This window comes from Metopolophium dirhodum, chromosome 2 (genome assembly GCF_019925205.1).
Source record: "Metopolophium dirhodum isolate CAU chromosome 2, ASM1992520v1, whole genome shotgun sequence".
NCBI classification, from domain to species: domain Eukaryota; kingdom Metazoa; phylum Arthropoda; class Insecta; order Hemiptera; family Aphididae; genus Metopolophium; species Metopolophium dirhodum.
Window position 1 is genome coordinate 20,051,779 of NC_083561.1, and position 144,179 is coordinate 20,195,957.

A 144,179-nucleotide genomic window follows, 5' to 3' on the forward strand; every position below is an offset into this window, starting at 1 on the left:
CTTTAATGTTTTGACTAAAACGATTAATGTTTGTGGTAAATGTACCATGACATAATATGCTATTCATACCTATTTCATAGCTGTTTTCGTTATGAGCTTGATACCTATAAAATACAACTGATTTAGTGCTGCTGCTTTTTGAATGAGTGACAATGATGATGAACCATCAGTGTCTCAATATTAATATGCTAAGGGATGTAGACTATTATATGTGTGCGCCATGCAGGTTTTCATATTATCGTATACGATCAGGAAAGGGATATTGATTTGAATGTCACTTATTTATCTCATAGTAAAATAATATAATAATTAGAACTTAGCTCGTGCATATTGTATTATGTTATACGCATTTAAGTGGTAAGTTGTAACTGATATTATTAATAATAATAGTGCTTGTCACTATGTGGGTTGTACGTAAACGTGTAACACGAACACTGAACTTATTCGTTAACATGATTACAAGGTGCTCAAAACATTTGGAAACGCTTTAATTACTGTTTGCGTTAGTCTAATGGCCGTTTTCAAACTTTTTGATCACCCTTTATATACCAATATTATATAGGCGTAATGTCAAAATAATATTGTCGCCTGGTCCGCGTATATATTAAGGAGGAAAATAAAAATATTCACCGTCTATAAGGATTACTCGGGTCGAGGCTTATGGGACCAAGGATATAGGTATATCTGTGGTATATTGTTTTCTTTTTATACTAGGTATAGAATAAAGTCTTGGACGGTCTCGTAATGTTAAGCCGATCCTACCCCACCCCCTCCCGGTCGAGAATTTTTATACCTATTTATGTATTAATTTATGGTTGACGGTTGTCCCGGTATAACGTACGTTGTGTAAGTCCCCAGACAAAAACTGCACAGTTTTAAGTAATAGAAATACCTATATAGGTACCCACTCCTCTCATGCCACTTTCTCACACTCTCTCCTCTCCACCACTTCACCTACCCCCGCCATATAAATCAAATAAAACGATAACTGTGTATAAGTCTTGTCGAATGGTCAGTGGCGGTGGTGGCAATAATAATATGTAACGTGGTCGTTACGTCATCGTTGTGTTCGCTGTTTCCTCGTGCAGTCGTTCCTGCAGCTTGTATCCGTTTCATCAAATTCCCGTCGGCCGTCGTCGTGTGTATAATATACGAAATATAAACGTGTTGCCCCGGGTCAAGTCGCGCGCGGACCGCTGTCGTCGGCGTTGGCGTTCATGTCTCTTTAGTCTCTCTCGCTCACTTGCTCGCTCTCTCTTTCTCTCTCACACTTTATCTCTCCATCGGAACTGTTACTGTAATATTATGTTTATACACGACATTATACGTTTATATTTTATAAGTTTATAACCATTATGTACATTTAACTGGTATATTATCGACTAGACATAATATAATATTATTATTATTATTATAGGTAGGTATACGCGAATTATAAGGGTCAAGACAATAAATCGGGAACGACGGCGGCGACGGCATTATCGGGGTGTTATACAACAATAAAACAGCTTCCAGACAATAACAAAAAAAAAACAAAAACGATTTTTATTCCTATTTATTACATCGGTTTACCGCGAGTGCTGGACATTCGCGAACCGGGCGTGCCCCTGCGTGGGCAGATACCTCGAGTGGGCACGCGACGACCACAGCGGCTGGTCCGAAATGGCACACACCGTCACACACCTGGACATCATACCGTCCAGGCCGGTCGCGTCGCGTACTCTCATGTCGCCCATGTGCTGTCGTTTTTGTCGTAATAATCGCAATATTGTGCCAATATAGCGTGGTGTTGATGTTTGTGCCACCGCTATAACCAGTGGCGTGTAGTATTATCGTCGTCGCCTTAGTCGTTGTATAACTACTATATAATATTATAATATTATCGTTTTCACTGTCAATTACCATCGGAAATACAACAGTCGACGTCAAAATGGGTTTCGGATTGTACGCCGTCGTAATCGTAAGTCAATATTTGTATTTAATTCTTATTGGGTAGAATTAATCTATTTTTCATTAACGTTTTAAAATTGAAAAAGGGCGAAAGTTAAATTAATGTTAAAAAATGTAAAGTAATTAAGGTTGTAGAATAAATTAAATTAACTTTTGATTGGTTTTTTTTTTTATTAACATTTGGATAGTTATTTTTAGACGTGCATGTAAAATATGATCAATACATTTTTTTTAAATAATTTATTGATTTAATTTACACTAGAGGAAATCATTATTATTACTCACAGGTACTGGCAATATCATAATGATTATTCGTATTTTTCTATTTGCGATTCATATTTTAAGTTTATTTGAAGGAATTCTTAATTATATGTGCTATACCTACGTCTATACTCTATACTGTACTTAAATGTTTACAATTCATTCAGTTTAAGCCACCCTGGGCGCAGTTGTAAAGAAATAACTTACAACTTAATTCAAAGTTTTTAATTTTTTTTGTCTTCTTAATCTCTAAAATCTAAAAAAAATTGACATAGCTTGCATATTATATAGTTAGTATAGACTTTAGAGTATATGTTATAAACTTTAATATATTATATTAGTATAGACTATAGAGTATAGTATTTATATCTTATAGGTACACATATATTATATTAAAAGTTATAGTATTCTGTAATAAGTATATTTTTAGAATGGTATTTTAATTTTTTTTCGTAAGTATATACATAAAATTAAGTAAATAAAAAAAATTTTTTTGGCACTGTATATTTTTTATGATATAATAAAAACCAGTATTTTGTCTTATGTACTATACCTAGTCTAATTTATGAAGTACGTAATATTTATAGCCGTTATTGAAATTGATATTTGTCACCTACATATAGGTGGCGGAAAGAAGAACACGTTCTACTACTGTTACGTATATACATTTAGCTGGATTTTATTACCTACTTATTATTATACATGTTATTAATAATAAAATGTATACCTATTATGCAATTATGGGAAGATAATTTTATTGACAATTAAATGTGTTACATCTTACATGCATGATGATGCATATTATATTTATTTCTAGTTAGTACATCGCACACACGTGGATACAAATAAAATATTGTGTTTTTATAAGTTAAACTATGTTAGGCCTTGACGCCTTGTTGTATATCTGCCAACATAATGAGTATATAATATGTGAATTTAGTGAATATATCATATAGCATTATAGCCATGTAGGTATTTATAATAATATACACTATTATACTACACTACTTCAAGCAACTTTATACTTAAAGAAAAATTTAGTATGGCTTATAATTTAATTGGACATTGAGATAAATATTGACCATCTGAGATTTAATCTGCTGACTTGATATTTTTTATTAGTTAACACTTATAAGTACTATAGTCAATATTGTACACGAGAGAAGCTATACTACATTTTAAAGACGATAATAATAGATAAGTACAACGAATATTGATTAATTTTGTATGCAATTTAGAAAACATCACTAATTTCTCAATAATTCTCAGTATGTTTTAATATTTTATAATAAATTATTATAGTATATTTTGAGAAATTATCAAACTTTGCATAATATTTTCTTTGAATAAATTTTTGTATATTTCCTATCAATTTTCATAAACAAAATGTCTACTTCAAAATTGTCTAAGACATTTCAGCAATGGGATATATTTCCAATTATTTACTTACAAAGAAAATTACTTAACCCTTTAGTATAGTCGTATAGGTATACTTATGTCCATCGGGTACACTTGAAGTTCTGAACATTAATTAATTTACGACGTTAGCTTTAGGCATTGGCGAGAATTTCAAAATAAGTTAACAATGAAAAAGAGATATATTATGTATCAATATTATTAAACTAGGTACTTAATTAAAATGTTGACTAAAAGTAATTCATGCTTCTGATTTTTAAAATAATGAAGCCGGTTTATTGCCGACCAAATTATACTCGGACGACTATATTATTATTATTATATAGGTTATAATAATTTAAAACAATCGGTTTATTGTTTGCGTATGAACTATTATTCACTACTGAAATATTCTCAGAATGTTAATAAACTAAGATTTTTTAACAAAGAATTAAATTCTTGTGCTAAATGTCTATTGTTTCTTGATTTGTATAAATTTTTTTGCGCCTTTGCTCCATTAGATTTTTGCTAGTTAGTTCAGATGTTTGATATTACACATTTCGTAGAACATAAATAGTATATTTATAATATATTGCGTTGGCTTTGGATCTAATGATGCTTGTTAGTCCGTCGTACAAACAAAAGTCCTTGGAACTATGGTGTCCACCACGATCTACTAACTGAAACAATATACAAATAACGTACGTATGAGCCCTATAAACATTAAAATCACGCAGGCCTGAAGGTTCACTTTCACCGAAACATTATATTGATTATTTATCATGATCTATTGCTACATTTCTAAAGTTCTTAACAGCGTAAATGTAATCGGCCAATCAGCTGTTATTTATAATATAAATCAGAAATACTTTATTTGTGACATTAGCTTCATGTTTTCAACTTAAAGCAGTTAACAGATTATATTTTTTATAGATTCATCGTTATTTGATATTATACAGATATTGTAGTATATTCCTATAGGTACTCAAAGTACATTGCACATTTACGCACGTACATCGATGTACAAGTGTTAATGGAAATACTTATGAATAGTAAATAATTTTTATAATTATCAAGCTTACGATTGCGTTGGTCATAGTTTTTTTTTTCTTAAAAAATCCTTGAAACGTTCCCAATTGGGAATCTTGTGTTATGTCTTCGAAAAATTTATTTTGTGAGCATTTTGATTCAATAAAGTTTCTGAATGAGAATATTTCAAGGATTTTCTCATTATTAGGTAGCACATAGTATACTTAATATATTACTTACCATACAGTTATTTACTATCCCACGAACACCATTCTCAAGCTCGTTATTACTATTCTGTTTGTTCTTGTATGATACGTCATGTTCAATGGGATCGTCTTTAACACGGGTCTTTTTAGGATAATAATAACGTTGCATCAAAAAAATATTGTCTCCTCGCTTACGAGAAACACAATTTAAATCTGTTTTTTTTCAAGATACAAGGTCGACATGAATTAAGAGCATTTATTATTTTGCATCCTACTTTGCGAATCCGCCTCCGGATTATCATCCTACATGTTTACGGAACGGATCCCACTTTTTGACACGAAGTGATAATTTAACATTGACATTGATACAATTTGATGTCCGTATATAAAATAATATAATAATAGGTAGTAGGTACTTACCTATTATACATGTAACTGAAATGAGTAGGTAACGAGTTGCAACAATGCATATTATAAACAACGCATGTTAGGTGCGTTCCAATTGTGTAATCCCTGCACAAGGACAATAGTTTGGACGAAAAGGTATATTTATGTTTATAATCTAAGTAGGTACCTCTGCTTGGGACAACATTGGGTAAAAAAAGTGCATTCCAAATTAAAACAAATATATACTGCTTTTCCTTGATGATATGAAATTAATTCCGATAATTTGAAACATTGGATAGTACCTAAATATTAACTGTAAATAAAACTCAGCTAAAATAAAGGTTAAACAATAACAATTGTACTTACGTATATAATTTATTATAATTATTTTCATACCTACTAATACAAGATAGTCGACATTTCCTCTTAATCATCAATAACTTACCCATGAGTTTTTCAGTTAAGGCTACTTCCTACATATCGAAAACACCCATATTAAAATCTGATATATAGGTATAAAACATGTTTTTGTACTTTGTTGTTATATTTTAAAGATTTTTTTTTCATGTAATTTATTTAAGCTACTTATTAATTATTATGATATAGAACATTTCATACATTTTAAAAATATTAGCAAATAAAGTTTAAAAAAGCGAGTAAGTGGATGTTGCTTTGCTGTAAAGTAGGTTACAATGGTGGGCAATTTATAATGAATTGTATTAAACTTGAATTCAATGAAATAATATTATTGTATTAGAAAAACGATTCTGAGCGGAGACGGTTTGTCAGTCTGGATATTGTATATTGTTATTATTTATTAAAGCCTGTAAGTTGAATTAATATTATAATATTATTATTAGATTCTGAGTGGAGCGAGGAAACTAGTGGTTTTTTTACTTTTTATCCCATATGCGAAATTTCTACCAGAAGGAATGCTTCGATTTCAACATATAGTATCTTATCTTTTAGCAAATTGGATCAAGGTTATACTTAAAAAAAAGTAATTTTTAAATTTTCTCAATAGTTATTTAATTTTACGGGAAAAACCGCCGAAAAATTACGAAAAACAACTAAAAAGAGGATTTTAACTTCTAACGCTTTGTTTCTCACCATAGAAACGAATAAAAATAATAATATTATAATATAATTAATACAACTTATAGGCTATAATAAATAAAAACAATATAAAGTATCCAGACTGACAAACCGTCTCCGCTCAGAATCGTTTTTCTTATACAATGATATTATATCATTGAATTCAAGTTTAATACAATCCATTACACATTGACTCACTTGTAACCTACTGTGCAGCAGGGTGACATCCACTTACCCACTTATTCGTTTCTATGATGATAAACAAAGAGTTAGAAATTAAAATCACGTTTTTAGTGGTTTTTTCGTCATTTTTACTATTTTTTTTTACTTGGACGGGGGACGGTACAAACTAATGTCTGAAATAATTTTTATTAAAATGTGAAATTCAATTGATGTCAATTATATAACGAGTTTTACTGTTTTACTAGTTTTACTACTTTTAATTATTTTTTAGTCAGTAGTTCATAGATCATAGATCATAATATACAAGTAAATAAATTATCTAAGGCACAGATACTAGTGTGTGATAGTACTATATTAAATCATGTTCCGAATGAAACATAATTTATCGGTGTTTTTGAATTTTTGAATTTTTTTATACTTATTAAAATATGTGGTCTCTTTTGAATCAAAAAATAAAAATACATAGGTAGATTATTATTAATTTTTTTTTCTACTATAACAAAATATATATTTTAAAATATATTATACTAATTTGAAATTCAAAATGTGTTGTTGAAAAGTGTTATTCAAAATGTAGGCAAGGTAGGAGCACAGGGATGTGGGGGTAAAGCCCCCCACGGGTTTGTGTTGAGTAATTGCGACTATGGAACGCAGTTTTTAAATCGTTGGATGGAGCTCCTCTACTTAATTTTTCCCAATTAGAGCACTGGGTACTAGGTAAGTACAGCAGAACTCTAAATATATTAAGCTATTAAGAAATGTCCGTTGGATACGAACGTATTTTTAGTGTAACTAATACTTAATAGGTAGGCACACATATGCAATACATTTCTTAACATATAAATATCATAATGTACTCCTTATGATAGTTTATAGGTTGTCAAATGTAGAACCATTATCAATGCTCGCTTGTATTATATTGTTTGAAACAATAGATTTGATCCGTGTTATTTTTTAATTTGATTATGGTTTCTTTTTTTATTTGGTTACTAAATATGTGGGCACCTAACAACTAAACTGATTTAAGAGTAATTTTTGTCAGAAACATGTACAGATAAAATGTGATTGTTCAATAATGAAATTTGACACACACGACCATATAATATAATAATTTTAAAGGTAAATATAACTAAATAATATTGTAAAACAACATTTATTTTAAGTTAGTTGTAAGTTTGTTGGTACATGGCATTTTCGATTGTTTAAAACTTATTGGTAGGTTATGAATAAAGTATAATAGGTGTATGAACGGCTTATAAATATTATTGTAGAACGGCATATAAATTGTATATTCACTCTCAATATTATGCGTTTCTAATTTTATAAGATATCACATCTCACTATGCACTTAAAATTATGGTTAAGAGTGTTACGCATATTATATAATAATATTTAACTATTATCAGGTATATATTATTATGTTTCTAAAATTATAATTATATTGTTGAAATACATTCAAAATTTAGTGAGTAAAAAATTAGACATAATAATTATGCGGGGGTAAACGCATATAATAATTACGCTCTTAAGAGTGTCTATATTATACTCTATTATAGACGTGATTCTGATATTTATAATATGGTTGTAATTATTATTATTTTGTATATACCTAAATAATGAGTTTTGCCAGTCGAGTAGAAACGATCCAAATTATCACATTAGAAACGGTCAATATAATATAATATAATAATATTATCATTTATCGTGACTGCTATCTGCTCAAACTGTTCGTATTTATTGCGTCCGTAAGAAAAATTACTTTTTAAAATCGTTTATTTCATCGGCGTTATTTATGGGGAACAATTTAACGACGACCGGATAATCGCGTTGTGTTAGATAATCTCTCTTGGTACTTCCGCGGACAATATTTCGCGTAAAAGGAAACCACTGTTTGTTTTCTACGGAGTGTGGTAAAATGGTAAATACCGCGGTCCGTATGACCTCGATAAGGAAACGGCGGCGCCCGTGTTCGATGATGACGGTATAATATTGGTTATATAGCGATCAGTGACCACCGACGACATAGTTGGTTACACCACAATTATAATCAACGGATATCCCAAATTTGAAATTTCCAAGACAGCACTGCAGCAGGTCATCGAAAATTTAATGAGATACATTTTAGTGTAATTTCTTATCATATAACAAGTTATTTATAGACTTTGTTAAATATTGTACGATTTACATAACTTAACGCATAAGTGCATAACGATTAACGAGTCAATTGTAATTCAATTCTCCGTTACACAGTTTAAATGGTAATTCTCAAACTAATTTATTCTATTGTATATATTGATCAAAATCTTGATGCAAATAAAATCCACTCGTAATTATTATTATAAGGCAATGAATTCATTTTTGAAGCGTTTCACAGTGGGGTATACAATATCAGTGATTTTCAAACTGGGTGGGGGGGGGGGGGCGTCAACAATTTTTTTAGGGTCGCCAAAAAACTTGGTGACATTTTAGCGGGTCTCGACCTCAATAATATCGAGAACATCTGGCGTACCTGATAATGAATCTATTATATAGAGTACCTAATATTTTCTTACTAAATGTTAGGTTAGGCGTATATCCCCATTCCCCAGCACGTGACCCGGACACGAGTGATGAAACGATCGCGGGGGCGCGGGGCTAATCCGATACGCACAAAATATGTGAAATACCAGAATTATACATTAATAACTAGGTACCTACTTAGCTGATATAACCTGGGTCTGCTGCTGACATAAAATTATTAAACTATTTATCGTTACCACATCGTCACTGTAATGACGAAAAAGCGTAACTATAATAATGTTATATACGCATAGGTTTTCCAATGCACATTCAGAAACGCCTTTCTGCATTCGTTACAGTGACTGGAAAATAATATAAATTTCGTAGGTATGTAATTTATACTTAACATTTAACCTGTGACGTTCTGACATATTTTATAATATTATACGAGGCAATGCGTTTGAATGTATTTTATAGGCATGTACTTCACATAACTTTAGGTTGTAGATAACTTAGATAACTAAAGCTGCATGGTACCTAAAGTTGGTACCTACTCAAATACCTACCGTAGCTGATGTATTAGGTCATTTTGTTGTGAATACGATAAATCGTCAACGATAGCGCGGACGACACGTTGTGCTGCAGGATAAGTACCACGGTCCTGGTTATGATAATATTATTATTGTTATATTATAGCGATGCGATCGGAAGTTCCGCTTTCGATTTCCACTGTCGCGGCGGCGGCGGCGGCGGTAGCTACAACAGGACGTGTAGAGGGAATGGACGATCGAGTCTGCGGGGACCGGTTCCGCGTGTGGCGGTCCGCCGCAGCGAGTTTGCGGCTTTCATTCGTCACGCGACAACCGTATAGTATAATATTGGTACGCGCGACGACGACGTCACCCGCACACGTCGCCGCCGCCGCCAGACTAGTGTCGGGCGTTCAAGTCTCCGATCGCGAATTTGTCATTTTTTACTTTACCGTCCGCCGGCCAGCAAGTCGCACGCGACCGACTGTAATCATAACGCGTCGTCATTATATTTTACTTTTAGTTTTTATAATAATATTATTAGGTGTTATTATCGATGGTAATAATAATATAATAGTATATAGACTAATAATACCTAATATTTTCGCCGTTTCCGCCACCGAGTGACATAATATATTATTATAACTGCGAACGTGGTGTACGCTGTACAGTGGTATACTAATGCTCCGCACTTTACACGATTTGTTTCCAATGGGATCGCAATAATCATCGCGGTGTTGGGGACCATAATTATGTTGTTGTCTCAGGCCCGTGGTGTGAAGTCTTCCGCTGCTGCGGTACGAAGTTCGTCGCAAATTACCCGCCTGACGTACCTGTTCTACTGCGTGTTCCAAGTGAGTGAAAACGCGCGCAAGATCACCCCTGCAGCGTGCACTTGACGTTATAAATCATTATCGTCATAATATCTATTATAGGTATCGAGCTTTGTCGCACTGAAAACGCTTTAAATTTATGTATATATCGTAAAAATAAAAATAATAAAACTTTTATTTAACATAATATTTAAAGTTAACTTTTTATTTTTACGCTATTATGCACTATAAAATAGTTATTAAATTTTCAATCATTCGAGTAAATGCTACTAGTACTTAGGATGTGAAATAAAATTCTAAGCTAATTTTTTTTTTTAATGTTCCCGCAGCAATAAATTGTCCACTTGAGTATACACAATACATTTTAATCGCGGATGTTTCATCACTTTTATATCGATCGGTATTCAAAAATATTTAACAGGACAAATACGTTTATTTTGTCAAATCACCATAAACATTAAAATAAATTCATAACATATATAAAATTTTTCAAAATGTTGTAAGTACCTACAACATAAAAAATTCCCACAAATTGCAAAATACTGTCTTTAGAACTTTTTTAATTCAAGTTTATGCTATTTTAACACTCCTAAAAAAAGTTGGAAACGTAAAGCAGTTTAAGTCTTAGTCATTACGTAGGTACATATAGGTAGTAGGTATTTTTTCCATTTAATTTTTTTTTTCAAATTGCACAAATTACATTTTAACACACCAAATTGAAACGATATTCTTAGATAATTATTTTATAAAGAGTTCCATCAGAGTTCAATATTAATTGTAAGCTTGGGAAAGCCAATGAATAATTTTAGAGCTCAGTAAAGTTAAAAATAAATTTATTAATTTAAGTTTTTGGTTTTTTTTTACACAATAGTATATGTCAGTATCACTTCCTTCAGATAAAATGATCGGAGATGTGAATTTGTCATTTGATTAAACTTTATTTAACTTGAATGTAATTCAACTCAAAATATACTCATTGTGTGTTAATTAAATTGTACACAAATAATATTATGTATTATTCAATCAATAAAAACAAAAATAACAGTTTGAATGATGTTTTAAATCAAGTAACACATTCACTATTGTTGATTGGTTAGGTAGTGCATGGCTTATGTCCAGTCTAAACAGTTTGAAATTGTCATTGATAAATAATGTTATTTTAAAATAACTATAAGTAAAGTTTTCTTTTGAACAACAATTTTATTTAAATTTGTTATTAATAGGTTAAGCGTTGTGATATTCAAGCATATTAAAATATTAAATGTATGTACTTAATTGTACATATTATGTAAAAAATAATTGGTTTCTATCCCTCCAAATTAGTAGGCAATTTACAGAGATCTCTTTTCGATTTCCTGTCATCCGAGCAACGTATTTATTTTATAAAGCTAATGACCTCCGAATGAACCATTAGTTTTGCTTACTAGAAATCTTCATACGGTCGGCATTTAATAGTTTAACATCTCATAGTTTGATATTTTTCAACATTTCACATGATGCATGACAATAGAATGTGACCATAAAAGTAAATCGTCATGTGAGAAAAAAAAACATAACAAAATTATGACGATGTACCTATTCAGTTGTAATGTACTCACTCGGTGTGTTGCAAGACAAATCGTATATGTTATGAACTATGAATACAAAATTATAACTTTCTATACCTATAGTGACTTAGAAGACAGAAAAGTTTTTCGGAAAAGTCGATGATGCATCTTATTAACATCGATTTTAGTATTGGATCCAGTATTATAGAACTTATCAATAAATATATTTTTAATTTCAATCGAGTAAATTCGATTGTTGTATAACTATATAGCGTGCATCCATCATACGCATAGACATATATAGGTACAATAATGAATAGGATTTTTAATTAAAAATATATTACGTATGATTAATCAGTAATTACTTTATTTTATTGTTACTCAAAATATAGGTATAGGTTTGCGATCAATTTCATTGTGAAAATTAGAAATAAAAAAAGTTGTAGGAATTTATTATTACATAATTGAACACGTGCCTAGAGTTATAGATTGTTGAGATAAAATAACTTGACCACCAGGGTCATAATTTATTTAATTCGAGATGATCAAAATTGATTATGCTTTAAAATATTTTCGACTAATAATATTTTTAAGTCATCTGAAAATTATAAGACCCAAAGATTTCCTATTGTATTGCCCAATGCATTCCAATTGATACACAAATAATCGTCTTTATACATACAATGTCCATCTACTGTTGAAGATGCGTTATGTAAAATAAATAATAATTTATGTTATATTGCATCAATGATTCGAAAAGAATTTCCTGACATCATCCTCGGGGGTAAGGTCGTCTGAAATATTTCCATACACAATAATAGGAGAAAGAATATATTCATTTTTGGTGTCTGCATTGATATTGAGATTATAAGTACCTATTATCAATAATTATACTCTATTATTATTATTTTTTTTTTAATAATTTAAAGTAATTGACGTTCCATAATACAAATCAGACGATTGATAAAACTGATACGTAAATTTTGTTTTTACAATAGTAGAGTAGACTTTACAGTTTGTTTTCATCGTCATTATAATATTATTACCTATATAATATTATGAAGCATTACAATTGTGTGTCCTATGATGATCGTGTGACATAACTACGTGAGATAATGATTCTGAGTCAGTCCAAAAAAAATTACGTTTTGATGAACACGGCATTATATTATTACAGCATCTCTTTCACCTCAAACGTTCGTAATATCTAAGTAAACCATGTTTTACACATGAGCAATCAATTTATTTCAGCCTCGAGGAAGTTTAGTAATAGTGTCCATGCTATACAGGTACAGTCGAACGGAAGTCTACACAGGTAGTAATTTTGCTGTAAAAATAATTTTCTAAATTGCATTCAACTGATTTATATTTTTCTAGAATAAGCGCATGGATTATTTGTATGGATCAATAGTATAATAATATACTATTACAGGATTTTAGCTTTAATTCAATCCTGCACTTAATAATGATGGTTAAAATATAATATTGAGTGTTATCTTTTTTTATCGTATATCATTATAATATTATTTGACTTCAGCATAGTTGGAACGTTTATTCATTTTATATCACCAGTTTGAATTCGTCAACTATATATTATAAGAGGGGTATCTAATTATGTATTGATATTTATTACCTGTAACCGTGATTCCTGAAACTTGGTTTGTCACAGTTTAGAAACTTAGCTTATCACAATATTTAAAAACGTTGAGTTTAACGGAATGATAAATTGTTATATTGTACGATTAAAATTAATTAGGCACCTGTTATAATATTATACTTTAACATTTGTGCTGACTATTCCCACGTCAATTTGTCTCGTAAATTAGATTGACTGATGTTTTTTTTTCTGTTGAGCTAAAAACAATAAAAACCGAATCTTTTGTTTTTGAAATGTTGCACCCGTGGGGTGTTTCATTTTGGCGTGATAGGCAGGGCCTACGCAAGTGATGACCTTCGTCCTGCATGGTGGTCTGTCTCCATTGTAAACAAAAGCTGTCTCGGTTGGGAGCAACTAGTGATCGACGGCCTGGAACAGTAGGTGTCTCCTTCGGTGCACTAAATTAAGAACAAATTAAAAAATAATAATAAAACATTACGGGCAGTCGATTTAAGTTCGTCTCACTGTAGGTACCGTAGATCGAGGACAAGGTCGGATCGTAAACTCGATCGGCTTAAACTTAGGGAATGTGGTTTTTTTTACATGTCACCTCATGTCCGCCGATTTTGTTGGGTGTGACCATTCATATACATAAGCTTTGTGCGTATCGTTTTTATTTTAATAACTATTTTACGATAGTATACGAATATTATGTTAAGTAGTTGGCTAGCAGAATTTGTTTACAAATTAAATTATGTGATTACAATTTAATTAAAACATCATTTTTGAAGCCTGAATGTGCATAATTATTTAAACGGTGTGTGAGTATTATTATTTTGGCCGATTATAGATATTTTTTTTTACCTGCTTGCCCGCGTACTGAACATTTATACATAACTATAAATATATTATATAATATTAATACACGCGATTTATGATGTATTGTAATATTATATTATGATTATCTTTAAAACATTATTAATATTGATAAAATATTATCAATTTACTATTTATTTTCACCCAAAATCAAATTTTATGTATATAAACTTATACTTTTTGTTTCGTTAAATTTAAGCTTTTACATAGTTTTACCTAATTTATTCAGTTTAAAAATAGTATTTTGTATCAAATCTCAATATTAACTGTACAGTTTGGTTGGCATATTAAAATGTAACATTACTTTTGATTCAGAATAACTGCAGGTTTAGTTTTAATGAAATAATAACACTCTATTATTTTTATAAAACGTTTATTAATTACACTACTAAAATAAACTATAATATATTTTATAAACATATACATTAATTATGATTATACGAGTTCGAGGTCTTCTTTTATTTTAAAAGTAATTAATGGTAAATTTTCTTTTCTTTAGCCTTAGTATTTTTTCTTTTCAATAAGTATATATTATATATATTATATTTAATACGTATTAATAATTTTAAGGTCGAAAATATTCTTGAACCAAAAAATAAATAAATAATATTTTTATATTTAATTATATTATTTATGCGTACATTTTATCATTTATAACTATAGTTACGATTAGGCTATGTCCTACGTGAACGCGGCGAACGCGGAGAGTGCGGGTGAATTATATTCTGCAAACGCGGCAAAAATCAAGCTGTTTTGTTGTTCGCTGCGTTCACGTAGGACATAGCTTTAGGTAGTCTAACAAACAAAACTTGGCAAAAAATTGATATTCAAAAACTTTACGTCATATTAAGCAAAATATATTATAACTATAAGACAGTTCATACTATTTTCTTTGATCGGGAATACGTGTAGTGGCAGTGTCATTTGCCATCTTATAGTATAACCTAATTTACTATGATAAACTAATTAACTGATTTAAACTTTTAGTACTTACTTATTAGGGTTTAAAAAATAATATATATGTAAACATATTTATCGTTAATTCATTAACGGTTAATTACCTATATTATATAATTATTAGCTTATTTAAAACGTTATATTTTAAAGTAGGTACTCTATAAACTTGTTTTTCAAGCAACATTTTACTATTCAGATTAATGTTTATTCCTTAAAATCACCTCAATGGGTTTCCTTTATCTATGATTAAAAATAACATAGAATAAAAGTGCACATATTATATTTGTCTAATTTGGAGAGTTTGATCTTTACAAAATCAAACAATTTTGAATGCAAGTATTATGGTAGAAAAAAAATATTGGACGGTTCAAATAAAAAAAAGATTCAGTATTTTGTCATCGAACAGTTTGTGGTCACTGAATAATGGTTTTGCATCGGCATACTATATTATTTTTATTATTTTTGTCTCACGTCAATGTAGAATAGCACTACGCATTACGTAGTATACATTATATACCATAGTAGGTGCCTGTATTATACTCTAAATTGATTTTCTCAGTATGAGTGATTTATGCGCTAGTGTTTGTTGTTGTTATTATTTTTTATTCCAAAATAACCTAATGCAATGTCCAATTTAAAATGCGCATAACGTTTCGCGGTTTCCGGTGATGTAGCACGTGCGAGCACTTAAATCGTACCAATATGTACCAACATTGTAACGGGCATAATATGTATTGTAAATTATAGTTATTATTTTAGGCATGTTATCTAAAAAACAAATGTTCACTCGTCGATGTGTTTTACAATATTATTTGTATAATGTTTATTTTCCAGCGGAACCACAATTATTATAGTCATAAAAAATTTCCTCACAAAGAGACTGGATTTTTGATTTCAAATAGTCTATAAAATGACTTGGAATAAAACCGTCGACGAAGTGCTACTCGTCGTTACTATAATATAATATAGTATAATAGTTCAGTGCCTATACTGTTGGTTTAATTTTTGGGGATTAAATCGGTATGAAGGGATTTATAATATATTAATATGGACCATATGTTGTACAAAAAAACTACGCAACGTTTGCTATGGATGAGTTAACACGCATCATGAACTATTTGTGCAGGTCAAAATATTATGTTTTACAGCCCATTATGATAGGTGAACCCTAAACTCTGCAGTGCAGCACTACAACTGCCTTCAAATCGGTGGAATTTACAATTTACGATTGTAAAATCGCCCGCGTATCATGACCGTATATAATGATATTACACCTGTATATTGCAATAATGACGGTTGATCGTGGGCACGCGATTGCAATATTATTGTTATTATTATATTATACACAGTGACGGCAGAGACGCGGCAAAACACCGCAAATATGTGGAAAAAATCAAAAAAAAAATCTGTATACCTATGTTTAGGAGGTAATTGCGTCTCTCCTGCAATGGGCCATCTTTTGTGCGCTAATAACAATAATAACGGGTCCCGGATAGTCGTACAACTATTATAAGCGTAGGTAATGAATTGAATTTTGTCGTGACCGAAGCTGAATATTATGAGCACGCGTTCCGCCGGTCCTCGTGGTGAGTTGTCCGGGGCGCTTTGACCCGGCAAAACCACCTGTGAACCATATTATGATCGCATTATTATTATTATTGCGCGCTTGTGCTGCAGTGCAATATTATTATATATTCTATTATGCATTATAATATCATAGTCCCGCGTATGACGTATAGTACCTACAGGTACGCCGTGATCGGGTTTGCGACATAACGCTCGTTTCCCTTTTTCTTTTTTACTATTTCAGATTTCTCAGTATAACACGCGATAGTTGTACCAATACGTATTATTCGTATCGCTGCATAGTTGTTGTATTCTACACGTCCCATGCGCGTTTAGTGTATTATATTATGGTATTGTGGACTGGTGTGTATAAATGTTATATGGCGGGGGACCGGTCCGACGAGGATGATAATAATAATAATATAATATTACCACTATCTGTCTATCGACTGCAGATGAGTGATCCGACTCGATATATGCGTCGGTCGGGCCGAGCATCGATGTCATTTCCGCAGTGTCCAGGAGAAGTCGTAACTGCAAGTGGAACTCTCGATCACACATACACCTGTTATGGGTACGCTGTATGACGTCTGCGACGACGATGACTTCACTTTAACCATTTTCCTGCATATCAGTGCATTATGCATTATATTAATATCACATTATATTATTTGAATATTTAAATTCCAGTGCCGTGCGTTACCGCATTCTACACAAAATACGAATACATTTAATATATAATAGCCAATAGGTATATATTATTATTATAATAATATACGGTTGGCATATAGGTATACGGATACAATTAATGAAGGCAATATTTTCGGTCGGTACAGCGCGTTCGCGGCATGAAATATGTTTGTGTCGCCTTGCACAGTTACATATTATATTATAGCATAATATGTATGTATATTTAAAGTAGGCACTATATAGGCTCATTTTCGAAACGAAAAACGAAACCGCTCTGATGCGTTTGTGGAAGCCAGTAGGTAGGTATGTGAAAAAAAATGTAAATTTTATTGTTAAAATATGTGCGATACGCCAGATATTGAGATTTCGAAACTTTTTATTACAATAAACAACGCGTGCCATTTACCGCGGGTAAATAATATATTATGTATAATGACTGCACTCCAGCAACTTCTGTCGAGAAGAACACTAAATATTTTCAATTTCGAATACAACATAAAATTCAATATTTGGCATTCGATTGTCATTTCACATGTTTTGAAAATCAACGTGTAATATAAGACCAAATATTCGAAATAAGTACTAAACATGTAATACGCATGTGGTACGACGATGTATTTTATAATATTATAACGAACAAGCCCAATTTTAAATGTCTTTAAATCAAGCACTCGTCGTCTCATTGTGTTTGGGTTGAATAAGTAATTTATAAATAATTTATTCCGTAGGCAATGTAAATGAAACGAATACCGATCAAAAGACCATAATAATTATCTATTATACGTAGCGGTAAAACTGTAAAATACTTATAGAGTAGGTACTCACTATAAATTACAATCAACTGTCCAAAACAGCACTGTAGAGGTTATATAACTGCTATTATAACACCCGGTGTGTTAGAAATGTCAAAGGTGGTACAAGCAGCTCACATTGATGTATTATGTTCCGCAGTGGCGTTGACAGGGTCGTCACACATGTGACGAATGATCTCGTATATAACATATTATTATATTATATCAAATGATCATATTATGAACTCATGACACTAATGGTATCGATATGTGTGTAATACAAAATAGTATACTGCAGTTCGTACACAATGTAGACAGTTTGATCTTTAGGTTCTATTCTTTTTACAATTTTTTTTTTATTATTATTTTATCGTCGTCATCGTGATTTGTCGCCGACTTGAGTCAGAGTAAAATAAAATCGGCCGCCCACTGATTCTCTTATGTATCCATACCGTATAATATACTTTAGACGTATTGTATAATGCTAACGTACAATTTTCACGTCTTTGATCGGATCACAATCTCGTGGTTGCGCATTGTGCGCGCAATGCACATTTCTCAGTTGGGGTTGTATTTAATAATACACCGACACCGATGACTGTAAATAAAAACAAACACTTTTGCCCGACCTACATTTTACAGAGAGGTCATACGAAGTGGAAACATGTCCAAAGATCGCGAATCGATAAAATTACATGGGTCAAACTTTGTTGTTTTCTGTTTGTAATAATTATACAGTAATAATAGCTCATGCGGATTCAAATAGAAAAACTTTGATTTTTTTTCGACTCATCTGCGTGTAAGAAAACTCAGAAAATCTTTAAATATAATATAGATGTTCATAAATAATATTGATATGCCTACTTATACCTACGGTGATTCTAATAGCTATTAACTATATACTATACCTACTCGTCTAACAATGTAAAAGGTGTTATAGTTTGCATATTTTCACGATGAATCTACATCATGGGACTACTATTATAGTACCTACGGGTATTATGGCTGTTAAACTGTTTTATTGTGAAGTAAACTGTGCATGACGGCATAATGCGCGCGTAAAAAAAACCTCCTAAAACGTAGGCACATACCTATTATCTATAGTGTACGTACTATATAACTATATATACCTAGGCAGGTACGGTAATTTGGCATTTTTCATTCCATGAATTATACATTATGACGACAGGTTTCGGTCTGATTTCTATTTAAATTCGATGCATAATTTTATTCATTGGCAGCAGTTCGCCCGGGCTGCGAACAAAACATAATGGCAATAGTGGTGGCGTGCCACAGCTGTCCTGCCAAAGTTGCATAACTACAATATAATAATAATTGTCAAAGAAAGAGCTGAGCAAGATAGATGGAGAATCGCTCCGACAAAAATTCTAGTAAAAAAACTCGCTTATACACTTAACGCTGCGACGACATTATACCACGCGTGCACATCCATCATGATAAATACTGTGTAAATATTATAATAATATTATTTTATTATGATACAATTTATTATTATTATTTTTTTTTTTTATTAGGGTTAAGTTTTCGACTTTGGAGGGTACCATCGCTGGATGATTTCCCTCATCTTGTGTTCCATGTGTTATTATTTTGTATGTATATAGTGTTATGTCAGTCATCCATTTTACTTATTGTGTTACGTAATACAGATTGTAAATTTTCTAAAATAAAAAAAAAATAAAAATAAAATAAAAAGTTTTCGACTACTAGGTCATTAGCCTGTGGTACTGTAGGGGAGGGTACTGTTGATTTGTTTACACATGTGTGTTTGTTTTGGCAGAATTTTTGATTTGAGCACAAGTAGGTATCTGCCATGCCCGGGTGGGGGATGGCGGCACTTGTTCTCCGGACACCGTGACTTGCCCGAAGGAAAATGCCGCCCGCAACCGAGGTATCGAACTCGGGTCGGCCACTCCGTCCCCCAATTTATTATTATAATATACGATTTGCCACGTGTTTACTGTTTTATACATAATATTATTAAAATAATGTTTTGTTCCGCCGTGTCCATTGATGACGACAATAATAATAATAACCGTATAATGCCGCGCGTACGTCTTATATAGTGGCGGCGGCAACAATGACGTAAAAAAGTAAATAAAAATTGTCTTCGCTAACACGTACGAATTCTCAATTAGGCGTGTCATGTAATTCGTGTCGTACACACACACATATATAATATCATTATAGAAATATATAATCATCAACAGGGTGATAATAACAATAGGCGCCCGCCAATCTCTCATGAATTATTCAGGCCGCCAAGCTCGCTCCACTCACCTAAATACTTAAATTTTCGCGCGTACGTCAAAACATCGACGAAAAAAATGAAAATAATTTGAATCGTGCAGAAAATACGGCCGAAATACCCGAGCGCCTGCGTCACGGTGTAGGTACCTGTTCACAAATTATTATTAGAGATGGAAATAGTCAAAAACTTAAATAATTGAATAATCAAGTGATTAGTTTAGTGGAATTAAAAATAATCGAATGATTATTAGTACTGGAAATAAAAATAAATGTATTGTAGCTATAGCTACAGAGAATTGACATTATTATTCAGTTTTCTAAAAAATATAATTTTGAAATTGTATTTAAGTACAGATGGAACGAATTACAAAAAAAACTGATTCAGAAAGTATAAGGTATTTAGGTTCATAGTAGACTATTTGCCTACCTAAAAGATACTTTTTAAAAGTACCTATTCAACTATTCAAGTACAGATACAGCTGATACTCATTTTAAAAAAGTATTTAAAATACGTATTTGAAAACTCAGCAAAAAAAGTATTTATATATATTTAGATTTATGGATATTTTACAATTTTTATAAAATATTTGTATTACCTTAAATCAACCGAACCGATTTTTATGTTTTACGTTAATTTTATAGAGCAAAATATATTTTACACAGTATCATTTGGTGGAACTTCAAAATACTTGACTGTTTAATGGGTCGAAGTATTTGATTTTCGGTTGAGTAGTATAATTCACGGTAAAAGAATGTACTATTGTATACACAATTTATATTTTTATTGCACGTGATCAAAATTAAAATAGAAAATATATAAACTAAAAAGAACTATTTGAGTATTTGAAAATTAGTATTTGTTTTTAAACACGTATAGATATTTTGAGAAAGTATATTATTTTCAAAAGTACGTATTTGAGTACTAAAGCACATTTTTACTCGAGTACTTAATAGAAGTTATAACATTTCCTATATAATATTATGTACATACGACATATTTCTAATATAATATAATCCCCGCGTTATTATAACCGTGTGGTTTAGTTCTGCACAATGACACTAATAATAACATTTAATTAACTTAAACGCACGTGCGAAATATGATAATATTCACAAGTGATAACTGTGTATAAAATAATAGTCGCACGTTGTCGCACTCGTTCGCGCGTGGGCGGCGCCGCTCGAGCGTTTTGAATCGGATGCGAAACGAATCCGGTCGGTCACGGGCGCAGAACTTGACATCGATTGTAATAATATAATATATTATTATACGCGCGACGTGTTTACTTTCAAGTCTTATGTTTTTGTATACACAATATAAAATATAGTAGGACGTGTATAGTATAAACCCATTATACAGTCGATGTATAACATTAATATTATGTGTATGTACCACCTGACCGTCGGTCGAGCGTGGGGTCAACTACGTATATACCTAGGTATAGTGCAGTATTATAGACGTCCCTTACAAGACTCAGTCCAGTGGTGCCGACAGGGCATGTTGTACGGTTGTGGGGGCCCCAGGACCTATATAAGGTTGACAAACTTACTGCAAAAGGTACTTATTTTGTGGGGGCCTCTTGTTAATTGAATCTTGTGGGGGCCCCAGGCCACGCCTTGATTCCGGCCCTGGGTGCCGAAGTTTTTAAAATGTAGTCGGACAGTTTCAATACTTCATTGCCTCAATATCGTTATTATTTAGTATAGAGGTACCCTAATATAAATTTTAACATTTATTCATAATAAAGTTATGATGAAAATAAAATGTGGTCTACTGACCTTAATATGGACTTTTAATGTAAAGTTCAGTCGCTTATAAGTTATTACTTATTAGACTCAAAACCGTCCATAGAGGTCCAGACGTATTCAAAATCATAAAAAAAACTAAAATAAGACTAAAATTTCGTAAGAAAATAAACTTTTGTATTGAACACTGATATTATTACATGTTATTACTTATTCTTGGTATACTATATTATAATACCTATGTACCTACGCAATCATTTGTATTGCATTTCATAATTATCGCAATATTATTATTGTATGTGTATATGTATTGTATTTATTTAATGATATGTAAAAGTATCAAAATAAAGCAAAATAGGTAATACCTAAGTACCTACCTAACCTATTTTCGTTTGTTTTTTTCCTGCTTCGCCTATAAGATTCAATAGGTTATGAAACTCACTTTGTGCTCGTCCCAATGCGGGTCTTATAAACGGCGTCTACTGTGTGTAAGTAGATACCTTCAAACAATAATATAATTTTCATAACGACGTAGTGTCTCTCCAATCGATTTCAATCGATCGCAATTAGTATTCGTCGAACAAAACCGAGCTACTTATTGGTATGACTTTTTCTTTTTATTAAATTATTATAAACAGTCGAGAGATAATACTATCACGTCACTGCAGATATAATGCGTATAAAGATATTATAATATAATATCCATTACGTAGTTCATAAATAGGCCAATTTGATTTCACCACGTTTTAGAAGAAATTTGTTTTTAAACTAATTTTAGACTTTCGTTGAAAGTTTGATATAATATTATGTTATGATATTATATGTCCTGCGTATCTATAATCTATAGGTTAGGTTAGGTTAGGTAGGTATACAGACGTTTTTTTTTACAAAATTGCGAACTACTGTTAAAATCACTGCAGCGTGGACAGTGTTGGCCAAGTGCTATTATAATTAATTATAAATCAAACAATAACAATAAATATCGTCATTCATCGCGATAGGTACAATCAACGTGTATACTTAAATGCTGCGATATTTTTTAATGAAAATTTATCATCATGATTCGCGTCACCCACGCGTAAAATTAAATCATTGTTTTGTTTGTATAAAAAAAATAAATATTTAAATATGATCGTGATTCGTCGCCATTTATGGAACTTGAATAATATTATAAAAGGTAGTAAATTGCGTGATGTCCATATTATATTAATTTTGCAATTAAGTTAAATATTGCTAAATAGATAACATTAAAATAAAACAGTGCCGCCGATTCAGATAAATAAAAATACTAACATCATGGTGGTCGTTATTTATTGTTTTGATATCGAACGATTTTAAAACCTTGAAGTTGAATAGAAACTTTTTGAAACTACTGTACGAACAACATATAGATAGAGCTATTAATTTACGTTTGTCGTCCCTATAATATATAGGTATCGACATCTTAAGTATTTTGAAAATCACAATAATCACATTCCATTCACATCTACACGATGTGAATAAAATCGTAATGTCGAGTTCGATCGAACACATTGGTACCTATACCTATTAAATGTGCGACGCGTTTCGAAATATAGTGTGAAAAATATAAATTCGACGTATATAGACTACAACTACCGAATCGGTTGCGACGACGATCGTGATTCGTGACCGTACTCGAAACTTTCTACTCTAGTCCTCTCACGGAAGTCGATGGTGTGTTTTTTTTTTCGTAAATAATATTGTTACGTTTTGACACCCGTAGCCCATAAGATTTTTCTCACAACACTCAAACACATAATAATAATAATAGTATATATAAATACATAGATATAATACAGCGTACCTGTGTAGTAGATAAGTAAAGTTGTAGAAATTGTTGATGTTACTAAATTGTTGCATTATTTTTTTCTTTTATAATTAATAGGTAACCGTAAAATATTCAACAGCATAAATAATTATGACGATAGTACTACAGATTATTACTTCTCTTGTTTACAGAAAATATATTATGGTCTATAATAGATGTACAATGAAAATATGCTATTATGTAAAAGTACCTACCTAGCAGACGAGTGAACGAAAACCAACTAAAAATTATCAGTTAAACAGTACAATATTTTTCTCGTTAACATATTAATTATATACATGCCTATATTATATTTTCAAGTTAAGTGTACCTATATTTTAAAATAATAACTTTTTTTCGTTATCATTATTTTGAGTTTTAAAAGAGTTATAACCAGGGCTAGGATTTATATACAACAGCATGTTTTTTTTGCGACTTCTGATTATTGATTTTTTCATTAATGTCCACGAATCACCTCATGATGAGATAAATGGTGGTATTTTTATTTTGCATGTTTTTGCATATTTAGAATAAAATGTATATTATTGCATATATTGAATAAAATGAATATTATTTCATATTTCAATTATAAGAATGCAAAAAATGCATGTTTTATAGTATATTTCATAAAACTTGGTTTTTTTTGTAAAACATAAATTTTATTTTTATAAATACAATCCTATGGTAAAATAGATATGCGATAAAACATTGAATAGTATGACATTCATTTTCGAAAATTTGAAAAAATATGTAGTCGTAGCATCTGACACGTAGTAAATGTGAATTATAAATTTTATTTCTAAATTATTTTATTTATTTTTTCTCAATTATATTATATTAAGGCGGCCGGTGCCGATGCCAATTTGTCCTCAACAGCCTTGTAGTCTTTAGTGGTGTAATCCACCTTGTAGAATCAAGCAAATTTCATAATTTTTTTTTAAATTAAATAAATACAAGATAAAAAAATTTTTTACAATTTTTTAATACAATTATTTGTAATAAAATACAAAATCAGAGATCAATGCAGACTGTAGGAAACTTTTTCTTTCAGATAAAAAAATAGTCATCAAAATCCGAAAATTCTACAAAGCTTGAGAGTTATTACCGTAAAGTCAATTTTTCGATATAATACACGCTATCAACCCCTCCCTTAAATAAGTATTGAGTAGTAGATTAGTGTAAAAGTCTTATAATTGAGCTGGGAACTAAAATATAAAATGTAATTAAAAATTTTTATAGAATTGTGAAAAATTTGAAAAACTGACAAACAGCCAATAACTGGTGTATTTCAACAAATAAATATTTTTTTTGTTACTATATTTTTGTGTTTATCTTATAAAAATGTTGGTAAATAAAATGCATATTTTACCGTTTTTTATTGCATACAAATCCTAGCCCTGGTTATAACGCATAGATTATAGATAGTTTCTGGATATATTAAAGCTTTGTAACTCTATTATACACTATGATAGCTATAGTGTTTAATTTACTTTTGGTGTATAAATTATTTTCGTGAAAAAGTCGGTACAAAAATATTTAATATATTCCGGAAATACGTGTGTGTGTGTGTTTTAAAATATTCTTATATTATATTAGCTTAATATATTTTATTACTTGAATTTGTTTAGTTATTTAAATTGGATGATCTAAAATATTTTAGAAAAATATATTCGGCGTGGTTGAGTGGGATGAGGCGACAGTGTTAACGATCAAGCCTCGAAGATAGTTCGAAACTCGATAGGTTTATAATAAATTAGTTTATTTAGTTTTTTTTTTACTTTTTACATAGTATACGTTCATAAAATTATTTTTATAAAATTGTTATTTAACATTAAAGCGATTATTTAAAATTTATCTCGTAACGGTAAAATAAATTGTTATTTAAAAAAAATTTAATAATTTTCGATTTTTTTACGATCTACTCAAACAAAGTCGAACTATTACATAAAAAAATATGTTACCTAATAATATTATAAGGTAAATGAATGCTAAAAGATGTGTATAATTTACATACGCATTATAACGTCGTTACCGGGAAGAAGTTTCGCGACATTGCAAATCCAACCATATTATATTGCGGGTAATATTATTTTCTGATACATATTTTAAATTTTAATAATATAATATTATATTAGTTATAGCTGTACCTACAGCACGATTGGCATTGCTGCACCACATGCGTGTAACATATTGTGTGCAAGTGTACGAAATATCCGTAAATTATCTCCAATATAGATGAAAACGAGCAAACAGAAATAACTGTGCGTTGTCTTATTTTCGTCGTGGGTGTAAAAAGTAGTAATGAGTTCTTCTCTATTTGTAAACCGGTGTAGGCTGAACATATTATAATATTATCATATTATTGGCTATTACGAAATGTCGCCTTGTGGTTAAAACCGTATAGTCTACACCGCCGCATGCTGTGAATAATATTGTTGGTGACGTAAATTGAACAAATATAATATAATATAATAATAATAATAATAATAACATATTATATCATAATATCAGGTATGTGCATATTGTGTACACACACAAATGTTTCTATGCCGTAATTTTTTTGGTTTTTTTTTCTTGTAGACAGATTGGAGGTAGACGAAAAGTAAATTTGTCAAAATATTACGAAATTGACGATGTTATTAATAATTAGTATAAGAAAGTGTAATTAATAAAAAAAATATGAATATTCGTGATTTCCCTTAAAAGATAAAAACCAATTAATCATTCTCTTATTATTCATGACAATGGCTATATGTAATATAATATAATTATATAACTGCCATAGTAATAATTTTAATTCCAAAATAAGATTGTAAAAACCATTTAACCTTACGTCGGTACCAAAACCATAATATGATACTATTATATACAATATATAGGTCACCAATAGTCTCGTATAATAGGTATCCAATAGGTCTTCAATACTCAACAGTATACGTCATATTCAATAAATGATAAAACTGCAAACAAGACTTACTTAGCAGTGATCAGGACATCTTAAGAAGCATATATTTTTTGAAGGAAATAAAATATGCTAGGTAAAATATAAATTTGTTGTATGAAATCAAATTTAAAGTTTGTTAATTTTGAGTATTTAAATATATTTCACAAAAATAAAAATATATATATAATATATATTATTATACATATTTAACAAGTTTAAGAATTTGTAACAATTATTTACATCATATCAGTGCATATTGTACCTTAATAAGTATTAATTGTCCAAATCTTTGAATATAATAAGCAATAAATAAATATTTAATGATAAAAAAAATTTTCAATTTAATTTATTCATACATTTTTGTTCTTAACTATTAAAGTGAAAAACATTTAGCTACACATTTTAGAGCATTTTAAGTTAATTTTGTTTGTATATTCACGTTCATTGATATAAGCTTAATATCGTTAAATAATGTTTAGTAATTGTTTAATGGTAAAATAATGTTTTACACTGAATTATTGTATTTAATAATGTATTTTTAATCTAAGGGATTTATTCCAGGGTCTTAAGACTAAATATATTTTAAGAATTTTCTAGTAGGTATCTTTATGTTTATAAACATTAATTAATTACTTGATTTTACTTTGTAGTTGGGTACGTTAGTTGATTAGTATATTATATACAGGCTAAATCAAAAATGTATTTAATTCATATTCTATTTTGTTAAGTCTAAATAACACCTACTTTGTGTCGAAAATATATAATATAAGATAATATTACATGCTAGTGTAATATAACATTATAATGTATATATTAGTTTAGTTAAAAAAAAAATATTTCCAAAAAAAATTTTAAAATACCTATCTGTACACATTTGTTTGTACGTGGATGAATTACAAGTTTCATTCTCTTCAGTCTTGACGTATGTGTATATATATTTTATAAGTGTGCGCGAAATGACACGTAAATCAGCTCCATTGACTATCGAGTCATTCGAGTGTATGTGGCTATACGTTGAATACACAATGAAACAATACGCATTCTCAGTGTTTAACAACATATATAATATAATACATTTTTTTCACTCTGTGTGCACAATTTATAGTTGCTTATGTTATTCTGAATAAATCGTAGTACTACATACTATACATGTCCACATATAATGCCGTAACTTATCATATACCAGTCGACTGCAAGATAAGATATAGAAAAACTTCTATACGGAAATTTCGTATTCACGCAGATCTCTGTAGGTAGGTAGGTAGGTACATTTGAAGAAACGTTCACTATAGAACTTATTAAAAAATTTAGATTCACTTGTTGTATGTACGAATAATAATAATATATTATTGTATATTATTATATTATTGTGTAGGTATAAAGGTTCAAAAAGAATGACAATATTGTAAATAAACGTGGAAATACACATAAATGTAATATAGTAGGTACTCATATGCATTTGCAGAGAGAATTGGTTCTTGGACGGGCAAAGACCTTAAAAGGCGCTGAGCAGAAAAAACTGTGCATGTACCTACCCATCAAAGGTATAAACGCGAGCTGCGTGGTTATAATAATACGGTTTGCTTTGTCTTGTCCAGTCGACTGACTGATATTATCCACCACCGTCCTGTAATAATTATCATCATAAACAATTTGTGAGTCAAATGTTTATCGTAACCGGTTGATTAATATTATGTATCTGCAGATCGGGATTGTTCGTAATATTATAACCAAAAGATTTCTGTTGATAGAGGAATATTGTTGACTATCGGATGAACAGTATAATAACAATATTGTATATTAACAGTATAATGTTTATACATACCTACTACATAATAGTATATTATTCATTGTACATAATATGATAATAATATTATCTTATTCTCGAGACGAATATATTTTATTGTACATAATATTGTGTCCTAAGAAAATAATTTAACAAATGCGATTCCTGCTACATGTCACTATATAGCAGGGCTTGAAACCGATTGAAATAATTTCGGTTTCGGTTTCAATTTTGTACACCGGTTTCTACATTTTTCAGTTTAAGCTTAGCAATACCGGTATTAAGAAATTTCGGTTTCGGTTTCAGTTTTGTATACCGGTTTCTAATTTTCTTTTGCGAATATTGAAATAGTTATCAACATTTTAATCATGATCTCAATTTTGTTATGAGTATTAATTATGTGTATTAATAGAATTTACGTATTTAAAAACACGTCAATTAAAACAAAAAAATAACGATTTCCAATTTTTCAGATTTTGGTTTTGAATTTAATACCGATTTCCAATTTTTACGGTTTCGATTTTGAATTTAATGCCGGTATCCAATTTTTTTTGGTTTCGTTTTTGATTACGGTTTCAGTTTCGGTTTCAAATCAATTTATGCCGGTTTCTGAAATCGGTTTTGAAAACGGTTTCAAGCCCTGCTATATAGTCGCTGGTCCAGAGTCCCCTACCCTATAATGGTTGGCGTAGTTGGTACGTCGTTGTACACAGTAAGTCCCCCCGAACTGCAAACGGATAGGTGGCCCCTAAGTACAGTGTTTGAAGAAACAAAAAATCCAAAAAACTAATTGTAATATTTATATAGCTCATAATGTATTCCACGTTGATCTAACAAGTTGACTTCAAGAAAAGATACAACAACTTATCTATACAGAAATTTCGTATTCGTGCGGATGCCGTTCGTTCTCGTAGATAGGCACCTATAATTAAAGACACGTTCTCTAGAAATTATTAAAAAGTTTAGATTTAGTCGGTGTAACCTATAAAGGTTCAAAAAATTGACAATATCATAAATAAACGTGGAAGAAATGTACGAAGATAATATAGTGCCTATATTCATTTTCGGAGAGAGTAGGGCAAATACCATAAAAGGCACTGACCAACTATCCGCAAGAAAAAATGTGCATGGTATACCTAAAGGTATATACAAGCGCTATAATACGTACGTTGCGTGGTTATATGGTTTGCTTTGTCTTGTCCGTCCAGTCAACTGACTGATATTATCCACCACCGCACTGTAGTAATAATTAATAATTATCATCATCAAACATTTTTTTAGTCAAATTTTACTGTAACCGGTTGATTAATATGATGTATTGGATCGGGATTTGTTCACATTTAACCAACACCAAAAGTTTTCTGTTGATAGAGGAATATTGTTGATTATCAGATGAATTGCAGTGTAATATTATGTTTATTGTTTACATATATTATTAATTATACGTGGTAATAATAATAATTTATTTATTTGCATCATAAAATAATATTTTACAATAAATAATACATACAAGTACTTGATAAAAATACTTGATACCCCTCCAATAAGCATAGCTTGCGTTTTGAGCCGGTGAAAATAGTATAACAATAATGCTTTATTCTCGAGACGTTAATACGTTATAGGTACTTATGGTTCATTATGTGTTCGAACAAAATATAACAAATAATACAATATGTCGCTATATTATTATAGAGGCGGTAGTAAAAATAGTTGACACTAATGATAGGCGCATAGTAGGCACGTCATCGTACATAATAAGAAGTCCACCAACTGCAAATCGATATATATATATTATATATATAATATATAGGTAGCTTATTTTATGTAAAATATACAGTGTTTGAAGAAAAAAAAGTCCAATCGAAAAGAATGATCCAATTTCGTATTGTAAAATTGTAATACTTTTAATTAATTACAATATAATGCTCGGCGTTACATCATAATATTATTCGCGTCAACCATTTTATCATAGCACTAGGTACCTAGTAAATTATTAAACGTTTGAATGTTTTCATTTTCAGCTCGCCATTTTGGGAACGGTAGCGTCCAAAATCGACGGAGGATGGGACACGGAGCCGAACACACAGTACCATATACAGACGGACGAGGGGCCCGAAAGGTATTTCAAGTATCAGACCATTAGTGGTCAGTACCGTAAGGAAAGGCGACTGCAAGATGGAAGCGTGGTCGGAACGTACGGCTGGGTAGACGCAGACGGTTATTTGAGACTCAACGACTACGTAGCCGATTCGAAGGGTAAGTCCGTGACACGCGTTCGGTGTTGGGAATTTTTTTCCCTCGTGTACCAATTGAACTCGTAAACCGACACACCGGATTTCGAAATTTACGCAATATTTTCCAAGCGTATTATGAATAATTATTATATTTCTCGAATATTCCAGATAAACATAATATAATAATAATATGATGGCGAGTGGCGATGGACTATTGCATAATTTCAATAACACTTTTTTTTTAAATCGTGACTAAATTGTAATAGTTTTAAACTAAATTAGTAGAGTGTAATATATTAAAATAATATAATACATTCTAAATAGACTACTATAATGTATACAACATATTATAATACACTGTATACATTAGTTTTTGTGGTATATTCAAGATTCAAGTGTCGAGAATGTTTTTACAACAGTATTGCATTATAGTGCAGCATTACACGCTGTACGTTATGCAATCTGCTAAGATCTTTTCGAGCCTGCATCATTTTGGGTCAGTTATATTTAGTACTCCTCCACTATTATACATACCATAATTTCTTCTGTAGTTATGTCTGTCTAAAAAAAAATGTATAATTGTATTAATATTTATATAATTACATAAAAAATATATTCCTCTTAGAATTGTTTTCGGGATCAAACATTTACGAAATTATAGTAATCGGCTACCATTATGTAGGTATACATGACTTCAGCTGAACTGGTTTTTTTTCTCCATAATACTCCTTAATTTGTTACTCACTTAAGCCGTAGATACTTACTTTTCCCATTAAAAAAATATATCATTGTTACTTTTGTACTCTATTAATTTATTTTAAATTTGACATCAGTTTTTTATTTTACTTGGAAGCTTATAAACTGTCAAGAACAAAAACACGTTTTACTGTCGAACAACAATATTGTAATATATTGCAAATTATTAATTTCTAAATTTATCGTTATTCGTTACTATACTCGTAAAATTGTATTAACTAAATAAGATCTACATTATTATTTGCATTTATGAAGCTGATTTACGATAATATTAACCATTTTGGTTTAATCAAACGTATATCATTAAGTGTTCAATTATTACTTAGAATCTACAATATTTTTATTAATTCACGTTCTGAATTTCACAGTTAACACTTCCTAGTTCCAATCCGAAAACCCCAAAAATAATGGAATATTGCTATTTTGACTATAAACATTATATTATCATTGCTGTTAATTAAATAGTCTACTGCAATAACTACACCTCGTCAATATATTATAATTATTTAAAAAATGCAATTCTATTATTTTAAATTGGTACTAATATGCTAATGAGTAGATGGTATGTACCTACCTACTCTATTACATACAAAAACTAATTAAATAATATTGCACGTAAATTTATATATTAAGTAAGCTGTATGCATAATACTTATCATGATCCGATAGTCACAATTATTTAAATGTATAAGCCTTATAAGTTGTTCACCTCAATGTTCTAGATAGATCATTTTTTTTTTTTATAAAACACGAGTAAGTACATTTTCATAACAGTATGTTGTAACACTTTATAGTAAAAGTTATTCGATTGCGTACACATCATAAACATATTTTATGTAAATTTACAAAGAACTTTTTATGAACACCGAACAGTGCAGTTTTAAAATATGAACAATATGCAAAATACCATTCCATGCTGCTAAAAATCTAACTATTTATTGGACAAATTTATAAAGTTTATTGTTTTTTAATATTTTTGAACGTTATTTAATTCAATTATTTCCTGTGAATATATTATCTTATCATATTTATATGTAATATTACCCACCTATATAATATCCTCGATATAGGCTTTTATATAATACATAATAACAAAATTCAATTAAAAATAATCATGTATAAGATATGTACACAATATGCTTACAATTTCAATTGCAATACTGAACAACGAATGGTTCATTAATCTTTTAAAATATATCCTTCAATGAACATACGTATTTATTTATTTATGTGAGTAGAAATATTTTCAAATGCCTTTAAATTGAATATCAATAGGTAAACCATATTTTTTTATATGTACCTACCAGAAAAGTATTATTATTTACTTTTTACAATCTTTTAAAATTTTACCGATGTTATAATAATAGGTCTTAGGAACACGATTAAGATCAGTTGACTTGTAAATGAGTTCACTATAAATACAAGACATTTTGATGGTACCTATATAAATTAATATAGTCATAAATTAAATTACAAAATATCCACAAAAAAAAATTAAACAAACTACAGTTTAAATAAAGTTTTGCGTCCTTACCTATTATAAACCTTATAAATTTGACGAAAATTCGCCAAATTTTATAATGTTTCTTATAAAATACGAACTATTTTTGATATTATATAATATGATTAAAATACCCAGGTACCTACAAATAAATCAATATATAAATCAGTAAATCACCAAACTATAGTTTACAGGTTAAGCAATTTCAAGCCCTACGAATTTAAATCAATTATGTTGACAATCATAATAAACGTACTTAAATTATAGGTAGTAATAGATTCATACAAAATTTAAATTAAATTAAATATAGCTATATTTCAGCAACAAATATCGACGCTTATCAACAATAACAAATTACATATTTTTAATAAACATAAACTAAATAGGGAACCTCGATTTTGAACCAAAATTTTGAGCACATTATTTATTATTAAACGTTGTACGAATTAAAAACTTGCCTTTGCAGGGGAAAAAATAATAGTGCGTACCTAATCTTCATTTTCAGTTTTATATTAATATATCGTCAAGTGAAAATCAAAAAAAAAAATTATACCAAAGCCTCTGACTTTAAAAACTGTTTTAAGTCCCTTTCTTATAATCTGCTACCGCACATTTATAATGTAAAAATAATGTGATTGTTAAATCTTACTTGCGTGTATATATAAATGTTTAATCGGTAAAAATATTACGAGTTAATATATTATGGCCACTTTATATGGTAGGTACATACTAAAAATGAAAGACGTAATTTTAGTGTTATACACTATACTACTATAGTATAATATGTTACGTGTGGGATGGGCGGAAACGAAAAAACTTGTCCGACATAACTATATAGGTACCTATTTTTTGACGATTTTTATAACACTGCAGCAGCAGTATTATTCTGTTATAATAATATGTCCTATGTGTTTATTATTTATATATATTGATGTCGATAGTCTTATGATTCTTTTATAGTAAAAAATAACTATTAAAACATTTTAATTATTCCCAAACCATATTTTAAATGTTTGCCTTTTAGGTGAAAATGTATTTAGCTAAAAGAGATACATAATATTATAAGAGTCCGTTATTATATTAGTAATATTGGTTATAAAATATAGATTAAAGCACGCCCTCAGAAATTATTTTTTTTTTACTCTAAGTTTTCCTACTTTCCTTACACACAGGTTTTTTTTATATAATTCTAAAAATAATTTAATCAATCGGCGATTGCCTTAAACGTTATCATAGTCAACTATTAATGTGTACCTAACAAAATAATCAAATTTGATAAAAAATCTCTAAATCCCCATTTGAGCACATCCCCTGGTTAGACCTAGGAGGATGATTTGTGAATCTAAACCATCCAGAGCGTCACCCAAACGCATACACAGAAATTCATTCAAATCGGTCCAGCTGTTTAGGAGGAGTTCAATCACAAATTCACAACACACGTACAGTAGAATTATATATATAAAGATGATAATACTTTTTGGGGTGGCTTCAACTAGAAATTACAGAATAGCTGAATAACTTAAGTGAAATGGAATTTACAACGAAAAATTAATATAAAATAGAATACAATTAATAACAATTACAATATTATAATATTATAATATTATTTAAAAACAAATTTTACGCGTCGAATAACCATTGTACCTTATCTATGTCACAGGTTACAGAATAGTGAAGAACAAGAAGCTGTTCGTCGGCACCCAGACGCCCGTCAGTCAAGCCGTGTCGGCGGCCAAGTACGTGCCGCCGATAGCCGGCACGGCCGTCTCGGTGTCACCGTACCGGTCGGCCACGGCCACGATCGTCACCCGGCCGGCGGCCGTCGTAGCGGTCACTCGAGCGCCGCCCAGCGAATCTTCGTGGCGCGGTTCGCCGTTCGTGTACCCGTCCGACACCCAATCGTCGCCACTGCGGTTCCCCGCGGCCGGATCACCGCCGCGCTCGTTGGCCTCTCAGTTCCGGCGGCCGCAGCCTAGCAGCACCGCGTCCCCCGCCGCTGACTATAACTATTCCGTGCGGCCGGTGGACGTCAACTCGATCGCGGGCACCGCGGACGGCGGAAACGGTGACGACGACGACGACGCACGACGACGACCGTACAGGCGGCGTTCGTCATCGTCGTCCACTGAGGCCACGGTCGCGGCGTCCACGGCCGCGGAACAGCAGCCATTGTACGAGCAACCGTTGCGGCCGCACACGTTCCGGCCCGCATACCGCAAGGTGGTGGATATGTCAGCCAGAACGACGCCAGAACCACCGGCGGAACAGGCGCAGTACGACGGCGTGTCGTTCGTCCGGAACGGCTTCAAGTACTACCTGCCCCGGCACTACCACGAGGAACAGTCGGACGACGCGGGTGACACGCGAGCCGGCAGCTTCGGTTACGTGGACCCGTTCGGCATCAGGCGGGTGGTCTACTACAACACGGCGCCCGGCACCGGGTTCGTGCACCGCAAGAACAACCGTTACGTGGGCCTGGACGCCGAGCCCTACGACCCACGTCCGTCGATATGATCGGGCCATCGTACCGCCGACGACGGGTCCTGTCCGACAATGTATTAGAATAAAGGCGGGTGTCCACTATACGCGTCGTAACCACGGTAAGAACGTGGTTAATCACGCGGTAATCTAACCTAACCGACCGATCGCATTTGAAGGATTTACGCGAACTCGTATATAGTGGAAACCCGCCTTTATAAATTATTATTGGTCGTCGTCGTCTTCGGGTTAGGTCACGTAACACGGTGCACGTGTACATATTTATATATATATACAGCAGAACCATAACAAACCATAACCCCGCGCAGCCGGTCGCCCGGGGGATGCGCGCGCATAACGTAATAATAATAGTATTATCGTATAGTCACATCAGCTATCGCGTAATAATATTATATTATAGATGGTTGTATTACGCACACGAGCCATAACGCAAAGTTAAAGAATCATCATCCGTTTTCCTCCGGTGCAGCAGCAGCAGCGATACTCGTAGGTACATATATATGTAGGTAGTTGTAATAATGATTAGTGTTAGTTTTTTATTATTTTCTTGTTCTGAGATTCTCTCCCCCTCGTACAACAATTTTCATTTGTCGCCTATATAATAATATATAATATGTATACGATATTAATGATATAGAATATGACTACAACTACTATATAGACGGTGTCGTATAATACAAGTAGAAAAACTCGCAATTTATTAGAATATTATAAGATACACACTCGGAGACATTCGGTGGGCGTGCATTACGACTGGAGACTTGATGCGGACCGCACAATAAAATACGTATAGGTAATAATAATAATAATATATTATAATATGTAATTATTTTCAAAACATTGCCATTAGTGTCGCCGTTCGACGGTGACGATAACCAGTATAGGCTGAGTGTAGACTATATATTATATTATTATAGGCACTGCTACAACAGTAGTTGCTGATAATTAATTTTCAACTATAATGTAGGCAGGTATGCAGCGCCCAGTGGTGTACTGATAAGGTGGAGAGTAGGTGAAACAGCTAATTGACCGATATACCGCGTGACCACAAAAACAGGGTACACAGAAAAAAGTGAAGTTGTTGCGCACGCGCAAGAGTTAAAAAATATTAAGTCATGGGAATTAATCAGCCAATAGTTGTTTAGTCTTGTGTCCCACGAACAGAGTTCAAAACTTTGTATAGGGTACTGAGTAATATAAGTAACAGAGTTAAATATAGCGTACCCTGCAGGCTTTGTAGACATACGGTATATTATTTTGTCGCGTCACAGACTGTTACCAATAGAATCGTTCTCCGGAAATATTTTACCAAGTTTGAAAAAAAAAATGAAAACAAAATTCATATTTTTTTTTTATATCGATAAATATACTGATTATAATATTATATTATATACAATATCCGTACTGTACCAGCCGAACGATTCCAGGTACACTACTGGAACGTTGAGGTACGTCGATAAAACAGTGATGTTTTCACCGACCTATCAGCACGTTAATGCGAGTTATCAATTTAAGTCTCTTTTTATAACTATGCCTCAATCTCGTTAATGTGTGTACAGCTAGTCAAAATGAGTATAACTTTAATTTTATTTATTAATTTAACGGTCGATATGTATTTTAATATCCGTTTCCCGAGGCTATATTTTTATACAACTATAATATTTTATAGACCAGCGTCGTCTGATCGGAAATATCACGTAGGTATAGTATTATAATATTTGGTACCCCTGAATAGGTACTATTATCTATCTGAGTTAATGTACTTGTTTTTTTTTCATCTATAATGATACATTGCCAAAACCATTCTCGTCCGGTCTGAGTGGACTTGAAACAATAGAATCACCAATGTTGAAACCTGTGAATGTAATAGGTACGAATCTCACAGATTGCACAACTGCGGGTGATTATTTTAGCCATTGTGTACCACAGCCAATAAATCTATACTCCATTGTCTACAATTGGCAAGTGTTTGCCATAGTAAATTACACTTATTATTAAATAGAATTATTTTAGAAATTCTTGTAAAAATGTGCCACGCAAGCGTGCTCAATGTTGAGCAAATATTAATTTATTTTATACGTTTAATTAAATAATTATTAAATTATACTAATATGTTACTAATATAATACGTACAAATCAGCGTTTGTGATTATTTTTTTTATATAATATAAAAAACATAAAAATAATTAATGATAATAATATTTAAAAAAAATAATAATAATAATAGTAATAAATATATTATATAATATTATATATTTAATATTTATAGATAAAAAAATATAAATACAGATCGCACAAGAAGTGAGTTTTGTTTTGCAAAAATGTTTTTCTCTTTCTTCCTTTTCCTATTGTACCTGAACGTAAATGCTGGGAAAAAAATACGCGAGTTTATATACATACGGCGAACGCACGTTTTATTGTATGCAAATGGCTATAATATATTTTATTGTGAACAACAGCTGTTGCCCAGTAGAAAGTAAGCAAAGAGTCTATTACGGTGTTTGAATGACCAAACAGGCTGTCTCCTATTTTTGGTTTGAAAAAGTAAAACAGGTATAGGCATAGCTCAAACTCATCATCATCATCATCGTTATCATTGCCCCATCTTTTCATCGGTATTCGAGAATTTTTTTTCCAGGACTTCACGATACTATGAGCGATTGAGACGCTTATAGTTTTATTATTTATGCGAAACTTGTGTGAAAAATATTCACGTTAAATGATCTGACGTAGCAAAATAAACATTTGAATAACAATAATAATATATTATATAGGTACCTAGTCTTTATTTCGAACATACTGAAGTAAAATTATCTGCATAAATAGTCGCATTTAAATTGAACCTAATTAAATATTATTGAAACATTGCGATTAAAGATGGTTTATTAAAATAATTTTGTCATATAAAAATAAACGTGCAGAAATTTAAGAGGCAGAATAATATTGTTAAAAATGATCCGGTCTTGTTGATATTATTATGAAGACATACTTTGATTCGTCTCTTCGTGATTACCCAGGAATCGGTAATCAACTTTAAAGTGATGGCAGTTTACGTAGGTACATTGTGCATCTACGTTTTTCTCTTTTTATAGTTTGTTACCCCTACTCCTCAATCGTAACTATTATATCTATCACCCTCGAAGTTCGTCCTGTTTTGCGTACACCCGAAGAACTCCAAAACGTTGATTACGATGCCTCTGGAGAACGGGTTGTAGTATTTGCCTCTGCTGTTTTTTAAGTACGTGTACTTTTTATGGTTGATCATCTCGTTTCTGGTCAAATTCATCAATGCGTTGATACACTGTGAAGAAACAACAACAACAAACATAAATATATGTATTCAAAACGTCGATGAACTTTGTCCGTACACGATATTCAGATACAGGTAAGTCGTAAATGCATGGAATCCATGTGAATATATCGTTTTATCGATTGTATATCGACGTAAAGTGTATCCCTACCAATACGTATTACGTTATATAGTTTTTTTGATACATAATTTTGGAAAACTATTACTTTATTAAAGAGTCAAAAATCAAATGTTTAATATGTTAACGCTCTGTGTTTACCTCGAAATAAAAGGTTCAAACTCTTGTTTTAAAGTTTCATTAAAATGCAATATAATATGGTTTATACAAATAAGTGAAGAAAATGACTAATGATATGGTTGGAAAATTCGTAAATCGAATTTATTTAAATATCTTAAAAGTTCGATTTTAAAATGAGTTTTTATTAAGTACCTATTAACAAATAGTACTTATGAGGTGAATATTAATTAATTTAAAGTTTAAATAGAATTCTAGTAGATGAGTGCAGTTCATGGTATAGGTGGGTGGGTAGAAAGACACTGAGACACTCTGTGTATATTATATTGTGTGGTTATTATAGATATTATACTTACAATCGTCGCAGTCAGGGCCCAGCTCAGAACACCAAAAGCGAACGCTTGCAAAAGCGCTAGGACGTAAAAAACGTTGAACCCGTCTACATTGATCGTGCAGCACACCAAGTAAATCACGTACGAACAATTCATTGCTAGACTGATGACGAACCAGAAGAACCACGACCTATGAACCAATTCGAACAAGTGCACACGCGTTACCCGTTGATTCAGGTTGCTGGGTAGGCTTTTTAATATACTTATATAGATATATACATAGGTTGGTAGACATAATAATTATTATACGCTAAATTCTTGGTTAGGGCGGTATAGTCTGTGGTAAAACTAAAAATCTATAAGGTCAAAAGACACTATTGCCCCATTGATTAAATATTTGAGGGGACAGTTGTCCCCCTCCTCCTTCCCTATGGTTAAATAGCTAACTATCATACAGCGACACTCACATATAAATTATTTTTAGGAACTTATAGCTATATGAAATACTCACAAATATAAATATACTAAATAATGAAACTGTACTATCGGAATTAGCTTTTCTGGAAATTATTCAATTGTATTTGTTTTCAATTGTTTGTGGAAAGTCCATAGGACTATATCACGGACTAATTTTATTCTGCGCGCAGACAAGAAAAAAAGTAAAAACCGTTAGTATTATATGTTCTAATGTTGTAATTTATAATTTTTGTTCATTGGTTCAATATTAATTGGTGACCCCTATCCTATATGTATATATATATAATATATTAATATCTACCACAGTACCATATTCTAACTATAGTTCAATTATAAGTTAACTTGGGTAGGGTTTTCAACTTATGGTTGCGCAACATTCCTACAACACTTTATGGGAGTTTACCAATTGCGCTTAAAATGACCTTTTCATATACCAATTATTGCGCTCAAAACATTTTACAATACCTAAGGAAAAGTTATTAGTTAGTTATAAATTATAATTATATAGTAAATGATTACACTCACCAACTTTTTGCGAGTATTGATGCATAATACATAATATAATATATAAAAATAAACAATATTTTTCTTCACATTTAACAAGTTACTTTTTGATCGTCAATTATATAAAATGTATGATAATGATAACTTGTTTTCATCTATCACTCAAATGCATACTTCTGAAGTTCCGTGACCAAATGCCCGTAATATTAATAACTAGGGTTCGGATTTGAAGGCAATATAATCAATAAAAAAAGGCAAAAAAAAGGCATTTAATTTATATAAAAAGGCAATTCATAAATATACTACAAAATAAAAAAGTGAACATTTTTTAAACACTTTCAATTGCACACATTTTGAGAAAAATACAAATTAAAAATTAAAACTGCATGCAAAATAAACTAGTTGGTATTAAAAAAAAAATTGACTACCATGTATTTTGATAGGCTGTCTTCAGTAAAACGGCTACGGTTAGGGGTTAAAATGCGGGCGGACTGACGAACAATCTACGCATTACGAACATATCTTAATCTTTAAATAGGTTTAAGGGTAATTTTATGGCCATACCAAATACTCGATAAGACGATATCGATAAATATTGCAAATAATAAAACCCATTTGTAGCGATAATACGCAAGCTGTGTATAAAATTATAAAATCAACTGAAAAATTAAACACAAAATAGGCATTTATAAGTACAAAAGGTAAGAAAAAGGCAAAAAGGCATTTATAAGTAAAAAGGCAAAAAAAGGCAAAAAAAAAAAAGTTCCATCGTCTAAGAAATTAAATGAAACACATTTTTGTATAAAAATTATTTTTCTATTATGATTAATAAAAGAAAGGCATTTGCCTTCAAATCCGAACCCTATTAATAACGTTTCATAAAATTCCCGATATACCGTTATTAAATGTATTATAACCAGCCACTCTAACCAGTAATCAATTGATCAATAAATACGTTTTTAATTTTCAAGCATTTTAGTTTGTTTATGTTGATGTAGATGGAATTAGATCGAAAATAATATTTCTAAATCTGAAGGTAGCCAGGCAAATTTGAATACAATCGCAATTGGTAAATCGACCGTAAAATAAAAAGAGCGCAATGGGTACACTGATCCTAAAATATAAACTGCGCAATTGGTATATTGACCCTAAAATACAAATTTTGTTTTGGCGCAATGGTCATACCCCAATTTATATACGTAGGTCTGTAGGAGCCCTAAAACAAACCAACCTTCGGTTTTAAAAAGATAAATACTCAGGCCAAACTTTACCTGTTGCCGAGTCCGATGCAATTGATAACAAATTGACAGTGGTGGTCAAAGTGTTGGACGCATCTGTTGCACAGTCTGCAGTGTTTAGCTCGCAAAGGTCTTACGCAGCGACACGTATGACAAAGTCTTGACAGAATATCTCTTTTGGTACCCATATCACACGGATAAAACGGTAACTAAATAAATTCAAAAAAATTGTTGTAAAATTAACTCAATGGCTTGACTTCAGATGATAAAATACATTTTTTAATTAATAAAAATCATTATTAATCATGATAGGCGATATTATATGTTATTAGTATTATTCTTAATTATTATTATAATTGAATGTGTTATGTAATATTCATTTGGGTATAAATTAAGTGTATTTCATTACTCTGATTAAGTCATCATAGTATAATTGTGTAAAGAATTTAAGATTGCGCTTAAATTTATCACGTCAAGAATTGTTTCCAAATTTGTATACAGTATAGATATACGTAATACATTAACAATGTACATTATAGGATACGTAAACTATATATTTTCTATTTATGAATTCTGCACACGATTATATAAAATCGATACTATATTATTTTATTCGATAGATAGATAAAATTACTTGTCTAATGGTTTGAATGTAACTCCCCGAATCGATTGGTAAGAATCCGGGATCTGAATGTTTCGTAGTAAGCCAACATATCCACATAAAAATATTCCAGGCTAGATAAGTGTAGTGACAACCTCTTGTTAAGTTCCACGTAGCCGGTATTACCTATAATAATAATATAGTCGCACAAGACTGTTAAAAATCGGGACATACGTTTTACGGGTTATTTAAAACACTGTCTCACTCTGTATATATAAAGAGGATACCACCAAATCAAGAAAGAACATAGAAATAGCAGCAGAGGTCCTTTCGAATACGCCGAACTTCCAAAAATTGCATTTCTATAACAATAAAAGTTACTTAGGTGTTTACAATGCATGTGACGAAAAATCACTTTGCACAATATTTTATAGTCTTACAACGCTTTGTGGAGAGGCACCATCCATTTCTTTCTCTTCTTGATCTCTCTGTTCAGCAGCCCGGCGATGTCCTCGTACCTGTGGTTCACAGCCAAGCCCAATGGGGTTTTGCCATTTTTGTCCCTGGGTTGTAACGATATTTGACTCTGTAACGGCCAACAGGCGAATATATATATAAATTACCGACAGTCGATCGACGATGTTGTTTTAATTGGTTAATGCGTTTTAACGTACGTTCTGACAAAGTATTTCAACGCATTTCGCACTCCCGGAAAGGGCGGCCAAGTGCAGCGGCGTGGACCCGAAATTGTCGGCTTTGGTCAGGTCGGCTCCGGAGTACAACAATAACCTTATCAGTTCCGCGTGACCTTTGTACGAGGCCCAGTGCAGTGCCGTGTCGCCATTAATGTCGGTCAAGTGATGCAAAGCACCCATACCCAACAGGAAACTAGCCGTGGACGTTTTTCCAAACATGCTTGCAGTCATCAAGGGTGTGAGGCCTTTGAAGTCCGATACGTTTGGGTTCACTCCGGCCTTCAAAACATAATATGAGAGTTTTAGGTATATTTAAACATATACAACGATATAATTATATAGGTGCTTATAACGAGTTTATTTATTTGCCCATGGTGTTCCACGGTAGCATAAAACAATCAGTTAACCCTAGGTTTACATTTAAATAAAATATTACCTATTTAAACATAAATGAATCTCTCAGTCAACTTCTTTGGCCAACTAAACAACGCCAAAAGTACAAAATATTTCAAACTCAACGACAAGCCTACCCTCCGACGTCTCAAGCGCGGACGTCCTCATGATACCCTTTCTCAACGTCAATAATATATGTATATATATTTAAAAAAAAAATAAAAAAAAAATTGTACACCTAGTTTAACTAATTATTACGATGTCACATTTTATTATCTAGCTATTCATCTATGTAAATAACTGTAATTTATTGTATTTACTTATTTATTTATAACACTTATTGCATGTTAAAAATTGTCTTTTTATCAATAAGTTAGATGACCTTGATGTCAGTTACACTTTATTAATAATAATAAAAAAAAAAAAAACATAAATGGAGTAGACATTAGTAAAGTCGTAGGTTTCATAGAACTTATTATCTTATATTATTACATTGTATAATGTAAATTAACCGATATATAAATTCTAGCCAAACAAATATCGTAATGGAGTAGTGACGATAAATTGTATATTATAAAATATTAATGCACATGGTACCACTTATACATATTATTATATTTTCAATACTACATGGATATAAATTATGAACATTGTTGTACAGAAGAGAAATACAATTATGAGGAAAGTTTAAACTCAAATTGGATTAGTAGAAAATGTGTTGAAGTATTGTGTTGCTAGTTAGTTAATGAATAATATTATTAACACTGTTAGAACTATTAATTAAGTACCTAGCATGTATTTATTAGCCTACAAATTAATTATTATACTAGTGTAGTACTTGTGTACTTTTATACTTTTGTATGTTTTTCTTTTTCAAACAAACATGAAATAGTATATTAAATAATACAACGTTAATTATTTATTTTTCTAATTTACCAATGAAGTTTTTAGGTACCTAACACAGATTTTTGTCAAGAAAAATATTTGACATATTATACATATTTTAATTTTAAATATTAACTATAAATTATAGGTAACCATTATAATATTATTTTTAACTATACGTGATATAGTTTGCTTATTTTGTCCACTCGCGAAACAAACATTTTAAAGAAACACATTTAAACATTATAACCTACCTAATAATATTTTGTATATTTTCATTAATCATTTAAAATAATTGTATCGTGAATCTTGATTTTAAAAACTTTTAATTAGTAGGTATTATAATAAATTACATAATATGTAAAAATATTGTTTAAATAATAATCGTATAATATATTATAATATTAATATTATTGTGCATACTATAACTACAATATGGGTTTGGTCTAAATTCTAATCTGTCATCTTAGTGGCCTCTCAAGGTTATCAAAATATCAACGATTTACATTGAAGATAATAGTTATTATAAATGTTACGTTTTATTTTTGTATACCTACATGCATTTTATTTTATGGGTCATGGTTTTTGTATCATCGAATAATAAATTATTCACGAAACAACGAACGTGGATTATTGTACCACAACAATATGCAGACTATATTATTAAATATAACGCAGGTTACGTGAAGTTATAGCTCTTAATTTATGTATTGTCATAATATAATTATAGAAAATTGTTGTCATTGAGAGTGGCTAGACTGTCTAAGTATTCTCATAGGTTTTATAAACAATACGGTATCTGACACTCGACGTTCAAAACGCTTACATAAACATTTCCATAAATATATGTAATAATGAAACTGTCGACTTCATAGGTAGCTTGGTAGTACTTACTGCCATATGAAACTATTACGAATATTCTATTATTTAGTAATAATACATAGTTTATTAAATATTAATTCTGGGATTTCACTACGTATGAGGGTATCAAATTGGTAAGTACCTACCTAGATATAACGAGAGTACGCAGCTAGGTAATATATAGTAATATTTTAACTATAAAAGAAACATATAGGTAGGTGCGTTCGATGAAAATTCATACCTCATTTAGGTAGTTAGGTCAGTGGCGTGCCCAGGAATTTTCAATGGGGGGGGGGGGGGGGTGGATGTTTTAAGTATTAATACGTTTAAATTAATTATGGTGGTAGTACTAAAGACACAAATAAGGGGCCTTATGGGACAATTGTTCGGAGTGATATAGCCTCTCCTCTGGACACGCCACTAGGTTGGTAGGTAGTTAAGAGTTTTCAAAATCGAGTCAAGTCGATAAATTCATTTATTCTGTCAACCCATATAGAAGGTATAATTCAACATTTGAAAAATAGATATATCGTCGAAATTGATCCATATATTATATAGGTACCTATATATGGTACAATATTATTTATTTATAATAACGATCGAGACGATCGAGTGATGACGTCCACAGAATCGACTGGAATTATGTATGAACAGATAGATTCATTACCCATCGTATGAACAAACAGACATGCATATTGTCTGCTTTATGTTACTGTATTACTGACTCTGTATAATATAATAATATAATATAAATGTGTTATGAACAATACAACAAAAACGTAAAAAGTAGTTAAGTTATTTAACGATTTACTTGGAAAAAACTCGTGCTGCGAGTGTATATTTAGTCAAATAATTTCACACGATCTCAAATGCAATAAAAAAAAAGTGGATGTCACTCTGCTGTACAGTAGGTTACAAGGGTCACTGTAATGGATGGTGTTAAATTTGAATTCAATGATATAATATCATTGTATAAGAAAAACGATTCTGAGCGAAAACGGTCAGTCAGCCTATGATATTACCAAGTATATTTGATGATATTATTGTGAATAAAGTAATTTATATATAACCTATTTACGTGGAGCCTTGTTTTAAATTTTCAATCCTTAGCCATAAAAGTTAAACATTTTATACATTTTTAACTACAAAATAATTAATAAATTATAAATTTGATAAATGTTGTCAACATTTAAACTTTAAATGCTTATAAAAAAAATTGTGCATATGTATTTTTAATATTTTTCAACTGCAATTGAAACATTATATCAGGAGACTTGCATTAAATTTTCACGCTTTTTTACACAACAAATAAAATTTTATTGATATTTATAGAAAAAAAAACTAAAAAAATTGAAAACTGACTATGTCCGTAAACAGTTCAAAAAGAGTCAAATTATTTTCAAAATGTTATGGTGTATAGAAAATGCTAATATAAACATTCAGTGAAATTTTCAAGTATCTACAGTCATTTGTTTTTTAATTACAATAAAATAAGAAAATCGTTACATGAGAAATCGAGTGAATATCAAATGTTGTAAAAATATAAATTTCAGACGCCCATAAAAATTAAATTTAAGTTTATTGTAGACATTTTTTTTTTTGATAAAGGTAGACAAACTTATGAGTAATCTTATATTACATTTTCAAATCTTAGATTTAAAAAGAAAATTTTTTATGAATTCTCAACTCAAAATAATTTGCTAATTTTCGTGATTTTTCCGTATTTTGTCAAAATTTGAACTTTAAATGCTTATAAATAAAAACTGTGACTAAGGATTTTTAATTTTTTTCATCTACCTTTGAAACAATAACCTAGGAGCCTTTTATTAAATTTTCAAGCTTTTTTACTCAACAGATAAAATTTTATTGATATTTATAGAAAAAAAAACTAAAAAAATTGAAAACTGACAATGTCCGTATACAGCTCAAGAAGAGTGAAAATATTTTCAAAATTTTATGGTGTATAAAAAATATAAACATTCAGTCAAAATTTCATGTCCTTACGGTCATTTGTTTTAGAGTTACACCAAAAACCAAAATCGATTTTCTCGAAAACAGATTTTGCGTAAAAATTCCCGTTTTTCCTTAATTTTTCTTTTGTTTTTCACGTCACTTTCGACCCCCCAAAGTACCAACTAGATTCACTTTCCTATCAGAAAAGTTACTGTTGAAGAAAATCCAAGCACTTTTACTGTCCTAAAAGGTGATGACAGACACAAAAATAAAAAAATAAAAAAAAAATACACATCATTGTAAAATCAATACATTCATCGCTTCGCTCAGAATCTTAAATAACCAATTTCACTATACATATAAGATAGTATTTTCTGTGTTTCGTGCACCTATCATAGTTATTTATAGCTATATTACTAAATAAGAACAGCATATTATATTGCACATATTTCCCCACTAAACAATGTGTGTGTTAGTCAGTACTCGGCAACATTACTCTGTGTTATATTATAAAATAAAAATACCTAAATAGCAGTCTATTCTCGAAACCTTCAACGGCTTCAACCTTTAACACAAATTCGTACACGACGGTAATAGTATAGGTAATACATTTATAACACTTGTTATGATATTATTATAATTATGATTTTAAGTCTATCCGTACGTTTATTTACGCACAATGTTATTTTTGTCACATTGATTTTCATACAATCGAAGAGTACCTATACGAACATATTTAACTGACTAGTTCGTCTTACAGTACATTGTGAAATCAATAAAAAAAAGGTGGATAAGTGGATGTCGCTCTGCTGTACAGTAGGTTACACGTGGGTCACTGTAATGGATGGTGTTAAATTTGAATTCAATGATATAATATCATTGTATAAGAAAAACGATTCTGAGCGAAAACGGTCAGTCAGCCTATGATATTACCAAGTATATTTGATGATATTATTGTGAATAAAGTAATTTATGTATAACCTATTAACGTGGAGCCTTGTTTTAAATTTTCAATCCTTAGCCATAAAAGTTAAACATTTTATAAATTTTTAACCACAAAATAATTAATAAATTATAAATTTGATAAATGTTGTCAAAATTTGAACTTTAAATGCTTATAAAAAAAAATTGTGCATATGTATTTTTAATATTTTTCAACTGCTATTAAAACGATATATCAGGAGTCTAATATTAAATTTTCACGCTTTTTTACCCAACAAATAAAAATTTATTGATATTTATAGAAAAAAAAACTAAAAAAATTGAAAAATGACAATGTCCGTAAACAGCTCAAAAAGAGTCAAAATATTTTCAACATTTTATGGTGTATAGAAAATGCTAATATAAACATTCAGTGAAATTTTAAAGTATCTACAGTCATTCGTTTTTTAATTAAAATAAAATAAGAAAATTGTTACATGAGAAATCAAGTAAATATCAAATGTTGTAAAAATATAAATTTCAGACGCTCATAAAAATTTAATTTAAGTTTCTTCTAGACATTTTTTTTTTTGATAAAGGTAGACAAACTTATGAGTAATCTTATATTACATTTTCAAATCTTAGATTTAAAAAGAAAAATTTTTATGAATTCTCAACTCAAAATAATTTGCTATTTTTCGTGATTTTTCCGTATTTTGTCAAAATTTGAACTTTAAATGCTTATAATTAAAAACTGTGACCAAGGATTTTTAATTTTTTTCATCTGCCTTTGAAACAATAACCTGGGAGCCTTCTATTAAATTTTCAAGCTTTTTTACTCAACAGATAAAATTTTATTGATATTTATAGAAAAAAAAACTAAAAAAATTTAAAACTAACAATGGCCGTAAACAGCTCAAAAAGAGTCAAAATATTTTGTAAATTTTATGGTGTATAGAAAATGCTAATATAAACATTCAGTCAAAATTTCATGTCCCTACGGTCATTTGTTTTAGAGTTACACCAAAAACCAAAATCGATTTTCTCGAAAACAGATTTTGCGTAAAAATTCCCGTTTTTCCTTAATTTTTCTTTTGTTTTTCACGTCGCTTGTGAAAACTACTGGGAAATTTTTACTTTTGACCCCCCAAAGTACCAACTAGATTCACTTTCCTATCAGAAAAGTTACTATTGAAGAAAATCCAAGCACTTTTACTGTCCTAAAAGGTGATGACAGACACAAAAATAAAAAAAAAAATAAAAAAAAAAACACACATCATTGTAGAATCAATACATTCATCGCTTCGCTCAGAATCTAAAATAATATAGGTATTCACATGCCTTGATTTTGGAAACAGATGCAATAGCCAATATTTAGACTAGCTGTATAATATAACATGATATTCAAGGGTATTAACTTTTTCACTTAACTACCTAGTTAAAAAGTTAATTACTAGTAAAAACTTGATGATAGTAAAATATACTATTGTAAATTACAATTAACTACCTATTATTTATTATTGTTTATACCATTTGAAAGCTGAACATTCGTGTAGCAGCAGGTGATCTATCAAATTGTATAAATATTTTTTAACAGTTTCCTTCGCATTTATTTTGCAGTTTGCGTAATAGTACCACTATCGAACTCTTTACTTAGATATCTTATCGAAAAACGGTGGAGCCGTGGAGGTCAGTAATTAATAATAAATATATTATATTCAACCAATTTTTAATTTATATGCAAAAATCGTATTGTATACTCAAATATTATAATAGTATAATTGTATTATTTTTATTTTACGGTTAGATTTTTTTGTATTATAATCCTTTATAATTAATAAAAAATATGTTATATGTAACAGTTAAAAACGCATTGTATATGTATTCAAATTTTGTGACAGATCCACTAAAATAAATCGGTATATACAAGATCTCCGCCACGCAGTAGGTAGATCACCGCTGCCACAGGAATGCCGAGTTAGTTGCACAAGCACTGTGTGTGACCCAGCCACCCAGGCCGAGGTAATTAAAACGTCATGTAATTTTTTTTTAACCGAGCGAGTGAGTGATAACAATATTTCCTCCTAATTAACATAATATTACCCACCTAAACTGTCTATGACAAAATTAGAGTTGAATATTATTAAAATATCGTTTGACGTTAAATACGGGAAAAATAATCATTTGGCATATTAACTAGCTTAGTATAGTAACTATTGCAGTAACTATAGGTACCTTTTATTATAAAGTACCTACCTAGTTGAGTATTAAAATAATAAAAAATTGTTGTCAATAATAATTATTAAATAATATAATAGTAACCGTATATATACCTAATATATAAAAAAAAATAAATAATATATAGTTTTTGTAAAATAATTGCAAATACAATTTTGAAAATTATTAAAAGTTTAGCTTAGAATTAATTGTCAATAATTAAAATACATATTATAATAATTATAATATTTTATTTATATATATTTTCTAAATTTTATGCAACACTTTTAATAATTTTCAAAATTATATTTACAATATTCTTACAAATATTATATATTTATATATAATATACAATTTATATATATATATATATATTTATATTATATATTATTTATTATTCAATAAATTAGGCATACACAATACACATTACTATTATGTTTAATAATATTATTGACTACAGTTTTTTTTATAATTATAATTATTTATTTATAATATAAATTTTTTTTATACGATTTGGGTATTTATATTTAATAATCGTCTATATAAGTATAACATAAATACCTGTATAGTATATATTATAATATTGATTATTTTTGAACTCAGAAATCGAATCAGCCGAAAAGGGGAGGGAATGGTTTTGGTCGAAAACGGTATAGCCCATAATGTCGTGCAGCTGGTTAGGTTAGGTTAGATTAGGGGAGGTGGGCTTACAACAATGCGACATATCATATATTATAAGGTATGGAAACCCACGTATATGATCGACCTACCTATGTATGCGCATAATACCTGCAACAGCACTTGGACGGCGGCGGTGTGACCCTTGCGGCATGCCCAGTGCACCGGCTTGGAGCCCTGGATCCCGTAGCACGACATGTCCACGGTCACGCCCCTGGCCACTAGGTACCTGAGCACCTCGGCGTTGCCGTAGAGCGCGGCCCAATGGGCAGGCGTGTAGCCCCATTCGTCGCGGAAGCTGAGCGCCTCGCCGCCGCACTTGTCCACAGCGAACTCGAACCCGTCGTAGTCGCCGGCCTTGATGGCCTCCAACAGCGGCTTGTACCGTTGGTCTTCGGAGCTGTGCACGTCCAGCGAATCGGCCGAACACCCGTCGTGCATGCCGTCGTTGTTGTTGTTGTTGACGTTTATGTCGACCACGTCGTCGTTGTTGTTGTTGTTGTTGTTGTTACCGTTGCCGTTGCCACCGGCACTACCACTGCAGCCACTGCTCACCATGTTACGTCGCACAGTGTTATCGATTTTTTTATCCAGCCTATCGCAACGTCCACGGAAATATTACAATATTGTGTGGTTATGTTTTAGGTAGGCAGATGCTCGTTATATATAATCGTATAATACCTATTCGGCGGATTTAGGACACGGCGAGAAATTATTATTTGAAAAAATTACTAAAACCCCGCACGGTTCACTGGCGATTGGCCCAAAAACGAAATAACAATAATAATAATAGCGGTGGAAAATAATACGTTTTGAGCGACTCGCAAACGAGTGTGTTACCCGCGGATTGCTGCGCGCGTTGCCCCGCGAGTCGTAGTAGGGTCGTGTGCCGAGGAGCGTGCGCCGATCGATAGTAGAGTATCCGGCCGCCGCCGTCGACTCAGTTTGACCACTTTGCTACTCGCCGACACGATAATAATAATACTTTATATCGCGAGTTATTTTATACTGTCACAGTTCAATAAAAACGGCTTTAAAAAGTTTAAAACCTTTACCGACAAAAATACAAATAATAATAATGTATAAGTGAGCTTCCCGCAGTGATTGTGCGTGTCTGATACGCCAAAAGATCACATTAAGCAGCAGGGGAAATAGGGTACTCGATATTTTAAGGTAAATAATTATTATAACCACTGATTCTCAAGGTTTCATTCGTTGTCCCTCGGTGTTGGGTTTGTATATTTGTTACTTTTCTTATCTTAACATCTCTTCTCTTCTCTATCACTTCTCTTCACTTCTCTAATCTCTCACTATATAAAGCAGAAACCCGATACCGCTCCTCTGGCGATTTTTCGTACTTCTATAGAGGAGAATGGAGGGAAAACGGGTCTCCCGGCGGCGGCGGAGCCGTCGCCGCATTATCCCGTTCCTTATCATTTTAAAGATTTTTTTCAAATTTTCGAGTAATTTTCGAGCTTTACCCCCATGGGGGGCCCCGGGCGACCCTGTTCGGACCTTATTCGCGTTCCCCGTCAGATTTTACGGCCACACGCGGCCGTACTTTTTTTCCGGCAAACCCGCCGCGGCGGAGAAGACGTGTAAACCGAGCGCCGCCATCGCGCGGGTTTTTTGCCGTTTTTTTTTTCGAAAATTCGAGTCTTAGCCTTTTTGAAACGTCTCACGTCCCCGCTCGGACCTTATTCGCGTTCCCCGCTAAATGTATAGGCCGCGCGTGGCCCCATCCCGTTCGCGTAGAGGGCCTCTGCGGAGAAATCGATCGCCGAGAGCGCGACGTCATCACGTTTTTAACGATTTTTCGAAAAATTTTGCTGCGGGTCGCTCGAAACCCCCTTTGAGACGTCCGACTTCCGGGACGAAGACGTATTCGCGTTCCCCGCTAAATTTATAGGCCACGCGCGGCCGTACTTCCTCCGGTACGAGTTCCGGGGCAGCGGGACGACGCCGAGAGCCGAGTGCGGATATCGCCGCCGTCGAGTGGGTATTACTATATACAGGCATAAATACGTGCGTCGGAGGGTTCGATTTTATTCGCAAATCTCGCTGTTTCGACATCCGACGACGGCGGAGCACGTCGTCCGCTTACCGACGCGGTCGCATCGTCCTTTACGAAGCCCTCTGCAGCGGACGTCCAAACCGCGTTCGTAATTCGCTGGGACGGCGAAACGGCTTAAGAGTCATAGATTTGACACCAGTTTTCAACTCAGTAGGTAGGTAGGTAGGTAAGGCATTGGTGTGGATGACCGGGGGTCGTGGTTTCGATGTCGGCCGCCGGGAATGTCGTTAATTTGCAGCGGCCGGGTTAATCCGAATTTTTTTTTCGCGGTTTTTTTTTGCGTCATTTACCTTTTGCTATCACTTCCGCCTTATCATATTATTCGTATTTAACAAAAATTTTACGATTTTTTTTCAAAATTCGAGTTTTACCATTTTTGAAGACGTCGGACCTCCTCGTTGAAGACTTATTCGCGTTCCCTGCTAAATTTATTGACCGACTGATAAGAAAAACAGTGTGGCCTGAACGAAATGGCCTAAAATATTGTTATCCTTGTACACTTAGTACATTATTTATATACATTAATTCCGTAATACTATTATATTATTAAATTTATTATTTAAAATGTACATTAAATACATAGACTTTATTAACTTATTAACCTAAGTACCAAAAATAGTAAAAACAATAAATATTATTGTAAAAACATGACATACTTGCAGGCATCTGGTGAAATGCAGTTAAGTCCCATTTGATTTGAAACTTATAAAACGTACACCAAAATTACAGTAGATTAAACCCAAATTTTTAATATGGATATCATCAAAAAAATTTTATTATTACAGAAACAGGACAGGATTTGCATACCACAGGTACTGAAATATAGTCCAAATTGTAGACGGGTCAAGCGGTAGTTAATTCAAAAACAATTTAAAACTTATAAAACGTATATCAAAAATTTGAATATTTTACAACCTATCTTTTGGTAAAAAAATTATGAAAAAAATATAAACTATTGCAGAAACGGGACGGAATTCCACTGCCACAGGTGCGCGTAATTAGGTCAATATCTTGACGGAACGAGCTGTAGTTAATTCAAAAATGAATTAAAACCTATGAAACGTATGTCAATAATTTGAGTATATTATACCCTATTTTTTGATAAAAAAATTAGGCAAAAATATCAATTATTACGGAAACGGGACGGGATTCCATCGCCACGGGTGCTGAAATGTAGTCCATATTGTAGACGGGACCAGCTGTAGTTAAATCAAAAAGGATTTAAAACCTATAAACCGTATATCAAAATATTAGGTAGATAAAATTCCATCGATTAATATAAAAATCAGCCAAAAATCTAAATTATTGCAGAAACGGAACGTGATTCCACCGCCACAGGTGCGCGTAATCAGGTCAATATTTTGACGGGTCGTGCTGTAATTAGCTCAAAAATGAATTAAAACTTATGAAACTTACACCAAAATTTGAGTATATTATACCCTATTTTTTGGTAAAAAAATTATGAAAAAATATAAATTATTGGAGAAACGGATTATACCACCACGGGTGCTGAAATATAGTCCAAATTGTAGACGGGACGAGCTGTAATTAGTTCAAAAATGAATTAAAACTTATGAAACTTAAACCAAAGTTAAAGTTTAGTATACCCTATCTTTTTGTAAAAAATTAGGAAAAAATATAATTTATTGCAGAAACGGGACGTGATTCCACCATCACAGGTGCGCGTAATTAGGTCAATCTTTTGACGGGACGTGCTGTAGTTAATTAAAAAATGAATTAAAACTTATGAAACGTATGTCAATAATTTGAGTATGTTATACCCTATCTTTTGATAAAAAAATTAGGAAAAAATATAATATACATAAAGTTACAGAAATATAGGAAATTGAAAATTGGAGGGTATATGCAACTTAATTTTTGATTGTAGGCTGTAAATAGGTAAAGGGTAGCTCACACATGATTTTTTTTAGCATACGAAAAAAGAAATTATTTTTGTCAATCTAAATGGTTGCAATTTGTTACATAATATATTAATATTATAATTAGAAGTAAATAATATGGTATATATATTTTGTACACATATATTTAAATACATAAATATACTACATATAATATAATGCAATATAATACATAAATACAAATCTTTGGCCTGGACAACGTCGGGCGGGACAGTTAGTTTGTTTATAATATTATATTGATACGATTATGCGCTCCGTTCACGAGGTTCAGAAAATTACACGCTAGGCGTTAGCATAGGCAATTCGTACACTGACGTGGTAGTAATATTACCGTTTCTTAACGTATTGGGAGATCCCTGTTAATGTGTTAAGGGGCCTGCTCGCGTGTAATAAGGGGCAATATTCAAAGACGTATTATATGGTTTGAAAATAGAGCAAAAAGACAGGCCACATAAAAGCCCCTTAACTAATAAGTAATATTAAAATTATAATATTAAATATTATAGCATATTTATTATATTATCTGATATACTCGTTGGCTCGTGTTACCCACTGTACAATTTTTATATTTTTCATGATGTGCCTAATATATTAATTAATATTAAATGAAACGAATGTTATATTTATCATTAGTTCAATCAGTTATTTATTATAGTATTGTTTTTTTGGGCAAAAGTATATAATTCTCATGTTATTTCTTTAAAAAGTACTTAAACGGGTGTAATTAAATTTATTTTTATAGATACCCAAGATTATAAGTAATAATTTTGGTTATGACTCGTTCAATTTACTGAGTATTAAAAATGTATATTATAACAATGTTCTATAATTACCTTTTATAAATTAAATAATAATATTAATTATGTCACTCACAACTATAGTTGTGCACTTAACAGTGAAAATATAAAATATCAGTGTTCCTATCTTCTTTAAACAATTTGATGTAAAATGCTCTTTATCCAAAATTAATTAAAAATATTTTTCATAATGTAAATTCACTTAAGTCATTCTTAAATAATGTAAATTTTAATCATATATGTTTGTGCTTAATTAAATGTAAATCTATTTAGATACATCACAACAAAGTTGCAAGTCTTTTTATTATTTTTGTTTTTATTTTTTATATTATATTATATGTTCGGTTTATTGATTTTCTAAATAAATAGAATACTATTATTATTATATTATAATATAACATTATATTACTTAGTCATATTATAGTTTTTATATTTATATACATTTCTTTTTTTTAACAATGTATTGATCGATTTTAAAAATTCTAAAACACAAAAAAATAAAAATTTAATAATCATTAACGTTTTAATATACTATCCTAAATTCCTAACTTGAGTCAATTAAGTAAATTCAGCATTACGAATGTCAAAATATAAGTAAGTATGTAGTATAAACAATATATTATTATAACAAACAATATATTTAACTTTAAAAGCTTACATTTAATATAAAGAAAAATATCATACTTTAACTAAGTTACGTTAAATTTTTAATGAACAGCTGGGTCACTTACTCACATGTCATATTGATTGAGTAACAATATTTAAAATAATAATTTAAATTTTATTAAAAATGCATCCTACTATTTTTTCTTATAGCAGTAGTTGCTTAGGTAATTACTGAATAAGGTACACTTGCATGTAAACTAAGTTATTAAATGAAGGAATATGTATTTCTTCGTTTTTATTTACAATATTAAAACAGCATGGCAAGAAAAAAACAATAGGTAACTATGTAGGTAATTAATTGATGTGTGCAAAGATGATTTTAACTTAACATATATTTTATAAGTTACCAATCAGGAAATACTAAGTTCGATACTTTAACCATCTAGTTAATTTATAAACCCTTTGACTAGCATGAACGTGTGTATATACGATTTTAAAATCATTGCCAAAAAGAGCAAGTGTAAGTTTTCTCCGAAAATTCCTCTTTATTTGTGTTTCACTTGATTAAATTACAGTAATATACCTTATATTAAATATGTGCTGCCATCTGTGAAGATTGATTTTAGTTAATTAATCGATTTATTTTCATTTATGAATACGTGCATTATATACGTCTTCGGTCTTAATTTTTTTTTAATTTTCGATTGCCAAGCATATGGGTAGAGTCCCGAAGCGCTCCCTGAGTCACTTTTACGTGGGTATTCCAATGTTGCTTGTCACAAAGGGATAAGTTAATTGAAATTACTACTTAGTTCAGTTCAGAATTTTTTAAAAAATGAATCAATTACACATTTACACTACTCGAACTATATTGCTATAATTATAGTAGTTATGCCTTATTCTAGCTTTTGTAATTTAATAAAATTACACTAATTAGTGATTACCACACATTATGAACACAATAATGATAACTAAAAATGACGAAAATTCGCAAATTATTTTGAGTTAGAAAATCATGGAAATTTTTTTTTTAAATCTAAGATTTGAAAATGTAATACAAGATTCCTCATAAGTTTTTCTACCTTTATCAAAAAAAAATATCTACAAGAAAGTCAAATTACATTTTTATGAGCTTTTGAAATTCATATTTTTACAACATTTGATATTCACTCGATTTCTCATGTAACGATTTTCTTATTTTATTCTACTTACAAAACGAATGGCTGTAAATACTTGAAAATTTCACGGAATGTTTATATTAGCATTTTCTATACACGATAAAATTTATAAAACAATTTGACTCTTTTTGAACTTTTTACGGACATAGTCAATTTTCAATTTTTTTTAGTTTTTTTTCTATATATATCAATATCATTTTATTCATTGCGTGAAAATGTAATGCAAAGCTCCTGATTTAATATTACAATAGCAGTTGAAAAATGTTAAAAATACATAGGCACAATTTTTTTTTATAAGCATTTAAAGTTCAAATTTTGACAAAATTTATCAAATTTAAAATTTAATAATTATTTTGGAGTAAAAAAATTATAAGATGTTCAACTTTTATAGCTAAGGATTGAAAATATAAAACAAGGCTCCGCATAAATAGGTTATATATAAATATTACCTTTTTATCTAACCGGTATTCTGGTGGAGTTTACAATCGCCCAATATAAGGGCTGTGTAGAAATGACATATAAGGGACACAAACATTTTTTTTTATCACATTCTTCATACATTAGTAACTACCTAATTTTTTGCTTTGCATCTAATAAACAATTTAATAAATTAAAATAAAATGGTTTCTATAAATTATAATATAATTATCATTTAATTCTGAACATAAAATAAATTATAAATAATATCATTGGTGAGACGCAACTATTTTCAAGTCAAAGTCATAATTTATCCAACTTAAGTTTCTTAATAATAAACATAATATTATGTTTAGATATCATGTGATTATCTTATAAACTTAATGTAAGTACAATAGTTATTGCAAAAATAATATAAAACGTTTTGTATGAGGACTGGTTAAAACAAGTTGAACGTATCCATTTCAAAATGTAGTAGGTAGATAGTTTCTATTTTTCTAGTTGTAACTAAAAGAGCTAATAATTAATATTGTAATAATACCTAACAGAGTAAATCGTTGCAAACAACTATTTCTTTTTCTTATCTAGGTACTACAACAAAGTGTATTAATTTATTGTTCGTAGATAGTATATTATATACTTATAAAATATATTGGCATGATTATTGATTATTCTTTTGTTTTTTATTTTTATTATTTTTATTTTACATAAATTATAATATTATAAGAATAATAGTCTTTCGTTATAAAAGTTTAACCTATAAAATATAATATATTATATGGGATAGAAAAATAGATTTTGTTAATTAATGATAAAAAAAAATTAGCATGACTGTCTCGTGGAAAGCATGCACCCGTCCACTGCCCCCCCAGGCCACAAGTCTAGTGGCGATGACCCATCCAACGTCTACGCAGCGTCCACCGTTTGATAATGATTGTTATACGAAGGCAGCGCGTACTTGTGGCGGTTCTTTTCCGACTCCTCTCTCAGTTGGTGCAGCACTGGCGATTCTTTGGAGTTTTGGAACGAAGCCGCCGCCAACTGCGAGTAGAGTTTGCCAGGTGGTTCGTTGGACTCTTCGACGTAACCGCTGTCAGTAGTGCCTGCCAAGTGTTGGTAGTAAGTGGGCGACGGTGGTGCCGGTTGCGAGTACTGAGCGGACGGCGATTGGGTAGCCGGGTACTGGGACGGTGGTGGTGCTGAGTACTGGGACGGCGGTGGTGCTGAGTACTGGGACGGAGATGGTGCCGAGTACTGGGACGGAGATGGTGCCGAGTACTGGGACGGCGCTGGTGCTGAGTACAGCGGAAGCGCCGTTGGATTCGGAGGATAAGACGACCATGGAACGAATCTATATTGTGGTATAATACGCAAACAAACAAATATTGATAAAATATTGAATACATATAGATGGTTTAAGCATTTGATGACGTATGGTTGACAAATTAAAATATTTTCTACGCATTCATACCAATGAAATAAATACAAAATTATTATTTATAGACTATATTATGCCCACACGTTCTTTATAATATTATGCAGATTCGATTTCAGTTTGTTAGGCACTTTTGATTTTTTTCTCGGATACTGGATAGGTACGCAATTATTGTATTATCTGTTATAACCTCACGATATAAAAATGTATTAGTAAGTTCTGCCAATAAGCTCTTTTTTAACTGCGTTTTATTTGATACACTCGTGATTTTGGACGATACTATTAACTGTAGTTTGTAATTATTTACAGAAGAGCTATCGAGAAAATCCTTATCTATCAGATTTATAATTTCGTGCTATTCGGATCTACGAAAATCTGAATTACTGACATCAATCTCACCTGACTGGTGATGGCGCTGGCACGGGGCCCGCGGGTATAGCGTACAACGTGGTAACAAACACTGGGCCAGCTCGGAGGAGATCCACTGGAACTGGGGCTACGACCATGCCAACTGGGAATGACATGCGGTAACCACCATGCAAAATGGTAACTGACTTTGGGAACGGTATAAGCGTCCGTTCATCATACAGGTAGAATGGTTGCTGCAACTGCACTTGCACCGCGGGAGTAGCTTCCTGCAACCACAATGATATTATTACAATAAACCTACACCAAATCTTGCAGGGATTGACCAGGTTATTCGTTTAACGTTTTCAAAATATGGAACAAAAATAAATTATAATTTAATACTGTTTCGTTTGTTACGGAACATTTATCACACGTACATAATTAAAACGGTCCTTCTCAGGACCAACAAATAACATGGACAAATAACGACCAATCACAGGCCGTTATTAAAAAACCACTAAAAAAAAACAACCGACATACAACTTACAGTGACGGTGGTGACATCAATGGATATGGGAGGAAAATACCTATCCAGATGTATTACCAAATTCACCGAAAGAAGAAAAACTGTGACCAACATAAGACAGAAGATACGAGACAATCTGAAGGAGAGAAAAGGAGGAAAAGAACGACGAAGACAAAAAGTAACGAGGTCAAAGGGAGCGTCATCGGATAGGGGATAAAAATACCCACCCATAGACACCACTCACGACCTAATCGCCACAAGGGGAGAGAAGTTATCACCGGAAACGTAGACACAACCAGACGCCGGCGAAACCGAATACACAAACCGTTTACTAGTCGGTACGGTAATGTGTTTATATACCGGCGTTCCACCGCCGACGAAACTAACTAGGCATAGCCGCCCCTTCAAAGCAAAGCAAGCAAGCAAGCGACGAAACTAACTTCTTCCACTTCCACATCAACTCTCAAGACTTCAATCAAACTATACAACAGACTGAATTGAATTTTGAGAAGGAAGACTTACGAAGACACCAGCCGCCACGACGATCTTATAAGTGATACTGTTCAACCAATCAGGTCCAGAATCGCCACCGCAGTAGAAAATCAACACGCCGCCGCTACGGTTATAAGCACCATCCGTAACGTGCAGCTGACAGCGCCCACCGGCCTTACGTCGACTACGACGAATCTACACGGCCCACCGCCGCGATCTCTCGTGACGGTAAATTGCCTATACGCCACATCGCGCGGTGTTTTCTCCCGGGACACACCTCTCAGGGCTAATCGATTACTAAATAATATTATTTAGTGAACGTCCTCGAAGTGTGATCGCGGTCGACAATGCACGGCAACCCACGTATCTCGACGCGACGTCAAACGGTCCTTCGATCTGACGGACGGCACCCGACCCGAAGCCAGACCTCGGAGTAAAGTAATCGCTGACGATCAAGGATCCGGGAAGCCCATACGCTACCTGCCCAGCGTGGCACGAACCACCACAAGCCAGTTGGGAAGCTCCAAGGCGCAAGGAAGGACTGCCGACCGACCGGACGGACCCACGGAGACGACCACCTGACCAACACTCGACCATAACTCGTTGCCATCAAAATTGCACTTTTCAGTGCTCCCAAAGCATCAAGGCATTTATTCAAGTTGACCTCCCTGGATTCGACTCGTCACCGGAGTACCGCTTAATTAAGTGTGTACCGGAGACGGTCAATCCCCAGACACATAACTGCACGCAACACATGATCTGCCCGATACATTATAATTAGAGTCCGGCCTCGGCCCGACTAACTTCAAGCATCACCGACTGTTCCGACTCACTTTTTCCAAATCTGGTCGGAACAAGCCGAGGCTTTACTCACCCCTTATCTTATATGTATATATGTATATTTTATACCAAAATAAAATAACGTGATTACTTAAAAACTACGTACGTTCTAATTACTTCACGATTCGGAACGTCCCCCCTGACGCTCCGTTTCACGTTTGATTTGAATTTATTTATTTTGAATTGTATTCATAATTTCGATGAATTTTGAAACTTGAACTTTCTTTCCAAAATTAATTTTTCCTTAAAATTTTATAGTTCATAGTTGTTCTAATTGAAAACATAATATATAAATATTAGAATATTAGAATAACTAATATAAAATAGGTAGGTACTAACAAGTTAGTGATTTTATCAGTGAATACTAAATAGTGATGGTGATAAATTATAATATTGAATTCTGACTGTCTTTCTGGTTTCTTCTGATCTAATTTTTAGTTGTTATTTGTTATTACTTTTCTCACGACCCAGATCAGATGGACAATATAATAATTATCGTCGTCCATCGGTACAATTTTTTATAGATTATTGTTTTCCTATTATATTTATTTTATTTTTAATACAAATTATTTAACTAGTATTTAGTAGTTACTATACTCTATTCAGAATAAGCTTGTCCACTTTCGCGTTTTCAATTGAGCCACCAGAAGGGTCCGACCCCCCTGACGATAGTCATATGCACTGTGATTGGTTGTCAGTGGTCGACCGCTGCCGTTACCTGTCGCTGACTTTCGACAGGACGGTCAGGCCCTTCCAGCGGCTCAGCTGAAAGCACGAAAGTCGGCAAGCTTATTCTGAATAGAGTATATTACTTAGTAGTTACTAGTTAGTAGGTACATAGTTATACCTAATACGACACTTAATATAATCATTGAGGTAAAGCTATAGTTAATGCTGTATATATATAAAAAAAAATAAATTATTATTATAAAATTAATGAAAAACTTATTTTAATTTTATGCTTATGTAGTTGTTCTAGTTCATATTTTAAATCAACTTTCCAAATATAATACTATAATAGCAACATATATGACATTATTGTTATTTTATATTGGTAGTTATACACGTATACACTATCTACACCAAATAAGGCTATAATCATTCATTTTAGAAAAAAATACTTGTAGCAATGTCGATGGCATGTCTTGTTTATTGTCTTAATATGAAATAAAAAATAAATCAAATTTATAACTATTTATCACATTTGCAATTCTTCTAACCAGGGCTTGCATTTAAAAAAAAAATTCCGTTTTATGTTATTTAGAATTAAAATGTTATCCAAGTATTGCGTTTATCATTATACAGAATTAAAACGTTATCCAAATTTTGCGTTTATCGTTATTTAGAACTAAAACGTTATACAAGTTTTGTGTATTTAGAATAGTGTTAATACCTATTAAATGTAAAAATAATAACTTATGCAGGTATAGGTAATTATACAGAGTATAATATAATCAATTCTTAGATTCTTAGATTGTTTGCATGAAATAAATGTTTCTACGAAACCAATAGACTTTTTAAATAAATACATTTTAAAATATTTCGTTTTGCGTTATTTTTCGTTCAATGATATTCTATAAATTACATTTTGCGTTATATTTTGTTTAATGATATATAATATATTTTGTTAATTATTATGTTTTGTTTTGCGGTATTTAATTATTTTTTTTACTAATGCTTTCCGTTATAATAACGTTTACACATTTCAATCGTTTTTTGTCAAATATAACGTTACTAGCTGTGTCCCGCGTGCTCCGTCCCCGTGGATAGTTGTTTGCAAATAGTGGGGCTGTTGCTCGTGCAGTCGTGCATAAGATTTGTTTATTTTCTAAATATATATGAATTATATTTCTGTCAAAGTATGAATAAACCAGTCAGGTAGGAGATCAGTCGATAAAAATAAGTGACTTTTAGATTAAAAAACCAGGTTCAAAACTGGAGGAATTTGGTTTAACGGATTTTAATTTTTAAAACAGTCTATGATTGATTAACAAGTTTACTAGGTTTGACCAGATGTAATTTTAGATTCTGAGCGAAGCAATGAAAGATTTGACATTTGTGTGTTTTTTTTATTTTTTTAATTTTTTAATTTTTTTTTTATTTTTGTGTCTGTCATCACCTTTTGGGACAGTAATTGATATTCACTCGATTTCTCATGTAGCTGTTTTGTTATTTTATTGTAATTAAAAAACGAATGACTGTAGATACTTGAAAATTTCACTGAATGTTTATATTAGCATTTTCTATACACCATACAATTTTGAAAATATTTTGACTCTTTTTGAGCTGTTCACGGACATTGTCAGTTTTAAATTTTCTAAGTTTTTTTTTCTATAAATATCAATAAAATTTTATATGTTGGGTAAAAAAGCGTGAAAATGTAATATAAGGCTCCTGATATATTGTTCTAATAGCAGTTGAAAAATATTAAAAATACATAGGCACAATTTTTTTTTATAAGCATTTAAAGTTCAAATTTTGACAAAATACGGAAAAATCACGAAAATTAGCAAATTATTTTGAGTTGAGAATTCATAAAAATTTTTCTTTTTAAATCTAAGATTTGAAAATGTAATATAAGATTACTCATAAGTTTTTCTACCTTTATCAAAAAAAAAATGTCTACAAGAAACTTAAATTAAATTTTTATGAGCGTTTGAAATTTATATTTTTACAACATTTGATATTCACTCGATTTCTCATGTAACAATTTTCTTATTTTATTGTAATTAAAAAACCAATGACTGTAGATACTTGAAAATTTCACTGAATGTTTATATTAGCATTTTCTATACACCATAAAATGTTGAAAATATTTTGACTCTTTTTGAGCTGTTTACGGACATTGTAAGTTTTCAATTTTTTTAGTTTTTTTTTCTATAAATATCAATAAAATTTATTTGTTGGGTAGAAAAGCGTGAAAATTGAATATAAGGCTTCTGATATATCGTTCTAAAAGCAGTTGAAAAATATTAAAAATACATAGGCAAATTTTTTTTTTATAAGCATTTATACTTCAAATGTTGACAACATTTATTAAATTTATAATTTATAAATTATTTTGTAGTTAAAAATGTATAAAATGTTTAACTGTTATGGCTAAGGATTGAAAATTTAAAACAAGGCTCCACGTAAATAGGTTATATATAAATGACTTTATTCACAATAATATCATCAAATATACTTGGTAATATCATATAATATGCTGACTGACCGTTTTCGCTCAGAATCGTTTTTCTTATACAATGATATTATATCATTGAATTCTAATTTAACACCATCCATTACAGTGACCCACTTGTAACTTACTGTACAGCAGAGTGACATACACTTATCCACCTTTTTAATATTCAAATTATTGTTAGTCTCATAATGAATAATAAAATTACAAAAATATCATATTTTTAATTATGGATATAACAGCTGATCAAAATAGATACCTATTCAAAATTGCCTCGACTAAAACCTATAGTAAACTTGGTAATCACTGAAAATCAATTTTAAAAATTGAAATCCGTCAAACTAAATTCCTTTATTTTTGTCTGGGTTTTTGGTCTAACAACCACTTTTTTTAAATGAAAAAAGTATATCCAATTTAATAACCAATGCAATGCCAATGTATGTGCGTACGTAAGTTAATTGACGACGAATATAAAATATAATGACCTACCAGTTGGTATTATGCGAGCCTACTGTTATAATTTAGGACATTTTTAGAAAATATTGACCAAAAACGATTACAGATTAAACTCACACATACTAATGTTCATTTACTTTGCACACACTTACAAGTCATTTTAATATCATCATATTAAATTGAATATATTCATTTCCTTATAACCCGACCGACTTAAGAGCCCCCTTAAGATGATATCCAATCATAATCATATCGATTTCTATCGCGATTCTCGAAATCCTTGTGTGATTGTGGGTGCACCTCTTTAAAATGTGAATTTAGGAAAATCCTTTTTTTACAGTACCACTACATGCGTTGTTACGAAGGTACTGTCAAAATATGAAGTCCCTAGGTATCATAGTTTAGGCTCTATGTTAATCAGACAGCCAGGAATGTTCGATTATATATTATATGGATCTATATAGAATACCTATATACATAATTAAAAGATAGTTTTTTGACATCCAATTTACAACTGAAAGTAAGAAAATCATATTAGATAACTTCATCATATTTTAATAACATAATATTAAATGTGTAGTCGAATATTACAATGATGAACAATTGTTATCTAAAAACGCAAGAGTACAAAGGATAATTAGTTAGATCACGTCCAAAAAAATCTTTATTCTTTAAATAGTTAGACTAGTAAGTCCGTGAAATACTTTTATTGTAAGTTGTATGAACAAAAGACTCGATTTGTAGCGGTCTAGTATGTGCTTGTAAGGTAAAAGTGTTTTATAACCCATTTATTAAGTGTGTTCGGCTATTACGTAATTTTTCGCTGTTTGAAGTTTATGCCGTTTTTTGTCCACTATTTATTTACGCTTCATAAACTTTAACGAACAAAATGTCATTAAAACTTTTAAAACGACTTGTCCTTACTGAATAAATTAAATATTATATACCCACATTTAATTAGAATGTATTTTTTAAACAAATGTGTTTTTTAATACACTTTCTTTTTTATAAAATTTTCTTTTCTGATATTCATTTTAAAATATTGAAATTTTTAAACGTATCACATTTGGTCCACATACTTATGTCCAATATATCATCAATTATCATTGCCAGTTAAAGTGACCTACCGAAATATAAATCACCGTTAACCTAATATGGCCGCACAAAATAAACGTTATACAGATACAATACGCTGGTTTCTGATAAACCTAAATTATATAATATATGCATATTGCATAATTATTATAAAAATATAATATAATATTATTACTGCAATAAATTATAGCATATAGGGACCTATATAATTGCCAAATATCTAATTAATAATAATACTTAGAGCTGAGGATTAATACTTTGATGTACACGTCGTACACTTATATTATAATCTAAACGATGCCATACTATTAAAGAGTGTTTTTCATTAACAGCTAGTTAATGAAATGCACAATGCTAACCTATATAAGTTGTCAAGTGAAAATTCTAAAAATTATTATCATTATAATTTGCAGTACGTAGGTACAGTTTTTTTCTAATACTTACAAAATACATAATATTATATAATACATAGTGGCGATAAAAAACTATAGTTGTTATTGTTAATATAGTCCTAATTTTATTTATTTCTATTCCTTATAGGAATATAAGGAATAATTAAAGTAATAGCAATATTAACGAAAAATAATATTATATATAAGTACTTACGAACGATTTTGTTAATGATTTGCACATTATTATTGGTTCAGTTTTTGAAACGCTGTCAATCTGTGGCCGATAAATCATCCTTAGATCTGAGGACGGGACTTGCACCACTGGGATCAGTACAAAGTGAGCCACATTCACGGGTCTCTCTGTAAACACAGCTAACGGCCTTTGAAACTCGGGTTCGTAATTATTTTGGTAGTTATCGATCGACGGAGATGGACCATACGATTTTGGTGGATCCGATCCCCAACATACGTCCATAGTGATCACAAACAAAACCATCGTCTGAAGAAGCATCACCTCAAAAAATAATTTAATTGTTTACAATCAATTTTAATTTATTATCATAGTAGGTATACGTTTATTGTAATTAGTAGGAATATTATATATTATATCCAGTTTGTTTGGAATGTATGTTGCATTAAAATTAATTTACGATTGTTGCATACCTATCTATATCGCATAATATAATATTACTTAGTATAATATTATAATATACTGCTGGAATTACGTCTGAAATATACTAAGCATTAAGTTTTTTTTTTATATTATATAATAATGTAATGATTAAAGTAGTGTTTCTAAAGTGAATATTATAAAATTGTTGGAAAAAAATTAACATCTCACGCACCCTACAATACTCAGGGTTCAAAAAACCCACCCGACCCTACCCGCGGCTGGGTTTAAATGGGTTTGAACGGGTAATAATGGGTTTTAACAGGTTTTGATAATTTGTAAATGAATGCCATTTCCTGACACTTTTTTACTAAGGCAGTTCCCTATAAACCTAACTTATAAAAATATACAGCAAGATGCTGTTTAAAAGTAAAATAACATGTACCTATTTTATCATAAAAGTTAATATTGTTATTTTTAAATTTTGTTAAATTTGTTTTTACTGGGTTATTTTTACTGAGTTGCATAACTGGGCCCGACCCATTAAACCCTTGCTGGGTTTGGCCCCAGTACTTCGAATCCTGATAATACTGCGCAGCAATGTATCGACTAGGGAAAGCGGGGTATTACCGTATGTGGTGCAAAACCATAGATATTAAAGAATGGATAGGCCATTTGTGCTTATTATACGGGAACGAGCATGAAAACATTTTGAGGTTATAGAGGTCTTAACACAAATAGATATATATATAATTATTGTATATCATTTATGATAAGGCCTCTGCCAGAATGAGAGGCAATGATAAAAAACAGTCTATCTCTCTTCCACATTACGACACACTTCCCTCTATTTTATTAATGTAGCCATGGCCTACCCAGTCTTTAATATCTATGGGTGAAATCGTATAATCAGAATGTTATCAATAATTGATATCATGGAGGAAAACTGAACACACGGGTTTGAAGCGTTTTGCTTGTTTATTTATTGAATTTGATAATGCGCGTGTTTTGATACCACATATTAACAATTATTTTATGTGTTTGTAATCAATTATTAAAATATTTATAAATATTTAACAAATAAAAAATTGTATTACAAAAAATTGTACAGATATGTTTTTATTATTATTCAATACCTTATTAAGTGTAATTTGTATTTATAGTTTGGATACATTAATTTATCAACTTAAAGTTTTTATAAAGCTCGATTTATTTTAATAGTCGTGTTGGGGAAAAATCGTATAATTATACCACAAGAATACATACGGTTTTACCCCAGGTGTGGGTAAGTTCGTATTTTTCAAAAAAAAAGTAAAACACAAATTACACATATTTTTAAATAAAAAACGTAAAAAAGTTTCAAATTAAAATTATAGACCATAAGTTTTTCTATGTATATCAGTTTAAAAAGTTGCATTATGTTAAAAATGACATGATTTATAAACCACGAAAGCTTAACTATACGGTACTCCTCCACCTTCCCCTACCTATTGAGTTTATATCTACCTAATAATTCTTAAAGTACAATATGTGCACTGCAGGACCGATGATATTATCAATGAACATGTTAAAACGGAAGAACACGGGAAAACGTGAAAATGGCAGTGGAGTAAGACAGCAGTCGTGAGCAGTCGGGAAGGGAAACAGAAAGAAAAATAACATTAAATCTAAAATCACTTACCTTCAGTGATGTCGTCACGTCGCGGCCGGTCATCGTATCGCCCATTTATCGACGTGCTTTATATATTGTGTATACCTACTCGAATGACGTTGCGCGTTGGCTGAGCCTGAAGACCAAATGGTAGCGTGTGCACCTGGTCACCGCCTATAAAAAGGACACGCGATGAGCTTCAGTGGCAAAACGGTCGCGTAACAGAGATATAACCCGAACAGGTACGTATTATAGGTAATGTACATTTATATATATATATATATATACATACGCACACGCCGCACATTACCTGGGTGTTCAGTATGCGCAAAGCGTGCAAAAGTAAAAGTTTTCCCGAAATTTAAAAATAAACGAAATGCTACAAAAGAGGCGTGAACAAAACGTTTGACTTAGGTATAGTGTATGAGTATATAATATGAGCATTGTAGTAGGATAATGCTCGCGCTTTCGTCGACCTTGCGTCGACATGTATATGTTATTATATTGTATTCACGCGCATTCCCTCGAATCATAATGGCCAATACAGGTGTCTGGCATTTTTTTAACAGAAAAATAATTATAATCTCGAGGTATATAGGTAGACGTTGCAGCAGACCGCATAAAAACCGTCTATGATGAGCATTATTTCTCGGCGACGTTTATACATAATATAGCATAATAATATAGAGGTGCATATGTATTATAATATATATAAGTAAATAGGTTAGGTTATACTTATATATTTATATACGTGCATCGTTTCATATATTACAAAAAAAGTATCTGTATAAGGACGTCGTACTGTACAAATATTGTTTAGTACGCAATTTGTCGATTTTTAAATTTTATAAAAATAAATTAATAATAATCTGGTCGTTCGGTCGACGTGAAATTCAATTATCGTTTAATTGTAGCGCTATTGTCGATGTGGATACATTTATTGTATATTTTTTATTACTAGCACTAAAAAATATGTGGTTTTAATATTATTAAAATAACGGTCTGGCAATAAAATTCAATGCAGATTTTAAATAAAGAAGAAGAACTCATGACGTAGTAATCTAGTCGCAAAATATAGTGTAGGTATAGGTTGAGGCTATCGCTAAAAATCTAAACTCTTTATTTGACAAAATATTGTTTATAATTATTATTATTTTGTACTATATATTGATATTATAGCTTTGAAGTTTAATTAGTTCAATTATTACAGCGCTCTAAACAAAAGTATAATTCTTATAAGCTATTGTACAGTTTACCCTTTATAACACTCATGCATAATATTATTATTATAATAATATATTAAAATGTTGTATTTATATTGCATTTAAAATAAGTTGTCACAATCATTCATCAAATGCACAAAAGTTATGGATAGTATATAATTTGAAGCGTGACTAAATCCAATACGTTTACTTTTTTAAATCAAATCGAGAATATTATTTATTCTCAAGACAAATTCGTTTTTGATTACACGTGTATAACACAGGAATGCATAAAGTATATATTATGTAGTGAGTATTATGTACCCACTAATATATATGTATAAATATTTATTTTTTTTTATGTAAATCAATTTGTAGAGTTGAATATATCTCGAAAACAATCAGCATACGAATACGTACGTAATGCATATGTTGAGACGTATATTATGTGAATTAATGCAATTTAAAACACATTAGGTATGAAATAAAATGTCTATAGCGTCTCTGTAGTCGTACGTTTATATTATATATAGTTATTGTACCTTTAACACAGTGCGAATAATACCACGCGGTACAATGATCTATACGGATGAGTATAAATTGTACTTATAATATTTTTATTGCGTTGTTGTAAAACGATCCGAAAGTGAGATATATATAATATATATAATATTAACATGTAGGTACATTCTTGCCGCACTCCGTTAATATAATAATACAGGTAAATAACAATAATATAACGTCTGCGGTGGACGCAAGCATCGTCATAATATACTATCATTGTAACAGTCTTGTAAAGTATTGCTGTATTCGCTGTAATAGATAATGACGTGATGTAAAGTTGCTAAGTGAAAAAAATGACTACGTGCAGGCCACATAGACAGGCATTAAGGTATATACCCTATCCCGCATACGGACGATCGCGTTAAATAGATAATATTATTATAGGTTATTGCAATTTTTTTTCTCTCTGCTTAACGAATATTGTACTGTATAACACATAACGCCGAGTGTTGGATATTTGTGGCGAAGTCGTTGACTTCAGAGGTCTTCGACACCGAGGTTTCCCACACTTTTATTATACTTATATTATTACTATGTACATATAAATACATAGCTAGGTAGGTATAACGCCTGACCTAATATCCGAACGCATTAAAGCGACAAACAAATACTAAACGTTTTTATTTTTTTTTGTACCTGAGTAGGTTACATGGAACAGTGATATATATATATATATATATATATATATATATATATACACATAATTATTTAAACGTGCGTAGGACTACGCCATGATATTATTTATTAGGTATAATAATATTTATTAGTAGTTATGTAGGTACGATAGCCGTGGTATGCTCAGTGTTCGGACTTATCTAGATAATTATTTATTCATCTTTTATCTTATCTAGATAAATAGTTACAAGATATCTAAACGTCCATCTTAGATAAATTTTTTACTTATCTAAATAAATTTATCTAGATACATTTTTTATTGATAAAAATCGTGAAATTGTACAAACACATTTTAAATATTTATACAGATTCTCAAACCAAGTTTATGGTTTATAAATAATGTAATTATTTTTATTTATATCATTATTATTATTATGTTCCTAGTGCCCAACTAAAATATACCTAAATTTAATACCCATTTAAAAAAAAATTGTATCTTTTTTTATCTTTATCTAGATAAATATGAGTTAAGTTATCTTTTATATCTATCTAGATACATTTGAGTTGCATTATCTTTATCTTTATACAGATAAAAAAATACTTATCTAATCCGAACACTGGGTATGCGTGAACGGATGTCTTTCTTGGACGCCGGAAAAATTATAAAAAATAATATAGGTTTAAGCACCGTATACATTTTGTCACGTCAGTGTCAAGTTGAAGGACACCCCATTCATCTGTATATCGTGTAGTTATTACAATATTATATACGTGATGCCATAAATATATTTTAAGGAAACGGATAGTTTTCTATTTATGTCATTATATACGATTCCGTGATATTAATAAGAAGGCTATTGTGCATGTCCCATTATTTCTGCAGTAGTATTATATTATATAGAGCGACCCAAAACTTTTAAAAAATCATACATTGCTTGGTCGGTGTATTGACCCCTTTTGTAATATGTCGTATTATTTTATAGAGGCCTACTTATTACCATTATTAATATTCACAAATATTCCAAAAACCAGTTTCTTCGAGATTTACGGTTAGTCACTATAACACACCACTTTATGACGACACTATATACTATTATATTTGGTAAAATGGCAAAAAGTCAACAAAAATACACGAGAATGTACAATTTAGAATTCTAAAAATTGTATGAAGTAAAAAATTTGCATTTTAGAACTGTAAACTTGTACATGTCTGTTTGTTGGATATATTTGGGATGCATCGATGCCATTCAGCAATTCAGCATATTTGCCTCGTGACTACATTTGGTATAGATTAGGTAGGTATCTACATATTATATTTATTTTTATTAATAAAAACAACTTATATATATACGAATACAAATAGTTATAACACTATAATAGGTACACCAAGAATATAAGTAATATTTTTAGTTAAATTGAATTAATAATTAATATAGACAACTAGGGTTTTAAAATTTCATGAAATTTATTTTCTTGAAATATTTTATGCATTTTTCATGAAATATTTCATTTTGATGAAAAATAAAAATAAAATGTTTATTATACCTAAAAGTTTATAGTCGTCAACTTCTAAGTGAATATTTTTAAAAGCTGATTTATTATATGAAACAAAGAAAATATGTAACATATTTACATATAATTTATAAGTTGTTTAACAAATCTATAATAGTTATAAGTTATAACAAACTATATAATCTAAGTATTAAATAATGAGCCCAGAGCACCTTCACATCACTCAGCCACACACATATTATACGACTTTTGTACACTTTATAATTACTGAAAATACACTATTATTTTATTCATTGTTGGAATTGACTTCAACTTTATTTCAAACCATTATCTATTGGACCGCTGATATACAACAATATTTTAAAATCCATGTAAAAAATGTTTTTATTCTCAAAATAATGCCAGGAATATTTTTCAGCACTATATAATATAGAATAGGTATACAAATATGAAATAATAAATCAACACAAATAATATGTTTTTCTTTAATTCTAAGTGTGTAATCAATTTATTGTTTCTAATCATCTATAACCGAACACGTTTAAAAGAAGAAAAAATATTTTTGATAATTTCATTGAAATATTTCAAGAACAGTGAAATTTTCAATTTTTATATATTTCAATTTTAGAACCCTATAGACAACAATAGACTATAATATTATATAATACAAAGTATTTCATTAGTTTTGATATACAACTATTTTTTCAATGAAGAATATTAAAAATCATTTCAACGTTTCATATTACTTATATACCTACCTACTACCTAGTGATATAAACCATAGTTAGATTGATTATTATGCTTATTAGTTAAACATTTTTATTACAAATAAATAATTTAAAATGTAGATATTTATAATAAATTATAAATTGCTAGGTAGTTGCAGGTATTTAATACTCAATTGTTAATACTATTTTTATATTAAATTACATTATGTAACACATGGATATTTGATTATTGTACCATTTATATCTTTAGCATTTTATTCAACACACGTAGTGATGTAAAATTTCAGAAACTTAATATTCAATTTTATTTTTTAAGAGAGCTTATTTTTTTTATTTAAGGCGTGTAAAATTTATAAATATTCATTGAATTTTTAAGTTTATTTCATAAGCCATAACATTAAAAATATACTTTACAAATTTTAATAATTTAAGTAGGTATTTTGTTTTTGAATATAATTAATAAGTAGGTACAGAGGAATGATAATATTTAATATTTTCACGGTAGTATAGCATTCGCCGAATTGTTATTTTATCAATACAATCAATGTAAAAAAAACAAATAATACAATTTTTCGTGGACATTTCTTACTTACATCACTAAACACAGGTATCTGAATTATAATAATATGATAATACATATGGTATTGAATATTATAATATTGTATTGTATTACTATAACTACAAAGCAGACTGTAATTTCATAAACTAAACAGTCATAACTACCTTTAGCTTTAAAAATTAAAAATTCATAACTCTAACCCGATTTATAGTTGTACTTATTCTTTATTTATTTCCTACTAATAATAGTTATATTTAAAACAATGTTCATATAACACACCTATAGGGCTTTTAGATGTAAAAATTAATGAAAATTAATGAAAATTATAAATTCAATTTTAATTAAAATATATATAATTATAAATCTGGTTTTAAAAATCAGCTAAATACATTTTAAGAGTTGGAAGTTTGGAAAATACAATAGAAAAAACAGCAAATTTTCAAAATAAAATTGCATATTTATTTGTCCGGGCTTTTAGATTAATATTTTTTAAATAACCTAACTTTTTTTGGATAATTTAGTATAAACACTCAAATGCGTAATCAAATTTCGGTTCTTAAATATTATAATACCTAGAAAGTAAAAAAAAAAAATAAACTCTACCTGACAAAAAATATATTATGTTATATTGCAGCACTCTCCTTGGATTTGTTCATCTGCAAAATATTTAGTCACTACTCACTAGTATTCAGAACCAGAACGAACATAAAATTAAATTCGAATTCGAATGATTCTCAGTTTGGCAGGTCACTTGTTTTACGTCCTGACGCTCGCAAATACCCCCACTATAATAGGTATCATTTTGAAATGTCAGAAGATACAAAATTATAGTCATCCAACAGTGGTAAATGAATAAAATGTTAATACTTCAGTCAATTGGTATGTAAATTTTTTCATCTATCTTGTTCCTGTTATTAAATAAAACGTATTTACGTGAACCTTAAAATGTATTTTATTTTTCATCTGGTTTAATGGCGTTGTGCGTTTCATTCAAAACCGGCACGGCACTGTAGTAGGAGTAAGTCCATACTATAATTTAGTCTTGAACTCGCTAGTCATGGTGGTGATGGTATTATTATTTATTAAATTATAATATCTATAATTTACCCATCATTTCTGATACAAAAATATGTTATATCACTATATAATATTATAACACTATATAAATATATAATATATACCTACTATATAGTGTACTTGTTTGAATACAAATTTAAATAGATACCCACAGTCCCACAATGGCCACAATGCAGTGTTATTAATGAATATTTAGGTATACCGTGATGTTTATTTTAAATACCTACAATATTAATATTAATTGTGTGTGAACGTTAAACATGTTGTTCTACTAAAACTTTAAATTCCTGACAGGTCAACATCCTTTATAATATAATTCTATTATACAGCATATCACTATTTTGCTAGGTACCTATGTAATGTGTAGAGCTGATAGAATGTATTATAATGTATCAAGAATCGCGATGTTGCACATACTCTACTACTCTATGTGGTTATGACACCATCGATTCGACAAGTCCATTAACGAATATAATATAATAGTCGACTGTAGACTAATAAAGCACCTACCTACTGTTGATGTAGTAATATTTATATAGAAACTTACTCTGCTATTATAATGTAAGAATAACTAATTATATTATATTAGTTTATTAAATTCATTTAATACGATTAAAATTATATGATTTTATTGACACCACAGGTATACCTACTAATGCATAATATTATTAAATTATTGTACTAAAGATTAGTATGTTTATTTATTAATCAAATTATTCAAAATGTATTGTATTGACTATTGAGTGAAATATTTCCCTACCTAGACATAGCTGTAGTACTTACCTAACCTAAACTAATATAGCCACTATAAAATCAAACAATTTTGTATTGCAATGATTAAATAGTACATAGAGATTCCATGAGGAGTTATAATTATCGGCATTATTTTGCAATCTAAAATCGTCACTGTTGACACCTGATTACATGTTTATGATCAGTGTTGTATAAAAATAATTTTTTAAATATCTAGATAAAGATAAAAGATAATTGCTAGAATAGTTATCTAGATGAAGATTAAAGATAAATAATAATTTAATTATCTAGATAAAGATAAAAAATCAACATTTATTATCCAGATAAAAAAAAGATAATTTTTTTTTTAATATGTATCTACTTACCTATTTATTACAAACCTAAATGAAGTATATTAGATAATTCATAATAATATTATGTAACACATCTTAATTTAATAACAGTTGTGAATTATGTAACTTTATAAGTCAATTAAATGTTATTTCAAAAAATATGTTTTTTAAATTAAGTAAAGGGAAATTTTCAAAACACCATACAATTTGATGTCAATAAACAAAACTTAAAAATTATTTCGACTTGAAATTTTCTTTATACCTACATATATTATGTTTTTTAATAATTCATTATTGTCTTACCTAATGAACACAATTAAAATAAATTAAATAAAAAATACATTTAAATGTATTGTTTCTTTTTTAATAGAAATAAATAATAATAATGATATTTACATAAATATTTAAATAATTTATATAAATATTCAGTATTTAAAATTCCGGTACTTAACAATATTTAATAACTAATAAGTGATAGGAAATTATTAAATAAACACATAGGAGGCTAGCCTTAATAAAATATAGATATACACTAATCATGTAGTTATGTTATTGCAATGCTAAAATTAGTATTGTAGGTATTTTGTTTTACACTAGGCAATATTATTATTATACTTAATTCAGGGCCGTTCAGAGGGGGGGGGGGGCAACGGGACCATTTTGCCCCAGGCCCCATTGTTGGAATATTTTAGGGGGCCCCCAAAAAGTCTTGATGTATAATAATTAAAAACAAAGAACTATCACCGACCACCGTTATTGAGACAAAAAATATCTTCTTTGCGTCATCCACATAATATTAATACTTAAAATAAAATTAAAATATAATTTAACACTTATACAGTCATACAATGCGCGAGTATAAAAGCATGACGTCCAGTCACGTAGTCAAAACAATTTCCTCCACCTCTCGTCTATGCCACCGTTTCTACTTAATAATATTTTAATATATTAGTATAATGTGTATATGTGTGTAGTATAATGTGGATAGATCGCGATAACGATACTCGATTTGCTACGATAGGTGACGGTGCACGCAGCACGCGATATTTTTAGACAAAAACCTATAACCGATACATTGTAGAATTGATTATTCTGAATAGTAAACCACAACCTGCACGGCCGCACCAGTCGGTTGCTTATTACTCGACAGTAGACGTATACCACACTACCACAGTGTCACTGTATTTTTAACACTTTTCTTAAGTTTGGTTTCACGTCTGTCTGTGATCAAATCTTGCGCGCTCGATTTGAGGCACTTTTTGAAGATGAAAAATTCTGAAAATTGGTATAGACCTTGGTCTTGGATGACAATACAATAATCCGTTGTCATTTTGGGACATGGACCAAAAAAAAAAAAAAGGATTGTCCCCACGACGTCGCCGTAATATCTCTCGCAGATATTGAACTTTCTCTCTTCCCCAAAAAAAACCGCAACCTCTTACGAAGCAAGTATAGGCGTGTCCTATCCATTATTATAATATCTATGGTAACAACGGTAATTATTACCAAATAACATTATACCGGTATTCTTTTTCCGGTAAATGACGGACAATAAATTATAAGTACTGTCAAATAACAAAATATATAATACACATAATGGTCTCATAATGAAATTGTTAATATAAAAAAATTTCAATTGGTTGTGGCAAACAAAATAAATGTCTTGTCATTTCACGACCACATAAACTTATTTATTTATAAATAAATCATAATCACCAGTAGTTTGATTCTTTTTGTTTCACAAACATATTTCTTAAACGTTTAATAAAAATATTTACTTTCAACTAAAAAGTAGAAAATAAAAAATAAAAAAAAAAATTTTAAAAACACACTTTTCCATAAAAACATTTAAAAAAAAATTTTAAAAATTGCACTAAAAAGACAAAAATAATTCTCTGTACTTAAAAATAATGAAAAATTTATTGATGAAAAATTTAAAAGTGTGTGGTGCATCATACAAAACATTAAAAGCCGAGCTAAGTCTCACATACACTTCTTTGTTCAATCCTGTTTATAAGATAGTGACTGGCAGTATATGTCAAGTATAAGAGCAAAATAATGAAAAATTTACTGATGAAAAATTTAAAAGCCAAGGAAAGTCTCACATACACTTCTTTGTTCAATCATGTTTATAAGATAGTGACTGGGAATATATGTCAAGTGTATGAGCACCACACACTTTTAAATTTTTCATCAATAAATTTTTCATTATTTTTAAGTACAGAGAATTATTTTTGTCTTTTTAGTGCAATTTTTAAAATTTTTTTTTAAATGTTTTTATGGAAAAGTGTGTTTTTAAAATTTTTTTTTTTATTTTTTATTATAAATTTATTACTATAGCACAGTAAATAGCGATTAGCAGAAACACGAATATTAGTAAGTAATAATTGATTAAAATATATACATATTATTCTTTATTTTTATTAAAATGATTAATTTTTAATATTTCTATTAGTCTTTAAAGAAGTATATCTTCGTATTGGGGCATTAAGCTATAGTCTGTATCATTATATGTACCTGTACTTACAGAATAATACTAAATTATACCTAATACGGTTATACCTATTTACATTCATAATTACATGTTAAATTTATTGAAGAAAACATTTTTTTTTTACTTGTTATCTAAATATTTTATAGCATTTTCCAGTGGCAGACTGGGAGAAAAAACAGTTTACATGTCTATAAAATTGTATTCTATGATTATCATAGTGGTTTACCCCTCGTAAATTAATTAAAAATTGAATATAATATATATTATAATAATATTATTTAAAAAATATAAAAATGTATTCATTTATATTTGTGGTTTACCTCTCGTAAACTAATTTAAAATTGAATAAAATATATCCTATAATATTATTTAAGCGAGAGACTTTTTTCCGTTTACTGTACTCGATTACTTAATTTAATTTCTAATAATTTAATCAAATATATAAGAAAGGACTTCAAAATATACTACCTCAAATATGTATTTGTCTTCGAATACTTTCTACCATTCCCACGTCTGTGTCAACGGGAGAAAGATCTTTCAGTAAACTGAAATTAATAAAAAGTTATTTACGTTCAACTACAGAAGAAAACCGCTTAAATCATTTAATACTTCTCTCCATCGAACACAAGTTGGCAAAGACTCTAGATTATGATGATGTTATAGACAGCTTTGCTGAAAAAAAAGCTAGGAAAAAGGTGTTTTGATATACATTTTAATATTTTATTTAAAATAATAAAATAATATACGTAAATTTTTTTTAATTTTCTTAATCTACCTTATCTATTTATTTAATCCTATAAACATCCAAGTTAATATTTTCTTTGAATATTTATAACCATCTAGGAATAAATTGTAGTTTTTTGTATACATGGTAATACATTGCTAATAATGTATTGAATAATATTGATATAAATAATATAAATAATATTCAATTCTATAATGTAAGTATGTAATGCAGTAGGTACATGAATTTAAATGAGCTTGATTGGTTAAGGTTTGGAAAAATACGTTCATAAACATTTTGTTATTCTCAGTGAGTATTTTGTTTATCATATCTTATTATTATGGTCGAAGGGCCCCCAAATTAATTTGCCCCTGGCCCCGAAAAACCTTGGGACGGCCCTTACTTATTATTAATAATTAATCAATAATAATTTATTTTGTGATCGTTTTAAATTTTAATTGCAGAATGCAGGTATCATGTTGACGGTCAGCAAATACGACGCTGATACGAGTAGAACCCGATTGCGTACGATTTACCTTTTTGGGAACACGATTGTGTATGTTTGCTGTATAACAATGGAAACCCGTAGAACGACACGATTGCGTATGCAACGTTGCCAAATTTATAAATATACAAAAAGTTCACCAGGTATACACAATATACATATATTTAAATGATCTGCAATATAAAATTAAGTTCAAAAATATATAAGAAAAAATCAAAACCTTATTTAAAATAAGTAACGATATGAACTGTTTATGAGAATCTTCATTTTAAATTTTCAATCCTTAGCTATACAAATTGAACACTTTATAATTTTTAACTACATTCACATCAAGTAAGGGTAGTGTTAAAAATAAACTACGTTCGAAAAACATCGATGACAATACAATAATAATAATAATAATAATAATAATAATAATAATAAGATATAAAATAAAATAAGTTGTACGTTTTAAAAAAATGTCAATACAAACATCGATCACTACGATACACTCTACCTAATAATAATAATAATAATTTGAAATATAATAAAAATACCTGCAAAAACTATATGTATACTGAAATAGTGAAATTGTAACATAATAAATAATATTATTTAATACAAAAATAATAATTCAATACAATACCTGATCACTAATTAATACATATAAAATCATCTAAAAATCGTCATTAAAATAATTTATAAACTAAAAACCATCGTAATAATAATTTTTGAATATTACCTAAGCACATAAACGTTATCAAAAAAAAAAATTAAAATAAACGTTTTACTTGGTAAATAGAGCCAATTTTAGATAAATACACCATAATATTTTTGTCAACTCTTCGTACATTTTAAACCATTAAAACCATTTAACTTGCCCGTCTTTTCGTTGTCTTATAAAACAATATTTGTTTGTACCAACTAATGCCAAGTCTTTTTCGCGTTCCGACGTAATTAATTTTTATTGTTACATTTTCCATTTTAAATAACACAATTTTACTACACTTTATACTACACTTTTATACTACGCTCAGAACATTCGTCGGTTAAATAATAAAATATACAGCGCCACAGCGGTTATAAGCAGTAGTATGACAACGTTACACAAAAATAACGTACACAATCGTGTTATCAAAAAGGTACCGCCGATAAGCAGCGTACGCAATCGTATTCTACCCGCTGATACGTAGACACGTAGTTAACCCAAAACGTTTATTAGTTTATTACTAAGAACATTTAGAATCGAACTTGATATATCTAATAATTTAAGAATGAAATATTATATACATAGGTCTATTTATAAGCTATACATATTATGTTTAAATATAAATTTACTATTTTGTAATCAGAAACTATAAAATACCTAATTAACATTAATTATAATTAATAATAGAAACATTTAAAAATTAAATTTTATCTACATGTTTTAATTGTTTATCTTAGATAATAGCTTAGATAACATATTTCCCATTTATCTGTATAAGATAAAAGATACAAATATACCTATCTAGAGAATTTATCTAGTGTAAGAAATAACTAATACTTTCGTTTACAACAATTTATTACTTTCAATAACTTCAATACACATACATAATAATTCAGTAAGTTAGGAACGACGTGCGTCCCACGTTCGCACACGACAACAACAACTACGAATATTAAACATAACCTCTAACATGAGTGGAAAAGTAATAATAATAATAATAATGATAAAAGTAATAGTAATAATAATAGTGATAATAGTAATAATGATAATAGTGTTAATGTCACAGCTCGGCCATCCTGACCTATCCCAGTCTCTGGGATCATTACACAATATCTTTAACTTAACATCATAATTTCTAATAACATCTGAACAATATTATAACAATACATAATAGGATATTACATTCATAATAGTATACATAAAATAATAATTAACCACAAACAAGTAAATAGTAAGTAAACAGTACATTTTTAATATAAACATCAATAAATAATAACATAACCATAATACATGAAATATAATAAAGGATCATTTTTCCAAGCTCCTAACCCAATGTCTCATGTTATCTGAGCTAATGACTCCTTCATAAGGCACCTGAGTGTGCTGAAAACCTTCAACGTCTTTGACTATAAATCTATCATTTAGTAACACTTTGTCTATTATATATGGGCCCTTAAATTTAGGTATTAATTTTTTATTCACCCCCATACTAACATCTCTATTTTTAATTACAACAAAATCTCCTTTTTTATATAAGGTAGGTTTCTTATGTTTCTCATCATAATATTTTTTATTATATGATTGATTTTTTACTATCTTGTCCTTAGCCTCTTTTCTTATTTCCTCCAAGTTCCTGTCCTTCTCCACTTCCACCAATAACCTCTTAAACTCACCTTCCACCGTACCATGTTGATATACACCAAATAATAACTTAGATGGGGCTTCACCCGTCGAAGCACATAACATATTGTTCAATGCGTACTCGACCTCATGCAATACCCTGTCCCACCTATTTAAATCTACTGTCTTTTTTGCCAGCATTGCTGTTATGCAACGGTTTACTCTCTCAACCTGACCATTTGCCCGGGGTGTTGCCGTTGCCACTAATACCAAATCTATTTTTTTCTGGGCTAAGAATTCTCCAAATGCATTAGACGTAAACGTTGAACCTCTGTCAGATATTACCCTTCTAGGTATACTATAACACCTAAAGTAATCATTCATATGCTTAATTACTTCTACCGTGTTAGTTGTTTTACAAGGATATAACCTAACAAACTTTGTAAATGCATCAATGATTACAAACAAATATTTATTTTTTTTACCAGTCTTCTCAAGTGGACCGTAGTGGTCGATATGGATCGTATCAAACGGTATTGGAGTCTTAGGTATAGGGTGCAACTCACCTTCCTTTTTACCATATACTGGCGAATATGAGATACATTTTAAGCAATTAGAAATAAAACTTTTGACTTTTTCTCTCAAATTGGGAAACCAAAATGTTCTCAAGACTACTTCACTGGTTTTTTCTACACCCAAATGACCATATTCCTCATGCACCGACCTTATCACATTATCCTCCATGCTACTAGGGACGTAAAACAACAACTCACTTTTATACTTCCTATATACTAAACCATTTCTCATTTCAAAGTACTTATCCTCACATTTCTTCAACCGCTCTTTTAACTTGTTAATATCTTTATCTTCAATCTGTTTAATCGACAACGTTTGCTCGAAGGTATTTTCATACAACATTAATATATTGGTATTCCGACTTAATGCGTCAACGTGTTTCATTTTACTTCCTGCACGATGTTCAATACTGAAATCATAATTCTGAAATAATAACGCCCATCTTGCAATCCGAGGGTTCATATCTTTCTTGTTCATAGTCAACTTGAAACTTTCACAATCAGTGAACACTTTGAACCTAATACCATTGAGATAAACATGAAAACGCTTCACTGCATACACTAACGCCAAACACTCCAATTCATAACTATGATATTTAGCTTCTACCTCAGTGGTTCTCTTACTATAATAAAATACTGGATGCATTAGACCGTCTTTCTGTTTCTGTAATAGGATCACTCCATAACCCAATGCACTAGCATCACAATGCACTTCGGTTTCAGCTGACGGAGAATATAATGCCAAAATCGGCATTTGCACCAACTTATTCTTTAACAACTCAAAGGCCTGTGACTCCTTCTCCCCAAACTTAAATTGAGCTCCCTTCCTTAACAGCGCATACAGTGGTGCTGCCAAAATGGAAAAGTTTTCAATAAATCTCCTAAAATAACTGACTAGTCCTACAAAGCTGTGTACATTGGCTATTGATTTAGGTATTGGGAATTGTGTCACTGCTGCTACATTAGCCGGATCAGGTGTCACTCCATCCTTATCCACCACATAACCCAAATATGTTATCCTTGACTGCAGAAAAAAACATTTATCTTCCCTCAATTTTATTCAAGTAAGTTATTATTACATGCTATTAATACCGATTCTATTATTTCCAAATTTTCTGCTATAGTTTCTGTGGCTATCAACAAATCATCTAAATAAACTAATAACTTTCCAGACCTTATTAATTCCCTAAATACTGTTTCAATATATCTCATGAATGCTGAGGGACTATTGCAGTACCCAAAAGGCAATCGGACATACTCATATTGCCCCAAAAATGTTGAAAAAGAGAGATATCTGGACGACTGTTCCGATACTTTCACATGGAAATAGGCATTCTTTAAATCTAACTTTGTGAAGAAGATCTTCCCTCTTAAATTATCTAATAGATCATCTATATGTGGAATCGGGTAATGTTCTTTCACAACTCTTTTATTTAATTCTCTCAAATCCGCACATATTCGATATGTATTATCTTTCTTTTTGACTAATACTATGGACGAACAAAATTCAGATTTACTTTCCTTTATAATACCTTTATCTAATAACTCACAAATTATATCCTTCACTGCGTTCCTCTCTACATATGATAATCGTCGAGGTTGGTAATTAAAAGGAGTGTGGTCTTTCAAACTTATATTAACTTCGTAGTTTATCTCAGGAGTATCTGGCTTTAACACCTTTGAGTAACAGTTATCATATATTTTTTTTAACTTACATCTATCACTAAATGATACCTCACCTATGTTCAACTCCACCTCATCTCCCAACTCATACTCAGTAGTCAACCAAGAAGTCATTACCATTACACTGTTCTTGCTTCGAATTTACCATAATCCTACCATCTTCACCAAACCAAATATTCATCCTCTTAATAAAATCTCTACCCAATAAACATTCGGATAACATAGTCTGATCATCTACCACATAAAATATTTGTTTCTTATTCAAATCATAATCAACTAATAAAACCGTAGCATCAGTAACAGCTTCAATACTCAATTGAGACCCGTTGATACCCGAAATAAAAATATCATTATTAAACGGTTTTCGTTCACTAGTCCGGATAAGATGAGACTTAATCAAAGAAATTGGGCTACCACTATCTACCAATGCATTAACAGTAACAGTATCCTTACATAATTTTATACTTACCCTTACATTATATGCTGGCTCTAACAGTCTGATCTCTCCTGCTGATCCACTATGTTGCCGCTCGTTCTGTCGCCGAGATTCTTCATTTGTGTCATTCCTATTTTTCTGATCACGTTCCGGACACGCTGATCGCTGATGTGCAGTTGAACCGCAACCGTAGCATGCTCCTTTTGGTCTTACTGGACTGGGACAACTTGGCGCAATGTGTGTTCTGGGTCCACAGTTGTAACATATCCGGCTTGTTGCTGACTCAACACCCTTCTGACTCCTACTCGAACTTTCCGCTTTGGGCTTAGGACTTTCTCCTCTGGGCCACTGCTTCTCATTTGAATTGGACAAAACTATTTTATTTTGAAATCGAACATTTCTGTGCTCCACTAACCGCATGTAGTCCATAATGTCAAATAGTAACTCATTTTCGTCATTATGAGTACGGCTTAACAAATATTGAAATAATTCTTTCGACTGGATACCATCTAATAACTTACTGTTCCTTGGTATCAAACAAATTTAATTCCAAATCTCGACAAAGTCGAACCTTTTCGTGGAAGTAGTCTAGAATACTTTCGTTTTTACCTTGCACCCGCGCTGCCAATGCCTTCCATCGACTGCCCGTGTTAACCTTTCTGAAGAACGTTGCTTTAAACTGCTGTTCAAATTCTGCCCATGAATTGAATCTTCGCCCAATATACCATTGGCGGGCTGGACCATCCACGTTTACTCTCGCCGCCTCCAACTTGAGTGCATCCGACCAACGATGTAATGACGCCACTCCACAGAGCGTGCTCAACCAATCCGCCGCTTAATGGGGCTTACACTTACCATCAAACGTTGGTAGTATTTTTGACAAGTCCGGTGGAGCGTATACCTCCTCTGGCGGTTTCTCCTTTATCGCTAACATTCTCATTAGTAACTCATTCTGTTTGAGTAATGTCTGCATCAAAATCGCGTTCCCGTCTTCCTTTACATGGCTCTGAGTGTTCTGAGTACTCTGGCCGAAGATCACACGATTCACTTCATCAGTAGAGTACTGCGTCTCGCCGTCGACATTTTTATCCGCATTCATCTGACCATCCATAATTAACATTCGTTCTTTATCGCACTTCTGATGTAAGAAATAACTAATACTTTCGTTTACAACAATTTATTACTTTCAATAACTTCAATACACATACATAATAATTCAGTAAGTTAGGAACGACGTGCGTCCCACGTTCGCACACGACAACAACAACTACGAATATTAAACATAACCTCTAACATGAGTGGAAAAGTAATAATAATAATAATAATGATAAAAGTAATAGTAATAATAATAGTGATAATAGTAATAATGATAATAGTGTTAATGTCACACTAGATAAAACACAACACTGTTTATGATAAGGATATCAAAAATAATTTATATTATGTTTTATACTTTGATTCTTTAATTGTTGTTTCAAACATTTTTAAAAATATCATTTTATTGTAACAGTATATTATAATAATATGTTAAGCGTTAAAGTTCCTAATCCAAATAACTATACCAAACCGATAAAACAAGTTTTGTGCAATTTAACCAGTGCTTGCATAATATGAAAAAAAATTCAGTTTTATGTCATTTACAATAATTATTAAAGGACTATACAACTAAAAAAACCTATTTTTTTTTATTATGTTAATGTATAGGGGTTTGAAAAAGAATAATTTTGGTGGTCTTAAAATTGTTGTCGGATAATTGGTTCCGTGTTTAAATATAAGTCGCGTTTTACGCGTGACGTCATAAAATCACACCGTCCAACGGGCCGTATCTAATATACACGCGCGGAATTTATTTCGTGCGATTAAAATAATTATAAAGAAAACTTTATTAAAGGTACAAGTTATTAAAGTTCATTTATAAAAAGGTTATACACTTCTTTAGATGATCATATTATTTTTATTGTGTTGACATTTGTTTCAGGGTAGTTTATAGGAAAGACAAAAAAATAAAATTGACATAGGTATATTTAATAATATTATAATCCGTTATTTAATGTATTAACGAATGTGTTATTATAATTAATAATATAAGAACTAAAATAAATGTGTAAAAAAACCTCAAAATAAAATATATTACTTCAAACAAAAATACATAATATATTATACGTAATTGAATTATTATAATTATCATTACCTAGTTATATTATATATTTAGGGAAATCTTGAATATCTTTTTGATTTTAATTCTTCATAGGGCGGGCGAGGTGTTCTATAAATATTTTTTGGGATGTCGGTATTACATTCTTTTTGTACATCAAACGGCTGTGGTGAAATTTCTTTTTCAGCTTCTTTGATAATTGTTGACATTAATATTATATCACGTTATATCACGTTTCCAGTTTAAGAGAATCCGGAGCTTTTTAGGGCTCCGTAAACCACCCACGACAAAAGGGGAACACTTTTGTCGCGACCTGTGAGCCGCACCGCGTGATGACCCGAGGGCCAAGTCGGTGGAGCTCACAGGCTTTGTACACGCAACGACAATTGAATGCCGAGGATTTATTTAGTTAAGGGGAAATAATATTAAAATAATAATAAAAATGATATTAAGGTTATGAACAAGATATATTATATTAAATTGGCGTTGAAATTTGACATTATAAAGAATAATAATCTTACAGGCTATATGAAATAATGATTTTGGCGCAAGGCAAACGCAAGATAATTATAATTGGGCGCATGGCAATAATAATATAATAATAGTAGGGCAAACATGAAACGCGGGAAAACATCATATTTTCGGGGTGTACAGTATTGTTCCGCCGGTGCGGTGCCGCCGGACGCGACGAAAGCGCCGACAGCAACGGCGGCCGTGTGTGGCGACATGTGGACACCGTACACTGCGGGTTTGTGGGGGCCAGGGGACAATTATTACATAATACTGCGGTCACTTCTGCATTAGCGCGCGATAATCATAATAATATATAACTAAGGTACGCTCATTAGTGGCAATATGGGTACAGGTATGTTTGTGATATAATAATATTAATGCAAAAAATGCTGTGACGTTACAAGTTATTTTGAGTTTTATTGTAAATCGTCCTAGTGGTTTAGAAAATACAACTTTTTCTCCTATTTATGTTTTTTCAGTATTATTGTTATGGTCGAGTATTGCTAATATAGATCGTACGAACATACCATTGAACTGTAAATGGATACGTTTAGGCATATACTTGAGCCTCACGTTGTGATAAGATTCCAATTTTCCGGTGTGCACAAAATGTTTTGCTTGTCTCAAATCTTTAATGAAGTCCTTCGCAGTTAGAATTTTTTTTAAAGCATCATACGAACTAGTTTTCATATGTATCCAAAGCTTATTTTTTACTTGTTCGTCCGTCAGTTTTTCATGTTCGCATTGTTTTGCTATACTGTTTTCATCTGTCCATTCATAAATATTAGCAATATGATATAAAATAGAAAGAAATTTATCTACTAATAAATCAGCATTTTCTTCGCACGTCTGTGCTGACCACCATAAGTGATTATTAATACTTGATTTCCATAAATATACATCAGGATATTTTTTTTCTAATGTCTTCATTCTTTTCATTAAACTTTTTGACAGGTGCCATATGTCAAACTCATGATTTATTTCGGGGTGCTGGGTCCGGAAAAAATATCGAATACCTCTATGACGGTCAGATAAAAACAGTTGAATCTTACAATCATATTCTACAATTAATTTTTGTATCAACATTTCGCATGCGGTTCTTTCGAGGTCACCCGTGACCATCCATTTTTGGACCAATTGAAAATCAATTATTTTAGAACTATTTAAATCCAGATTAAAGCTAGATGTTGGGTAATGTTTTTAAATTATTTAAATTATCTTGTTTGTGATAAGTCCAAACATTGTAAACCACAGGTCCAATATATTTTTATATGATTTTGTTATAAGATGTTCTAGAGAAAAAACGTAGATTCAATACTTGACAAAATTCCATTTGCGCAAATAATATACCTGATAACATTAGTGCCGATCCAATGCATGTATTACCAATTGCTCTTTTTTTAATTTTTTTTTGTGAGTACCACTGAAACGTATGATTTTTTTCACATACAGTTGTAACACACAGACATGAACCTTGAATAAAATTGTATAATGATAATATTTTTGACCCACACACATTACAATTATTAAAAAGCTTTGATAGGCATTCCCAAAAAACGATAAAACACTCATCCTTATTTAAATTTATTGATGATTTAACATTTTTGACTTACAAGTATTATAATTTTTTTGCGATTCTGAATTCTCGTCATCACTGGTATTTTTGCTGTCCTCGGATTCCGATTCTATTTCAAACGATAAGTCATTTTTTTTTTCATAATTAATTATTCTGATCAAATTTTCGTTTCCCAATTCACACTGTATTCCTATTTCACTTGTTTTTTTAATTTTATTATTGACGTCTGGCTCCTCAATAGCTGAAACACCGTCAATTTCTTCAAAACACGACGACTTTGTTATCATTTTTTTCTTCGGTGTACTAGTTTTTATTAAATCATCAATTATTTCTGTTTGGCGTTTTTTCATAATATGCAGTGATTCTTGTCTGGGATTTACAGATATTTTTGAATTGCTTATACCAGTTTGAATACTAGGTACAGCGTCTGGATTTAATCTTACAATGCACTTGGATTCTGGCATAAGTTGTTTTTTAAAACATCTGATTGGTTAAAATCAAGCGGGAGAAAATGTTTAGAACAAATAACCGATCCAGCACTAGGCTTAAAATTTTTTCTTTTACAAAAATGCTTCCATTTTCGATGTCGTAATGGTGATTTATCGCGTTTTGGAAAAGTGTAAAAATGCAAATTATTATCATTATCAACTGTTATTCGTCGCACAACCAAATACCGAGCACAAAGTCATATTTATTTGATTATAAATAAAATCAAAAAACACGCGGATACTTCGATACTTCACGGTACACACTGTCGACTATCGACTGAGGTCTGACTGTCTGAGGTATAATTTGTATTTGTGCGTAATGTGAATAGCCCGTTTATATTTATTAATTAATTTATATTACACAAAATATAAGCTATTTATAAAAGCTATAAATTATATACTTCATTGGTGATTACTGATTACGTATACAAATTCATAAAGTCGACTATTACAGTACCTAATGCAGTGTGCGCTGACTGATTCAACTGCAGTACTAGAGTCTAAAACAGTAAACGATTTTTGTTCTATTTTGAATTTTATAATACAATTATTATGTCTATAATTCCGTACTATTTTGAGCCTTTGGTTACCGATGTTGATAACTATGATTATTTGGAAAACGAAGAATCAGTAGTTAGTTACAACGATAGAGCTAAATTAGCTGTAACAGATTGGTGCTCGTGTGGAAAATGTGAAAAACAAATAAATGATCGTGAATGTGTTTGTTCTTTTGAACTTGCGAATATTTTTAAAATGTGTACACACAATGAGTGTATAACAAAAAATGCCTCATTTTCAAAAATTATATTAGATGAAGACGTTTTGAAAATTACCAGACAATACAAGATTTCAAAAACAAAGAATAAAACAAAAAAAAGAAGTTTACAATCAGCTACTATGGAAAATAAAGCATGGCGATATATTTGCTACAAACAGTTTACACTTTGGGTTAATTCATGGATGACAATTGGAAGAGGTAAGTAAATTTATTTCCAATAGTGTTACAGTAATAAAGTCATAGGTAGGTAAAAAAATATAATAATTTATTCTTTATTGTGTTTGTTTTATATTATAGGGAATAGAGTTGTTATTCCATCATGTGTGGTCACAAAAATTCGTGAACGTTGTCCTGAAGAAAACGGATTATATATTGGTTTTCAAAACCCGTAATTTATGTAATCTATTTCATATAATAATAAGTTAAACATTATAGTTTATAATATAGTACATAAAATAATAATAATATGTAAGTTGTTAGTTTTATAGTTGTTTAAAACCTACTATTACACTTCTATTCAATTTTGTGTAGGTACTCACCTTTATTGAATGGTAATATTTTATTTTGAGGTTTTTTTTACACATTTATTTTAGTTTTTTTATTCTTAATTATAAAAACACATTTGTTAATACTTTAAATACCGGATAATAATATTATTAAATATACCTAACCTATGTATAAATAACCTAATTATGTTTGATATTTTATATATTTTTATTTTTTGTCTTTCCTATAAACTACCTTGAAACAAATTTTAACACAATAAAAATAATATAACCATCTAAAGAAGTGTATAACCTTTTTATAAATGTACTTTAATAACTTGTACCTTTAATCAATTTTTATCTATAATTACTTTAATCGCGCGAAATAAATTCCGACCGTGTATATTAGATACGACCCGTCAGACTGTGTGATTTTATGACGTCACGCGTAAAACGCGACTTATATTTAAACACGGAACCAATTGTCCGACAACAATTTTAAGACCACCAAAATTATTCTTTTTCAAAGCCCTATACATTAAAACAATAAAAAAAAATAGGTTTTTTAAAACGTTGTACAAGTTTTGCGTTTATCGTTATTTAGAATAGTGTCAATACCTATCGATTTATTAATATTAACTAATGCGGGTATGAAATGTCCCGGATATGGAATAAAATATAATTAATTCTAATGTCTGTTAAACAAAATTTGTTACTTAAGGATATTTAATTTTTTTTTGTTATTGTTTAGGGTAAAAACCCGTTTTTTAAATAAGAATATAAATAAAAAAATCAATTACTATGGTTAAGGTATTATACCTAGTTATTAAGGGGGAATATCCCATAATTTTTTTTTGATTGAATCATTTAATTGAGAAGTTTTAAGATAAAACTAAAAAATATTTAAAAAAAATTTGGTGAATTTTAAAAACTAGATACAACATAATCTATACTAATATTATAAAGAGGAAAGATTTGATTGTTTGTGTGAATAGGCTCCGAAACTACTGGACATATTTAAAAAATTTTTTTACCATTAGAAGCCGACATTATCATTGATGAATATAGGCTAATTTAATAAAAAAAAAAATTTTAAAAACACACTTTTCCATAAAAACATTTAAAAAAAAATTTTAAAAATTGCACTAAAAAGACAAAAATAATTCTCTGTACTTAAAAATAATGAAAAATTTATTGATGAAAAATTTAAAAGTGTGTGGTGCTCATACACTTGACATATATTCCCAGTCACTATCTTATAAACATGATTGAACAAAGAAGTGTATGTGAGACTTTCCTTGGCTTTTAAATTTTTCATCAGTAAATTTTTCATTATTTTGCTCTTATACTTGACATATACTGCCAGTCACTATCTTATAAACAGGATTGAACAAAGAAGTGTATGTGAGACTTAGCTCGGCTTTTAATGTTTTGTATGATGCACCACACACTTTTAAATTTTTCATCAATAAATTTTTCATTATTTTTAAGTACAGAGAATTATTTTTGTCTTTTTAGTGCAATTTTTAAAATTTTTTTTTAAATGTTTTTATGGAAAAGTGTGTTTTTAAAATTTTTTTTTTTATTTTTTATTTTCTACTTTTTAGTTGAAAGTAAATAATTAAGAACATGAAGTTACGAACAGTCTGTTGCTCTTATTTTCACTGCTGACTGTAGTGTTTAAAGAATATCGGTATCCGGTGTTTTCGGTACCTATATCAGAATACCGGTATAATGTTATTTGGTAATAATTACCGTTGTTACCATAGATATTATAATAATGGATAGGACACGCTTATACTTGCTTCGTAAGAGGTTGCGGTTTTTTTTTGGGGAAGAGAGAAAGTTCAATATCTGCGAGAGATATTACGGCGACGTCGTGGGGACAATCCTTTTTTTTTTTTTTGGTCCATGTCCCAAAATGACAACGGATTATTGTATTGTCATCCAAGACCAAGGTCTATACCAATTTTCAGAATTTTTCATCTTCAAAAAGTGCCTCAAATCGAGCGCGCAAGATTTGATCACAGACAGACGTGAAACCAAACTTAAGAAAAGTGTTAAAAAGGGAATTGATCACCCAGAGGAGGTGCTCAAACTGGAATTTTGAGATTTACGATAGAAATTTGTGTTTAAAAATAGTTGCCATGGGTTTTAAAGCTATTATAATAATAAATAATAATCGGCGTGTGTATAAACAATACATTACATTACTATTTAGTTTTTTTTCTTATTTTAAAATGCCCAAAAGAACAAGATCTCAACTTTCTAGAAATAGTTCACAGGCTAGGGCGATAAAAATACGTCGTCATGGAGAATCTCAATCAGAAAATGAAAATCGTCTTGCAAGTCAGAGAGAATACGCGTCGCAATCGTGTGCAAGAGAGTCAAGTATCGAGCGTTCACAGCGGCTTGAAGAACAAAATATTAGAAATGTACAAGCTTGCGCTAGGGAATCGAGCTCTGAACGTTCCGAGTGCCTTAAAAATCAGAGAGAAAGACAACAGACGTCAACGGCTAGAGTTCGCAATCTAGTTTTAGCTCATAGTAACAGATCGGCTTTCATATACGATCCACAGATTGATTATGCTCAACAGTCTTCTGTCCAAATCAAAGCCATGGAAAAGTTCTGCTCTAAATGTTCTGCCAAAAAATGGGCCGATGAACCTAATGGTTTGTGCTGTGCTTCTAGAAAAGTCAGTCTCCCCAATATTCAGGAGCCGCCAGAGCCAATAAAAAGTCTTTTGACAAATAATAATTTACATAGTAGACATTTTCTAACCAACATACGTAGGTACAATTGCCTATTTCAAATGACTTCGTTTGGCGCAAAAGAAATTAGAGAACAAAATTTTATGCCCACTTTTAAAATAGAGGGCCAAGTTTATCACCTTATAGGTAGTCTTTTACCACAATCAGGCCAAAATATGCAATTCTTGCAGATTTATTTTATTTCAGACGCAGATTAGCTATCGTTGCGGTCAAACATAGCTCCAACGCTAAACATTGATTTAATTAAAGAACAACAGACCACACTGAACAGTCAAAATATATATATACGAAGTTTTAAACAAAACTTAGAACAAAACTCTTCGGATAATTTAAAGTTAATTATTCACTCCGGCCGCCCAATACAGACAGCACACCCGGGCAGATATAATGCTCCAGCTGTAAACGAGGTAGCTGTTCTTTTGGTAGATGAAGAAAAAGGTCCCAGAGATATCGTGCTGCACGGTAGAGACGGCCAACTTAAAAGGGTCTCTGAATTACACTGATCTTACGATACTCTCCAATATCCATTGATGTTTGTAATGGGAGAAAACGGCTATTATTTGACCATTCCTCAAGAAAGTACTGCCCGTAATAAAACTGTGACCTGTATGCAATTTTATGCATTTAGATTGATGGTTAGAGATGGTTTTAATCCACTACATTATTACAGGGACTTAATTAGCCAATATATTGTCGATATGATGGCAAAAATTATTTCGGAACGATTAAATTACATATGCCGTAATCAACAGAGACTTAGGGCTGAAGAATATATTCACCTCAGAGACACTTTAAACCAAGACGCAAATGTTGACCCATCAAACATCGGTCAGCGCGTAATCTTGCCGTCTTCATTCACAGGTTCTCCGCGTTATCTACACGAAAAAACGCAAGATGCGATGGCTTATGTCCGTAACTACGGGAGACCAGACTTATTTGTTACTTTTACGTGTAACCCCGAATGGCCTGAAATTAAAGCGGAACTATCAACTGGACAGCGGTCATGACATAATTTCAAGGGTATTTCATTTAAAGATGAAAAAATTCATAAAATTATTCACAAAAGATGAAATATTCGGCAAAGTGAAATGTTACATGGACAGTGTGGAGTGGCAGAAGCAGGGTTTACCTCACTGTCATTTGCTGTTTTGGCTAGAAAGAAAAATACAGCCAGACGAAATTGATAGTGTCATAGTTGCAGAACTGCCCAACAAACAAAACGACCCGATATTGTACGATATCGTGACTAAAAATATGGTGCACGGTCCATGCGGAGAGCATAACTTAACAGCACCATGTATGAAAAACGGTATCTGCACAAAAAAGTACCCGCGACGTTTCGTAAACGATACCCAAACCGGAGAGGACGGATATCCAGTTTATCGTCGTTGTGACGCCGAAAATGGAGGCCAGAGCAATACGTTAAATATCAGAGAAAGTACTTTCAACATTGATAATAGGTGGATTGTCCCTTATTCTCCATTATTGTGTAGGACGTTTAACGCGCACATAAATGTCGAGTACTGCCACTCAGTTCAGGCCATCAAATACATTTGTAAATATATAAATAAAGGATCTGACCAAGCTAATTTTAGTGTCAAAAACCCAAACGATGAGGTGGAAAACTATGTAAATGGCCGGTATTAACAGTATAAAATAATAATTAAGTTAATATTTTCTAATAAATTAAGTAATTATTAAGTAGATATCTAATTGAATCAATTATACCTATAGGTACTAGGTAGTACCAATTGTAAAATCTTATTTTTGCAAATTATTATTGAACGGATAGCCTAGTGGGTGGTGGCACATACCACAACATCATAACATGTTTTTTATATTTTCCGTTGGTTTATATAGTCAGTAATCAAGTAAGTTGAATTAAAATACACTTTATACTACACATGGGCCAATAATAAATTCTCAAGAAGGAAGCACGCTTAGTGAGGACGTTGTTGGCCATCCAGGCATAAAAAAAGATGCCGCTTTAGGTAGAGTCTACGGTGTACATCCATCTCAGTCAGAGTGTTTTTATCTTAGGATGTTGCTACATCACGTACGTGGTCCAACATCATTCGAGTACTTAAAAACCGTTAACGGAGTTATCAAAGAGACCTATCAAGCAGCTTGCCATGTCAGAGGTTTGTTAGAAAACGATGACCATTGGGAAAATACTTTGAGAGAAGCATCGCTTTCGCAATGTCCAATTAAAATGAGAGAGCTGTTTGTTGTCATACTTTTATTTTGTCAGCTATCGGAACCATTAAAATTATGGGACAATTTCAAAGACGATCTTTGTGAAGATATCAGACACAGAATCAGACAACAAAATCAAGACTTGGCCTTACCATATAGTGAGGACATTTATAACGGAGGTTTGATACAATTCGAAAATAAACTATTGCAATTAAATGATAAAAGCCTAAGTCATTTTGATTACCTTCCTCAGTTCGTACAGAAAACAATGCAACATATACAATGGCAAATCACTATAATACAAATGATTTGACCTCTTTTGTCAATGAAAACCTGACAAAATTAGTCCAAGATCAAAAACATGCTTTTGAGACTATAGTCGATAGCGTGAATAATAACAAAGGAAACATTTTCTTTTTGGATGCCCCAGGTGGCACTGGAAAGACGTTCATTGCAAATTTGATAATTGCGAAGATAAGACAATCAGGGAAGATAGCAATAGCAGTTGCTTCGTCAGGAATTGCTGCAACACTCCTAAATGATGGAAAAACTGCTCATTCTACTTTTAAACTTCCGTTATCTGTAGATCTTGAGCAACAATCTACATGTCCTATCCACAAAAATGGACCTCTTGGTAAATTACTACAAGACGCCTCATTGATTATGTGGGATGAATGCACCATGAGCCATAGAGCACATATAGAGGCCGTGGACAGAACCTTAAAAGATCTTAGAAACTCCTCTGCTCTCATGTGCGGGATTACTTTTGTATTTGCTGGAGATTTCCGACAGACACTTTCCGTCATTAACAGAAGTACGCGAGCAGATATCATCAAGGCATGCTTGAAATCGTCCCCTATATGGACTTCGATTGAAAATTTAAAATTACGAACAAATATGAGAGCACATCTTCATGGAATCACAGATAGTGATTTTCCACAACAATTGCTAAAAATTGGGGAAGGAATTTTTCCACTCCAAATTTAAGAGAAAATTGTGACATCCTTCTGGATGAGTCACTAGGCCAGATAGTCCATAATTTAGATAATTTAATAGATGCAGTTTACCCTGACATGAAGAATTTGCACGAAAAGGACTATCATTGGTTGTGTTTGAGGGCAATAGTGTCACCTAGGAATGATACTGTCAACGAAATAAACAATATGATTTTACAAAAAGTTTCTGGCTGAATAAAAATCTACAGATCGATCGACACCGTCACTAACATCGAAGACGCAGAGCATTAACCACAGGAATTTTTAAATTCACTGAATCCACCACACGAATTGACGTTAAAAATCGGAATTCCAATCATGCTTTTGAGAAATTTAAGCCCTCCGAGTATGTGTAATGGAACAAGACTGCTTACTAAGGAATTAAAGGACAATTGAATTGTAGCGACCATTATTACCGGCCGATGATCCCAACTGATCTGCCAATCCCGTTTGAACGGGTTCAATTTTCGGTGAAAATATCTTTCGCGTTGACTATTAACAAGTCCCAAGGTCAAACCTTCAAATTAGTAGGGATCGACCTACGAAAGGAATGTTTTACTCATGGCCTATCACGAGTTGGATCTGCTGATAATCAATTTATTTTGCTACCACAAAATAAAACAACATCAAATATCGTTTACAGAGAAGCTCTAACCCAATAAATTCAATTGAAATATGATTGAATATAATTTTATTTTATTTTATTTTCAATATATGATTAATAAAAATGTTACTATAATATAATTTATTTTCATTCGGTACATGTTATTATGTTTTACAACAATAATAAAAATGTAAATTGTATTTGACTTGTAATTCTTTTCACATATATATATATATGTCTATGGCATTAAACGTTACGTTTTACGACAAATGTATTATTTAATGTACCATCTCACAATGTTCTGTTATGTTACATGTTACATCCAAAAAGATTTAAACAATCACAAATTTTAAGGGCAACGAAGTGCACTGGATCAGCTAGTATTATAATATGTATAATTACATCTATATTTTGATATTTATTTATGATGTCTTCAAAGTAATATTCAGAAAGAATATTATTATTATTTATTTTTACAAATTATTTACAAACCATTTTCTTAGGCTAAATACTTTATAAAATGAACATTGTTTAGGATTGAAATCCATATGAAAAATACAGCATGGTAAAGTTTCTTCATCACATATTTGGTCTAGTGGAGGGCACCCCATGTCGTCAATATTGATGATCCCGATGTGAGGAATATACTCTAAAAGAAGTTGTTTTTTCTGATCGCCTTTAACGTATATGAAACTGAACTTTAGTGAATTCAGTACTCTACCTAGTTCTTCATACTCAACATCCCCATATTCCAAAGATAGTTTGTGATAATTACGCTCCAACCACTTGTTAGTTTTCCGACTCTTGTTATCCTGTATTGATTTTGAATTTTTAAAAATCCAATGTTGAGTGGCCCATGTTTCTACATCTACTATAGACATTTCTTTTATCATGTATTTATTATCCCTCCCGAGAATGCAATGGAAATCAATGATGGCAGTAGACATAATTATTATTTGGACGACAGTACTTCAGGAATTTGTTTCAACTTGTCTGTATTTTCTTTGATATTTTGTAACAATGCTTTGATTTTTATAAGGTGCTCTTGTATATCATCACACGTTAATTGAAGTGTTTCAACTTGTTCTTCTTGTGTTTGAATAGACTTATGATTTTCCTCGAGTAAATTTCCAAATTTATCTAGTCTTATACAATATGATTTGATGGTTTGTTCGAGATTTGTTACAAATTTTCTCGTTTCACCAGCCTGTGAACATCCGAACACGTTCATACCTAGAGCTCGACTGATGCTATTTTCTAATGTCACTCGTATTTATCCAACTATTGTGCGTATTATCAAACCCTAGCCATTTTACGAACATCTGTTTTCCCTTCCTACGGATAATTTTCTCGACTAAATAATCGTTTGGGAGATTGGTCTTTTGAATTTCTTCAGAGTAGAAACAACCTAAAATCGGGTTTCCTGTATAATCTTGTAGTTGATAAGTAGTGGGGGATGTCTTGTTTATTTTGGTTATTTTAAATATTTCTGTGGACCAGCTCGGTAGATAACCTTTTGTAAATACCCCTTTATATATACTGATACGGACGTTATCACCAATGTTAAATTTAATTTTTCCATTAAGAATCGGACGTTGCTTTAATTTTACCGAAGAAGGATTGTTATCAGCCTGTCTGGGTGTCATAGATATTGTTCTGTGTTTTGAATTATTATATTCATTAATCATAGATTGTAAAATAGAAACCCATTCATGTGTTCCTCGTGCAGTGAACTCCCTATACATTTTTTCTTTAATTGATCTGTTAAGGCGTTCAACGATACAGGCCTTCGTTGTACTATACGTAGAATATTTATGTATATTGTGTTTCTTCATCAACGCATCGAATGTCGCATTGTAAAATTCTTTACCGTTACCGTTATCGACCTGTAATAGTTTTGGCGAGCGCTTGAGTAGTATTTTTGACATTGCATTTGAAACTTCTTTAGCCGTTTTCGACTTTAAAGGTATAGCGAAAGAGTATTTCGTGTAACAATCTATGATAGTTAGAAAATATTTATAGCCTTTATTCTTTTTAGAATAAGGTATCATTTCCACCAAGTCTGCCTGCCATAGATCGTTTTTACCATACACATTAACTCTTCGCCTTGTATAATTTTTTCTTGCTGGTTTGTGTAGTTCGTTTGCTATATCGCGTTTAGACATTTGGAATTCGTTTTATTAAACCCGTTTCATACAATTCTTCGTAAATTGAAAGTATTTCGTTGGAAAGCCCTGTATTACCGGCAGCTTGTGAGGCTAAAAGAAGTCGTAACCTATCAACCAACTCGTTTGGATCATTCCAATATACTAAATTATGCGCTTGTAATTTCACACCCGAACCCGAGGTGAATAGCTTGCTAATAATTTGCTCATACTTTGTACCACCCTTCCTAATTTTTGTCCCGCCCTGTGTTAAATGTGCCGAAGTATGAATCAGTATTTCTTTATACGTATTTAAGTCATTAGCGGAGTATTGCATTGGATATCTGGAGCACAATAACTCGCTAAGCCCCTGTGTCAGTGGATAAGAGTTTTCTCTCACAACTATTGCACCGTTTTTAAATTGTATTACATCTGTACCTAATTTGATAATGCCATTAGAATATTTTTTTGGGCCATATACTTTATCTTTTTCTTGGTCTTCTAATTTACGAAAATTTGTAAACCGGTTGTCGGATGCGTTGGAAACCATATCATTATCGACTTTGGAAGTCTGTAATTTGTTCAGAGGTTCGATTATTGGCTGAAGTGTTTGTGATACAAAAGATTGAATATCAGCTTTTCCATGTTTTAATGCAATATACTTGCGTTTAATATTTTCTTTAGCTTTAATCAATTCACCGAGTACCTCGCCTTTAGACGACATATTTGTGAATGAAGTGTCTTATAAAAAAACAATAGTTTATATAACAACGAACGTATCAAATCCGTGACGATAGCGACCATTGTCACGTTCACTGTCTTTGTTTATGACAATAAATTCAAATCCTCCTTTACACCAACATGAAGTACAAAAGTTTTTAAACTCGGGATATGACACATCACCAGAGCAATGTTCGTTGTAAACATGCTTTAGGTTTGTCTCGTCTTGTTTAAATAAAACAATAAAATTTGCGTTATCACGTAAAAGTTGTTTAGGTACTTTTGAATAACTCTGAGCCAAATAGAAAACATCTACTAAATTATGGCGGCCTCTGGAAAAGTAAGTCCTTGCAATCTTCTGGTTTTCAGTAATAATATCATCGAAAATAAACACAGAGTTTGGTAAAGCTTTTTCAGGTTCGATAACTTGCTCGTTTTCGTAGAACGTGAATAATTGTATTCCATTAATACCTGATAAAATATCACTCAATAATTTATACTTTGGTTGATCCAATGTTTTTGAATATATGTATACGTTGTGAAATCGTATACCATTTATATGTGTTAATAATGTGAATATTAAATTAGTTTTCCCACAGCCTGAAGGGCCCATGATAAGCGCTCTAATCGTATTAGGTAGAAGCACACCATGTCTTTGTTTTTTATACGAAGTAGGTGGGTTCACGTTTTCAACTGTGAGTTGTATATCTTGTTTAATGAATTTCATTTTTTAAATAAATATCCCTGTAACACTAAGAGCGTAATCAGTACACGATGTCACTCGCTCGAAGAAAGACCAAGAATAAAGGTGCTGGTCTTATAAACACGCTTATAAATAAATTACCATTAGAGCTTCACGTACCTGGTGAGAGTAAATACACGTATACTAACGTGGTAATAGTAATAGTAAAAATAACATTTCTTTATAGGTTATCAATATTGTGGACCTGGCACAAATTTGAAAAAACGATTAGCTTGCGGAGATAAAGGGGTAAATCCTTTAGACACTGCGTGTAGAGAACACGATATTGCATACGATCTTAGTAACTCTATCACAGATCGCAACGAGGCCGATTATATATTAGAGCAACGAGCCTGGGATAGGTTCAAGTCTAAAGATTCGAGTTTAAAATAAAAGGCTGTAGCTTGGGGCGTGACTACCGCCATGAAAGTGAAACGTAAAATCGGGGCTGGATGTGGGTTTAAAGCAGCCATCAGAGCAGCTAAAAACGTAATAAAGAAAAATATCGGTGAAAAAAACCTGATGAAATTAAGTAAAAAGTGTATAACCGTCGCACGAAAAACATTCAAAAATAAAAAGACTAAAGTTCCAAGGGTTATATCAATACCAAAAAAGGGTGGAGTGTTGCCGTTAATCCCGATTTTCGCCGGTTTATCAGCACTAGGAGCACTGAGTGGCGGTGTTGCCAACGTTGTCAAGGTTGCGAATGAATTTAAAAGAAATACGCAATCTCATTTGGGCGGCGGATTATACATCGCGCCGTATAAAGGTAACTCGTATAAAATCGGATCAAGTCTATATCTTGCACCATATAAAAGTGGAGGGGATTTGAAAACGAAAAAAACTAGAAAAACTAAAAAAAATAAAAAAAACTAATAACTACGTTACCCAGAAGAGCGCTGTACGATTTCGAACTTATAAAATTTGCACGTTTGAATAAAATACCTCATTTCATTGGCGTGTTTACTCGAGATAGGTTACCCGTACGTCGTAAACGAGTAGAATCAGCGATTGTTAACTTGGATACGGAAAACGGTACAGGTACTCACTGGGTAGCGTATAGAAAAATCGGAAATCAAGTTGAATATTATGACAGTTTTGGAAATTTACCACCTCCATTAGAAGTACAACGATATTTTCACGGATGTGACATAAATTTCAATTACAGCAGAGAGCAGAAATATAATACTACAAACTGTGGACACTTGTGTTTAAAATTTTTATCATGTATACGATAACGTTAAACGGGAACTCGAGTGAATTGTCATGCGACATTTTTCCACCGCTAGAAGTAGAAAGCACAGCACAAATATGTCTTTTGAGTTTACAGACAAATAATTCGATACCGAACATTGAACCCGGTTGCAATACTATCGGTTTCCGTAATATGATTGGACAAAGAGAGGAAGTTATTATACCCACAGGCTCGTATGAGTTTGAAAATTTAGAGACTGTTATAAAAAAAAATATGCCCGATTATATCGACTGGTTTGAATTAAAAGCAGACAATACCACATTAAAGTGTATAGTCTCGTGTAGTCATGACGTAGACTTATCAGTCGAGAATAGTATAGCGAAGTTATTGGGTTTTAGAAATTATTTATACACTTCTGGTATTAATCATGAATCTGAAAGTACAGTTAAGATAATGAAAATCAATAGTATAAAAGTAGAGTGCAACTTGATTACTGGTTCATTCTGTGATGGAGCACCGAGCCAGATCATACATGAACTTTATCCAACTGTCCCACCAGGTTATAAAATCATCGAAGTACCTAGACATCTAGTTTTTTATGCTCTCAATACGACTTCAATATCTAGAGTATACATCGTGTTAAAAGATCAGAACGATTGTCTAATAAATCTGCGCGGTGAACCAATTACGATTCGATTACAAATAACGAGTGGAAATGGCATTAAAGTTTAATATAAAAAGATCTACAATCAAAAAACCAGTTAGTTTACCGACTGTCGTGAAGAAGTCAACATCTAGACCGAAAAAAGGCGAGATCAAGCTCACGAAAAATAATTTAAATTTTCTACGTTCGTTGCAAGTATAAAAAATAATTATGGACGACTCGTATTTAGACGTTGGGGTCGATTATGTCGATGAGTGTAAAATAACACAAAAGCATTATCATTCGTTCACTCCATACTCAAACATGTCTTTATCAAATAACGATGAAATTAGGATAAGTGTTTTAAATATGGATGCATACACTCTACCATGCGAAAGCTATATTTATATAGAGGGGAGAGTAAATAAACCGTCCGATGCAGTGGGAGATGTACGTTTTTCAAATAATGGATTGGCATTTTTATTCTCCGAAATGCGCTATGAAATAAACGGAATAGAAATTCAAAAATTAAAAACACCTGGAGTTGCATCTTGCTTGAAAGCATATTGTTCGTATACTCCAAACGATTTGAATACGTTGGAGAACGCTGCTTGGGACTCGGCGATGGATGGTGAAGATAATAAAAACTTTATACATCTAAAACATTTATTCGGATTTTGTGAAGACTATAAAAAAATATTACTTAATTGTAATCAACAGCTGATTTTAAATCGCGCATCTACCGACCTGGATGCGATACACGTTGTTGGCGAGGGCGCAACCGAAGCAGTCTCAAAAAATAGAAAAATTACAATTGAACTTACTAGGGTGGTGTGGAAAATGCCTATTATCAGAGTTAGTGATAAAGAAAAATTAAGGTTGATAAAAGTGGTAGATTCGTGTAAAACACTATCATGTGCGTTCAGAACCTGGGATCTCTGCGAATATCCTATTCTCCCTAGAAATACCTCACATTCGTGGACGGTAAAGTCCAGCAACTTGTTAGAAAAACCGAGGTTTGTGTTATTCGGATTACAAACAGATCGAAAAAAAAATATTGAAATAGACGCTGGACGCTTTGATCACTGTCAACTAAAAAATCTTAAGGTTCACTTAAATTCTGAAGTGTATCCATATGAAGACTTTCGTGCTGATTTTAAAAATAATACAACTAGTATACTGTATAAGGCCTATGCAGACTTTCAAAAATCATATTATGAGAAAGAGTATAGTGAACCTTTATTGTCAAAACATATTTTTCAAAACTATTCACCAATCATCGTTGTTGATTTATCGTGTCAAAACGATAATGTGAAGTCGTCAACCGTAGACCTACGTATTGAATTTGAAACTGATACCGTTATTCCGGAAAAAACTACAGCGTATTGCTTAATATTACATGACCAGATTATAAATTATAGCCCGTTTAGTGGCGAAGTTAGAAAATTGTAAAAATGTATATAATTTTTTTTTTTCCTCTTATGTAAAATATTGTAACCTTATGCTAAATATATATATATATTGTAACCTTATCATTATTAATAAATAAAAAAACTTGTTTTTAAATATCACGCTTGTTTTTATTTTACACAATAAGAAAAATAATAATACAGAAAAATAAATTATATTGTGGTCCAAATGGCCCATCGTTTTCCGAACGTCCTTCCTGAATGTTTTCGAGGTGGCTCTCTTGTGCTGGATTTCCCTGTAATTTTTTTTTTAATTAAAATATGTTATGTCGGATTTAAAAAATGATTATTACCTGCGGATATGAACTGAAGTACGATTGTGGTGAAAAAGCTATGGAACACTCGTCATTGTATCCCTGTAAATAAAAAATATTTTATTAACATAACATAATATAAGCTAAAAGGAAAATTGCTAGTACCTCATATTTTTTTACTTTCTCCATCCATTTTTGAACGATCGAATCAGTTGCATATAATTTTAGTTGATTTGTGAAAATGTAGTCGTTCTCGCCAATAACATGTATTGAAAGATAATTATTATCGATGTTCCTCACATGAGTTCTCATATCAGTCTTAGAATTTTCTAACGCTACGTTTGATTTTAAGAATGAAGCGATTAGATCAATTTGGTGTATTACAATCGGTTTAATTATAATAGATTTTCTATTGATAATCTCAAAAATGGTGTATTCTAAATCTTGTAAGGTCAAAAGATCCGTGTGATTTAACAGAACACGACATCCGTCTTGAATTTTTGATTCTAAAACAAGTGTGTTCTCCGAGTGATATGTCATACTAGACATTGAAATTACGTCGTTATCCAAAAATAAATTTCGTTTGTATTTTTCTGGACGATCGAGTATGAATGATAGAATGTTCCCCATAAGTCTGAATATACTTTGTAGAAAATCGATAGGAATATTTACATACCGCGAAGATGTTATAATATGAATCACGGTTTTGAATTCATCGGTAGGATCTATCCCAATGTTTAAAAATTTACGAGCTGTGAAGTCGATGGTTAGATTACTGCAATCGATGAGCTTGGGTGGTGGTGACGGTGGAGTATATTTAAAAGTTTTCTTGTAAATATCTGCCATATTTTCGATTGGACCAGCCATTTTAATTTTAAACACTGAAAAATAATTATGATTTAAACGTTGAATGCGAGACGAGCACACGGGCGGAGTAGACACTCGGAGCGATGTAGACACTTGGAATGATGAAGAGCGACTGATTTTATGAAGTGTAACTGTGTTCTTAGACAATTATATTAAATATTAATTGGTGGGGGGACATCGAATAGTCCCTACAGAGTTATCGTGGTAATGCATGCAGCTACAGGTCTGTTAACGCTGATGATGTTTACAAAGGAATGTGCCTTTATGTGTGTGTGTGTGTATTATATTTCTGTATGCTATGCAGGAAGCTACATGTTCGTTAAAGTTGTTTACGTTTACAAACGGAAAACATTTTTGTTGGAATTATAAACAAAACACCCTATATAATGTAGTGTATAAGTAATATATTCACACTGTAGTTCATCAGACGCTGACTATACATTTTTATATACTACAGCATATTATATGTCCTGCGTAGTGTAGCCGGGTATACATAGTTAGTCGTTGATTTATATTACGCCTCGTAACACTATTGTACATCGTATCATTATACTTATTATTATATTATATATATCCGATTATATTATTATTTACCTTTTTAACTTCTGTATATCTGTGTACTTCAACAGGTTATGGGCCCAGAGTAAGGTCTTTATAATAAAGTCGTGAATAATTAGTAAAATAATAATTGATTAACGAATTGCGTGTTTTTTGTGTACAGACAGTGTACAGCAATAATAATTCGCGAAGTAAGTGCAGTGTAGTGTGCGTGCGTTTCTTAGTGTGCAGATAGTGTACATCTACGTTTTGTTTAAATATGGAAAACGAACAATATAAAATCAACAAACTCAAAGATGCATCAAATTGGGACATGTGGAAATTTCAAATTAAGGTTATCATGAATGCAGCAGAAATATTTGATGTAGTAACAGGAAAATCAAAGAAACCAATTTTAGCAAAAATCGGTAATGAAACTGAAGATGAAGCGAGAAAAAGGCATAGTGTTGATTTTTCAATATGGAAAAGGGCAGATAATAAGGCTCAAAAATGTATCGTCACTTCGCTAGATGAACAACCTCTACAATACATTATGAACTGTGACACAGCAAATGGTATGTGGAACAAATTACTTAGTGTGTACGAACAAATGTCGGACACAAGCATAACAATAGTACAACAAAAATTCTATCGTTATACAATGGATCCTAAGGACAATATAGCCGGTCATATTTCGAAACTAGAAAATCTAAGTAGACAACTAAAACAATTGGGAGAACCTATCTCAGAATCAATGTTGATTACAAAAATTTTGATGACATTACCTGATAGCTATAGGCACTTCTACAGTGCATGGGACTCAATGAATAGTACAAATAGAACGCTAGAACAGTTAACCACTCGATTGATGGTGGAAGAAACACGACAAGTGCAAGGACAGGAGGTCCGTAACGATGGTGCTGAAAGTATTGCTTTGACTGCAAACAAAGGCAAGTATATTAAAAGTCAAAAATACGGGAACAAAAATGATAATACAAAACCAGGAAAATGCAACCACTGTAAAAAACCAGGACACTGGAAAAGGGACTGCAGGATATTCAAAAGGGAACAAGAAGAAAAGAAATCAACTTCCGGTTTGGCGCTTATTGGTGTACAAAGAAAAATTGAAGAAATCGACGACTCAGACAAATGGTATGTGGACTCAGGTGCGAGCGACCACATGACAAATCGGAAAGAGTGGTTCGTCGATTATAAAAATTTTGATGTGCATTCGCCTGTACGTATTGGAGATGGTAAGCACATTATGGCAGTCGGAAAAGGTAACATAAATATTCATACTTATGTTAACAATAAGTGGATAAAAGGCTACTTAAAAAATGTTTTATATGTACCTGATATAAAAGTAAATTTATTTTCTTGTGGGGCATGCCTTGATAAAGGAATTACAATGGTGACAGACAGTAAAGGTTGTACATTTAAAATGGATAATCGTGTAATTGCAGTCGGTGTTCGTGAGAATAAATTGTTTTCAATGCTAATCAAAACAGATATTTCACAGGAAATTGGACACTGTGCTAACGTTGCAGTTAAGAAATTAACATTAGAACACTGGCACAAAATACTATGTCATCAGAATGTCAAACATGTTCGTGAGTATATAAAACACAATCAAATACAATTTACAGATATACAAGGACAGTTATTCTGTGAACCATGCATCTATGGCAAACAGCATAAGGAGACGTTCACTCAGAGCGAAACAATAACTATTGAACCAGGGCAAATAATACACAGCGACGTATGTGGACCCATGGAAGAGAATTCATTAGGAGGTAAAAGATATTTCATTATTTTTAAAGATGATTATTCTAAATATACTTATGTTTATTTTATGAAACATAAATCTGAGGTTAAAGAAAAACTTAATTGTTTTCTGAGTATGGTTAAAACTCAAACTAAAAATGTTATTAAAACTATTAGAAGTGACTGTGGATTAGAATATAAGAATTCTGAAGTTCAATCAATTCTAAATATTTTTGGAATAAAGCATGAAACAAGTGTATCTTATACTCCTGAACAAAATGGAAGAGCTGAACGTTCAATGAGGACTATTTGTGAGGCAGCTAGAACAATGATCTATGCCAAGAATTTTCCAAAATCACTGTGGGCAGAAGCAGTCAATACAGTAGTGTTATCATTCAATTATACTGGTAATTCAGGGAAAGTATGTAAAACTCCATATGAGTTATGGTTTGATAAACTTCCTAAAATAGAAAAGTTTGTAGAATTTGGAATAAATGCATATAGTTTAGTTCCAAAACAACGACGAAAGAAGTGGGATGCAAAAAGTCGAAAAGGATACTTTGTTGGATATTCAGAAACTTCAAAAGGGTATCGTATTTGGTATAAAGAAAATAACGAGGTGTCACTTAGTAGAGACGTTATTTTCAAGGATGAAAGTGTTGTAAATGACCAACGTGTAGAATGTTCTAATAATTTAAATGATAGTAATAACATTGATGTTCTTAGCTTACACAAAGACGGCTCTTTAGAACACAGCAATACATCAGAAGGAGATGAAGTCATGGAAAATAAATTTGGGTCAATAAGTGTAGATGACAATGAAAAACAAGAACATGAACAAGAAAATGGATCAAATGTCAACGTGTACAACTTGCGAGACAGAAGTAATATTAAGAAACCATTACGTTATGATAATTCAGCCTTTTTCGTAGTCGAATCCGATCCAGTGAATTTCAAGGAAGCTGTGGAGTCACAAAATTCAGAAAAATGGATAGAAGCCATGAACAATGAAATGGAATCTCTTGAACAAAACGGAACATGGTCGCTCGTAAGTTTACCTAAGGACAGAACTATTGTAAATTGTGGTTGGGTGTATAAAACAAAATATAATGTTCATGGACATGTTGATCGATACAAGGCTAGGCTAGTAGCAAAAGGGTATAGTCAAATGTTCGGTATTGATTTTAATGAAACCTTTAGTCCTGTAGTAAAGTTCGATTCAATTCGGTCTATATTAGCTATATCAGCAGCAGAACAATTACAACTTCGACAATTTGACGTTCAAACAGCCTTTCTATATGGAGATTTGGACGAAGAAATTTACATGAGACAACCAGAAGGGTTCAACGATGGTACCGAAATGGTGTGCAGACTTCAACGCAGTTTATATGGCCTAAAGCAGTCACCACGATGTTGGAACATAAAGTTCAAAACATTTCTTCTTAACTTTAATCTATTAGAAACAAAAGCAGATCCCTGTGTTTTTGTTAATAGAGAAAATAACAAAGTATTAATCGTCGCTATATTTGTTGATGATGGTCTAGTTGCAGCTACATCGAGTCAGGATGTACATGCATTAATGGAATATTTGAGACAACATTTCAATATTACCGAAGGAGAATTGAATCAATTTTTAGGTATAGAAATTGAGCGACAATCTGATGGATCAATTGTAATGCACCAAGGGTTGTATTGTAAAAGAGTATTGGAGAAGTTCAATATGACTGAAGCAAAATCAGTTCAAATACCAGCAGACCCTCAACATTCATTAGATGACAAGCAACAAAATACTAATTTAACTAGTAAAGTCCCATATCGTGAAGCAGTCGGAAGCTTATTATATCTCAGTCAGATTACAAGACCGGACATAACTTTTTCAGTAAATCTAGTTAGTAGATACATCGAGGATCCAAAGGAACAACACTGGACAGCAGTGAAACGAATTTTAAAATATTTAAAGGGAACTATTAATTTTGGATTGGTATTTAGTTCTAGACAAAAACTCATGTTAAAAGGATACAGTGATGCTGACTATGCAGGTGACTTGGATACAAGAAGATCAACATCAGGGTCAGTATTTACATTAGGATCTGGAAGTATAGCATGGAGTTCACGTCGTCAACAGTGTGTTAGCCTTAGCACAACTGAATCAGAGTACATAGCTTTAAGTCAAGCAGTACAAGAATTAACTTGGTTAAAATTGTTTTTAGGTGAATTGCTGGACCAGCCAAAAACGGTGCCAACAATGTATGGAGACAATCAAAGTGCGATTAAACTCGTAAAAAATCCAGAGTTTCATAGAAGAACGAAGCACATAGATGTTCGCTACCACTATATAAGAGAAAAGTTCAATGAGGGATTGTTTTCATTGGAGTACATATCCAGCAAGGAGCAGATTGCGGACATTATGACAAAACCAACTCCACGAACGCGGTTCAATGAGCTAAGGGAGATGTTAGGAGTTATAAATATTGATGTATATGGGTATATTGTTTAAGGGAAAGTGTTGGAATTATAAACAAAACACCCTATATAATGTAGTGTATAAGTAATATATTCACACTGTAGTTCATCAGACGCTGACTATACATTTTTATATACTACAGCATATTATATGTCCTGCGTAGTGTAGCCGGGTATACATAGTTAGTCGTTGATTTATATTACGCCTCGTAACACTATTGTACATCGTATCATTATACTTATTATTATATTATATATATCCGATTATATTATTATTTACCTTTTTAACTTCTGTATATCTGTGTACTTCAACACAGAATACATGTAATAATTCTCGAATGCCATGCGTGCGAAAACATTTAAAGATTATGCTAACGTCAATGTGATAACTGATAACATAGATATGATAACGCGGTGGCGGGCTCGCGGCGGCCCTTTGTAAGGTGTAGCGTTGGTGGTGTTGGTGGTGGTGGTGGTGGGGGGAAATTATAGAATGTTTATTGTTAGAAATATCAGTGGAATATTATATGTAAACTATATTATAATATATGTATGTATGTGTGTTTGTACGTAAGTGCGTATGTAGGTATTTATAGATGTGATAACTGATAACATAGGTATGATAACGCGGTGGCGGGCTCGCGCGCGTTCGCGGCGGCCCTTTGTAAGGTATAGTGGCTGTGGTGGTGGTGGGGGAAATTATACATCTCGTACGTATGTGAACGATTGTCGTAAACACCAGTTAAATGAGATAGAATATACCTTGTAATCATAAGCGAGTAAGTTGCGCAGTGGTGTGGTTGTCGTATGGGAAGCGACCTGTTCGAGTTCGAATCCCGGTTCGTCAAAAAAATTTTTAAATTATTTTCCGCGGCTAATTGATAGGGAAGAGTGGCGGGGGGAATATCGTACAAGTGCGTGATTGGTGGTGGGGGTATATGAAGAGCGGGGTAGCGGGGGAATGTCGTGTACGTATGTGATATGGGTTGAGCAGAGGTGTATAGATATATATGGGTTGAGCAACAGGTTTCGCGGGTTGAGCCATCAGGTATAGGGATAGGGTTGAGCCAGCAGGTTGAGGTTCCAGAAATCTCTTTTTTATCCTACTATTATTATAGCAATTATTTTTAAGTTATAAGGTGTCCTAGTATTTTGGTTTACACAAAAATGTATCAAGACGTTTAACACTGTGTAAAAAATTAGATTATTATAATATATAATTAGAAAAAATTACCAAAGTCGAAAAAGAGTCATCGAATCAGTATTGTCTAGTTGGTTCCACGTGACACAAAAAGAAAATTAACTTAACTGTACGACATTGATAATTAACTATAAAAAGTTAAGTTACAACAGTAAAAATGTTAACTAAATAAGTTAATAAGTTAAAAACAAAATTAAGTAACTAGGTAAGTTAAAAAGTTTTTTTTTATTTAACTTTAACTTTAACTTTTTAACAAGTTAATGCCCACCTTTGCAAAATGAACCCTCTGAATAGTAGACAAAATTTCAGACAGTTCCTGGTATTTAGATGTTTCACTGTACTATCTTAAATATGTAGTACCTAGTTTTAATATTAACCACTACCTGCCGATATGACAACTTAAAATAAAAATATTAATGTTTCTATATTTTTAATTCTTATATAATTTATTATTACTTTATTTTATAATTTACATCCACATCAATAATGTCGACGGTCGACAAGTTTATTTGTTCAAACAATTTATAACGAATTGAAGATTAATCCTATGCGAATAAGATTCATACACAGATATATATTATAAATTTATAAATATGCAATAGGAATGATATGACGTGTAGATATGCATTTTTGATAAATTAAAACGTACAATAATAATATTATATTATGTATACTGCTGTATAATGTATATTATGTTATCGTTAAAGCATGAAGTTATGTTATTTCATGATATATCTATATACATTTTACACTAACGAAATAAAGACGATAAACTATAATATAGTTTATAATTAATTATCAAGATATTTTGTAAATTCCCGGATGGTTCAGTTATATTGTGTAGGTACATGGGAAATATAGTTAGAGGGTAATATGAGATTTCTGCCACATGTAAACTAGTTATGTGTCGCTTTCGTTATCGATAATAGGTAGGTACGACGATTAAATTGATTACGGTATTTATTAATTTATTTTAAAGTATTAATTCTGGAAATCAATATAAATATTTTTAATATCAAAATAATTATAGTGTATTATTTACTCTTCAACAGTACAGCTAGATAACTATTATGTTTACCTATACTTAATCTACTCTAAATCAGGGGTTGTATAGAATAACTCGTAATTTATTAGTATAGTATTAATTTAATTTTAATGTAAATACTTTAATAAACAGAATTTTTTATTGTTAGACAACTAAGGTTATTAGCTTACGACAAAAATAATAATAGTTACATATAAATGAGTACATTGAATTTCCTAGATCGCGTTTTACATGTTAATTTATTTAAGAAAAAAAAATATTTTTGCTGATGTCTTTAATTGGACTTTGAAAGGTTGGAATCAATAGGCTATTTTTGGTTTATACGTGGTTTCGAAGTTGTACGAGAAGATGTTTGATTGTAAGGAGTTCTCCGCAGGTTTGGCACTGAGTAGGTTCTACTCTTCGCATAAGTTATCTAAGGGACGTCTTTGAGTGACATATACGTTGTCTGATAATTATTACTTCATCTTTGCAGTTGAACAGCTTTAAAATCATAAAATAACGGATTCATAATTTATTATTGGTGTAATAGAAATAACTAAATATACGTTCTAGTTCACTGGAATATAAATTTGGTAGTAACTATCAACTGATATATAATTTGGATTTATACTATGAATATCAAAAAATACCTAAATAATTTTAACTTGCAAACATTATAATAATGTTATAGATTTATGATCATAACATCATTACTAAGTACCTATGCATGGCAAAACATTATTAACATTTTTAAATGTAATTAAAAGGAAAACCGGTAGTTAAAAAAAGTACTGCAAAATAAAACATATTGGTAAAAAATATGAAATATTATAGAATATAATTAAACAAAACGAAATATGTAGAATATTATTAAACCAATTATGAAGCATAACTAAAGTACAATTAAAGCAATTTTATATAATTGTATCAAAAATAATGTAAAATAATATTAAAAGTAATTATTTAATTAAAAATTGGCAGAGATTGAATTGATAAAAAATTGTCTTTAAAGTGCTAATATACACTGCCGAGTAAACTAAGTAGTCCATGTTTTCGTTATTTACCAAATTATTATAAATAATATAATTTAGGTAAAACGATTTCTCTGGGCATCATAATGATATTTTATTTCTTTGTGTAAATCATTATGAGTTTCTGGTCTATAACTGAACCTGCGTATATGAGATGCCTAGGTACTGTAAATAAAAAAACACTACTGTATCGTTAGGTAGGTCATTTATTACGGTAACGTGGTTGTTCCTTTCGTCAGCGATCTGTGTTGGGAACTAACTGACTATCTGTACCGTGCGCACCCAATCCATTACATACACACATTGTATATGATAATGTGATAACATTAATTAATAAAAATAATAATTTAGAACCTTACATTCAGCCCAAAAAAAAAACAATAAAAATAATTGATTCAAGTAATTATAACATGGATATAAAAATAACATAACAACATAATAGTTAATTAATTACAAATAAATTAATAATCATAGAATAATACAAATTGGTATAAAAGTACAATTTTTTGTTTTTGTTTTTTTTTTTTTTTAATAAATTATGTTGTACGGTAAATGGCCCGAATTGGAACATTCTAATATAATAGGTACATTGAGAACTAATTGAATATAATAATATAATTTTTTTTTTTTAGTTATCGATTATAATACTTATCAGCCCAAAAAAAAATTAATACATAATGACTTCTGTTATATAATCTTTTAACCAAGTAGGTGATTTGCGAATACGTTTACTTGAGTGTCTATGGTTGGTGTAATTGTATTTACTTGAGTGTTGCCTGAAGGAGGTGTTGGGGGTGGTAATGGTTCTGTGTTTTCCTCAAATTGAATCACGCCTGGATTATCTAAGTTGGGTCTATTTTGGGCTGGTTTCAGGGATTGAACGTGAACTATCCTGGAGTTTTTTTTGTTTTTGGTAATTCTGTAACAAACTTCTCCCACTGGGTGTTCAATGAAGAATGATCCTTTAAAACTTGGTGTAAGTTTTGTGCCTTTAATTGAATGCCAGTTGTACCACACTACTTGACCTGGTTGAAAGTTGTGGCGACTTCTATGTTTGTCAAATAGCTTTTTGTTGTCTTCATGTTTGTTTTTTAAATTTTCTATGACAATACATCTGCTTTCTGCTAGTATGTCTAATTCATCCAATCTGGATAATTTTGGTTGGAATGATCCTAGTGCCATATACCTAAGTGAAATTTTTGGTTCATAACCATGTAATAAAAAGAAAGGTGAACATTTTGTGGTGCTTTGTTGAATTGTGTTTATAGCTAAGACTAGATTTGGTAATTTAACATCCCAATCGTTTGAGTGCTCTAAACAAAATTTTGATAAAACTGAAATGATAGTAGCGTTGATTGTAGCTTGAGGCGTATATTATGGTTGACATAGTGAATGTTGTATTTCAAATTTATCTAAATATAGTTTAAACTTAGAACTTGTAAATGAAGAACCATTGTCAGAGATATACGTAACTGGTAGTCCATAGTGATTTATGTTATCATTTTCAAGTGTATGCATGATGTCATATGTGGCAGTGGTACATGTTGGCCCAGCTAAAAGAAATCTGGTTGCGTGACATACGTGTGCTAGTATATAACAATTTCCTGCTTTAGTAGTTGGACGGGAAAGGTGGTCAGCTGAGATGACTACGAAAGGGCCTTCAGGTATGAGTCTCTCACCTAACATTCCATGAAGCATACAATTATTTAATATTGGTATACAATATTATGATTATTAATTATTATGTATTTCGACATGTCTCTGACAAAATGTTTGCATTTAACTATCTTATGTAATTACTAGCAATTAATTTGAAAAAGTTAAGTGGGACATTGAAGTCAATCGAAAAATGTGGAAAATTGAAAACATCTGTTTAAGATACCTATCATAGAGCATCTGCGCCGTTTTTACTTTTCTTACTAATTATTTACTCAGGTGATAAAAAATGAAAAAAAAAACATAAGTGTGCTAAATTTCCGGTAACAAAACGCAATACACTATAATTGCATGTACAAATTAAAAATTATTTGGTACCTATAACCTTTATATATTGGTAGCATTTTTTTTAATATTGTCTTGTATGAATCTATAATATTAAATGCTTAAATGTTGATATTATTTTGACCTTCTTATCTCCAGTCTTCATGGGTTGCACAAAGGTCAATGGATTAATAAGTTTTATCAATCCAATAAATAATGTGTTACCGATTCGATAGGTTATAAAGTTCGATAAATATTCAAAAGTTCTATAACTTTGGCCTGATCAATTTTTTGTGCAACAGTTGAACAGTCTAACACTTTAGGGAACCAATAAAGATGTTTATCCGACTGTTTATTGAACCGTTATCACAGGTTATTGTACTTTTTTTCATCGACATTTTGATGCGCACTATTCAATGTGATGGACGAGGGAATGGGGTGGTGTCCCGGACCCTGTACATCGCTGAATGCCGCGTTTACACGTACTTAGAGCGGCCACTGGAACTGAAAAGCAAATGTTATTCAAATGTATATATATATAACAATAAAAAAAAATCAAAATTTCCACGCCGAGTTTTTGCTTCAACATAGTATAGAATTGTAGAAACAAAAACTTGACAATTTGAGTGTAACCTAACCTAACCTTTTTAGAGTATTATAAAATTATGCATGAATTTCAGTCGTCACTTTCGTTAACCACGACCCCTCGCAAATATTACCTAACGCCGGCCCTGGAAATAATACACAGTAATCCTTCACCTCTCTTTAATATAAATGATAAACTTTTTGAAAAAATCACTTTAGAACTAACCAGTACAATTATAAATGTTCTTAAAGTAAAAGATAGATACATAATGCTTACTAATAACACTCTTGTTATGGTTCAGCATATTGTTCAACCGAACAATAAACCTCCTAATTTAATTGTAAAACAGTTCATCAGCTGTTCTGAATTTACTAATACACCAGAATCTTCTTTCAAAATCGGGGTTTACATGGTTGACACTTCTAAAATGTCTGAATTATATTGTATTATTTTAACTGATATAAAATACAAATGTTTTTTTATTAGACTATCCGATAATTTGGCATTGATCTCAACACTTTGTCATTTAGAGACCTAATTAGCGTGTACCTTCAGTCTAAAATTAACACATTATTAAGTCATTCAAACAAAATATATTATTCTGTTTATATTATATTATCATTAATGTTATTTTGCAAAGTACATTTTTAACTGTATACCTATTATTTTATAATAATTTAATAAACTATACTACGTATATCGTATATATTATATTATATGTATACACTTTTTTATATTAAGATTGATTGTTTTCTTTTGATTTATGTATAATTTTATCTCAATAATATAATATAACTTGGAAAATTAACAGATTTAAATCATTCAAACCAACTATATTCTTTTGTTTGTATTATATTATCATTTATGTTATTTTGTAAATACATTTTTAACTTATATCTATTCAAATAAATAAATTGGAATTACTAAATTATAATACTATTTTTTTTTAAATTTTCAATATAAATTAGGTAGTAAATATTGATTCATAGATATTTATTATTTATGCATAGGTAATACAGGTATTATATTATAAATAATCCATAATATGTATAATATTAAAAAAGACTTATCAGCATTGTATATTTTTAGTTTAGCAACTATACAACAATAGGATCAAACATCGCAGTGATGTTTTTAATAACATCACATTGAGACAGCTATAAAACATCGGTGATGTTTCATAGACGTTATAATTTAATGTGGAAGGAACATCGTGTTTGATTGTGGTAGAGAAGTTACAAAGAGATATTCAGTATATGTCTTATTTGTGACATCATTGCGGTACAAATACGGTCCCAGGGATGTTTTAAATACACTTATGGAACGCAATTTGTAATGTTCCATGTTTCATTGCAACGGCCGAGAAACGTTTGTGGTACAAATTATTGCACAGTGGGCAGTCGTATTATAGTTTATGTTTTCGGTAATTTAAAACTCTGTTTTATACCACACTCGTTTAAATTTCATTTTTTTTTGTATGAAATAGGAATATACCAAAAAATATTCTGTTACAAAAAATAAAATAAGCAATGTTCATAATAAGTTTTCGATTCAGAAACAACACATATATGAAACAATATAATTCGACATACTTCGTAAACTCCATAGGTATAGGTAAATTATGGTTTTTTCTAATTTTTTTTATCAACTGAGTAAACCAATATTAGCTGGGTATGCAAAACTGAACACGGAAAAAATATATTGCAATATAACCCATTATAACCCTATACCTATATTATATAATAGGTGGAATAACTTAAATTTTTTCTGGGTTGATGAGTGATTTGTTTTGTAAATTATTATGCGTTTTTAATACATATATCTGAAACTAAAAACATCTGTTTTTTATGCCAATGTAGCCTTTTTGACGTGTTTAATTTTCATAGGTACCTACTATTTACTGAATCAACAACTTGTTATTTTATTTTTTGAAACGGAATATTTGTTGTGTATTTCATATAAAAAAGTTGTAATTTTAAAGGGTAGAGTGATACGTTTTTAAAGTTAAGATAAGTGAAATGAAGGGGCACATTGCTTCCTCTATTTACATATACCCTGATCCAATGATCCTGACCCCCTACTGTATTTTTTTAAATGTATAACATTTTATTTTTTTGAGTGAAAACGCATGAAGATGAATTATACATTTCCTCAGAAGTTGCTCGTATCATAATTGAAACGCGTAAATATAATGAGCAATTGGAAATATTTGTAGACAGGATTATTGAGGAAAATAATTTTCAGTGTACATTTTCTAATATAGAAGTAGTGCTGAGTTTATATTTGGTTTTGATGGTGTCGAACTCTAGTGGGGAATGATCATTTTCAAAAATGAAGTTAACAAAAAACTGACTACGGACTTTGATGACACAAAGTCGACCATCAGGCCTTGCACTGTAAACGTAAATAGGTAAATTTATAAATTACTTTATTCACAATAATATTATCATCAAATATACTTAATAATATCATAGGCTGATTGACCATTTTCGCTCAGAATCGTTTTTCTTATACAATGATAATATTATATCATTGAATTCAAATTTAACACCATCCATTACAGTGACCCACTTGTAACTTACTGTACAGCAGAGCGACATCCACTTACCCACATTTTTTTTATTGATCAAGAAGCCCGGAAACTAAGGCCACTAGCTGCTGGTTTTTTTTGGGGGGAGAAATTGTAGGTTTGAAACACGTGATTTTTTGGTTTGGCAATTTTTTTAGTGGGCACCCGTAGGTATTTGCCATTCTCGGGCGAGGGATGGCCATAAGCGCAAATAGTGGGGGGGCTTTAGGGGCTAAACGCTAAGCCCCCCCTGAAAATGTCCATAGCTCCCCAAAAATTTCCTACATTTTGTTTTAAGGTTATTCAATATAATCAAAGTAAGGGTTTAGCAGTTTAGCCCCCCCAAATCCCAAACGCTTTTTGCGCCAATGGGGATGGCGGCACTTCTCTCCGGGGAAAATGCCATCCACGGCCGGGTTTGAACCGGCGCCAGTGTGCATCGCAACCATTATATTATAATGTATTCAGTCAATTTTGTATTAAACATAAAATATTGATTAATGATTTTGTAAATTTTAAACAAGTTAAAAGAAAACTAATGTCAACGGATTTAAATAATATTTGAATATATAATTAACAAGTTAGTTTTTGATAGTTTCGTTGTAAATAATATTGATTATCTATTTTTTTTAATTTTATTCATGATTTTATACATTGTAAAATAATTTGTGTTTTGATTCTATTTTTGTTTTTCATGTTATATCCTTGATATGTTTATTTATTATTATGCTTGTATGAAATCTCTTCTCCAGCACAGAATTTGGCTTTGGAGGTGATCCAACATAAATTTGTTTTGTTATTACACTTTGTAGATATTGCTAGTTGGAGAATTAATAAATAATAACTATTATTTTAATTGGATCACTTTGTATGACTGTAACGTTAAAACCTTGATTTTAGTAATGCACCTATATTTGGATCTTTAGGTATTTGTATATAATATATTATTATTATAAAAATACATATAGCCGCCCACTAAATTTAACAGACATACTTTTCTTCGGATTGACGTATATTTTCAAAGTGTGATGTATCACGAATATGAAGCATACAATTAAATTGCTATAATATAATATGATTATGATAATTATGTATTTAGATATGTTTCTAACTAGTTTTTTGTGTATAACTATCTAATGTAATTACTAGAAACTCATTTGAAAATATTTAGTAGTATTTTAAAGTCGATCGAACAAAGTGGAAAATTAAAAAAAATCAGTTCAAATGCACACATTGCATTTTTGTCGTATTTACTTTTGCATACTAATTATTTACTCAAGTGATAAAAAAAAAAATAATGTAGGTAGGTACCTATGGAGTTTACGACGCATGGTGAATTATTATTGCATATGATATGAGTTGTTACTGAATCAACAATATATTATGAATATTGCTCATTGCATTTTTCGAAACAAAATATTTTTTGTTTTGTATTTCATACAAAAAAAAGTTAAAATATGAGCGTGTATAGTTAAAAGTTTTTAAAGTTTAGATAGGTGGAATGAAGTGGCTTCTTTCTATATATTAAAATTCTTTATGAAGAGTTGCACATACCTAGTTTGTTGTAAGAAATTCATAAAACTATTTTATTCAAAAAACTTAGGTTTCAAAATATAATAGGAGATTCCTCATATTAGAGGGTTATTAAATTATTAAATATTTAAAGTATATTTCCAAGTATAGGAAATGATAAAATCAACATATAATTATGTAAAATGTAAGCATGTGCGGTTATTATTTTTTGTAAAACAACAAAATAAGAAAATCGTTGTATTAAAAAGTATTGAAATTTATTTAGAACAGAGTATTGTGGTGTTTTCTGGGTAATGCTAAATGCTACCCAAACATTAGAATATAGGCTGATTTAAAAAGGTTAAATTAGAGGTCCTACCCAGGGAAGTGCTAAAAAAACAATATTTAAGAATAAATCAATAAACTATTTTTATAGCCATTTCCTGCCGTTCCTGATATTGGTTATTTTCGTATCTTCTATTATGATAAGATATAATAAAAATAATAAAATCGAATTCTTTACTACTTATTTCTGGAAAATTTAGTTTTTTAAGTAGTAACTCTTGATTAATATTTAAATATTTAATAGTTAATACTTAGTACTGTCAAAGGCTTTTTGACATAAATCGATTAATCTAATTAGGAAATTTTAGAACTTTACATTCGTATATGACTCAAGACTTAATAAAATTGCACTGTTAACTCATTTATAATTCATAAATAAATTACTTACTTCTTGATTAAATACTTATAAACCAGGGCTTGCATTTGAAAAAAAATTCCGTTTTACGTTATTTACAATTAAAACGTTACACAATTTTTTCGTTTATCGTTATTCAGAATTAAAACGTTACACAATTTTTGCGTTTATCGTTATTCAGAATTAAAACGTTACACAATTTTTGCGTTTATTGTTATTCAGAATTAAAACATTATCCAAGTTTTGAATTTATCATTATTAAGAATAAAAACGTTATTTTACCCAACATTTTCCAACAATCCAGTAAATAATTTACTACTTAATTTTTTTCAACATCGTTACCAGAAAATTATAATTTATTATTTTATTAATATTCAATATTGGTATAAATGGTATTCTATATACCAAACACCTAGGTATTTTATATAATTACGTTGGTACCTATACTATACCAATTATTATTTAATATTTTAATTTAATAAATTACCTAGGAATTATATAAAATCACTACACATTATATTACCTATAATAGCAAAAATAAAACCATTAATTATTATTGTTTTAAATGTATTATACATTTATACCTAATTGATCATCAATCATTATTATTTATTTATAGTTTTATAAGTGTTAGAATTATATAGTCATTTTACAACATTTCATATTATGTAAATATCATTTAAAATTAGACAGTAATTTATGTTTTACACATTTGCACTGATTAGTTTGACATATACGATATACCTGAAACGTAAATGAAATACATTACCTGAAATGTATTTATACCTTGCTACATTGCCTAATAAATTATAGAAATATTGAGTATAGACTATAATATTATAGTATTCCTATTACTATATACACAAATAATGGAATAAATACTAAAACCAATATGTAAGTAAATAGTAATGTATTCAAGTATATATATGATGCTACATTACTACCCATGATAGCGTTTTTGTTTTAATATTTAGCTAGGTAATATAAATAAAACGGATGTTTTAATAACAGTATACTAAGAGGATTGCAGTAGTACAGACTACAGAGTAGACAAAGTACAGAGTGAATAGTGAATACAAAATAAGTCTATACTCTATACTTCTACAGCACAATTATCGGGGCATTATTAATCATTATTAATAATAATAATAATAATTATTATTATTATTATTATACTAGGTATTAGCTATTGACAATTCAGTTTAAAAGTTATCAATAACTCCAAAAAAATGCGGGTAGGTAATGTCCCAGACACGGAATATAATATAATCAATTCTTAGATTTTTTTCTAAGACAAAAATAAATAGCATGAAATAAAATATATTTCTACGAAACCAATATACATTAAATACCTTTAAATAAATGGATTTTAAATTTTCAAATAATTTTGTTTTGCGTTATTTTTCGTAATGATATTCTATAAATTACGTTTTGCGATATTTTTTGTTTAATGATATATTATTATATATATTGTTAATCGTTATGTTTTGTTTTGCGGTATTTAATTATTTTTGATTATCATTTTCCGTTATAATTACGTTTACAAATTTTAATCGTTATTTGTCAAATATAACGTTATAATCATAACGTTATTATAACGTTTGCAAGCCCTGTTATAAACTAATTGTTTCAATTAATCGATTAATCGTTGTTTCAATTAATCGATTAATCTAGTTTTGATTAATCGGTTAATCGCCATTCGAAGTAACCATTTAGCCAATTATTTAACCCAAAAGGAGTCGAACAATGACATTTTTTACACATTTTCACACATTGCCTACTTGATATTGTCCGCGATCCGACGTAGTAGGATTACCTACTGGGGAGGCTGAGTTACACCCAAAAGAAGTTGAACAATGACAATTTTTTTATAAGTTGTAATTTTTTACAAGCGACGAAGTGCTAACCAGCTAGTGTATTATAAATTATACAGCATACATAATATATTTACTTGATAATGAATGATTGTATTAAAACAATCTTTGTCAACTTAATTTTTAATTTATCTGAACTAGTCTTGGTGAAACGGTAATCATATCATAACATAATTTTGGCGAAATGGGGAAGATGATTTGGGTGAAACAGGTCACGTCTGCGGCGTGTATACTGCGGTCGCTATCGCTGGAACATTTTACCGATCGGCGATCTCACCACATATTTTGCCCGGTGCATCCATGTTAGGTCCCAAGTCATAGATATACAACTAATATCATTTTAAAATACTTAGGACTGTCTATGATCAATTTAGACAAAATGTATTGTCAAAAATATATTTTTACAACATGTATATAATATATAATATAATATATTTTTATTTGTTTTATTGCAATTAAAAATACAAATTAATAGAATTTTACAAATTATGAAAGATCCACATTATACAATCATAGGTACAATACCCAAAATTAATGTAGTATACATTTTTAACGATACAAAAGTCAATTTCTTAAACATTAATTTTATTTTAACTAAAGTATTATATAATAGGGAGGTATTTTTTTTTTATATAATATGTGTATTAAATTTTAACATTTTAAATAATTTTCTTAAAAAATAAGTATACGCATTGTTTAATGAAGCGTTAAACAATTATAAATATAGCATATGGCGTTCACAGACATATTCAGGCTCTTATTGTAATAATCTTATATTATATTAATTCTTATTAAATCAACAACGTATTGTGAACATTGTTTATTTTGTGCTAAGGCAGTATAGTATGGAAAAAGGTCGCTTATAAAAGTACTGAGAAGTAAAATTTTTTTTCATTTACTGTTCAACGTTCTCATTATTTTTTCATTAATTTCATATACGTTTGAACCTTCTTATACCTTATACCAATTCATAATGGTTTTCTTCAAGCAGTATTTACTAACGCTGACATGTATAGTAATTGCAGTTTGGGTTAAGCCTGCATCTGCTGCAATGAATGAAGGCAGTGCATGCGGTAAGGATAATTTATTGATTTACAACTATCGAATAATAAAAATGTTTTTTTTTCAGATGCTTGTGAAGGTAATATTTTAAATTAATTATAAGTAAATAAACAATAACTTAGAAAAGTTATGATGTAAAGAATTTTATACGCATACTAAAAAAAAAAGATAGCTTGGTTCTAAAAAATGCAATCTTATAAAATCGGGTAGAATACGATTGGGAATGCTACATATCGGCGGTACCTTTTTCAATCTTTTCATAACATGATTGCATTATTTTTGTGCAATATTGTCATGCTGGGATGATTTTATATGTATTAATTAGTGATCAGCAAATGTATTGAAATATTATGTAATATAAAATATAAAATAATGAAAAATATTATATATAATATATAATATTATATTGCGATCAGTATGTTAGCTACGTTTTAACAAATCTACTAATCGAATTATTCTGAAAGACGTCAACGATACTGAAAAAGTACTAATATTCTGATGTTATTTGTTATTGAAAATATAAACCATAGGTATATATATTATAGAATATAAATATTTTAATTATTCGCGTGCCCTAAAATGTTTCTCGTGGGTCATGTATTTGAATTCCTGCATTAGGAGGTGGATCAAATTGGAAGACTCTGGGATAATATAATATATATTTTACGACGGTGACACAACTCGGTCCTAGTTCGGATAAACCCGAAGAAAAAAAGTTGATTAAGTACTTGAATGAAATTTTATTTTTGATGTATATTGTGTATTCTTAAATATTCAAGTTAAAAATAATGACCATTAACTGACAATTTCACGAAAAGAATACATTCCAAAACTATTTTTAATTGACGTTGATTTTCATTTCAATTTCGACTTGTCGTATTTATAAATTATTATAGCAATTAGGAAAATATCTTTAGAATTGCGTGTGAAATGTTGAGTAAGTTTCAGTGGCCCATGATTGGATCATTATTCATTTGAGATTAGTGAACCATTAAATCAGTTTTTTATGGTACCAACCTACTCAAGCTTATATTTATTTAATTTTGTTTGAATTATTTTGAAATACAATAGTGATTTTAATGTCCTGTGGATTCAAAAGTAAGTTAATTGCAACTAACAATTATTGTATTTTATTACATATATTTTTTTAAGTATATTAGATAAAATATAATTTATAAGCATTGACTTTTAATATGATCTTAAAAGTAAATTTAAAATATTTTAACTTAAAATATTTAGATATCTGATCATAACACGGATAAATATTAATTTATTAATGTTTTCATTATTATAAATATATTTAGTATTTTTTTCTAGTGGCTTTCTGACACCCAAAAATTGCATGAATAGTAAAATGTTATATGCTGTATTGCGCTACTAGGACGCTCTTGTACGAACAATAATTCCAATAATTCATTCTTAATCGTGTTTATTATTTCATCAGTATTTTGAATATTTATTCCTACCCGAGGCAGCTTTTCGCAAAAAAATGAATTCATACATCTCAGCAAGGCTGGGCATTAACGAGTTAAAGTTAAAATTAAGTGAAAACTTTGAGTTAATTTTAATTAAGTTAATGACCTCGTTAATTTTTTACAAATTAACATGTTAACTTCAAGTTAAATCAGTTTAATCAAAAGTATCTAAATTAAGTTAATTTTCGTCCGAAGAATAATGCAAATTTTTTAATGAGGTTTTTACTTTGATGTATAATTTTAAATTTTCCCATTAATCGTCTTGAGCGTAAAGAAAAACTATCTAATGAACCATATTATGTGTTTAATTTTAGCAAATTACAACATTTTAACTTTAAACTAAGTTAAGTTACCTTTTTTTCAAAGATAACTTTTAACTAAATTAGGTAACGAAAAAAGTATGAGAAACTTTTAACTTACCTTAACCTTATTATTTTAAAATTTCTTAACTTAACAAGTTACAAAAAATTCGTTAACCGGCCCAGCCTTGCATCTCAGTTTGTTTTAATTTTTATTATGATACGCTTATAAGTGCGCTTTTCTTCTGGCAAACTGATCTCACTCACCTCACATTTACCTTATAACTGTAATTCGTATAATTTTTAATAATTTAATTATTTTTGTATTATTAAATTAGTTACAAAACGGTGCAATATCTTCGGCCAATAAATATTTTGAGTTGTGGTTATTACTTTTTATAGCTATGAGTATATTACCTAATTATATACAATATACATACATATAATGTATCACTTACAATTTTGCATTTATTGTGTCTAGCTCAAAAACCATCATCTTATCTAAATTTTTATTTAAATAGAAAAATGTCAAAAATAAATGCTTTGTACGATGAAAAGTATGCTGATATAAGCTGTTGAACTGTATAATACTTATATTATGTAAAAATTGTATGAATCCTCGCACTCATACAACACTCTCACTGCCATACGAAATTCTTGACCCGCTACAGTATCATCGTATCAACTGAAAAAAAACAATAATATATAATAGTTTGTTTATGTCCATTCATCAAACAGCCACAGTATTTAATTTCAAGTTATTTTATATGAGTACAATAATTTTGAAAATAATGCTTCCGGATGATAGTTAAATATTATTCAAATACAACATTTAAGTAACTCTGTCGCTTTAGTGCACTGATATGCATGTACTAGGTTTCTAAGTTAACGCTCTAAAACTGCATTGGGGGCCAGTTATGTTGCAAACGTGACATTGCATAATTATGTGTTATATTAGTTTACAATAATTCTAGTATTATTAAATTTCAGATTATTTAAATGCAGGAATGAGTACGGAAATACAAGGAATGGATTATACATGTATGTATTTAAAAACGTTCGTGTGTTGTTGCCCCCTTCAACAGATCTGTGATCTGGGTCCTAGCCTGTAATATAAACCACAAAACGAAACATCATTCCATACATTTTTCACGTCATCAATAAAAGAGCAATAAATAAATAAATATAAATATACAAATTTATAAATATTATCAATAGCCAAAGACTCATATACTTAATATTAAGGAAACTCTTTGAAATTGTAGCTACGAAATAGAATCATTTAAATATTTTAAAGTTCATTATATTATTAATTTAAATTGCATACCTACGAAAATATTATAATATTGTTGAACATTTGATGCAAACATTTAAGTTACTAAATATAATGTATCTGCCTATATATTATTGTAATTAATCAATTCTCTTTATTTTTAGCTAAAATAAGTACGTATTTTCACTGTTTTGTTTTGTTTTGTTCATGACGTTTAATTGATTAGATTTTAATATAGAATAAGCAATAGTTCTATATAATTAACAGATAACTGTATTTTGAATTATCTATAAAAGACAGTTTATTACACATATAATAAGTAATAGATAATAAGCTATACTAAATTTATTAAAAATGTTCAGTTGACTGCTGTTAATCTGTACTTTGTGATCGAAACTACTGATTACTTACTGTACTTTTATGTAATAAATATTATATTATATTATATACTCTTCTAATTAATGATCAATTGATATTTAGGGTGGTAATTACGTCAAACGACTGTTATATTCAAACACAGTTTTTGGTTGGAAACATTTTTATTGATATCAAAAATATAAGAATACACTTCAATGAGAAATTCGGATTTTTGATAAAAATTTAAATTTAAATTATTCTTTAGTAATTTCAAAAATATTAATAATTTCGACTTGAAACTTTTTGCCACAATGTAAAATAATGGTATATTATAGTTTACTTTACACAATCATCTTTCAAAATATTTAGAATACCAGTATTGATTATACGGGGAGTTCGTAATCGACGTTCGTTTTGACTTTGTTTTTTCGTTTGATTCCACAATAATTTTTACCAAATTAAATTACGAGTTATGCAACTTATCGCATTTAAAACAGATTTTTTTTATTTTACATTTTAAATGTATATTTATCTGTTTTACCGACTCAAAAGCTTCTAAAATTTAACATATTATTATCATTGATAACTTATCAACAACTTTTTTGACGCTATACTAGTTTTGGATGCTTCCATTCCCCATTTAGTTAATTTACTTGAACTCACCTTCGTGGTGATTACGTGTATCTTCAACGTTCCCCACCCGCCTTTGGAGTGTGATCCAATGTTTCTAATGCATTCAAGGGAGGAATCACCGAATCGGCTGATTTACTTAATTTGATTGAAGACTCACTGGAAATAGTTTCGAAGTCCAATATAGACTTTGTTTGAGATTGTGTAAAACTTTTTTATTGATGCATCTTCCTGTCAGTGTTGCCCACGTAGTACCATAGTATAGTCACAGTCATCTCCAATGATTGTATAATGTTAGTAGCTGTTCCGGCTATATGATATGATCTTAAATAGAAAACCTTTTGAACGGGTGACGACAAGTCATTCAAATAAAGGAGTGCCATTAACTTTTGATTAAATGCGGATCAATCCTAGTAATTCCGAAAATACAGATATATTATTTGATTGCTGCAAGCTTTTATCACCATCATGACTCAACGATCTTGTCATATCGATTTTTCCGCTATCGTTAGACGTCAATGTAGTATCCACTTATAAGTACCCTAATATTATTCGATTTATTATTATTTTTCACAATCCACTACAGCTTGAAAATAGAAATCTTCAAACTCGTTTCTGTATGCGTAGTGTTCTTCATTTCAATACAAGCCATTTTTTCTTTGATCTCTAATTGTAATTTGTTATACTCGTGACATGGGTAGGTGCTTCTTCACATTTATCAATTCATATATCAATGTATCTCTTGGTACCAAATGGTGTTTGATGAACACAGTTTTCAAGTTTGTTATTTAATAGTTATTAAGTAAAACTCTTTTGTTATCGTCAATTTATAGTTTTACAACTTACAATCCATAGGTTCTATATCTATGTGATAAAATAAATACTTACTATACTAATAGATACTTGACAATTATTGAAAGCCATAAATCATAACACAGTTAGAAGTTTTAAATTTCTGTCCTAATTATAATTATATTTTTATAATTAGTATCTTTTTGTTCCAAGCCTACGAAATTTGTATATACCCGGGTGACTTATACGTCTATGTGTATATTATATTATAATATATTTTAGTGCCTACGTATATAAGGAGATATTATTATTTTTTTTATCACGTTATTATCATGCTATGATGATTATTGAATATTGATAATTCAGTTTAAAATAAGTCAAATAGTCAATAATAACAATAATGACAGTACTTGTTTTTTCCTAAGACTCCGATTTAATATTTTTAGATACCTACCCAAATAATAAAGTTAATAATTAATAATTAATATTTTATAATTTATTTACAGCGACCAGTAAGAAACATTTTTGAGTATTTTTTTTCAATGACTTTTATAATTTATTTTTGTTTGGAAGTTTCTTGATAAATTTACACTTGTAATATTTTAATTTTTTTAAAAATCATTTTTCAATCAATTGGAAATCATAGAATATTATGAAAGAGCGTTACTTTTCCAAATATATAGTACTTAGGTCAGCTACACTGTGCGTAGCTATGATTATATTTTTAAAATTTGGTTTTTAATTGCGATTCCGATAAAGTTTGGTCTGGTTAATGTTTAGTTTGATAGATGCAAATACATTTTGATAACCTAACCTAAGAACCTATAAAAAATACTTTTTTTAAACTTGTATATTCCTGAAACATATTTTAATTCTTCATATTTTTTGGTGTGAATTTGAGCATAGTTTATGAGGCCTAAAAATATTATATTTTATGTTTATGAGCTATGTAGTTATTTTGATAGTTCTATGTTACAAAGAAGTAAAAGATATACAATAAACATTTTAAGAATAAATAAACTATGAAATTAAAATACATATTAAGACAAAATTTAGATTTGTTTTTTATTTATACAAGAAATAGGTTAATTTCAAAGTTGGTACCAAACTGAAAATTTTGAAAATTATCGAGAACTTTTCAAATAAATCACTAGATTTTCCACTTAACTATACCATATTATAACTTATTTATAATTATACTTACATATTACCACCGTGTATCTTATTTCTAGGTATAGGAGGTATGTTGTTTTTGATTTGTGTTATACAATATTGTATTAGATTAATCTTTCATAATAATATGTAAAATTATATTATGTACTATAAATTGTATTTAAGTCACAACTCTACAGCCGTACAGTGGGCAAGCGTATTATGCTGATTTCCGCATTTTTATAATTTATAATTAGTCTTCTCATTTTAATGGTTTTTATGAGTATTTGCCACTGCCAATGCAGCTACAAAAATTACGAAACTTGTAGTTTCCTACCATTACCAGCTATTACCCTATTTGAATATAGTAATAATAAAATAGCTATACATCTAAATTTAAAATTAAAATACTGTGGCCATGTACTTTTTTCAAAAATATATGAATTACGTATTTGAGTAGGTACCTAAAAACGTATTTGAATAATTTTACTCCAGTAATTCACAAAAATATTTAATAGATATAATGGTCATTATTGTGTATCTTCTAATTGCTTATAACGTCGGCTAATAGGCCATTTAGTGTAACCCTCAATAATGAAAATTGTTTTTGAGAGACTAACATGTAGTATTTTTATAAAGCAATGGCATATTTACTAAACTAAATGCAATTTTATATTATTTTTTTATGTTACTCAAAAGTGAAGTATCTAGTTGGTTACACTACTTGGCCTATAGTAGTATGAATTATTGTGGCTTGATAATTATTTAAGACAGTGATGGGTGCTGTAGTTGACTTAAAATAATTAAAAACTTTCAGTGACTGTAACCCTCAATAGAATATTTGAATATCAGAATAATTTAGAATGGAAATATAATATTTATACGCTGTAACCATTAGCTTTCTAATATTTCTTTATTTATTATTTTGTTATTTGCTGCAGTAACATACATCATAATACAATTATATCAATACATAAATTCTTATAAACGCCAGACTTACATTAATAAATCATTGTGAAATTCTTGGTAATGATATATTTTGTAGAAGGATTATAAAGTCATACCTATAATTCTTAGATTGTGAATCATAAAGTATAATATTATTTATTAAATAGTATGTTTATTATTTTATTTCTAGACCCAGTAATTAGTATGTGTTTATTGTATTATTATTTATTATATCCTATTTAATTTTTTCCATTTTGTTATTCAATGTGTTTGATTGATGTTTCATAAGTCATGCAATGTTGATTATCATCAAGTTTTTGCATACTCAATGAGTAGCTACCATTATTATTTTTATTTTATATTTAATTTGTCATAATTCGACGATTTTTTACATAATACAGTATTTGTATTGATGGAAAATTATAAAATTAACTGAGCAGATGCATAATTAAGTATATTATACAAGAATTAAATAGAAAAAAAAGTTTGTCCTCTGTTTTTCCTTCATTACACTGTAACCCTTCTGCTACGGTTTTTTTCTAATTTAAGAAATACATTTTTTAAATTTTCTTGCGATTCTTCTAATAACTCTACATCGTCCGCATATGCTATTTATCCTATTCATGATTCTTGTAAATTAAAGCCTTGTCGGTTGATATTAATTTCCCTTATTATTTTTTCTAATACCAGGTTAAATAAGATAAGTGATAAGGCATCACCTTGTCTTAATCCTCATTTTACCTGAACAGGATCGATATCAGGCCACCAACCTTAACCTTGACATTTGTTTCATTACACTTATCATGATTAGGTTTATTAGCTTATTAGGGAAATGAAACGCTTTCAATATTTTCAATATACTTTCTCTATTATACAGGCATAGGCTTTTTGGAAATCAATAAAAAGGAAATGTTCCTTATCATATTCCCAAGGTTTTTAGATGACCTGTCTTAGTATAATAAAAATCTGGTCAATTGTTGACCTTCCCATCCTGAAGCCACCTTGATGGTTTCTGCTTATTTCTTTTGCCCTTCCTTTTATTCTTGATAGGATACAATTAGATAATAATTAATACGTCACATTCAATAGGGAGATACCTCTATAATTGTTACAATCCTGAGCACATCCCTTTTTATATATTGGGCAAATTATCGCAGTTTTCCAGTCTTCGGGTAAACTTTCTCTCCTCCATATGTTTCTGATAAGATCCCATATACTTTTGATCAACTCTTTTCCTCCTTTTTTTCAGTAATTCTGCTTGTATTCCATCTTCACCTGGAGATTTATTATTTTTTAACACTTTTATTTGCATTTCAATTTCTTCTAACGTTGGTTCCGGACATTCGCTGTTATTCTCGTTAATTATGTTGAAATTTAACATCTCTTTTGGCCCATCACAGTTTATTAGGTTATAAAAATATCTTTTCCATCTCTCTAACAGCGCTTCATCCGTTGTTATTAAAGAGCCCACATTGTCTATTAAGAAACGTTCTTTCTTTTTATAGTTCCCACTGAGTTTATTTACTTGTTAGCACAGCTCTCTGGTCTTGTGGCCTCTGTATTCATTTTCGGCACTTTCTATTATACTTTTCATATATTTTCTTTTTTCGCTTCTAATTATATTATGTGCTTTCTTTTTGTCTTGTTTTAAATCTTCTAAAACTGCTTTCATTATTTATATCTTCCAACCATTTTTGTCTCGCCAACTTTCGTCTTAATATTGCTTCTTCACATATCGTATTGAACCACTGTTTGATAGTGTTCTTTTTCTTTCCTTAAGTTGTATCCGTTACTTCTTTAATAGTTTCCCTTAACTCTTTCTACTTTTTCTCCGGGTCTCCGTTTTCTGTTGCTGTTTTTAGTTTCAAAGTCAGTTCAATAATTTCTTTGTATGTCTTGTCCATATTCTCATTCTTCAGTTTGTCAATATCAAAGTTTACTATTCTATTTACTTGTTTTATTTTATCCCTTTTCCTTAGTTTCACTTTTATCCATATACCCATTAATAAGTGGTCTGAGTTCATATCTGCTCCAAGTAGTGTTCTTACATTGGTAATACAGTTTTCAAAGTTATTATTGATTAAAACACAGTCGATTTGGTTTCTATGTTTTCCATCAGGGATACCTACGTGTACTTATGGGGATGTCTTTACGAAGAAATATCGTACTTTTTAAGCTTATTCCTTTTCTAATTGCAAAATAATTAGCATTTAGCATATTCCCATCATTATTGGTCCTTTCATGTAAACAGTGACGCACAGTGATTGCTCTGTATTCTAATTCTCGTCTTACCTTTGCATTAAAGTCTCCTATGTTCATCTTAATGCTTTCCGCAGAAGAGTCATAGACATCTTCCATAGTAGCATACAATTTTTCCTTCTCATCATCTCCCTTCTCTTCCGTAGGAGCATGTACATTAATTATTACTATATCTGAGCCATTTGTTTTTAAAGTTATAGTCGATATTCTAGGATTGATATCCTTAAAGTTTTTAACTGTATGTTATCGGCTAAGAGGCCAAAAGTTGTGTGTTCAATTTTTCTCAAAATCGTTTTATTAGTCCATTGGGTTTATCTGGGTCGTCTTTTTGTTTTGGTAAAACATTATAAGTCAATATCATAATTAATAAATTTTTTATTTATACTTTAATTTTTGTGTTGTTAGCGCAAGATTTTTATTTTGTGCACACATATAACAAGTCCAAATTTAATCAAACATACAATAAATATTTTAACATACTTTAAATACTAAGTGGTCAAACATAACAAATCCGGACTTGTTACTTTTTTAAAAAATAATTCATTTGATTTTGGACGTGTAATGTTTTAGATAATATTGTATTTGCTTATCTATTTATAAAAAAATAATACGTCCGGACGTATTATTTTTTCGAAAAACTATTTTTAATATATGTCGTTTTAATCACTGATGATACGTCGATAATTCATAATAATAATATGTCCACGGTAAAAATATATTATAATTGCTATTCGTAACAAGTTCCATTCAAATTTAAAAGAAACATTAAAATTACGTTGAAAAAAAATTTGAAGACCTAAGAGTAATTGGAGAAAAAAAAATGATAATTTATTAAAATTGTTTGGTACCCACCTTGGTTATACCGTCCTAACTTGGATTATATTTGATTAATTCAATTTTTTTTTATAAATGTCAATAAAAAATTATTTATTCGGTCAAAAAGCTTAAAAATGTAATACGTAAGTTTCTATTATAGCTAAAATATTAATGATACATAAGAATCATGGTTATGTTTTATAAGCATTTAAAGTTCGAATTTCGTCAAAACCATAGTTAATTTGTTCAAAACTTATAAAATATTAAATGTGTATAGCTAAGGCTAGACAGTTGAATACAAGGTGTGCAATTACATTGTTTTTTAAAAAATGAATTCATTCTGGTAAGGAATATATGAAATTTACATCTTGCTTACTATAGTTGACAGTTGAAACTTGATAATTATTTTTTGAAAAAGTAATAATAATATGGCAATGGGGGGGGGCTTCATCCCGTTAGCCCCCTCCTGCGGACGTCACTGCTCTTCTCCTGTAAAATGTTGTATTTGGGACATACAATTTTTTGCCTCTTAGCCATCGGTGTATTTTCGACTCAAGTACAGCGAATCCTGTGCCTAACTTATGACCCTTTTCACTTTTCCCATTGAAGATAGTCGTTTGTGATATTTTCAGATTTCCTGCTTCTTCCCATCTGACTTCCTGTAGTGCTAAAAGTTTTATTCCATATTTTTCTATTTCTTTAGTTAAACTTAATGCTGATCCAGACTTATTTGGTATCGTATATTCCAGGTCCCCCAAAACATATCCAATTTCCTATTTCCGTCCATTTTTCCATTTAATCTAGTCCGAGGCTTGGGTTTTGAGTCTTGAACAAATTGATTTTTCTATAGCAGGTTGTTAGCCAGCTTTAAACCTTATAGGAAGACCTCGGCAACTTTAGATTCCCCGAGTGGCTATTGCAACATACTTTGCAGTATATTGTGCGATAGGGACGCCACTTTCCCAACGCCGTATTACTACTACCTATGTATTTATTAACTTGTTTTTGTTTTTCAAAATTTGTACAGACTATATTTTATATTCCCTTATGTGGACTTACGTTTTACTCTTCTTTCTGACATCGTAGTAATACTCACCCGGGCAGACTTACGCGACTAGGAAAGAAGTCTTCCCAGCGAAACTTGTCCAGCGGTCTGTGACGCGATCAATGATGCGATAGTCAGAGTTATTCCGGCATTGTACTTATCTCATAACTTGTCACATCATATGAGGCAATAGTCGGAGTTATACTGGCATTGCACCGGTTGTCAGGCCACTTGAAAAGATTTCCTGCCTCCTCGTCGTGCGTTCAAATTATTTCACTCGTTATTTTCCATCAATACAACGACTTTTTCGTTGTCTTTTTTGTTCACAATATATAATTTGTCAGTAAGACATGTTAAATGTAAAATAAAGTCCTTTGTAAATTGAATCAATGATTTTAAGATTCTGAGTAGAGCGAGGAAGCTAGTGGTGTTTATTTTATTTAATTATATTTTATCCTGTATAAAAAATTAATACCAAAGAGTGCCTCAATTCCAACATACAGTATCTCATCTTTTAGCAAATTGGATCAAGATGGTAGGTACTTTAAAGAGGTAATTTTTCGATTTTATCTATAGCTATTTAATGCCACGGGAAAAAACTACCGACACATTACGAAATTCCGCTAAAAATAGGGTTTTAATTTCTAACGATTTGTATATCACCAATCACCATAGAAACGAATAAAAATAATTATATTATAATATTAATCCAACTTACAGGCTATAATGAATTATAACAATATAAAACATCTATACTGATAAACCGTTTCCGCTCTAAATCGTTTTTCTTGTACAATAATGATTATATTATATTATATCATTGGATTCAAATTTAATACAACACATTATACATTGACCCACTTGTAACCTACTGTACAGCAGAGTGACATCCACTTACCCACTATTGTCTTTTAGATTCTGAGTGAAACGATGAATGTATTGATTTTACAATGATCTGTGTATTTTTTTATATATTTTTTTATTTTTTTTTTTATTTTTGTGTCTGTGTACACGATAAGTAGTCGAAATAATGATTCGATTTTCAATTTCAGTATCTTGTTTGATTGGAAAGTTAATATCGTTTGTGCATTGGGAAGGTCAAAATTTAAAATTTCGAATAGTTTTCAAAAGCATCGGGGAAAACAACATAAAAATTAAGGAAAAAACGGGAATTTTTACGCAAAATCGATTTTTCATAAAATCGATTTTGGTTTTTGGTGTAACTCTAAAACAAATGAACACATGATATTTTCACTGGTTGTTTATATTTGCATTTTCTATATACAATTAAATTTTCAAAATATTTTTATTTGTTTTGAATTGTTTAGGAACATTTTCAGTTTCCAATTTTATTCATCTTTTTTATCATTGAATGTCAATAAAACTTTATTTGTATTGTAAAAAAGCTTGAAAATTTAATACAAAGCTCATATTATGTTGTTATAATGACGTTCAAAAAATATTAAAAATCCTTAGTCACAGTTTTTTTTTATAAGCATTTAAAGTTCAAAAATAGACAAAATATGGAAAAATCACGAAAATAATTATTTTGAGTTAAGAATTCATTAAAATTTTTCTTTTTAAATCTAAGATTTTAAAATGTAATACAATATTCCTTATAAGATTATCTTCATTTATCAAAAAAAAATGTCCATAAAAAAGTCAAATTAAATTTTTACGATGGTTTGTACTTCATATTTTCACAATATTGGATATTCACACGATTTCTCATTTAGTGGTTTTGTTATTTTATTGTTATTCAAAAACGAATAACTGTAGATACATGAAAATTGTACTGAATGTTAATATTTTCATTCGCTATACACCATACAATTTTAAAAATATTTGTACTTTTTTGTAGCTGCTTATGGACATTGTCAGTTTTCAATTTTTTTTGTTTTTTTCCTATAAATATCAATAACATTTTATTTGTTGAGTAAAAAAGCATGAAAATTTAATGCCGGGCTCCTGATATATTTTTACAATAGCAGTTAAAAAATATTAAAAATACATATTCACAATTTTTTTTTGTAAGGATTTAAAATTTGAATAAAATGTATCAAATTTAAAATTTAATAATTATTTTGTAGTTAAAAATTTATAAAATGTTCAAATTGTAAAGCTAAGGATTGAAAATTTAAAACAAGGTTCCACTTAAATAGGTTATATATAAATTACTTTATTCACAATAATATCATCAAATATATTAGTAATACCATAGGCTAACTGGCCGTTTTCGCTCAGAATCGTTTTTCTTATACAATGATATAATATCATTGAATTCAAATTTAACACCATGCAGTGACCCACTTGTAACCTACTGTACAGCAGAGCGACATCCACTTACCCACGTTTTTTATATTTGATATTTAAAAAAGCGGGTTAGTGAATATCGCTCTGCTGTACAGTAGGCTACTTGGGGTCAATGTATAATGGATTATATTAGACTTGAGTTCAATAATATTATATCATTGTACCTATAAGAAAAACGATTCTGAGTGGAGACAGTTTGTTAGTCTGGATTTTTTATATCGTTATTATTTATTTATTATAGCGTGTTTGTTGAATTAATATTATGATATTATAATTTTTTATTCGTTCCTATGGTGATAAACAAAGCATTAGAAATTAAAATATCACTATTGTCTTTATTATAATTATCATTAATCCCATAATTTGTCGGTAATTTTTCCCGTGGCATTAAATAATTATAGAGAAAATCGAAAAATGACCTCTCTAAAGCACCATATCGGATCCAATCTAAGATAAGGTACAATAATATGTTGAAATCGAAGCACTCCTTCTGGTAGAAGTTTTGTATAGGTACTGAATAAAAAAAAATAAACACCATTGTAGAACTTTGCTCAGAATCTAAAATTAATAATTTATATCTATAATTTATATCTTTTATCATATTAATAATAATAGGTATGTATAAACATAGATAAACAATATTTCATATTCTAGTTGAACCATAGACATAATAGGTTTTATTATGTCTATGAGTTGAACTATCGAAGGCCGTGCAACCTGGTGGTGATATCGTTAACCCTATTTCGTGCGGACGAAAACGGGTCTGACTTTTATTTTTAATATAATATTATTATCCACATTTGTCGTGTTACAAACTAAACTTTTAGTTATAAAATGACCGAAAAAGTGTGTAATTTTTGTCTGTCGACCTTTCTGGAGTAGAAATCAAAAGTATGTGTTTTTCGGATGCAACTGAATAATAAATTCAGGAGACGTATCTGCATCTTACAAGTCCGTAACATATCAAGCGTTACACTCGTATATCTCCGTCAGTTTAATAATTAGAGTGAAATTACCTCTTATAAAATGTAAAGCTAAAATTAGTATCTAGGCAATGCCTCTTTTCGAGCTATTTCCAGCCAAGAAATTATTTTTTAGTAGAAACTAAACCAAATCCAACCTAAGTTAGTGATAACAACATAAACTATATCGGGACTCTCGTTAGTAAATAATTGTGATATTCTTGAACATAATATATTTTGTAAGACATTAATTTATTTTATTACTGCTATAGGTAATTCTTAGATTGTGAATATATAAGGTATAATATTATTTATTAAATAGTATGTTTATTATTTTATTTCTAGATTTCAACCGTATGTACATTTTATATTTTTATTTTTATTATTCTAATTTGTTTAGTTAAATTAATTCGATTTATGTGATTTGTGTTTCATAACTCATAATTCATAACTCATATAACTTATATGATCATCATCGTCCTCAAATGTTTACTTACTTACTGAGTAACATTATGGCTATGTATTCGTTTAGTTTACAAGTCGTCACCCGTAATTGGGTATAACCATTGGCAATTACTATCATTGTCCAAATAGACCTATAACTAAAAATATGTTAGATAATCAGAATATATTCAAAATTCAAAAAGTTATCGAATACAAAGTGTCGGATAGTTTAAAGTCTTTCCGCTGAGAATTTAAAATAATTACGAGAGTCTAACTGGTATTATCGTTTTAATTTAAAAAGTATCATGTCTTTGTATAATTTAGATGACAATTATTGTGAAAATACATTATTTGATATAATATAGTATGAGTACCATATTATAATATAATGTTATACATGTACTTTATTACGCAAGTTCTTATAACAATTAATGAATAGGTATACATGACATTTTGACTGAATGTATATATTAATATTTTCTAAACATGGCAAAATGTTCAAAATATTTTGAATTGTTTTAAGTTTAAATTTTAAGTTTCCAAGATTTTTTTATAAATGTCAATTTGATTTTATTCACTGGGTCAAAAAGCTTGAAAATTGAATACAAGGCTACTAATATACTGTTACAATGATAATTGAAAAATATTAAAAATACATAGTCACAATTTTTTTTTTATAAGCATTTAATGTTCAAATTTTGACAAAATTTATCAAATTGAAAAAAAATGATTTTGTAGTTTAACATTTATAAAATTTATCAATTGTAAAGCTAAGGATTGAAAATTGAAGACAAGGTTCCACGTAAATGATTAAATAATTTACTTTAATCAGAATAATATCATCAAATTCCTTTTAATATATCATAGGCAGTATTCGTTCAGAATTGTTTTTGGTATACAATGATGTACCATTGAATTCAAATTTGACACCATCCATTATAGTGACCAACTTGCAACCTACTGTAAAGCAGAGTGACATCCACTTGCCCACCTTTTGTACTATTTAATTTCTATTTGTGAAAATAAAAATGGCCCCTTATTTTGTATTTATTTTAAATATGATTTGTATCAAACCACATAATATAAAAAAACCTATAGCGATTAACAATGCAGATTATGAATGATGACTTATGAATTAGTATAAGGACTTGAAATTTTGTTTTACTGGCAGCCTATTTGAATAAACCTATAAACTATTCATTTTTAAAATAAATATCCCTCTATTTAAATGTTTAATTAAGTTTCATTTAATGATTATTATTAACTCATTAATTATTATTATAATTTTTTGTAGAGCAAATGGGTACGTATATTTTTATTTTTTTTTTTATTCTGTTTGAAATTTCAAGATATTAGGTATAATATTAATTATTTCGTCCATTAGTTTGAATGTCAATTTGTTGATAAATTAGACAGGATGATCAGAAACATTAGAATACGTGTCGTTTGCTAAGTCTTAATTTATGAGAAACTGTTTTAAAAATATGTTCAAAATTAATATTTCCATAATACAATAAAACCTTAGGTGGGTTCTGTTGGTTCTGTAAATTATAAATTAAATACCATTCAAATGCGAAGCATACGAAATAATAAGTATATATTTATTTAAATATCTATTCTTAATTAATATGCACAATGCACGTACCTAGTACCTAATATATAATATGATTACGGGCTGTCAATATATTTATATATAATATATATAAATATATTGATACATCGGACTTCATACTATTTCATTTTCGGAAGAGAAATTATGAATATCATTTTGTATCTAATTTTATAATAATATATATATTTTTTGTAGCGAACTTTGGTAAATATATTTTATGTTTATTGTCATATTTTTACTTACGCTTCTCGTCGGATGGTCAAATGACAAATTAAATATTATTGTTAATTTATATCCTGTATTGAAAGGATTCAAAAATGTTTGTTAAATCGTTGAATGTGTTGTATATTACACTCCTAACGAATGACGTATGACGTTTTCAGCTTCACATTTTTGCTTTATACCTAATATTACAAACGTATGACTTATGTGAATGTTTTTCTAAAGAAAACCCATTTTCATAATTCCATTTAACTAGTTGTTATGGGTTCCTTCAGAATAATGTTATCTTTTTATCTTGTATTTATAATGGTGTCTAACTATTCTTTCTTGTCCACAAGCACCTTAAATTACAGTTTTACAATTTCACATATCGGTTTGACATTTTCAGTTTTTATTTATACGTTTAATTTAGTGTACCAAAATAATTATAATTAATTAATTATTAATGTTTTGAGTAAAATTTTATAAAAATGTGATAGACTGTATTCCCCCAAAAAATCTAGATATTATCTTTAATTATGATAATAATTATATACATAATATGCCTATAATAGTATAATTTATTTTACTCTATTCTTATAAATTAAACATTATCAATTGCAGTACAAAATACAGGAGGTACGTATTATTTAATAATTTTTAATATAAATGAATATGTACATGATAGTATTATTTTTTTAAATGTTTGTGGCTTTGGTGGAGTTCAATAGAATTAATTTTTATAGGTATAAAATAAAAATTAGGACTGGAATTTCGATATTTATTAATGCACTAAGTTAAGAGGAACCTTGTACTATATAATATTGCAATTTTTTACGAAATATAATTGATTTTATACCTACTTAAATTGAAAAAAACAATGAATTTACATATTTTACGTCTCAAAAGTACCAACTTGATCCAATTTTCTACTAGTAACTTCACTAAAACTTTAAGATCGAAACATTTTGTAGTAGAATAGATATAATAGACGGATAACAGATAGATGGTTTACAATCAACGTTCGTTTTAACTTTGTTCTCCTTGTTATTTGATTCGTGAATATTTTTTTATAATTTAATTACGAATCATACGATTAATTGCATTTAAAACGTTTTTTATTTAATATTTAAAATATGTTTAATTTGTTTTGCTGACTCAATAGCTTCTAAAATGTAACATATCTATTGCAAGTTTATTATAATTGATAACTTATCAACAACTCTTTTGACGTTATACTAGTTTTAGATGCTTCCGTTCCTCATTTATTTAATTTACTTGAACCCAGTTTCGTAGTGATTACATGTATCGTAAACGTTTCCCTCGACTTTGGAATGTGATCGAATGTTTCTAATGCGTTTGAGTGAGGAATTACTGAATCGGTTGATTTACGTAATTTGATTGAAGACTCACTAGAAATAGTTTCGAAGTCAAATATAGACATTAATTAGACATCAAATAAACGAGTGCCATAAACATCCATACATACCATTAAATGCGGATCAATCCTAGCAATCCCGAAAATACCGATATATTCGTATTCATCATTACGACTTGACGGTCTTGTCGTATCGATTTTTACGCCATCGTCATACGTCAGCGTAGTTTTCACTTTTACGTGGCCTAATATTATTCGATTTATTATTATTTTTCACACTTCTCTACAGCTTGAAAATATAAATATTCAAACTCGTTTCTGTATGCGTAGTGATCATCATAACAATATTTGCTGTTTCTTCTTCGATCTCTTATTGTAATTTGGATAGGTGCTTATTCAAATTTATCTATTCTGCATTACTCACTAAGATATAAATATCTCTCTCGGTACAGTTTATCATTCTAGTTAATTTTCCTTTTAAAATACGACAGTGTATGTGCAACGCGTTATAACTATGGACTTGTTATGAGAACAAATTATATAAATCAACAAAATTAACTATATTCAAATCTTAATATTGTTTTCTAAATTACGCTACACACTTAAGGTTTTTTTTTAACACTGTACGTATTCGAAAATTGTATTTACCTAGAAAGTTTAAGGCTGGTCAAATTATGGATCACTTTCTTCTGTACTTTGGATGTATTGACAATAGTTGTTGTTTTCCATATACCCAATGATTTTTATGAGTGTTTTTATAAGGATGTGCACATGGTTTTTCGTTAACTGGCTGAACTACAGCCAAAAATGTGTGTTTTGTTGAACATATTGACTGATAGTATAATAATAATAATATTATATAATATGGTAACATAATAATTGACAATAACAAATGATAACAAATGATAACAAATTATAACAGAGTAGTGGACTGTTTAGCGTATAAATGAAAAATGTCCAAACATACTCCCCCCGTTGAGGGTTGAAGGGTTTCAACAATATTACAAAAAGTGTCTTAAACAGAGACAACATAATATAAATAAGAAAAATAAATACATAAAGTGGTAACATAATATGACATGTGAATTAAATAATAACAATTAGAAAAAATATTTAACGATTATAAATTAATTATTAATTAATAGGCAACTTGATTAATTTTGTGATGGTTCTTGTCAGCTCGGCTACAGCAGTACGTGTTTTAACCACTCTTACTTGACCATCACCGGTACTTGGAAGTAGTTGAGTGATTCGAGCTAAAGGCCACTGTGTAGGTGAAGTCTGAATGCCCTTAACTATGACAAGGTCCCCCACTTGTAGATTGGGTTGAGTAAATCGCCACTTAGGCCTGTTCTGTAATGAACATAAATACTCGATAGTCCATCGTTTCCAAAATCCCTGTTGAAGTCTTTGTATGAGGTTCCACCTAGTCAAACGATTCATAGGAATTTCTGTTAGTTCTGATTCTGGCAAAGCTATAAGTGGCCTTCCTACAAGGAAGTTTCCAGGGGTAAAAGCTGAATAGTTAGTGGTATCCATGGAGACAGCTTGAAGTGGTCTGGAGTTTTGGTCCAAAGTAGATAGAACTGATGTAGTGTGACAGGTGACGTTTTCACTTCTGGTTTCCTTAAGCGGTAGTTCATAACCACCAGCAATAATCCATCCTAATTTTTCAGTATTCTGGAGTGTCGGCCAACCTTTGTTTCCGCATGACTGACCAGTATTTAGCAGCCTAAAGAACAACTCAGCACCAATTACAAATCAATTTTACCTGGTTTTTAGAATGTTTGGTCGGCTAAGGGTAGATTATTTATATGTTTCCATTCAGAGATGTCTATTTTATGTGTAGGCAGGTTCATTGTAATTATAGGTGTAACCAGAGCATTTAATTTGTATTGTTTTGATGTAGTACAAAATGAGATGTCAAATGTTGTTATCTCCCGCACACTTGTTGTAGTGTTCGAGATACCATCTATGATTACA

At 30.5% G+C, this 144,179-nt stretch overlaps 7 protein-coding genes across 8 annotated transcripts; 5 read left to right on the forward strand and 2 right to left on the reverse strand.

The window, feature by feature from the left end:
* The first annotated feature begins 1,129 nt into the window (after positions 1–1,129).
* LOC132938224 (uncharacterized) lies at positions 1,130–37,311 on the forward strand. Of its 2 annotated transcripts, none has more exons than XM_061004927.1 (3): positions 1,130–1,960; positions 30,986–31,220; positions 35,116–37,311. In XM_061004927.1, the coding sequence occupies exons 1-3, from the start codon at positions 1,931–1,933 to the stop codon at positions 35,967–35,969; spliced, it is 1,119 nt and encodes a 372-aa protein (XP_060860910.1). In that variant the 5' UTR covers positions 1,130–1,930; the 3' UTR covers positions 35,970–37,311. The 2 variants fall into 2 exon arrangements, with proteins under 2 accessions (XP_060860910.1, XP_060860909.1); XM_061004926.1 differs by lacking the exon at positions 1,130–1,960 and adding an exon at positions 9,846–10,389.
* Positions 37,312–38,004: 693 nt separating this feature from the next.
* LOC132938223 (uncharacterized) lies at positions 38,005–52,150 on the reverse strand. The gene is made up of 8 exons (XM_061004925.1): positions 51,366–52,150; positions 43,326–43,625; positions 43,092–43,237; positions 42,917–43,013; positions 42,685–42,837; positions 42,084–42,259; positions 39,856–40,021; positions 38,005–39,255 (listed from the first exon to the last, which is right to left on the reverse strand). Exons 1-8 carry the CDS (start codon positions 51,810–51,812, stop codon positions 39,064–39,066), a joined length of 1,677 nt encoding a protein of 558 aa, XP_060860908.1. The 5' UTR covers positions 51,813–52,150; the 3' UTR covers positions 38,005–39,063.
* Positions 52,151–56,614: 4,464 nt separating this feature from the next.
* Positions 56,615–75,195, reverse strand: LOC132939539 (uncharacterized). The gene is made up of 5 exons (XM_061006766.1): positions 75,055–75,195; positions 69,302–69,445; positions 67,225–67,524; positions 60,080–60,315; positions 56,615–59,596 (listed from the first exon to the last, which is right to left on the reverse strand). The coding sequence occupies exons 2-5, from the start codon at positions 69,344–69,346 to the stop codon at positions 59,152–59,154; spliced, it is 1,026 nt and encodes a 341-aa protein (XP_060862749.1). The 5' UTR covers positions 69,347–69,445; positions 75,055–75,195; the 3' UTR covers positions 56,615–59,151.
* A 15,427-nt stretch (positions 75,196–90,622) lies between these two features.
* On the forward strand, positions 90,623–91,240 carry LOC132938798 (P2X purinoceptor 7-like). The gene is made up of 2 exons (XM_061005808.1): positions 90,623–91,046; positions 91,146–91,240. Exons 1-2 carry the CDS (start codon positions 90,623–90,625, stop codon positions 91,238–91,240), a joined length of 519 nt encoding a protein of 172 aa, XP_060861791.1.
* Positions 91,241–95,140: 3,900 nt separating this feature from the next.
* Positions 95,141–95,752, forward strand: LOC132938799 (uncharacterized). The gene has a single exon (XM_061005809.1). It carries the CDS (start codon positions 95,141–95,143, stop codon positions 95,750–95,752), a length of 612 nt encoding a protein of 203 aa, XP_060861792.1.
* An 8,084-nt stretch (positions 95,753–103,836) lies between these two features.
* On the forward strand, positions 103,837–104,796 carry LOC132938800 (uncharacterized). The gene is made up of 2 exons (XM_061005810.1): positions 103,837–103,965; positions 104,065–104,796. Exons 1-2 carry the CDS (start codon positions 103,837–103,839, stop codon positions 104,794–104,796), a joined length of 861 nt encoding a protein of 286 aa, XP_060861793.1.
* Positions 104,797–109,905: 5,109 nt separating this feature from the next.
* On the forward strand, positions 109,906–110,953 carry LOC132939526 (uncharacterized). Its single transcript, XM_061006740.1, has 2 exons — positions 109,906–110,305; positions 110,446–110,953. The coding sequence occupies exons 1-2, from the start codon at positions 109,911–109,913 to the stop codon at positions 110,447–110,449; spliced, it is 399 nt and encodes a 132-aa protein (XP_060862723.1). The 5' UTR covers positions 109,906–109,910; the 3' UTR covers positions 110,450–110,953.
* Positions 110,954–144,179: the final 33,226 nt, after the last annotated feature.

Excerpts from the sequence above, each read along its gene's own strand:
- LOC132939539 (XM_061006766.1), bottom strand. The coding sequence starts at position 69,346 with ATGGGCGATACGATGACCGGCCGCGACGTGACGACATCACTGAAG. Across the intron at positions 60,316-67,224 it reads AATCATTAACAAAATCGTTC|GAAGCTACTCCCGCGGTGCA; the intron begins GTAAGTACTTAT and ends TTGTGGTTGCAG. Across the intron at positions 59,597-60,079 it reads CCAGCGCCATCACCAGTCAG|ATTCGTTCCATGGTCGTCTT; the intron begins GTGAGATTGATG and ends ACCACAATATAG.
- LOC132938798 (XM_061005808.1), top strand. The coding sequence starts at position 90,623 with ATGTCTATAATTCCGTACTATTTTGAGCCTTTGGTTACCGATGTTGAT. Across the intron at positions 91,047-91,145 it reads ATGGATGACAATTGGAAGAG|GGAATAGAGTTGTTATTCCA; the intron begins GTAAGTAAATTT and ends TTTATATTATAG.
- LOC132938800 (XM_061005810.1), top strand. The coding sequence starts at position 103,837 with ATGCGCTATGAAATAAACGGAATAGAAATTCAAAAATTAAAAACACCT. Across the intron at positions 103,966-104,064 it reads AGAACGCTGCTTGGGACTCG|CTGATTTTAAATCGCGCATC; the intron begins GCGATGGATGGT and ends TGTAATCAACAG.
- LOC132938223 (XM_061004925.1), bottom strand. The coding sequence starts at position 51,812 with ATGGTGAGCAGTGGCTGCAGTGGTAGTGCCGGTGGCAACGGCAACGGT. Across the intron at positions 43,238-43,325 it reads TTGAAATACTTTGTCAGAAC|AGTCAAATATCGTTACAACC; the intron begins GTACGTTAAAAC and ends TGGCCGTTACAG. Across the intron at positions 39,256-39,855 it reads GGGCCCTGACTGCGACGATT|TGTATCAACGCATTGATGAA; the intron begins GTAAGTATAATA and ends GTTTCTTCACAG.
- LOC132938799 (XM_061005809.1), top strand. The coding sequence starts at position 95,141 with ATGAAAAAATTCATAAAATTATTCACAAAAGATGAAATATTCGGCAAA.
- LOC132939526 (XM_061006740.1), top strand. The coding sequence starts at position 109,911 with ATGCACCAAGGGTTGTATTGTAAAAGAGTATTGGAGAAGTTCAATATG.
- LOC132938224 (XM_061004926.1), top strand. The coding sequence starts at position 10,288 with ATGTTGTTGTCTCAGGCCCGTGGTGTGAAGTCTTCCGCTGCTGCGGTA. Across the intron at positions 10,390-30,985 it reads TGTTCTACTGCGTGTTCCAA|CTCGCCATTTTGGGAACGGT; the intron begins GTGAGTGAAAAC and ends TTTCATTTTCAG. Across the intron at positions 31,221-35,115 it reads CTACGTAGCCGATTCGAAGG|GTTACAGAATAGTGAAGAAC; the intron begins GTAAGTCCGTGA and ends TCTATGTCACAG.